At 31.7% G+C, this 141,294-nt stretch overlaps 15 protein-coding genes, 3 long non-coding RNA genes and 4 other non-coding genes across 31 annotated transcripts; 7 read left to right on the top strand and 15 right to left on the bottom strand.

Annotated features, from left to right (window-relative positions):
• Positions 1-1,450: 1,450 nt before the first annotated feature.
• On the bottom strand, positions 1,451-4,243 carry LOC101246982 (homeobox-leucine zipper protein HAT22). Its single transcript, XM_004231908.5, has 3 exons — positions 2,250-4,243; positions 2,048-2,127; positions 1,451-1,969 (listed from the first exon to the last, which is right to left on the bottom strand). The coding sequence occupies exons 1-3, from the start codon at positions 2,691-2,693 to the stop codon at positions 1,687-1,689; spliced, it is 807 nt and encodes a 268-aa protein (XP_004231956.1). The 5' UTR covers positions 2,694-4,243; the 3' UTR covers positions 1,451-1,686.
• Positions 4,244-13,465: 9,222 nt separating this feature from the next.
• Positions 13,466-14,813, bottom strand: LOC101246682 (uncharacterized). The gene is made up of 2 exons (XM_004231907.5): positions 14,484-14,813; positions 13,466-14,372 (listed from the first exon to the last, which is right to left on the bottom strand). Exons 1-2 carry the CDS (start codon positions 14,811-14,813, stop codon positions 13,632-13,634), a joined length of 1,071 nt encoding a protein of 356 aa, XP_004231955.1. The 3' UTR covers positions 13,466-13,631.
• On the top strand, positions 14,748-20,751 carry LOC101246394 (uncharacterized). Of its 2 annotated transcripts, XM_010317740.4 has the most exons (11): positions 14,748-14,889; positions 15,284-15,600; positions 15,998-16,184; positions 16,323-16,456; positions 17,079-17,191; positions 17,304-17,427; positions 17,648-17,797; positions 17,924-18,079; positions 18,386-18,465; positions 18,560-18,609; positions 20,381-20,751. In XM_010317740.4, exons 1-11 carry the CDS (start codon positions 14,874-14,876, stop codon positions 20,521-20,523), a joined length of 1,470 nt encoding a protein of 489 aa, XP_010316042.1. In that variant the 5' UTR covers positions 14,748-14,873; the 3' UTR covers positions 20,524-20,751. The 2 variants fall into 2 exon arrangements, with proteins under 2 accessions (XP_010316042.1, XP_004231954.1); XM_004231906.5 differs by lacking the exon at positions 14,748-14,889 and having other exon boundaries at positions 15,053-15,600.
• Positions 20,752-22,150: 1,399 nt separating this feature from the next.
• LOC101246104 (protein CROWDED NUCLEI 4) lies at positions 22,151-28,513 on the top strand. Its single transcript, XM_004231905.5, has 8 exons — positions 22,151-22,860; positions 23,308-23,517; positions 23,586-23,839; positions 24,826-25,096; positions 25,207-25,290; positions 25,374-26,887; positions 27,022-27,184; positions 27,908-28,513. Exons 1-8 carry the CDS (start codon positions 22,660-22,662, stop codon positions 28,019-28,021), a joined length of 2,811 nt encoding a protein of 936 aa, XP_004231953.1. The 5' UTR covers positions 22,151-22,659; the 3' UTR covers positions 28,022-28,513.
• Positions 28,514-29,365: 852 nt separating this feature from the next.
• On the bottom strand, positions 29,366-36,237 carry LOC101245812 (branched-chain amino acid aminotransferase 2, chloroplastic-like). Its single transcript, XM_004231904.4, has 10 exons — positions 35,840-36,237; positions 35,608-35,693; positions 34,646-34,823; positions 34,324-34,500; positions 34,108-34,239; positions 32,638-32,736; positions 31,988-32,104; positions 31,036-31,131; positions 29,826-29,938; positions 29,366-29,675 (listed from the first exon to the last, which is right to left on the bottom strand). The coding sequence occupies exons 1-10, from the start codon at positions 35,975-35,977 to the stop codon at positions 29,558-29,560; spliced, it is 1,254 nt and encodes a 417-aa protein (XP_004231952.1). The 5' UTR covers positions 35,978-36,237; the 3' UTR covers positions 29,366-29,557.
• On the top strand, positions 29,932-31,016 carry LOC138342262 (uncharacterized). Its single transcript, XR_011215107.1, has 2 exons — positions 29,932-30,387; positions 30,564-31,016. It is a non-coding gene; the product is annotated as an uncharacterized lncRNA (long non-coding RNA).
• A 5,684-nt stretch (positions 36,238-41,921) lies between the features above and the next one.
• On the top strand, positions 41,922-43,698 carry LOC101245617 (transcription factor RAX3). The gene is made up of 3 exons (XM_004233564.4): positions 41,922-42,349; positions 42,537-42,666; positions 42,772-43,698. The coding sequence occupies exons 1-3, from the start codon at positions 42,214-42,216 to the stop codon at positions 43,496-43,498; spliced, it is 993 nt and encodes a 330-aa protein (XP_004233612.1). The 5' UTR covers positions 41,922-42,213; the 3' UTR covers positions 43,499-43,698.
• Positions 43,699-56,285: 12,587 nt separating this feature from the next.
• LOC112940951 (uncharacterized) lies at positions 56,286-57,079 on the bottom strand. Its single transcript, XR_003245776.2, has 3 exons — positions 56,954-57,079; positions 56,768-56,823; positions 56,286-56,686 (listed from the first exon to the last, which is right to left on the bottom strand). It is a non-coding gene; the product is annotated as an uncharacterized lncRNA (long non-coding RNA).
• A 2,593-nt stretch (positions 57,080-59,672) lies between these two features.
• Positions 59,673-61,401, bottom strand: ACS3 (1-aminocyclopropane-1-carboxylate synthase 3). The gene is made up of 4 exons (NM_001247097.2): positions 61,255-61,401; positions 61,008-61,139; positions 60,734-60,894; positions 59,673-60,642 (listed from the first exon to the last, which is right to left on the bottom strand). The coding sequence occupies exons 1-4, from the start codon at positions 61,399-61,401 to the stop codon at positions 59,673-59,675; spliced, it is 1,410 nt and encodes a 469-aa protein (NP_001234026.2).
• Positions 61,402-70,951: 9,550 nt separating this feature from the next.
• On the bottom strand, positions 70,952-76,376 carry LOC101245514 (probable pectin methylesterase CGR2). 3 transcript variants are annotated; one of them, XM_010317739.4, is made up of 8 exons: positions 75,708-75,833; positions 75,408-75,501; positions 74,695-74,850; positions 74,499-74,538; positions 74,187-74,222; positions 73,027-73,401; positions 72,118-72,173; positions 70,952-71,435 (listed from the first exon to the last, which is right to left on the bottom strand). In XM_010317739.4, exons 3-8 carry the CDS (start codon positions 74,809-74,811, stop codon positions 71,283-71,285), a joined length of 777 nt encoding a protein of 258 aa, XP_010316041.1. In that variant the 5' UTR covers positions 74,812-74,850; positions 75,408-75,501; positions 75,708-75,833; the 3' UTR covers positions 70,952-71,282. The 3 variants fall into 3 exon arrangements, with proteins under 3 accessions (XP_010316041.1, XP_069150702.1, XP_004231951.1); XM_069294601.1 differs by lacking the exons at positions 75,408-75,501; positions 75,708-75,833 and adding an exon at positions 76,284-76,376; XM_004231903.5 differs by lacking the exon at positions 75,408-75,501 and having other exon boundaries at positions 75,708-76,045.
• Positions 76,339-83,753, bottom strand: LOC101245217 (GTP-binding protein At3g49725, chloroplastic). 2 transcript variants are annotated; one of them, XM_004231902.5, is made up of 13 exons: positions 82,966-83,753; positions 80,761-80,825; positions 80,588-80,650; positions 80,288-80,377; positions 80,054-80,166; positions 79,801-79,869; positions 78,876-79,020; positions 78,737-78,792; positions 78,566-78,616; positions 77,902-77,956; positions 77,742-77,798; positions 77,464-77,583; positions 76,339-77,354 (listed from the first exon to the last, which is right to left on the bottom strand). In XM_004231902.5, exons 1-13 carry the CDS (start codon positions 83,408-83,410, stop codon positions 76,842-76,844), a joined length of 1,842 nt encoding a protein of 613 aa, XP_004231950.1. In that variant the 5' UTR covers positions 83,411-83,753; the 3' UTR covers positions 76,339-76,841. The 2 variants fall into 2 exon arrangements, with proteins under 2 accessions (XP_004231950.1, XP_010316040.1); XM_010317738.4 differs by having other exon boundaries at positions 80,588-80,653; positions 82,966-83,538.
• A 4,717-nt stretch (positions 83,754-88,470) lies between these two features.
• LOC101245323 (F-box protein SKIP23-like) lies at positions 88,471-89,697 on the top strand. Its single transcript, XM_010318970.1, has 3 exons — positions 88,471-88,690; positions 88,780-89,174; positions 89,287-89,697. Exons 1-3 carry the CDS (start codon positions 88,471-88,473, stop codon positions 89,695-89,697), a joined length of 1,026 nt encoding a protein of 341 aa, XP_010317272.1.
• Positions 89,698-90,261: 564 nt separating this feature from the next.
• LOC101245024 (DUF21 domain-containing protein At2g14520-like) lies at positions 90,262-93,988 on the top strand. The gene is made up of 11 exons (XM_010317737.4): positions 90,262-90,561; positions 90,725-90,801; positions 90,879-90,962; positions 91,077-91,190; positions 91,339-91,425; positions 91,832-91,971; positions 92,075-92,162; positions 92,798-92,871; positions 93,082-93,197; positions 93,310-93,563; positions 93,647-93,988. The coding sequence occupies exons 1-11, from the start codon at positions 90,381-90,383 to the stop codon at positions 93,707-93,709; spliced, it is 1,278 nt and encodes a 425-aa protein (XP_010316039.1). The 5' UTR covers positions 90,262-90,380; the 3' UTR covers positions 93,710-93,988.
• A 6,711-nt stretch (positions 93,989-100,699) lies between these two features.
• LOC101244919 (receptor-like protein 44) lies at positions 100,700-103,263 on the bottom strand. Its single transcript, XM_004231901.5, has one exon. The coding sequence runs from the start codon at positions 101,764-101,766 to the stop codon at positions 100,963-100,965; it is 804 nt and encodes a 267-aa protein (XP_004231949.1). The 5' UTR covers positions 101,767-103,263; the 3' UTR covers positions 100,700-100,962.
• Positions 103,264-109,569: 6,306 nt separating this feature from the next.
• Positions 109,570-114,867, bottom strand: LOC101244632 (AP2-like ethylene-responsive transcription factor ANT). 5 transcript variants are annotated; one of them, XM_026029701.2, is made up of 9 exons: positions 112,729-114,867; positions 111,864-112,479; positions 111,687-111,769; positions 111,555-111,563; positions 111,378-111,466; positions 111,190-111,263; positions 111,042-111,092; positions 110,862-110,941; positions 109,570-110,329 (listed from the first exon to the last, which is right to left on the bottom strand). In XM_026029701.2, exons 1-9 carry the CDS (start codon positions 112,937-112,939, stop codon positions 109,749-109,751), a joined length of 1,794 nt encoding a protein of 597 aa, XP_025885486.1. In that variant the 5' UTR covers positions 112,940-114,867; the 3' UTR covers positions 109,570-109,748. The 5 variants fall into 5 exon arrangements, with proteins under 5 accessions (XP_025885486.1, XP_010316037.1, XP_010316036.1 ...); XM_010317735.4 differs by having other exon boundaries at positions 111,864-112,527; XM_010317734.4 differs by having other exon boundaries at positions 112,627-114,867.
• Positions 114,868-114,891: 24 nt separating this feature from the next.
• Positions 114,892-116,913, bottom strand: LOC101244334 (short-chain dehydrogenase PC-15-like). Its single transcript, XM_004231899.5, has one exon. The coding sequence runs from the start codon at positions 115,818-115,820 to the stop codon at positions 114,972-114,974; it is 849 nt and encodes a 282-aa protein (XP_004231947.1). The 5' UTR covers positions 115,821-116,913; the 3' UTR covers positions 114,892-114,971.
• An 11,380-nt stretch (positions 116,914-128,293) lies between these two features.
• LOC101244049 (growth-regulating factor 2-like) lies at positions 128,294-133,089 on the top strand. Of its 2 annotated transcripts, none has more exons than XM_004231898.5 (4): positions 128,294-129,059; positions 129,635-129,868; positions 131,292-131,667; positions 131,977-133,089. In XM_004231898.5, the coding sequence occupies exons 1-4, from the start codon at positions 128,702-128,704 to the stop codon at positions 132,812-132,814; spliced, it is 1,806 nt and encodes a 601-aa protein (XP_004231946.1). In that variant the 5' UTR covers positions 128,294-128,701; the 3' UTR covers positions 132,815-133,089. The 2 variants fall into 2 exon arrangements, with proteins under 2 accessions (XP_004231946.1, XP_010316034.1); XM_010317732.4 differs by having other exon boundaries at positions 128,397-129,059; positions 129,644-129,868.
• A 542-nt stretch (positions 133,090-133,631) lies between these two features.
• Positions 133,632-135,338, bottom strand: LOC104645679 (uncharacterized). The gene is made up of 2 exons (XR_002027118.3): positions 135,129-135,338; positions 133,632-133,973 (listed from the first exon to the last, which is right to left on the bottom strand). It is a non-coding gene; the product is annotated as an uncharacterized lncRNA (long non-coding RNA).
• Positions 134,084-134,217, bottom strand: LOC112941038 (small nucleolar RNA snoR74). Its single transcript, XR_003245868.1, has one exon. It is a non-coding gene; the product is annotated as a small nucleolar RNA snoR74 (small nucleolar RNA).
• On the bottom strand, positions 134,290-134,425 carry LOC112941036 (small nucleolar RNA snoR74). Its single transcript, XR_003245866.1, has one exon. It is a non-coding gene; the product is annotated as a small nucleolar RNA snoR74 (small nucleolar RNA).
• LOC112941013 (small nucleolar RNA R24) lies at positions 134,450-134,542 on the bottom strand. The gene has a single exon (XR_003245845.1). It is a non-coding gene; the product is annotated as a small nucleolar RNA R24 (small nucleolar RNA).
• On the bottom strand, positions 134,967-135,062 carry LOC112941044 (small nucleolar RNA snoR126). The gene has a single exon (XR_003245874.1). It is a non-coding gene; the product is annotated as a small nucleolar RNA snoR126 (small nucleolar RNA).
• Positions 135,339-141,294: the final 5,956 nt, after the last annotated feature.

The following is a 141,294-nucleotide window of genomic DNA, read 5'->3' on the forward strand; positions in this document are numbered from 1 at the left end:
TATTTTTTTAAATGAAACTTATACATTTATAAATTACGTAAAAAGTATTATGAGTCACACTAATAAATAATTCAAAATATTTATAAAATCTATTATAATAAAAAATAAGCTTATTTAATTCTTAAAATTTGAAAAGTGACATATAAAATGAAACGAAGATTATATAATTTTATTTACTTTTCAATAATTTAGGTGTCCCACGTATAAATGATTTGTGGGAGGGGGGGGGGGGGCTCAAGTATCAAGTGAACATTAATTAATTAAAGAGAAAGGAGTAAGATTTTGGGAGTAAGTGATGAAATGGTTGGAAAAGAGACATCAAAGAGGTTGAGGTTGAAGGAGTCCACCTGAATGATACTCATGCAAGTCTCGTTCGTCATAATTAATGATTTATTGTTACAAAACTTGGTCCAATCAGCGTGCACTTCACGTGATCCATGACCCACCTCCACCCCCTTAATCTTACAACACCTCACATCTTCCACCACTTTTGCTCTCTCACACATTAATTCATGAATCAAATATTACGATTATTACACAAATTGAGACCAAACAAAGTGATTTGATGATTTTATTTATTTTGAAATGAAGATAAATATTTATAAGGATAGAATGAAAAAGAAGCAGCTTTACATATTAAAAATAATTAGGAGTAAATATTTTAAAATAACATTAGGAATTGAAATGAATAAAGTGAAAATGATTAATTATTTGGGCATTCCTTTCTTTATGTACACGCCTCTTGCAGGCAAGCAGTGCCCCCCCTCCTTTATTCATGTATACACTTTCTCTATCAATTAACTAACAAAACCAGAGACAAATACACGTGACCTCACCCCCACCTACATACCAACCTTTTTTTAAAAAAAATAAAAATAATTTCTCTTTCCCTATATTACACATCATCTCATCATCATTAAACACCTCCAACTGAATTATCATTATCTTTCTCCTTTTGTTTGCTGAAAGATCTACTTCAATTTGTTAATCCTACTTTAATTTAAGAAATAATTTAAAAAGAAATTATATTAATAAATTGAAATAAAAAAGTAGTATTCTTTTCTCTATTTTTTTTCAACTCTATACATGATGGATAATGCTTCAAGCATGCACCTGTCTAATAATTTATTATAACCAAGTGGCGCAAAATAATAATATTCAATTTACTCACTTTTTAATTTTTTTTAAAAAAATACTTTATCATCTTTCATCTTCTCTTATCCAGAATTTTTCGGTCGGTCCAGATTTAATTCCTTTCTGATAATTATACGAATCAATTTAATTCACAAAAATCATTTGGCGATAATAATACCGGAATCATCTTTTTTAATTTTCTTTTATTTGGCCTTTTTGCCTTTTGGGACCTTTGCTCAAATCATGAGAGTCCAATAATTGAGAAGATTAGGGAGACAGAATAAAAAGGAAAAAATAATGTAGAAGACGACGAAAGGAAGATCAATAGATTGTACTATATATAAATAATAATAATTCATCCATATGTATATATTTGCTTAATGATTTACAGACTTATACTATGGACCATAATAAAGAAACAAATTAAAAATATTGATTAGTGACCTTAATTCTAATTACTCTACACATACAACTGCACTAGTCATACAAGCCTTTTAACCAAAAAAAGTGGCGGCTTTTTTCTAAACATGATTTTATATATGGCATTTATCATTAACAAGCTGCCGACGGATTGTTGAATGGACTGTACAAGTGAGGCTTTTGAGCAATAGTAAAAGCATTTTTCGACGGAGTTTCTCCAACACCGCCGCCGATCCTTTCGCATGAAGGACACATGGTTAAGGTTGCCGCTGGTAACTGCATGTACAAAGGTTGTGCTATTTTTAGAGCCTTTAGTTCCTGCAATTCCTTGTGAAGCCTTCTGTTTTCATCTGTCAGTGTCTCGCAGCATTTTTTTAGGAATTCACAGTCTACCTCTGTTTGCTTCAGTTTTGTTCTGTAATTCGAAAAAACGTTCCCATCAATTTTATGTTTTCTCCAACAACAAAAAAATATCATTAGTGATTAGTCCTACCTGGCTCTTCTGTTCTGAAACCAAACTTCAACTTGGCGTGGCCTTAAATTGAGTTCTCTGGCTAAATCCTGTTTTTGTTTCTGCGTAATTAGAAATCAATTGTGAGCGATTCAAAATTTAAATGGAATAATCTATATTTTTAAAATTTTGTATGTTACATAGGAACGAGTAAAATAGAGTGATAAATGAAAAGAAAACTTACAGGATTGAGAGTGCTGTGTATCTTGAAACTTTCCTCTAAAAGTGCAGATTGTGGTTTAGTGAGTCTAAGTTTCTTTCTAGCGTTAGATCCATCATCATCTTCGTCACTAATAACTCTGGAGGAAAGTCTTTCTACTTCAGTAGTTGTCTCTTCACTACCAACATCTCTCTCCCTTTTGACACTAGCATTTGAGTAGGAAGAGGCAGCACTATCTTGTCTGTACAAATCAGCAGATTGATGATCTTTACTAATTTTCATCGCCTGTTGTTCGTACGTACGATCACCGGAAATTAGGCTTAAAGTTAGTGAAGGTTCTTCAAAGCCAACACACGGACCTTTGCCTACTAATGGTGTTGTGGTTATTTTCTTTGATTTGTGATCGGCGGTTGAAGAAAAGCCTAATCCTAAAACTAGGCCAGTGTTGCAAATATCATCAAAACCCATCTATGTGTTATTAGAAAGAAAAAGAAAAAAAAAGGAAAGTGTGTGGGAACTTTTGTTGTTGGGAAGAAGAATGGTGGAAAAGAGAAAAGGGATGGTGGGATATATATGAAGAGAGTTTGGGGCTTTAGCTAATTAGGTTTGTTGAAATGTATAAAGTGAGAGTATTTCAAGGGAAACTCAGGAATAAGACTTTTGTGTCTTATGGTGAGGTGGTGTGAGTGGGTGTGGATTGGTTGGGTGATCTATGATTAATAATCAAAGGAGTGAATGAGTAGTGTGGAGGAATTATTTAAAGTCTATTTCTTTCTCTTCATAGGTTGACCATTCGAACCCCACTACTCTTATCTCTCCATTATATGGAATGACCAACAAACGAGGAAATTAAAAGGGATTTAAATTCGGAGATTCATTTTTGTTAGCAGCATAACCTCTGTACTGTGAGCAATATAAAATTTAATTCGAGCTTTAATATTGATATTTTTATATTTTTTTGAATAATGGAAACATAAAAACATTACTTATAATAGATAAATTAATATTCTGTGCCTGAATTGAAGAGTGATTAGTAGAAATTTATATAGAGAAATTTCAAATTATATTTTTTTTTCAATTAATAATAAAAAAATAATTATAAGAGTCTTTAATCAAGCAAAAAGATACGCCCTCTCATGCTTTGAACTTTTGGAATACCAAAAGAATAAATGCATATAATGCTTACGTGGATTCACATGGAAATGGAGAATCATTCGTCTGCCCTTCGCCACCCATCACCATACCAAAATTTCTCACTTCTTTAATTACCACCGGCATTTAATTTTATTTTTTCTTTTTTTCGTACGATTCTTCCTTCTCCCATTAATTTTTTTTTCCTTACTTTATCCACTATTTACTCATATCATCGTATATATTTCTGATAAATAATACATGGATTATTCATTTACCAACTTGTGTGACAGCAGCCATGATACACCCATCACTAATGTTTGTTAGGTATAACCCCATACACCATCTAATAATTCACCTACGAACTATTATTTCTCTGAAAATATCCAACATGTACCTCATGTATAAAGCGGAACATAAATACATATTAAAGTACAGTTTTTCAAGATATTTAATTTTCCTGGATTTTTTTTTATTATTTCCAACAAAATAATTTTCATACTTAGGTCCAATAATCAAATCAAGTGTAGAGCGATAGATATGGTCAGTTTAATCAATTAATTAATCAACTAAAAAATCCTTAATTAGTTATATAATTACTTGGTGCATAGTGAATATTGTGTGTGGATTTTGCAGGTGGGTATAGTAAGGTTGGTTTGAAGATGAGATAGAGATGGGCACTATGTGAAGTGTAGAGCATGATGTCTTCATTGTTTGGTGTGTGATGAAAGAGGCAACTCAAAGAGGAAGAAAAGTAGGTACAAGACACTATAAGGGAGTTTCACAAGTGTAATAATGCTGCCAGAATATGATTCATCGACAAGAATCCGGATATTTGCTTAACTATAAAGTTGATGTACACCCCTATTGCTTTCGCCAAAAAAATAAATAAATAAATAAATAAATTTTATGTTTATATCAAATTAATAAATATTTTTCTCTGTTGTTACGTAATTAAATGGTCGAAGGTTTATAATTTCATTAAATATTGGTTGGAAAGAAATATTTTTGAAGTTTCTATGTATGTAAATTGGGACCCCCATGCTAATTGAGGTGTATGGTTATAAAGAGATAGTATAATAATGCATTGTCGGCTGAGGTGATGAGAAGTTAGGTCACCCATTAAACATGATTTGATTTTTAACTTTTAATATATTTCTCCCATTCTTGGCTTTGTTTATATTATTCATTTAACAAGTTTTACTTTGGAATTATACCCTAATAAGGCATATATGGTCCCGCCTAACTAGTCATCACTCACCAACATGCATCCAGTTTTTTTCCACAAATCTACGTGATCTTCAGTTTATCTATTTACTTTTTAGCACTTCATTTTTTTATTCTTTTCAATTTTTGACAAATTAATACAAAAGAAAATAGGAATAATTAATATGTGTTTGAGTTCTTTCCGCCATCTCTTTTGATGTCCTAATTTATACTTTTTTATGTCATCTTTGCATTTTACATGCAGCAGCCCAGCAGATAGGCATGCCATATTCTAAAATCAACCAATTAAATCAAAATTTATATATAATCAATTAGATGTCTATTTTCAATATGAATTGATGGAGCTTCTTGATTAAGTAAAATCATAAAAGTCAAGGAAAGACATCTGAAACTGGTGCTTATTGGGGAAGTAACTAATGTGTTTAATTAACTAGGAAAAAAATACAAGTCTTTTTGTTACGATATATCGTTATGATATAAAACTATATATGCTTGGATAATACTTTCTCCGAACATTTAATTAACTCGGTATGAAGTTTAAAAATATTAATTTGACCACTGCCTTATATTGATTATATTGTTGAAGAAAATATTTCTAAAGAAAAAATGTATTTGTTGTTGAATTTTACCATGGTGAGTGGATTTAGACTTTGTTGAATGTTGTGTGGAATAAAATCAATAATAGTACTATGTTTTCGGTTGACGCCAACTAACAAGATAATTAATCATTATATTTAATTAATTGAAAGATGCAAAGCATTTTATCAAGGCATATATTTCAAATCATATTCTAAGACAATGTCAACTTACCATTAACGTTGGAGAGGCTTTCAATTCTGAGTTTTGAGTTTTGACTTGTGCTAGTGCAATCATGAATGAACCACTTTGAACAAGAATATTAATCTTGTGCTTAATGGGTTTAGCATCGATCATATAATATGACTAATTTAATGAATGAAATTAAGGTATAAACAAAAGACACTTGATTAAAATGATTGTCATCCAAACCTTTTTGTCTCTAGTGGACGAATACCAAAAGCAGCTTGCTAAGCATTTGACTTTCATATGGTTGGATAACTTTTAATATTTCTTTAATATATCCTTTATTTGGTGTACTGATTTTTTTTTTAATTAAACGTCTTGATTTTGAGTTATTAATATAAAAAAATTCCTCAATAGACATCAACTTTCCTCCTGAATGGATTATATACGGCATGTATTCAATAAAACAAATTAATTAATTTTTAATATGAATATCAAATATTAATTATTTTTTTAGAAAAAGTATTTATCGATATGTGTGTATATATATATATATATGTGCTGTCCGTCCTAACTTGAACCTTATCGAAGATGATTGGGAATAATTGAGAACCCACCTAAACAATCAACTAGTGGATGGAAAAATTTATAAATAAAAAGAAATAAAGAAATTTCTATGAAGCTGATAAAAGTATAGTACGTGTTGAACCATATTTTTTCTTTTTTGGTGAAAGATGAGTTATTACAGTATTTTTGGCTTAAAACGAACGATAAATAAAATTATGTAGGGAAATAATCAGGACTTAGTTAATTATTACTATAACCCGTAATATAATATAGAAAATTAATTTAAAATTTGTCATCCATGAAAGCAACTCTTAATATAATTTCAACTACCAATTTTTTTTAATTTTTAAAAAGGATAAAAATTCAATCATATATTATTTTTCTAATCGAGAAGGAGCACGGGTATGTTAAATTAGTAACATTATTTCCATAGTTACTGTGTCTTATTGATTTGAGAGAATAATCCATTCGGATAAGAAACAAAAATCAAATGTGATAATCCACTGAATAGTTTATCACATGAACAACAAGTTGGTACATGATCTCAACATCAGTATGAAAAGAAATACATGTCGAATTTGTGCCTAAATCCATTGCACATTGAGGATGTTCATGTACACATATAGTTGAATCTTTTTTTTAAAAAAAAGTTGGAATCTATTGTAAATAGTAGTAAATAGATAGAGTATTATTATTATTTAGTATAAGGATAATGCACAAGTACCCCTCAATTTATGTCTGAAATCTCAGAGACACACTTATACTATACTAAGGTTCTATTATTCTCCTAAACTTATTTTATTAATAATTTATAACCCTTTTTCAGCCTACGTAACACTATCTTGTGGGCCTAATGTTGATTGACTTTTTTTTTTCAAACTAGTGTCACATAAGTCGAAAAGAAACAAAAAATTACTTATAAAATAAGTTCAGAAGAGTTATAATATAAATGTGTGTCTGAAATTTCAAGCATAGATTGAACGAATAGTTATGCATTTTTCCTTTATTATAAATAAAATTGGTCCACTAAGAGAAAAAAAAAAGGATCACGTGGGAAGGAGGTGGGTATAGACAATATAGGGACCCGCCAATGATTTGGTATTATGGGTATTCGATTCCGTGGGGGATTCAGCAATTTGGAGCGTAGAACTTGCCAATCATGCTAACCTCAATTTCTGGGACCTGGATAACCATTTTTTTTTCTCTCTCTCTCTTTATTTTCAACTCTTTTTAGTGTGTTTAATTTTATTTGTCTTGTATTTTAAGAATAAGATTTTTAATTAATCTAATGATATGATAAAATGTTTATTTATTTTTAAACATGCAAAATATAAAAAATAATAATATCATGAATTGCAAAATATATAATTAAAATTATTGTAATAGTTAATTGACCTTTGATATTATTGATTTATTATACAATTTATGATTTATTGATATAAATTAGCGTTAATGAGTGATTTGTATATCAATGTTTTTTGAATGTATATGTCTATTAGTATTTAAAATTATTGAGATTATAGTATGTTTTAAAAAGGTATTCTGCACAACATAAAAAAATAAAAAGTTTAATCATGATAAAAGATATTAAGTTTGAAAATTTATTCTTGATAGATAATTAAATAAATTAAAAAAATATGATTATTATTTTAGTTAAATGAGTTTAATGAATTAAATTAATCTATTATTAAAATAAAATTTTAATGACATGTCATGCAAACTAGGAGAGAGTGATGCTTTTGAATTGTCAAGTATATTTGAAGGAAAATAGTAATAGTTGGGTGATATTTTGGTCCTAAATGAAACATAAATAATATTTTAAGGCAATTCACTTAACTTGGGTGACCATTTGGAGAATTGACCCTATAATTAATCAATAGCTTATTTAGTTATAATTTTAAAAATTAAAAAAAAATACTTCTAAAGAATGGAAGTTTATGTTTATATAATCAATTTACTTAAAATGTAAATTATTATTTTTTAACAATATTAGATAGCAATGTATTCTACAAAAGTTCAAAGAGTGGTTTTAGGAAAAAAACAACTAATATTTTGCATATAACTTTTTTTATGAAAAAGCTTGGCAAAATACTCAAATTTTATGAAAATAAGAAGTAATTTAATTTTAAAAATAATTTACTTAAACAACTTCCTTTTATATCTTCCTTTATTTAATAAATAATATAAGTACCTTGTCATAATCCGTTAAACATATTTATGATAAAAAGTTATTTTACTTTTATTTTTGGTCAAGCAATGAAAACGTATATCAAGATTTTATTTTATTTTTAGGGTGGTTTGGGATATTTTTTTAGCTTATGAAAAAACAAAATGTTGTTGTGTACGGTTCATTTGTTTATTTCAATACTTGATTAAACACCTCAATTATGAAATAAACACTTTTGATTTCTCTCTTGGGAAAAACTTGACCAAGCAAACTATCATTAGTATATATAATTTATTTGTGAAGATTCACTCATTTATAGCCAGCCAATATATGTTGGTTACAGTAGTTAAGGTTCAATATAATTGTGTAGTGTTGCATGCACTGTGCTCCGTTGAGTTGTGAAGAACCTATCTTTTTTTTGTGCCGTACCTTCCTACAATTCTTATAATCAATTTGGAATATTTATTTGTGAGAAATAAACAATGCATCTTAATGTACATGAAAATATCATATCCATAAAAGGCAGAATATCTTTTCTACTTTATATAACAAAGTTTTCGTCTCTGCTATAATCATAAAGGAAAAGAAAAATACCCTTCTATTGTTCATGATAAAAAGTGATACGTTTTGAGATAACGTGAAATGATAGAAGATTAGAATCTTGTACTAATATGAGAAATAAATGGAGCTCACAAATTTATTATTATTCTTCTTCATTATTATTTTTTTTCTTTCAAAAAGAATGGTCTAAAAAAGAGTTGTATAATGTAAAAGTTGTAAAAGGTATCTCAAGTATATATATGTCGATCATTAAATTCTTATGTATTTATTACATTATTCTAGATATTGAACACTTCTAACGTTCAAGCAGTTGAGAGAAAAAAACGATATTAGTTAATTTAGATATTTTTAAAGTGTATTAGTATTACATATTCATCGTTGAAAAAAAAAAAACAAAAAAAATTGTGTAGATATAACTAAAATTTTAATGTTAATTCCATTATAAAGGAAGTGTTATAACTAGATATAATTTTTACATATTTGGTAAGACAGTATTGGTATGAGATGATCACAAAGTGAGGCAAATATATTCTGTTTAGAGGGTAGGGAAGTTATCTCTCCTTGTCTAACTAGAAATTGAAAAATTAGCGATAAATAGTATCTCATAGCTAAATATTAAAAATCCCATTAATTATGAATTAAAAAATAATTATACAAATAGTTAATTAACTAATAACTTTTTAACACAAATTAATTAGAAATTACTTATAAATACAGTAACTACTTTCATGTTTTCCACAGTGAGCGAACAAATTAAAAGAAAAAAAATATATAGTTGAGATTCTCTAAATTTCCTATATGGCAACTAGTGTTGATTCCTTTGTAGACAACTATTGATTCCTTTATAGACTAAAAAGATTTGATTTATTGGAAGGGGATATTGCTATGGGTGCTTGGAGGTAACAAAGGCCATTCAGAGGTGGTTGCTCCAAGCTTGAACTAGAGATTTCTTGTTAAAAGTAGATGAGTTTGAAAATTCACCAAATTGATTTAAAGTATACTTTTATAATAATACTATAATGTAGCATGGAAGGCAGTGACAGATTCAACATTTTTCATTTAGGATGTTAAAAACATAAAAGTATGAATTTGTAAATAAGTCAATAAAACACAATTTAAAGAAAACAGTAGTACGTAGTTTGTAAATACAAAAAACTAATTCTGTTACCGGGAGTTGTTTTAACACGTTTGAATTTTTATGGGATTAAATCTACTTTTAGGAAGTAAAGCTAAAAAATATTTATGCCCTGGATGCTAGAGTCAACTTGAAAGGAGATTTATTATTGTGTTATAACTTACTTCATGTTCATGAAAGAGTTTAAAATTAATATATCTTCGTAAATCATAAATATTAGAAAGTTTATTTTATATATACCATATAATTTTTAACCCCTCAAATCCATGGTCCGCACTGTTCTACAGGAGCAAATATAATGATTTATCTACATCAAAGTGTCTGATACTTTGTCTGTATAAAAGTACAAAATAATGCGGTCAAAGAGTTGAATAGAATGAAAGATAATCTTCAACTAAGGTAATTAATTACAAGTATTTTCTTTTTATACATGTAATACACTCGAAGTTGCAATTGTGTGTTTCAAATTTCAAAATTTACAAGTCCTCTCGGAAAAATTAAACAACAGAAAGTACAGTAAGGCGGATCTAATAATTATTTGCAGTTTTGACGTAATTTATAATAAATTAATTATTATATAATACATATAAATCGATATTCTAGTCTAGAATACATACTTGATACATTTAAATAAGTAAAAGAACGTAATAAATTAATGTGCCATTTAGCTTGATTTCATTTCATATTTATGTCCTTCAATTTTGTGTGCACACAAGTAGACATTTACACTCATTTAAAGTTGAATAAGTAGATGCATGTGTCCTGTATGACACAAAACACGTAGCATGCAAATTATCATGTAAGATATCACATATAGAAAGTGTGTATCTATTTAAACGTTTAAAATCAAAACATAAGATTAAATTAAAAAATATATTTATGTATTATGTTAGAGTAAAAATTGGAGGGAGTAAGTATTAAATTTCATAGGGTGTGGATGGCAAAATGGGAAGTATAAAAAAGGATGATGTGTGGGTTTGTGGGCTAGCGTGAGGACAAGAGTCCAAGTAAGAAAGTAGGACTTAGTGACTTGTCGGGGGTTTCATCTTTTTCAACAAAAGGGCAAAAGATGAAAGGAAATGAACATCATCAATTTTCCACCGACTTTTACAAAAGCAAGGGATGACCTTCCTTTATCTTTTATCCATAACGATTTTCATATTAAAATTCGATAAAATTTTAAAATAATATATTTTAAAAAAAAATTATTTTTAAAAAAACACCTTTGATTTTATTGTTAAGGACTTAAATATAAGATTTTTAAATAAAAACGGAGAAATTTCAATCATGACTACAATCTGCAAATGATATTGTTACCCCACTTATGACTGTATTTGTTTTCTAAGAAAAGAAGAAGACTTGTTTGATTTATCATTGCTTGCGTTTAAATGTTGGAAAAGTTAAAAGTAAAACCTGTTTCTTATCTTCCATTGTTTTCATTTTCCAATAAGGGTTCTTAGCCATGTCATAACCCCACTTACCTGACTAACTTTCTCGTCATCCATTATAACAAAGTGGGCCTCAATTTAATCATAATACTTTGAATAAAATGAAAATTACTTTTATTTAAGTTCGGTTAAGCTTTTGTTTTCAACATAACCAAATCTGAAGTTGGTAGTAACAATTTTTTATACAGTATTTTAATTAAGATAAAGTTCAAAATTTTAAAATAAATTTAGTGTTATGAAACTATATAAATTTAAAAGAAGAAGAAAATAGGAAGAAGAGTAAAGACTGAATTATATTCAGGATTCATAAATCTTTCATTAATCTCCATTACAATGAAAGAGAACCCTTTATTTATAGGAAAAACTTTACTTGATCCCGAAATAGGATTTCTAACCATATTCTACAAGCACTCCATATAATTAGACATTCACTATAATACAAATTGTTTATAACATTTACTTTATAATCAAAATATTATGAATAATGCCTTTGTATTTTTCAAATCAAAGGGTCCTATTTGTGAGCCAAACTAAGTGACGAGATCGATTGCCCAATTGACATGGTTTTTAGTGCCAAAAAAACACAATTGAGGGTTTGCCGGCACAAAGTTATGATAACTTGTCTCCTATCCTACTCAAAATACATTGTCTTCTCCACGCGTGTCCATATCATTCCAAGATTGGAATATGTTGGGGGGGCTTTTCTTAATGGATTTTTTTTTATATATAATTACACTCCAGTAAATATTTTTATTTAGTTGTTCAACTGCTCCAATTTCTACGTAAATATCCTTTTGCATTAACCTCTCTTAGATTAGGTAATTTTCATTTATATTGGAGATATTAACCCACGATGTGGGTAAAACAAAGGACAGAAGATATGTAAACGGAAAAGAGTAGGTGATCAAACTTCAATAATTACTTTAGTAGTACTAATGTTTTCAAAGAAAAGATAATACAACCCCTTTTTAAGAACAGTCATCTCAAATCATTTGTAATATTAGAAGTTCAAGAAATCATTTTTTTCCTCATTTTACTCGTGTAATTGTTCCAATATTATATTTTCTTAATAAAAAGAGATTTAAGATGAAAAGAGTATAAAACAAAAAAGAAAGGGAGATGAGGAAAATAAGTTATCTAGAATACTTTACTGTGTTCCTCCTGGGGGGGATTCTGTTTGTTTGTTCTCTTCTTTCTTTTTGGATTATGATGGGCCTTGTGAAGTCCATAACCATAACCATGGAATAAATCACTTTTGATTGATAATTATTGGAGTAGAAGCAATGGAATATTGTTGTTTCAATTCCTCATTCAATTCTTAAAACATGAATATTCGTGCTCATAACAATCATTCTAACACAAATATACAGGTCTAATTTTGGCGATGGACATTGGTTTTTTTATTTTATTGCACTGAAGTAAATTAAATCTTGTAAGTTGTAATGGAAAAGTCACCCAACTTTCGGTACTATTGTTCTATAAACAGATTGAGTAAACAACCGTGATTGCAGAAATAGTGTGTTTCGTAACGTTGAACCAAATTAAACGTGAGTTTAGGCCCAAACATAGAAGTATCAATTACTTGCAGCCCAGAACTCACTCATTTTTGCTGGACAAGGTAGTTCATTTACTGGAAGCCCAGCAACCTTTTGGGATTAGAACTGGGACTATGTCCACCAAATTCAGTGTTTTTCCAATTTTTGAAAAAGAAAAAAGAAAGAGTGAACCCGTACATGTTATGTTAAGAATTTAACTTCATAGGATCGATTTAATTTGAAGTAGGGCTTATAACATCATCATCATCACAGAAGAATGATCAAAGCAAACCAACATGTGTTAGTGGAATTACATAACGTTATTGCGAAAAAGAACTCAAGATGGTTTTGGAGTTAACAGTATCCAATATCAATATATATTTCAGTAAAGATAGGCAGTACTTTTGATGTGGCAATTCAAGTAGGCATTTATACAGAGCATTGGTTCTAATACTACTTGATGAGCTTGGGGATATTGCACCTCTCAGGGAGACTATGGAAAAGGAATTGGAGCATGTTGGCTTGGTGTTGAAGAAACTAGACACTGAGAATGAGATGATGCTTGCTCAGATTTATCTATCGAAGAAATTAGAGGCTGTTAACATTATACCCGTTTGTATTGTCACACTACACACACCCAGTAAGTTACATTCTGGTCTACATAAACCTTCTGCGAAAAATTGACATAAAAAATCGAGAGGGGGAACTTAGGTAAGCTTAATTTTCTTTAAAGTTGGGGGCTCAAGCAAAGCAAGTTCATGATGATTTGAGATCAAACATTGTATAAGAAGACTATTTTCAACAAAAAAAAGAAGACAGAGCACAAGAAGACTATTTTCAAAAGGAATTCACATACAAGTGAAATCATACAATTCAGTCATCAGTATCCATCATAGTGGTCCTTGTTCTATAACATTTGCCAGGCTTATGCAAACTTCCATGTCTAGCTCTATCGGCTGCAATAGACGATTCATCTTCTTCCATGGCAGCATTATCGGATTCCATGGAAACAATGCTAAGGGGAACTATTTTTTTCACTTGCATTTGCTCCGACTTGACGCCCTGTTTGGTGAAGGTCCCAGCAGGCTGCTTCATTTTCAGGTTAAAGGTGGGCGATTTCTCAAAATTAGTGGAGCTATCATTGTCCAGCTGCGATCCCTTCTTTATGATACTTAGAAAGTCCATGTAGGCTTTTCTATTGGATTCTTCATTCATATCATCCGAGACATCAAGTGTATAGCAAGTATACTTGGATGGATTCCTTACATAATCTGGAATGGATGAATTAGGGACCAACCTATAATCTTCCTTGAGCTTGAGTTTTTTAGGAGAATGTGCATCATCCTGGCCTAGAGTCTTGTACGCAGTAGGTGGCTTGGAACCTAAATGACCTTCTCTCAGGGCAGCCTCGGCATCTTCCTTGAGTCTGAGCTTGGCGGCCTCATGATTAGCACGAGGATCTCTCCTAATGTCATGAAGAGTAAGAGGAAGCTCATGGTCTGTGTCCGCAGAAATTCCGTAGTCAGAGACCTCCCGCGTGTACAAGCGGTCACTAGGCTGCTGCTTCTCCTTTTCCGTATCAACGGCCACTTTGTCAAACTCGTCTTCTTCCTCCTGGTAAGCAAATTACAAGAAAAATTAAACATAAAGAGTCGTTAGACTACACAACGATGCACAATTTATCATACAGAGGAAACGGATAAAAGAGGGGAACCAAGTTATAACCTCATAGTCAAGGGTGCAATCTAAACCAATGCCAGACCGGATATCTAATTCATTATCATCATCTGGTTCTTGGCCGTCGCCGAGCTGTTCCAGATCGGACTGGAGCTGTTTGGGAAAATCTAGGGTTTGGGGGGACTTCGAGAAGAAGCCGTCAATATGGGGAGGGCAGGGTTTGGAATCAAAGTCGACTAGCTCGCGGGATGGGGTATCCCTATTCCATTCCCTTTTCTCAATTTCATCGTCGGTTAAACACCAGAGAGAACTCAAATTAGAGGTCTCCGTCAAAGACCCGAACACTTTGTCCACCCGTACTCTGAAGCTCTCATCCATTGTAAACAGTGAGCTTTGCTTTGAAAATCGCTCGCACTTCGCCTCTCCCTTTGTAAAGATATGGACTCTATAGCAGGTAAATCGGGGCTGCCGTGCCCGTCGGTTGTCCTTCGTCTTAGGAAGCCAGAGTATATGTTAACTTCCACTCTTCTTTACCATTTAACAAGTAAAAGAAGTTTTTTTATGATTTTAAGTTAAGTGCAATATATTATTAAAATTAAATAGTTATAAAAATCTTTCTAAAACAATTACTAAAATATCTTAGCCCTAATGCCATGGGTCATCACGTTAAAATGCTGAAAGCAGAACCAACAAAGTGTTAGCGGAAGGAATATAAAGTTAAAGTTAGTGCGACAAATAACTCAAGATGGTTTGCAGCATCTCCGTAAACTAAACCTCCAGCAAAATGTCAACTCCTTCGCCATTTCTCTACTCTATTCTTATACTGATTGTCTCATTTTTATGTAAAGCATCGGCTATTCAACAGAATGGTGCTCGTTATCTCGGCAATTTCTGGAGTTCAAGCAGAAAACTTTCAGTTCGAGCCTCAAAATACCAGTATGAGACCAAATATTTCCAGCAGAAGCTCGATCACTTCAGCTTCGCTGATCTGCCTTCGTTTTCACAGCGTTACCTAATCAATACCCAACACTGGGAGGGTCCCTCTCGCTCGGCCCCTATTTTCCTCTACTGTGGGAATGAAGGTGATATAGAATGGTTCGCTGACAATACAGGTTTCGTCTGGGAAATTGCCCCTCGTTTTGGCGCCATGGTTATATTCCCCGAGGTGAAATACTTGTCATTCTTCTTCTTTTTCCTCATAAAGTTTCCATCTTTGTTAAATGCAATTAAAGTTTCTTGAATAGCTTCCGAACAAGCCTCATTTCTCTGAACATTAGCCTAGAGATAACTTATGTTGAGTGTGGAAAAAAATGTCATACATCAGAAACTGATAGGAAATAGAAGCTAAACGTGCTGTTAAATGGCAAAATTTTTGGGGAAAAGTACAGCCTTTGAAGTTAAGACTTCACAAAAGGAGATGTCATTAAATGATTCAGAAAGCCAATAAGATCATTCGACGCTTAATGGAGAAAGTATAGTACATTTCTCCTTTACATTGTAAACTAGTTGTTATTTAAGAATTTACTTACTTTGTTATTTCATTTACAATTTGGTTTTTGCAGCATCGATACTATGGGGAGTCAATGCCGTATGGAAGTAAGGAAGAAGCATATAAGAATGCTACTACTTTGTCGTATCTAACAGCTGAACAAGCACTGGCTGATTATGCTGTGTTAATCATTGAGCTTAAAAGAAATTTATCTGCACAAGCATGCCCTGTTGTGTTATTTGGTGGATCATATGGTGGGAGTAAGTGATGTAGCATTCAGTAGTTTAGTACATCAGTAATTTTATGTCTGCTAGTATGTTTTCTGGGCACTTGTTTTTAATCAATATTATGAATTGTGCTTCACTCAGAGGTTCTCTATTTTATTGTGTTTGAAACAGTGCTTGCAGCATGGATGAGGCTCAAATATCCCCATATTTCCATTGGTGCACTTGCGTCTTCTGCGCCGGTTCTTCAGTTTGAAGATCTTGTGCCACCTGAAACCTTTTATAGCATTGTATCCAATGGTTTTAGGGTCTGTAAGACTGAGTTTCTATCTCTAGTGACATTTTAATTAACTACTGGCTAGTTGGGAAATTTTCAGAGTAGGATCAAATTTTTTAATTTTTTTTTTGTGGTGGTGGTGGGGTGGGGGGTGGGGAGATGGGAATCTTGTTAGGTTTTGGTCTACTTAGTTCTCTGGACAACTTTTGTGCAATTGAAGACTATGATGCCGTCATATCATATATGTCTAAAATCTGGAGATATATAGGACTTAAATTGATCCTAGTTAGGAAAGTTTACCTATAATTCAGATTTGGAGCACAATAAACTATCGAAATGTTTAATATATAAAAACTTTAGAACGCATTGTAATTTATAAACTATAAAATAGATTTACAAATCACTGCAAAGTTTTACACCATCTACTTCATGACTAGTACTTAATTCACATAAATATTAATCCCAACGGCCAACCCCATACACCGGATCTTGTATGGTCTTGGCCGAAAATCCAATCACATTTGACTGACTGGATCCAGATTTTTGCCTTCCCAAATTAAGACAAGGATCCTTCACTAATCTCATTTTTGTAATCCCGTTCCTAAAGCTCTAGTTTAGCATTTATGACATCCTTGCTGTATCACCTTCTGCAGCGCGAGAGTATGAGTTGCTTTAACACTATCAAAGAGTCTTGGGATGTGATTAACAAGGTGGGACAGATAGATGGTGGACTTGCACAACTTACAAAGACTTTCCACATTTGTAGGTAAGATGCTTATCACACCGCCATTTGTTGTCTTGTTAGCTAACAGTGTCATTGACCTATGAAAATTTAAGTTTCATGTTGGGGTAATTTGATCCGACGTTGTGAGTGGCAGGGAACTGGAGAGTATTGACAACTTGTCTAACTGGTTAGAATCTGCCTATAGTTACTTGGCAATGGTCAACTACCCCTATCCTACCGACTTCTTGATGCCTTTACCTGGAAGCCCCATAAAAGAGGTTAGCACTGGACCTTATGCTCTCCGCAAAGATACCTGTATTTTCAATATTACAATAAATCATGCAGAAGCCATCTTTATGAGGAAAAGCATTTAGTTCGTAAGTGATACTATGTAGTAGATAACATATGTCTTTTCCCTGCATGGTGATCAACAAGTAGTCAATTAGATAGAACGATTTCTTTCTGTGAATAATATCCTTCCAACCCCTCTGCTTTCAGGTATGTAGGAAGATTGATAGTTTGCCTGATGGTGCTAGTGTGTTGCAGCGTATATTTGAAGGAATTAGTATCTATTATAATTACACCGGTAAAGTTGACTGCTTCAATCTGAATGATGATCCTCATGGTATGAGTGGTTGGGATTGGCAGGTATGGTGAGGATAAATATACAGGCTCTTGCTTAGTTGCTCATAATTTGAATTCCTAAGTCATAAAGGGAGGTGCTACTATTGAAATCCAACTAGGTTGCTTATATCTTTCATACTATGTCTGCAGGCATGCACTGAGATGATTATGCCTATGGCAAGTAACATGACAACTAGCATGTTTCCAGAGTTCTATTATGATCCAAAGTCGAATGAAGAGCAGTGCTTGAAAGATTTTCGTGTCAAACCCAGGCCGACATGGATAACAACTGAATTTGGTGGACATGTATGACAATGTGCAAAACTTTGTCAATGCTATGTATATCCCTTGCGAGTTCCATGGAAATTATATAACCCTTCTGTAGAGTTAAAAATAAGATTAAAATGGTTCATTTAGGTTTATTACCCAGTGTATAATAAATTTGCTTGTTTGGAGGATGCATAGAATATGGATCTCAATGGTATTTCCAGTGGTTGGACATTGTCCAGGATCTAGAGTGTAGTAATGGTTCTAAATTGCTTGGTTTCTTGATTTTTATTTTCTTTCAGCTCCCTCGTTTGAGTTATTTGCTGTTTTTTTCTTGTGCTGAAGGCATTCAAGAGTGCGCTAAAAGCCTTTGGGAGTAACATCATATTCTCAAACGGCCTGTTAGATCCCTGGAGTGGTGGCAGGTATTCTTTTCTCTTTAGTTTCTTATTCTTATGTAGACTATGGAACTGAATCTAAAAGTTTTAACTAAAATTACATGTCAAAACATTTTTACAGTGTTCTAGAGGATGTGTCGGAAACTATAGTTGCGCTAACAACTAAGAAAGGTAATTCTCTAACTGTTCTGTGTAAAATTCCTCATTGTCATCACTCTTGGATATAAGTAACAGTGTAACGTATATCTACTTTTGTACTCTTTGCATCTTCTTGATGCCGGTAATGAAACAAGTCACTTCATCCAAAAAAAAAAAAGTAACAGTGTAACTATCTGTCATCTTTTCTCTAAAACAAATCACCAATTTTACTGGATATGCTGCTGTTGTTGTTTCTGTCTGCTGAGTTGATGTGTCAAATGTCTGTAACCTTATTGGCTCATCCTCTTCGTTATTCAAACAAAGGTGATCGACGTCAATTTTGACCATCTCTCCCTTCTTTTGTTTTAATTTATTAGTAATTCCTTATAATGCCCAGGCTGGGGTAAGCACATCACTACCATCTTAAGCGCCACAGCTAACATGTTTTTCAATAAAAATGACAATCATTTGGAACACTTGCTTTCTCCTTTTAATGGTTCTTCTATTTTATAATTGGATCACAATGTTGTGGCGTCCTGCTTTCCTCTTTTCACCTTTATAGCTAGTAAGCAGAAACCGTTAGGCTCTCAGGTCTTTTTATTGAAATTCAACTTGAAGAATGCACATTCAGCTACTAATACTCTATTAACTTTTCCATAACACAACAACAGCATACCCAGTGTAAAACTAATCCCACAAGTGGGGTCTTGGAAGGGTGGTGTGTACGCAGCCTTACCTTACCTTGTGAAGGTAGATGAGTTATTTCAGATAGATCCTTGGCTCAAGTAAAGCATAATAAAATCACGTATGGAAAGGAAAGTATAATAATGCAGAAGAGAATAACAACACAATACTTTTAACTTCTCCGCTAGTACATATTACATTACCGTGGGAACACATAATCTCAACTATTTTATGTGATGAAAGTTTTGACGATGAGAGTGCAGGTTTATTGAAGTTTATGTGAGCAGGTAACAAAAAGGCCATATAGTATGCCTCCAACTTCTGGAGGAAATTATATCTGTCATTTGTGTTTCTACTCTCTGTTATACCTTATATTTGCTTACTCTGAAAGTTCATGAACTTAACGATTATACCACAGAAAACATTTGCTGGTTGATGAGCCATTGACTGAACATAAGATCAAGGTCAATTTTCTGATAAAAAAGATCATAATCAACTTTCTGTCGCTCATAGTCTGTTCTCTGATATACATTGATGTTTGAGCCTGTAACCATGTCGTATACAGGGTCTTGTTCTAATACTTGATTAGACTACCTTTTAGAGTCTATTGATTTTTCAGGTCATATCACTGCTTATTTGATATTGCTTCCTGCTTAACGCCTCTTAGGATGGAGTATGGACAGAGCTATCTTGCAAATGATGAAATATTTTTTGCATAGATGAAATTTTGTTTTGTAGCTTCGGCACTTCAACTTTAAATAGATTGGTTTGAGGAGCACTTCAAGTGAAATAATGGATTTAGCTCACAAAACTTCAAAATAAGAAGTTCAAATAAATTCATGTCCAAACACAATTACTTTTTCAACTTCAAGTCCAAATACTCATTTTCTTCAACTTCAATCAAATAATGTCTGAATTGGCTAGGATGTAAAGTAACGGGTTTTACAAACAAAACTTGAGGGTAGGATGCATTTCATTTTTCTTTATAGATGTTCAATGAGTAAAATGGCTTCGACACCAGTGTATATGTTTCTATGCATGGTTGGGAAATGTCGGGGTAATCCAGGAGCTGACTTGCCTAGTACTTGTACAACTCTAAACCTTTTTGGTTATGTTTTAGGTGCCCATCATTTAGATCTGCGTGCTGCAACTGCTGAAGATCCTGATTGGCTTCTGGATCAAAGGTCAAGTGAGATTAAACTGATCAGAGGCTGGTTGGATGAACACTATGATGAAAAGAAGGCAGTTTCGGCGTATAGATAATTATTTTCTTCATCAGGAAACTGCCGAATTAACTTGCCCTTCTTAACATCAGAAATATTCTAGTTCTACAAATCCCTTGTTGTTTTTTGACATTGTAAATATTGCATTTAACTTTTATGGGATAAGTCACCAGTTGCAGTGCACATATGGAACTGTAATGACATGATCACTTGTGGTATTTCTTGTACTCAACTATATAAGGTAATTTATGGACGTGTTACAGACGAACCATTTTCTTCCTACTTCTAGCACCAATTACACATCTGCAAGAAAAGTTTACGAATTTGAAGACTTGACTCTGTCTAGTACTCCTTCAAGCATCATTTCCTTTTATGTTTTACTGATGGAAGAAGTACTGAGTAGTGAGTAGTGAGTTAATAAAAGCCAACTACTCCCTAGTTAAGGTTGTTTTGAGTGTCATTTGTTAGTTTATTTAGCTTCCGTAAGGCGGCAATTCTAATTAATTAATGTTTTTCAATTAAACGTTTTGGATCAATTTTTTTGCAAGAAACACATGTTTGGTAGCAAATCATGCATGTTATTTTTAGCCAACGTATAAATATAATTATTCCCCGTCTGCAACAATAGTTATCCATTATTGATTTGATAAAAAAATTATAAATAATAAATAACCAAGTCATATTTATTAAAGTCAGTCATTTAAATATTGAAAAGTGAATAATAATTAATATTTAATAAGAGTAAAACAAATATAAGATGATGAATTATTCATCGATTTTATAAATTGGCAAAACATTATTAGACATAATAAATAGTATAATGAACCAATAAAGATGGGGAAAGGAATAGTACATTATTAAATGACATAATTTTGAATGCTTATAAACTTAATGATGCATTGCGATGGTAGTATATTTATAGGTGAATTTCATTAATTTAAAATTATGGTAAATTAATCCTCGCTAATCTGAATGAGAGACTTTGCCAGCTAAGGTTCCATTGACTAGGTTTTTTTTTTATAAAAGTAGTAAAACCTAAATTACTTTCTATCCATATTATTATTATAATTATATAGATCCCATATTATAAAATAGTACTAGTATATTATAAAATGGCATCAGGTCAAACTATAATTTTGGTGTAATTATAAAATTCACTATTTACTCTTAAATGTAGTTGTAATTGAATGTTTATAAACTTAAACGCATACACAATGGTTAAAGTTGAGGATTTGAAGTGTATCTTTTTCTCAATGAAACCACAACTTTTTATTTGATCACAATTTCTCTTTTTACTATTCTTATTGATTATAGGATTGTAAGTTCTTAAGTTTACCATTTAAATGAATTTGAATTTCAGTTAGATTTTGAAAAAGTTAAAAAGTGATCGCAATTTTTTTTCTTTATTAGCTTTTCATTAAAAGTTCAGAAAAAAAAATAAATCGATGCAATATTCACACTTCCGTTAATCACCTCATTCACTCGGTTGACTTTGGGGTATCTAGATTTAATAATCCCTTTGGAATATAAAAGTATGGAAGCTTATATACTTGATAATGACTTTAATTTACAATATTAGACAATATGAAGAAATTTTTATTTACCAAAAATATTTATAGGTAAAAATTCATTAATGTTAAATAGACAATTTACCCTCTCACTAATCTGGAAAAAAGACGTTGCCAGCTAATGTTCTATTTGTCGAACCAAAAAAATTCTAAAGCAATCAAAGTTTTTAAATTTCAAAATTAGTTACTTATTAAGGTAAAAAATACGATTTCCTTTTAACTATTCAGCGATACCATAAAACGCCGTCGTTTTGAACTGGGGTTAGCTTATCACTGAAGCTAAAATAAACCCAGTACAATTTTCAAGAGAGTTCAAATTGATTCCAACTCGTCAAACGGTGGAGTAGCCAGGCCAAGTTCACTTTTTTTTACATGTAGAAAGAGAAAAAATCAGAGCCAATAAAGCAAAGAAGTGAGTGTAAAGAGAGAGAAAGGCAAAGAAGAAAGCACAAAAAGTTTTGTGTGGAGTCCACCATTAGCATAGCATACCTTCATTGTTCTTGGGAAGGGATAATTAACTCAAGAAAACTCAAGAAATTGATCAATTTCTCAAGAAAAAAAGTTGATTTTGTTTTTGTAAACTTGTCAGTTGTGTGGTGAAATCAAGAATGGCGAGTCCTGGGTCAGGGAGATTGGCTTTGACTCCGGTGAATCCGACCCCTATTTCTGGTTTGGGTAGGGTTTCGAAAACCCCTTTGACAGATGAAGTCATATGGAAGCGACTCCGTGAAGCTGGATTTGATGAGGACTCTATTAAACGTAGAGATAAAGCAGCTCTTATTGCCTATATAGCCAAACTCGAAACGGAGGTCTGTTCACTTTGATTGGTTAATTATGTACCTTCCCTTTTTGGGGGGTCGATTTTGCACTCATTCTTTTTGTTCAGTTCTTAGTAGACGCCATAAGGGAAAATACTTAGCTTTTAAGACTGATGTTTCTTTGTTCATGCGGCTTTAACGTTGGTGTGTGTCTCCTGGAAGTATTTCATTACCTTGAATTGTAGAAAATGGAATAGTTTTTCTCGGATAACATTGTTTATGTAAACCATCTTCTTCCATACTGAATGTACCTATAGTTTGATTTGCCCAAGTTCCCTTCTTGTAATGTTCTCTTTGCCCCTTTAAATATTAATTTGACTGAACAGATGGACCAATCCTAAAAAGGCTTCTACTGTCTGTTTTTGTCTTCATTGCACCTGAATGTTTTCTATTTATGTGCTAACTTGGTTTATGATCGCATGTCTATTCTGGATGTAGCTGTATGACCATCAATATCAGATGGGGCTTCTCATCCTAGAAAGGAAAGAGTGGGTTTCCAAGAATGAGCAATCTAAAGCAGCTTCTGAGTCAGCTGAACTCTTGTACAAGCGTGAACAAGCTGCACGCCTTTCTGATACGGCTGAAGCTAAGAAACTTGAAGCTAATCTGAAGAAAGCTCTTGGAATTGAGAAAGAATGTGTTGCAAACGTATGATTACTCTGCTTATTTGTTTTTCCACTTTCTTTCATTATCTTGCTGACATGTTGTGTCAACAGATTGAGAAAGCGTTGCATGAGATGCGAGCAGAATGTGCTGAAGCAAAAGTTGCCTCTGAGAATAAATTGGCTGAAGCACAGAGCATGATGGAGGATGCTCAAAAGAAGTACACTGATGTGGAGGAAAAGTTGCGTAAAGCAGAATCCTTGGAAGCAGAAGCCAGCCTCTTTCATCGTACCGCAGAAAGAAAATTACGTGAAGTTGAGTCACGAGAAGATGATCTTAGGAGACAGACATTATTATTCAAGTCAGAGTATGTACTTGTAGCTTATTTCAAGGATATTTTTCTGTGTAGTGTAGTTTGATGGGTGCTGAACTCATTTTTCCATAGTAGTTAGGTTGTCAAAAGACCATTCAGGTTCACCTGCTTGCATGTGTTGTACCTTGTCCACTAAGATGCTAGTCACTTTGAGCTCATCAGGACTTTGATTCCATGGCAAAGGTGTACAATCCGGAATGTCTGGTTGACCCACGTCTCGGATTTGAATCCTGCTATCAATCAAGTCTGTTTTTAAGTGGTAATGGGTAGAGGAACGGGTCTATTATTCTTAGATTTTGAACATTAGAATGCGGATGTCACTATTGTCAGGAAAGAAAAAAGATTCTATCCTCCTTGAAGTAAGATTTTCAGGATCCACTGCAGTATGAATTTTGGGAAGTCTGGTTAGAAGAAAATCATGGATGTTTCACCAGGATAATAGTTAATCTTTCTCTTATGTACAATGCAGGTGTTCATAAATATGTACTTTTGGCATAGAAAGCCTGTTTTAAATAATTTTAACTGTGGTCTGGATTTCATGAAAGTAGGGGGTAAGGTCTGTGTGCATCCAACCCTCCTCAGACCCCACTTGTGGGGTTATAATGGGTATGTTGTTGTTGACTGGATTTCATTGATGAGCCTCTTAAATTAGAGGAATGAAATTCATATATTTTTGGGTGTATTTTTTTTTTTTTTTTGGATATGGTTACTTTCTTAACCCACTTGGGACTAATTTTATTACTTATAATGGAATTTCTTATCCTAAAAAGAGGGATTATGCATTCATGTTTATTGACACTTAGAGATGAGTAATTATGTCAATTTTCCACACCAAAGGATCAATTTTGTTGTTACTCTCAACTGACTGAAGAATGATCATATCTTTAGGTAGTGTAGGTATGAATGAAGATATCCTGGAGGCACTTGTGATATTAATATCCTCATGCACATGATTAAGTTGCTTTCTTTTGATCTGTCAGGTGTGAAGCTAAAGAGAAAGAGATCCAACTGGAGAGACAATCTTTATCTGAAAGGCAGAAAACTCTACAGCGGTCTCAAGAAGAGTTGCTTGATGGTCAGGCTTTGCTCAATAAGAGAGAAGAATTTATATTTAGCAGATCTCAAGAACTGAATAGACATGAGAAAGACTTAGAAGATGAAAAATCTAACTTCGAGAATGACATCAAATCCCTGAATGAGGAAAAGCGCAATCTGGAGGTGAAACTGAAGTCTCTATCAGCAAGAGAAGAAGTGAGCCTCTTCCTTCTTTTGTTTCATAATGTTGTGCTTATTATGCATATGATTCTTTATGATGAAACATATTGAGGAGTTCATTTAAGCAATTGCTGTATATATCATAGGGCATAATCAGAAGGGAACACGAACTTTACGAGAAAGAGAAAGAGCTACTGCTATTACAGGGAAAAATACAAAGCAAGGAGATTGTAAGTTTTGGCACAAGAGAAAACTATGATTTTATCCTTTACTTTTAGATCCCTTTACCTTCTTACTATGGTGAACCATGCAGGATGGAAGTAAGCAGGTTATGGTTAATCAGGAGGCCACATTGGTAACTAAGATATCTTCTATCGAGGCAGAGTTGGAAACAAAACGGAAATTGGTGGAAGATGAGATTCAAACCAAGAGGCGGGCTTGGGAATTGAAAGATATGGATATTAAGTCTCGGGAGGACCTAATTACTGACAAGGAATATGATTTGGAGAGGCAGTCAAGAACCCTAGCTGAGAAGGAGAAAGAGTTGGAAGACAAGGTATATGTGATTCAGGAAAAAGAAAGAAACCTCCAAACTGCTGAAAAAGAGGTAGAGTTGCAGAGAACAGTTCTGCAGCAAGAAAGGGAAGGGATCAGCAAAATGAGAAATGATCTTGAGAAGTCTCTGAAAATGCTGGATGAAAAAAGAAAAAGTGTCGACCATGAGGAAGAAAAAGTGGAGGCTATGAAAAATGAAACTCAAGAATTACTGATTCTGGAAACAAGGCTAAAGCTAGAGATTGATATGATTAGAGCGGAGAAGGAAGAAATTGAGAAGGAGGCTGATCGGTTGAAAGCTGAGAAAGCTAAATTTGAGACTGAATGGGAGGTAATCGATGAGAAAAGAGAAGAGTTGCAGAAGGAAGCTGAACGTGTGGCTGAAGAGAAATTGGCCATTTCTAAGCTTCTTAAGGATAGCCGTGACAGCCTGAAAGCAGAGAAAAATGCAATTCAAGAAGAATATAAGCAAAATCTGGAGTCACTTTCTCGTGATCGTGAAACCTTCATGTATGAGATTGAGAGTGAACGTGCAGAATGGTTTAACAAAATCCAGAAAGAACGCGAAAACTTTTTGCAGGATGTTGAGATGCAGAAAAAGGAGCTAGAGAACCGCATTGAAGAAAGGCGTGAAGAAATAGAAATTGATCTCAAGGAAAAGGAGAAGGCCTTTGAGGAACATAAGAAAAGAGAACTTCAGGATATTGCATCTCTCAGGGAGACTCTGGAAAAGGAATTGGAACATGTTGGCTTGGAGTTGAACAAACTAGATGCCGAGAGAAAAGAGATCAATTTGGATCGTGAGAGAAGGGATAAGGAGTGGGCAGAGCTAAATAATGCTATTGAAGAACTTAAGGTGCAAAGGCTGAAATTAGAGAAACAAAGGGAATTACTTCATGCTGATAGGAAGGAGATTCTTGCTCAGATTGAGCAGTTGAAGAAATTGGAGGATGTTAAGATTATACCAGATCGTATTGCCACACCCAAAAAGTTACATTCTGGTCTACCATCCAATGAACTTGAACCTTCTGCAAAAAGATTTTTGAAGTATGCCTCCGTTCTGGGATCTGGTCTGGATGGGAATGGTAATAATGGTGTTAGTAAAGGTACTTCTATCATGAAAGAGAACGGTAATTCATCTTCTACTCTCTCTACTCCATTCTCGTGGCTTAAGAGATGTGCTGATACATTGCTTGACCGAACACCAAGTAACAAAAGGCGGAGGGAAGATGGGGATTTTATATCTCAATTGACCGAGAATGGTGCCTCCTGGTATTTCTCTGTTTTTATAACTGACATGTCAAGTAGCACACATTTTTCTGTCATTCCACTTCCCCTTCTATATGTCATTAAATAGAAATTGAATATTGGTTTGTTGACTTCATTTATTTTCTGGTTCTTTCTAGTCCATTACCACCAACACCAGATGCACCAGATGTTGAAAACCTGGAAGTACTACCTAACCAAACTCACATTGCTGCAGAGGAAACCACTGTGTATATTGATAAGATTGTTACAGTTCATGAAGTGACAGAAATCGATGTGAGAAAAGTCACGGAAGGAAGTCCGGTAAGCTCTAATCTCTTTAAAGTTCTGTGTTCAAGCTATGCAAGTGTTGCAACGGCTTAATGATGATTTAATATTTAGCAACTTTTGTAATTTTATTTATGGAATATTTCCCCGTTTGCACTGCATTTATTTTCTGCATGTATCCTTATCGTCAGTGTACATGGAATGCAATGATAGATTTCAACTGGGAACCCTCCTAGATAACAGGTCCCCTCTACATTTATTGAGTATCAATATATAAATGGAGTCCGAAGGGTGGAGTTTTCTTTGGGGCTTTAGAGGGCAACCCTTATTTTGTCGTATGCACAAAGTAGGTGCAGCCTAGTTTGTGTTATCATTCCTTCCTAAAAGTACACTGTTAGCACACCCCTTGGGATGCGGCCCTTTCCCAGAACCTGGTTAGATGCTGGATGCATTGTGTACCAGGCTGCTGCCTTCTTATTTCTCATAGAAAGGAACTTTTCCTAGGATATCCAATACCTTTTTAATATCCAATACTTTTCACATATTTAAGCACACCATGCTCCAACTCGCATGCGCACAGTTAAATTAGGTCCACTTAAATTGGGAGGGAAGTATGATAAAGACACTGCGTTCTTTGGATTGAAGATGCTATCTTGGTTGTATCGGTTTTTGCACCCCCCACCCCCCCACCCCTCACCCCAATATACTCTTTTTTTTCATGTTATGTTCTACACGAATCATAAAAGCATACTTCTGCAGGGGACTCTCTCTGGGGATAGTGGTAGGAAGGTGGGGAACAATGGAAGCTTGGAATCGGATCAAAATGGGAAGCCTGAAGGCCGAGCCCGAAGAACTAGGGCAACAAGGAAGTAGTGAGATTGCCAGAAGTGAGAAGAGTAGCGACTGAGCCTCTAATTTCCTGTTTGTTTCTTCATTTCAAACTTTCAGAATTTTCAAGCTAATGACTGATCGTGACTGGTGGCATGCCATGTTTGGTGACCTTGTGAGTACTTCCCAAACATGTAAATGTCTCAGGCTAACTCATACCCTTCAAGTATATTGTAAATGGTATGAATAGGTACTCTTACTAGTTGTGAATGTTTAGTGTTCATCAAAGAGCTTGTGGTTGTAAGTAAAGAGCATATCAAAGTGGTTTGTGGTTTTGTCTGCTAATTTCTTCAGCTTATTGTGTTAAATCTAATTTAGGGCTGAAAGATTTTGGTGATTATGTAGGGGAGTGAATTTGAGTTCTTTGTGTAAGTTTCTAGACCGAGACGTTCTATTATTCCGTTGACTTATTTCATTCCATGTTTGTAATAGCTTACGAGATTGTTTGGGTATATGCACTTTTTGTCTTTCAAGTAATTTTTTTTTCAACTTTTAATCATCATATTTTTAATTTTTTCCATATGCCTACTAAAATGTAAGATCATTACTCTTAAAACTTAGGCAAATTTATGGTTCTCATTCTAGGATAACATCTCAAGTTCTTCTATGACATTTATGAATTAACCTAAATGTTAATTTAGACTTCATTTGCAATTCAAGGATAGCGTTGGCGATTCATTCCATTCGCCACTTAACTAGCATAGTGATTGCTGACCTTGTCTGGTTTGATGGGAAGATCTACGGAGACTATAGAGGAGTTAAAGAGTCTAACAATGAACAATTTTCCAGTAAGGAACTTGCTCAAGTCAGCTTTTCAAACTTGCTTTTGAGGACTGAAATCTCTGTTTTTCCACCGTTAATGGTAATGTGTAACATTTTATTGCAACCAGATTTAGTGCCTTAGAGTCTGTTTGGAGAAGTCCACCCTGATAATTGAATTTGGTGTAATTACATTGTCTTTTGTCTGTTTGGTTTGGTTGACATGTAATTCATGTAGGTAAATGTTGTAATTCATCACGTGTAATTACATTCTCCAATTCGCTGGGGAGGCTGTAAATTACCGGTGATTACTTTTTAATTTCTTCCTTTTATTTTGTTTTAATTTTTTTTTCGTTTCAATATATTTTTTATTTTTATTATATTTTAAATAATTTTTTAATATATATTATTTATATTTCATTTCCTTCTCATCAGTTGGACGATGTCGAAATATCAAATTGCTGCACTGAAATGTTTTTTTGGCTTCCACATAATCATGGGCGTGCTAGTGTACGTTCAGAATCCAAGTTCAAAGCATATTGTGTTTTGGCACTTCCAGGAAGACAAGACTTTACTAGAGTAAATCACCAAATTTGGGGTGAAAATTGACTATTTCATAGCTGAAGGATACATATCAAACACAGATATACTTGTCATGCATCATGGATGTATGTATGATCAAGGATAAACTCTGGAGCACAAGAACTTCCAAGTCAAACAGTTTTTCATCAATGGAAAGTACTACCGTTTTGGTTGGAGAGCTCATTTGAGCTCAACAATCCAACCCATCTTATCCTCTGAGAGCCCCATTTGTAGGCTAGTAAGTGCAGAGTATAACTGCTGCGACACAAGACCAACACCATCATTTCCATATGTCACCCTGCACCAACTCTCTAATAAGTACTTATATTTCAGCAAATAGATGGGGAACACATATTAGATCCACGCATTCACATAATCAATTACACAGGAATGATGCATTAGTTCATCTTCAACAGCAGGGTAAAATCAAATCATAAAATATGTATACCTTCTCCCTTGATGAGTAATGCTACCAACAGGAGATACTACCACGGCAGTTCCCGTACAGAAAACTTCGTCAGCATCAAGCAATTCGTCCACAGACACCTGTCGTTCCTCAACCTACATATTGACATTCTGGCCTCAGAATAGTAATAATGCAACACAAAAGACCTATTATGTTATACCAACTACAAGGAGAAAAACAGTGGATATCACTTTCTTTTCCCAAATTCAATTTTAATGACAAGGTCAGTGGTAGGAACCTAATATTCCAAGTGTTTTCGGATTAAATCTTCCAAGGTAGATCTACAATGGTCAAAAGGCAAACAGTTCCAAACTCAGTGGAGAATGAGCCCATTCCCTATCCTTCTCCACTTAAATAAGAATAATTCATCAAACGTTTTGATACTAATGCAAGTCATCTTCTTTTTTTTTTTTTTTTTTTTACTGAATGTAGATTTATTGATGTGATGAGAAAAACACAGCATACCAGGTGTCTACAAGAGATGGTGATTCTACTGGCAAACATTGGTCCTCCATGAAGGATATTCAACCATCAACCCTCCATGGTGAATGTCTCTTACTTCATTCAAATATCCAATCCTCAATATTTCTAATGCTTGTATGCCATTCAACCTAACTTGCTTGGGATTGAGGCGTAATTGTAATATTTCTAATCCTTATCCATTTAAATCTTCCCTGACATACATTTCACTGATCTCGGTTGTATTTGGTTTTGATTTAGGAAGCACAATAATGCTTCAGGAGAAATAACAGAGAAGAGAGGAATAGTGATGAGAAGGATGACAAACAGAGATTGAAAAGCAAGGTGACTAAGATGGATCAGGAGATAGTAGAGCTGGTGGATTTAGAATGTGCGCGTTGGGGGGTGGGAGGCGGTATGGTGACCAGATGGTAGTGGGGAAGTGCATAGCTGGAGCCTGGAAAGAGGAAGGGAAACTGGAAAAAGCTCATCAATGCTAAATCAGTGAAGGATAACAGTACTCCCACACTTAATTCATAGGGAAATTAATCAGAGAAATTTACCTTTAGAAACCAATACAATAACATGATAACTTTTACAACGATGGCCATTTCCTAATGACTATCAAAATTCAACATGTTAATTTCTTTAATAAATAAATAAATAAAAAACAGAACTTAAACCAGCATTAGCATAAGCACCAAACATATTATGTTGAAGACAAACATGGTACCTCGAATCCTTGACTAATAGCTACGTCGATTATGCTTTTTCGCGTAATTCCAGGTAGAATGGTTCCTTTAATTGCAGGAGTTACTATCAGATTACCCTGTGAACATGATATTGAGTTAGTTATCTTCATTAACATGGAACTTTTGCATCATTTTTAAGTAAAGAAAATTTGTCTACACTTTCAAAAAAAATTTTGACTAACATTTTTATTTGTATTCAAATTAAAAAGAAGGAATTTGCTTGGTATAATCCACGGTTTTATTTTATAGACATTATAAAGTAGTACAAATTCTGGGAAGAACCAAAATTCCAAGAAGATTGTTCAATTAACTCAATAGTATCCATGTATGACCACAAATGAATAAAATAATAGCAAGTCATGTGAAAATCTTTGAGATATTTGAAAAATATTTTGCACACAGAAGAAAATTAAGATCATTATTTTGGGGTGATCGGTCAAGCAAATTTTTCTCTAAAACTACCAATCTTTTTAATATTGATTACAAAATAATAGCTCACATATCAGAAGACACTATTTTCTTCAATACCAAATTTATGTTTATAAATGAATGTATGCTAAAGAGCTAAAAAGATGGTGAAAAGTGAAATGTTAATGATTTACAAAAATCTATCTAAAGCAGAAAAACTACATGTTCATAAGCAGTACATAAAGGGGTTGTTTGGTATGAGGGATAAGTTATCCCAGGATAGCTAACTCCAGGATAAATATCCTAGCATAACTTGTTCCCAACCAAACGACCCCAAAGATTATAAGATAAAAAGACGTAAAAGTATTCTTTGCAAGATAAGTTTTGAAAGGAAATTCCTATCTCATCTTCAAAAATAAAATGCTTTTGTCATCCTTCTATAAAACCAGCATCACATTCTCGTTCAGGCACCACAGGCAAAAATAACTTACAATGAGGAAACAGAATATTGGTTAAACTATATACCTTCACAATAAAGACATTGCAAGAGGAAACCTCTTCGAGATATTTTTTCTGAACACAATCAAGGTACAGAACATCAGAATAGCCTTTTGCTTTAGCAGCACTCTGTGCCTTCAGAACCTACATTTATAACCAAAAGATGAAACGTGGAATCGTCAAGGATGGCAGTTTGGATAGAATAACAAATAATTAGTGAAGGGTGCAAGTAGCACTTCTTCTCATGAAACCATCCTTCAAAACTTTTTACATGTCCAGGAAAATATTAGAATAATATTCTTCACCTTGGATATATGAGAATAAATAACACGGAGTAAAAGCTTAAGAAGCATGAAGGAATGAGATCACCTCCAGTTAGGTCAACTACGTAAGAATTCAAACAATTCTAGAAAATGACTTCATAAACTTGTTCAATATAGAAGTGTAAGGGAAAGCTAATTGCAAAATATTTGATCATAAGTTTTGGTCAAATACAAAGAGATGATGATGACATACAGAAGGGATAGCAAAGCTCCAAGTGTGAACTCATGGATGTTTATTCTTATAGACCTCTAAGAAGAAAATGCAACTAAGGCTTCAATTAAGGCGTTCATCGAATAAAACTTGTACTGCAAACAAATGTTTAAATAAACTAAAGGTCCAAAAAGCTAGCTTACTGCAGCATAATTTCCAATAGTCTTAACGCCTCCAGTACCACCAGGTGTTGCACGGTGCATTTCAGTCTCAACTACCAAATTTATTGGTGCCAAACCTTCCTGCGGAAAAAGAAAAAAGGGAAAAGGAAAAGAGTGAACTGAGAGGAGGACCTGCCGTACAATATGATTATCGAAAGGTCTGAAACATGAACATTAAAATTATACCATGCACACTTGAGTTTTGATGTTCAAGAACAAATCGACAATCATTCAGTCCTCTCTAAATTCTGGACCATGGACACCAAACTATTTTATGTTTTCGGTTATGATATTGTTTTGCCGTCAACTTTTTCACACTTGCAATTTCTCAAAAAGATTGTAGTGCTTTTGATAAGTTTCTAATCTCTTCAACTAACAGCTATTGAGACACTTTCCTATTGGCAGTCCCTATTATATGCTATATTCATCATGTCAAACTTGCATACCACACCCAAGTTTCTTTTCTTTGTTTTAATAAGTAGTACACCACGCTCAGATTCAAGATCTCAAAGCTAGTTGAAGTCATTCAAATGACTAATCTAATACATCGTCACAAAAAATTATTATTCTGATACACAATACATTCTTATATTATAATTCTAGCTCTTCTCGTGAACAGGGTTATCAAAAGCGAGGAAAAGTGTACTTTAAGCACAAAGCGAGGCGAAGCGCATCCACTGCGCTTTTCTTCCCTAAAGCGATAGCTTCAACAGTTGAAGTGAGAAGCGCAAGTAAGTTTAGGCGCTAGGGTTTATAAAAAAAAAATTGCAAGTTTCTTTTTTAACAAAAAATTTCTGAAATATATTTTTGCTACTTCAAAACATTTCCTTTGGCGACTTCAAAATATTTCCTTTGGACTGCTGCAAGGTAAGTTCTCTTCTTCTTCTCTTCTTCTCTTTGGTTTCTGTATCTGCGAGTTTTTTTTGTCCTATTTCTGGTTGCTGCTGCTTTTTTTCTCTATATTTCTATTGTTGCTCTGTTTTTTTTCTATTTCTAGACAATGTGATGTGTATGTAGTAAGTAACTAGTAAAGTTGATCCTTTTTTATTTAATTATATTTTTGTTTATATTTTATGACTTGTGAGGATTATTGACTATCTACTTACTTTTAATCTAAAACTATATTACCTCTATTCAGTTATAATTTTTTATTTTTATACTAAATACCGCTTTACTTTTTAAAAAAAAGTGTTTCACTTCTCGCTTCTGTGAAGCGAGCCCTCGTCGCTTCTTTTCCACTTCTCGCTTCCCAAAACACTGCTCGTGAACCTTAGTCAACAATTGTCAAATTAATGAAAGACATTTCAACTACATTTCAAACATTTAATAGTCCACACGCTGTACTTCGGATAATGATATGCAGAAATTAGCAGAAGCAAGAACTAAAAAGAGAAGATACAACAAAAGCATTAATAAGTACAAATTGAAATGGCAGGGATTTAGAGAAAATACCTTAAAATAATTTCCAACAGGTGACACATAAATCAGGAATGTGTACTCAGGAGCAGGAGCAAGACCAAGAACAGCTCCACTCCCCATAAGCAGAGGTCTTATGTATAATGAGCCTTTACCGGGAGGAGGAATCTGAAGTAAGCAAAGAAAATGAATCTAGTGGGCATGAGACACTCAATAACATAGTTTCTAATTAAGATTGAAGGGACATATTACCCATCTTTCATTAGCTAACACAGTGGCTTTCACTGCTTCTACAAACTGTTCAACAGACGGTGAAGGCATACACATACGTTCAGCACCCATCTTCAAACGCGTAGCATTTTCCTCAGGTCGAAACAACAATATATTGCCGTCATGTTTTCGATATGCTTTTAAACCTTCGAACAATCCCTATTAATATTTCCAAAACATTTTCAGTGAGTCTGACACAAGAAGTAAAACTGTAATCATTCAAATGAATAACAAGCAAAAAATATATTTAGGACTAAGAAAGATTTCTTCAGATACCATCATATTAGAAAATCGAAAAACTAACCTGACCATAATTTAATATTCCAGCAGACGGACTCAACTCAATGTTACCGAAACGCTGTAATTCACCCTTAGAAAAGTTTTCACCCTGAGAGCATTTCATGCTATACATATAATCAGTAGGCATAAAGCCAAAGCCAAGGTTATCCCAATCGATGTCGGCTAATTCAGATGCAACGTCGCTGTTATAAAAACAGAGCTTTCATTAATAATTGGGGAAGCAATTAAGAAGCAATGTAAAGGTTCTAGAGCCACTTCATAGTTCATAAATTATTTGTATATTAAACTCTTTACAACCCACAGGAAACTGCATTTGACTTATCTTAGTCAGCAAGCTCTATTGATGTATTCTTGTGATACTTGCAATAGAGGGAAGGTTTTCTCAGATTGGGAAACATCGTATCCCTTAATAAATAGTGTTACTATCTTCAAAAAAAAATATCCCTTAATAAATGTGAATAAATACAGTCCATGAACGTTGTCCTTTAGAATGTTGATCGACATGTTAGCATTCAGACCTTCAAAAAAGTGAACTTTTAGACATCTATAATGATATAACATCTTCCGAGTCCAATCTCTCTCTCAAATAAATCATATTGAAGAAGGCAAAAGTGGCAAAAAAGAAGTTGTGTCTTTGTGTAATGTAGGCTGTAGTCACCTCAACGCAGCTTGAGAACACAGAAGATCTATAAATTTTATGTTTTGCCTGGTTCTTCCCGATGTATAACTAAATGATCCAAAAATTTATAACTGAGTATCAACAGTTCGAGACATGATACTGTTTCTATTTCCTTGCACCAGAATCAACTAGTCTACAGTATTTTACAACAATCCACCATTACAAAGTAGTGATACAGCATAATGATTTGGTATATATATATATATATATATTATACTGCTTTAGAAGCAGGGCATCTGAATCCTAAGACTAAAAGAAATAAAAGTAGTGGAAGAAATGCAAAATACCTTGCAGGAGATGCCACACGAAATGAATTTCCACTGTTTATGGCACTATTACCAATATAAGAAGTGAAATGCGACTGCTTCTGAAACTGCAATATAAATTCCATCACACAAAGTCAATGAGAAGTACACAAAACTACACTCATGAAGCTAAAATAATACACACAGATAATCATAAAACAGCATCAGTTTCAAGGGAGAAAATGAAATACGAATAGCTGAAGGAAGAAAAAACCTTGAGGGGCAAAGGAGAAAAATTGATTTTATCAATGGAAGGAGGAAGAAGCTTAATAGCAGTTCGTGATGGACCCAGAAGGTGGTTATGGTGACCGGGAATAGGGTGAAGCCCTGCAAATACGGCGGCGCTCTCCATTTATCTTTTGTGTTATCTCTCTGCTCAGCTCCGGCGTTACAAATGAATTTTGTTAAGACTCTTTCAAAACCCCAACCCCCTTACTGAGTGCTATATTTGCTGACTAGGCTTTTTACAGATCTATCTTTGGGTTTTGACCGTACCATATTCTAATCATAAAAATTAAATTATTATTAAAAATCAAAATGGCTCATTAAAACCCTGCTTTAAATATTTAAATGGAGAACGTGTAGATTTAACCTGCCTTTTCATTAAGTTGTAACATGTTTTCCATCAAGTCACCCTACTTTAAATATTTAAAATGGAGAACGTGTGGATGGAGATCTGGCCTGCCTTTTCATATAGTTGTAACATGTTTTCGAGGAAAGGAGTTCCTCAAATTTGGGTTAAGGCTCAAATTAATCCTCGAGCTTTCATAGTAGTGCACTTTTGATCTTCCCATAAAATTTTGCCTATTTTTGTATATTAATTTTGTTCAAAATTTTATATAAGGAATGTTCAATCGTCTTTTTATATATAAAATAGAAATAATAACTTTATCTGAGAGAAGTTGATAAGAAAAATATCTTGTTTTATTCACTAGAAATATTACTGCATCTAAATTAAAAAATATCTTAACATATGACTTTACAGGAAAAGAAAAAATTATACTATTGCATGTGAAATTATTGTGATAAACCTCTCGACTTTACCTGCAATATAATTTCTACTAAACAAAATAAAGTATTTTTCTTCTCATATTTTTTCATATGGAGTTATTATTTCTACTAAATAGATAAAATGAAGATTGGACATCTCATACAGATGATGTGAATAAAATCAATGCTAAAATATAGGTAGAATTTCGAAGGAGGACCAAAAGTGCATCAATATTACAAACATGAGAAATTATTAGTACTCTATATGAAAATTGAAGGATTAATTTAAGCATTAACCCAAAGAAAAGGTACTATTTTGCTATCTTTCCTCACATGTTTTCCATCAAAGTCTTGGTAGAGCAATTTTTTATTGTATAAAACGAGAAAGAGAGAAAGACAAAAGAAACTGGGCAGGGTAATATTTTTATTGTATAATTATAAGTGTACAGGACAAAAATATATGTACTTGCATGTGTATATACAATTTTCTCACGCTTTATACAAATAGAAACACAATTTATACATTTCGCTTCTGTTTGTATAAGTGAAAAAGGTGAGGGTGGAGAGCAAAATCTGAAAGAGGGGAGAGAGGGGAACAAAAATATATGTATTTTGACAATTTTCTCTGCTTTATACAATTAGAAATAATTTTTATACACTTGTGTTTGTATAAAAAGTGAGGAAGCGAGCGAGAGATTGAGGAGAGTGGCGAGCGAGATATTTGAAAAAGAGGCACCTGACAATTTTTCGCAAACGTTTGCTATGGAGCACAATTAAATCAAACTCTAGTTACTCCATTTATTTTAGGTTATTAGTTTGCTATTATATATAATTTTTCTTCTTTTTTAATTAATTAAGAATAGGCGTCGCGGGTCCATCTATAAATGAACCGGATCTAGATGCCTCAGTGGGCCAACAGGGTCCATTAGAAAGGCCCAATACTATTTTGTAGTAGCTCATTTTCATTATAAAAGTTCTGTGAATTCCTTCTTTCTGCATACAATGTGAAAAAAAGTGCTATTATTGGGCTTAGTAGACAGTATAGCTGTTATCCAATCTGAAGTTTATTGGGCTCTTCTTTAGGAAGCCCACATACATTCTCCACCATAAGGCCATCATATCATTACACTATAAAACAAGTAAAATTCACAATTAACCATTTCTCATCCCTACTAATTGAAAGATAGGATTTTCCATGGAATTTCAAGTTTTCAAAAACATTTGAGTTTCACTTGTAAGTTTAGATGACAATGACTAATATCGAGTGGGGCAAAAATTTATTGTATAAATATGCATATTTTCATCAATAGAATGAAGACAAGTTCTCATAAACTTTTGCATTATTTGCGCTATTTGACATAAATATATATTGTTTTTATGATAAAGAAGATAAATAAAATAAAGTCCACTCCAATTCATCTTCACCAAAACCACGAGGAAAAAAGAAGTGTACATACAGAGATATTTGCACTTATGAAAGGTGTATGAACACCGATGAGACTTGACTTTGGGCGATGAAACTGCAACAAGTCAAAGGTGGCTTTTTATTTTATCATATACCTAGAAATGGCTGTTGAATTTCAGTGTCATTGAAAATATTTAATGTAGAATAAACCAGTTCATAAAGTAAATGATTCGTGAAAATTAAAACATAAGATTAAGATATTTTTCAACACGGAATGAAGGAAAGGGTCTATGGAGTAGGCCACCACCATATATTCTCTCTCATATTTGAGACATTCTTATCCAATGTTTATAGTATGGAAACTAATAATTAGTAGTAGTATATTACTTTTTTCTTACTCTTTTACCTTCATTTCCATTGCGTTATAGCTACACTCCAGGTGTTATTACTTGACTTCTTCCCTTGATAATATATATAAACTATATTACAGAAAGGAAGGAATTGTTGGTTCGAAATAATAAAATGTGTCGTGTAAAAGATTATAATTATAAATTTTGATAACTATTAATCAAGACGGCAAATAAATTCACTCTTAAAGAAGCATAATTTTTTTTATTCGTTGATCAATTGATCTATGTACATAAAAATCAAAATTAAAGAAAGTATAGAAACTCATAAGAGAATTGAGTATGCAGTTTATGACAATTTTTAATAAGGAAATTACTCTAAATTATGACTAGATAGAGGAAAACAAATAAGTACTGGTTCTTAGATCGTGATTGGTCTCATCTAGTACTCAAATTAAAATTGTTCTAGGACAACTAAGTACAAGTCTTAATACAATTTAATACTTTCTAATGGCTGTACATTTCACTACGGGTATTAAATGGGTGGATTGGATTGAAATTGAGGATATTAAAATGAGTTGAAACAATAATCGGATTGGATCTTGACCCGCCTAAATTTACTTTGGATTTAAATGAACTAAAAAACGGGTTAAGTCTTGACCCGTCCAATTTGACTTGATTAATCTCAACTATTTAGCATACTAATATTTAACTTTTATAATCACAATTTGAATTTCAGCTCAAGTTTTTTTTTTTTTTAAAAAAAAAACAAATCGACAGATAAACCTTAAAAGACGTTAAAAAGATAATAATGCATACCTTGAATATAAGAATATATCTTAATAAAAAAAATTTAAAAAACGGATTGAAATTGGGGATTGAATTGGGCTCAAATGAGAATTCTTTTCAAATGAGTTATGCTTGAAAGAGTTGAGATTGAACGCAATTCAAATTATCTTGAGCCCAACCCTTAAAATTCTGAGCGAATTAGATGAATTACCATGTTTAGATTTAATTTTGAGACCCCTACATTTCATCCTCTGTTTTTATTTGATAACATCGTATACACGACTCTCCCAGAGTAGTTTTTAGTTTTGCAAAAGTTAAGACTTTTCTTCTAGGCTTCTGATTGAAATTTGGGAAAATGGCCTGACATATTTATCAATTTTATTATTTAGAGTTGATATATCTTTTTCTAAAAGTGATTCATATACACCTCTGTTGTTATACAAATGACACACACATATTTTTTTTAAAGGAAATGAAAAAAATAATTTTAAATTGATTTTTATTATTATTTTTCAATTAAAAATAATCCCTGTAGAGATATTTTATTTTTCTCACATATTTCTTTTTATTTTTTTAATTCAATGGCTAATTTGAATTTATTATTTTAATGATCAAATTTATTCTTTTCACTTATTTTTCATAGATATCCTTAAAAAAATACAAATATAAATACTAAATTAGTTACAATAGCAAAAAAGTGGTTTTATTTTTTTCTCTTTTTTTTTTCCATTAACACTTTTTTCTTTTTTATTACTCTTACTTTACGTTGAAGAATGAAAAGAAATTTTAAAACAAGAATAAAAAATTTAAATAATAATAATCAAAGAAGTCAAAAATAATTTACATGTAAAAACGATTAAATATATACTTTTTTAAATATTAAATTTCTAAAAATAAATTTAAAATTAATATTATCACTTCTATAATTATAGTTATAATATGTGAGCCACTTTTCTAATGGTAATAGTATATATGTGTCAATTTTGTAATGATAGTGGGCATATTTGAGCCACTTTTATAACAAAGAACATATCAACTTCAAATGACACAATTAAGGGGTATATCAGGACTTTAGCGCGAGGGCTGTTCAAATCAATTTAAAAAGACCAATTTATCCCTTGAATGGCCGATGTGATACTCTTCCACACCTACTTATGTTTGCTACTTGAAAAAAATAAATTATCCAAATAACAAGCTGAATATCTAGAGAGTGAAAACTAAAATATAATATCCACATAAAATGATAATATAAAATTGAAATATCATATTAATTAAGTAATAAATATTTAGACTAACTCAATTCCAAATAAGAGCTTAAAAGGGAAGATCGATTGTTGTACTCCTATTAAAGATCAATCATCCCTTGAATTAACCGATGTAAAACTCTTTAAAAAAATGTGCAAATGATATTCTTCAAACAATTTAACCAAACTCTGCCTAATTATTTTTTTCATAGTTTTAAAGTTGAAGATAAGCACATCTATACCGACGTACGGTGCCGGAAAATCAAAGATTATTTGAGTTATTCATTTTTATATTCTCACGTTGAAAAAAATGAATCACTTTTTTATTATTGAAGTTTAAAATTTGAAAGCTGAAGAGGACGTCCAACAAATTACCAGAGCAACAATAGGAAAGTAGGGACAACAACGGTCAATTTCGATGACGGCAATTCTGGCATAAGATGTGATAGTGGACTCTATTTTAATCTTAAATTCCTTTTCGATCACCTCTTCTAAAATAATAAAATAGGGTCATTCGTAATATACAGGATTAATTCTGATGTATCTTCCTTCCATTATCAGCTTGTCTCAGATTATTATTGTTCCTAAATTAGAGGCCTAGACAGGGCATCGTGCATTTGTTTCTTAATGTGTTTACATATACTATATGCTCGGAGACAATAGTTTCCCGGCTCTAATAAGAGGTAAATATTCGTATATATTGTGTGTTTAGAATAAATTAAATTAAGCGATTATCAATTAATCTTACATTGAGAATACATAATACTTAACTATAATCAAATTAAGTAACATTGGTATATATAAAAGACACGTAGTATCGTAAATTTATTAATCTGGTTTAATTATAAGTATAATTTAATTTTAATTTCCCATTGCACCATAATGATTAGTAGAGAACACTGTATTACTACTAGCTTAGTAGGCTTGTCTTTTAAGGCATGAAATTGACTTGTTGATCCTAGGAACATGGGGTGTATATATGCTACGCACGTACTTAAGTTATGTAAAATAACAAGGTGTGAGGCACCTCAAATATTTATGATAGGGACAAAAAAGGACTTTGCAAACAATATCCCCCAATCGAACAAATGAATATTGTTCCTAGTAGAGTTTGAATCGAACGGGACTAATACGACCTCAAGTTACAAAGAATTCAACATATTGCTATTTTGGCCCCTTAAGATAATAATAGTAGAGGAAAGTAATATTTTTTTTCTTTCTTTCTAGCTTTACTTTTCAACAATAATTAATTGAGTATAATACAAGAGAGTAGAATAAATTACCATTTCAAATTTCGTCATACAGGCGGTAGGATGACACATACCCTTTAGATCATTATGTGCCTACAGTACTAAGTTCGATCGTATATAGTAAAATATATAGGTACTATGTACACTGTTGATCGGAACCGTATGTTTAGAATACACAACAAAAAATGAACGTTCACGATGTAACTTTACATTGACCTGGTACCAGAGAGTGTATGTGTAGTTAGTGTGAACAAAAGGTAGATGATGAATTGCATGATGGTATATAGATTCGTACGAGAAAACATTTGATATAAACTACTCTTGTGGCATTCAAATTGTGTTATTATTTTAATGTCTAATAAAGACTATTCTCTTTTTCCATTTCCACTTTATTGAAAAAGCCGGTAATCATTCCTATCCCCATGTCTCTCCTTCTCCAGCTATTATAGTCTTTCTATATTTCTCTCCCCTAGCTAGTTCTACCGTATTTATCCATCTATCTATCTATATATGTATATATATATAACGATCGATATAATAGTGATCAGCAACTAGAGACCAAAATGGGTAGAGCTCCCTGCTGTGACAAAGCAAATGTCAAGAGAGGACCTTGGTCACCTGAAGAAGATTCTAAACTCAAGGCCTATATCGAGCAACATGGAACTGGTGGTAATTGGATTACCCTTCCACAGAAAGTGGGTGAGTAACAACGAATTTATGTGATCAATTTATCTAAAAGCTTTAATTACATCTTCAATAAGTAATCATTGCACGTCTTACTGGTTAAGTATTCCAACATGAATTTCTCTATGATCTTGCTTCTATTTGAAAAAAATTGAGGCTTAATTTATAATTCGTGTTGTTTTTTTATATGGTTTAAATTTAGGTCTCAAGAGATGTGGGAAGAGTTGTCGGCTTAGATGGCTGAATTATCTCCGGCCAAATATCAAGCACGGAGAGTTCACCGATGAGGAAGACAACATAATCTGTACTCTCTACATGAGTATTGGCAGTAGGTAATACAAGTGCATCACTTATTTTTCAATTCTAGGGATATTGCATAAGTTCATTTTTTGAACAATAATTCATTAACATGTTACTATAATTTTTTAATATAAAAGGTGGTCAATTATTGCTGCACAATTACCTGGGAGAACGGATAATGATATCAAGAACTACTGGAACACGAGGTTGAAGAAAAAACTACTACTATGCAATAAGCAGCGAAAGGATCAACGGCCACGGACCGGATCATACATTAATCATAATAAGCTAGAGATGATGAACGAACACGAAAATTTCTTTGCTACTCATCAAACTATCAATAATGCATATTCTTGGCCTTCACAACAAATACTCTTCTCTACATTAATTGCACCACAAAATCATGACCTGGCAGAAAGCAGCAGTGCAAACAGCCACAACTTTCAATATTCCAGTACTGATCAGGTTTATTTCTCCCAAGATCAATTGTGTCAAATTAGCTCCACCAATCAGCTTCCATCGATGAATCTCGTAAATGGAAATACTTGTAATGTGATAAGCAATGGTTATTACCCTAGCAATGGAGTCGTTATCAACAACGGTCTACAAGAGTATAACAATTACAATTCAGTTGGGCTGGGTCATGACGCGCTCAATAGTACTAGTACTACTCATTCTCAACAAGTAGATAAAAGTGTTTTGGAAATGGTCAATAGTAGCACTATTAGTACCACATCACAAGATCAAAGTACAAGCTGGGAAGAATTGAGTCCTCTTGTTAATTATCCTCCGTCAGTATTCGAAACCGTATCACCTTATTATGTATTTGAAGAGCAAAGGTACATGGGGTTGTTGAAACAGTAAAACATTAATTTTAGCCACAAATATATTACTATGTAACTTTCCAAGTTTCAGTCGACTTTTCAGTGTGGTGCCTATTCACTGAAACTTAGGGATATGTTTGGCTACTTTCCACTATCACTTTCATAAGTATCTCTGATTACTACTACAGTATTGAAAAATTCTTTGTATTTGCTCGATATATGTGCACACAGTTTTTTTTTTCTTCCTGTACGTGTTATGCTTTATTAGATTATTTTTTTGTACTAGTTCATATGGTTGTTGTGAATATGGTATCCTAGAGATAGAGACTTGCAGTACTTGCTTCCATCATTGTACGTCCTTATACTATATATATGCGCACCTGCCGTGTTAGTTTATAGGAACCATAAATAAGAGCAAGAATATGAAGCTTATGAGTTACGTATCGTAATATTTTAAAGCTAAAATTCCATATTGTGTCTTTTGGATATCAAAATTCAGTTTAATTTGAAGTGTATATACGACAAAAGCATTTAGAGATAATCTTTATTGGAAAAGGGAAATGGCAATGAAAGTTGGAAAGGTATTTTGAAGTTTTGGACAAGAGTTGATTGGCTTTAGTATGTAGGGTATCAAATAAATGGCATTTTCTTGTTAGTATTATGTTGAGTTCAATTAATACAAATAAGAACAAGCCGAGGAAGAGCTTATAATAAGGTCCGTGTCATGTTCGTTCCACCAGGAACAGAAAGACTGAAATGTCGGATATTGTAAAATTAGTATTGTCATGTTAATTAGCAGCCCTTAGTGAAACTATATATTATATCAATATTTCAATGTCACCGTATCACAAGTGGTGCCTTTCAACATGAACATTATTGTACCACTTGTTTGTCCTCTTTTAGAAACTGCAATATTCTTAAGTAATGAGTAACAAGAGCTTTAAACCACGACATACAAAAATACCTTCTTTTTTTTTTTTCATAGATTAATTATTTTTATCACCCAGCCAGTTCACCAATTTTATGTACATTAGGCACGAAACTTAAGAAATAAAGCAAGATTAATTCTAATTTTGTGATTTTAAATTAAAAATATATATACTTCTTTAAATTTTGTAATCTTAAACTTGACAAGTAGATCGATATTTTTTTAAGTAGTCATGATTTGAACAAAGAATATGCTTACCATAGAAAGAGCCCTAACACTGAAATTCAAGCTTCAAATTAGCTTTCCGTGTGAATTTGGCAATTTAAAACTTTCTTTTTATTTTTTGTAAGGCAGAATAAGCAGTCCCACGTAGCAAAATAAAGTTAGAAGAAGCCTCTTTTGCATGAACATACTGACCCATTGCCAATTCTTTGATTAGAATTAAAGTGCTTGTCACGCTACACTTTTCTTACGTACTCCTTCGATTCCTTTTTATTTGTTCCTTTTTAAAGTCTTTTAACACACCTATTAAAAAAAATTATTCGGAACATTAATTAAAAAGTTATTGACTATATTACCCTTTATTTCTTTCAAATTTATTCATGGCAAATAGTAAAGAAATTTCAAATAATAATCCAACCATATTTTGTAAGACGAGTAATTTTGGAAAACTGCACCTATGTTTCGATCCAAAAGATATTTGATTTTAATTCAAACTAAAGAAGCGAAGTTGCAATAAATTACTAGCTGTTTATGGAAAAATAATTGATGTGGAATCTTAGTATATAGTATGATAAATAAATCTGGATAGCGTAGAATGTTTTGTAGTCCAACTCACATGATATAGGATTGTACTTTGTCAAAGATTTTCACTAGCCAAAAGATCTTCGCCCTCCACTCGGCTCTTTGATAGGACATTCATATACTCCGTTGGTTTCGTATTATTTTTTAGTCTGTTTCAAAAATAAATATTTTATTTTTTTAAACAACTCATTCGTTCTAACTTTTCATACTCAAAATTTAAAGACATTAATACATTTAAAGATCACAAAATTTAAATTTTTAAAAATTTCATATCAAATCAAACTAGCAAATTGAAACAGAAAAAGGAAAGAAGCTTGGTGATTGGTGTGACTACAAGGATGTCTGGATTGACTTGAAAGTTGATTTCTCAGTCAGTTTTATCTTTAGAAGTGTTTGATAAATATAAAAATACATTAAAAAATATTTAAATTTTTTTAAAAACTTAAAATAAGCTAAATATTAAAATTAGATATTTCCACTTTTATTTTTATAAATTAAAAACTTTTTTTTAAAACCAATTCAAATGAGCTTTAACTATAAGCTATGAAGTCAAAAGCAGATATAAAGAAAGAGTGGGGCACATAAAAAGATTGACCTGGTGTTATTAGTACTTTTCTTTTTAGTTAATTCAAATTGCAATAAGCAGTATTGTCAACCGAAGTTAAACTGTTACTCCCTTTATGAATAACCTTTATACAATAAACTTCGACAAGGAAAGGGTGACATATTCTTATACATACATTTCTTCAAAAATAACTTCTCTTTCTCATTTTGATGTCGATTGTTACCTAACTGTTCACTTTATATTTTTACCTGGTCAACACAATTTGTATAGTACTTATTTATTTCACTCCTTTTCCATTTTTCATTATTTTTAGACTATTAGTATCCCAATCAAATATCAATTGATAATTAAGTGAAAACTTCCTTTAAATACGATCTCAAATCATCTATTGTGGTTTCTAAATATTAAGTATCTTAGAATATTATTTGTTATTTTATAAATTTAAAATAAAATTAATTATTTTTCAACGATTTACCTTTCGTTCAAATTACAAATTTCTCAATTATAAGAGAAGATTTAATTGTTTAAATATGAATGGCAGGTAAAATATCGAAATTATAAGTGATGCTTTAATTGTTTAATAATATGAATCAACGGAAAAATAGTTTTTTAATAAGTAAATACTCAAAAAGGTCATACTAATTAATATTTCGAAGAGAATCCTATTAGAGAGGAGAGAAGACCTTTGATTAGAGATGAGACTTGCTCAAAATTATTTCTTTTGTTTAATATTATTTGTTTATTTTTTTATATGCTTCTTAAGAAGTTATAAATAATTAATATATTTTTTTTATGATTTATAATTTTAATTCTTTTAAATGCACTATATGTGCCATAACCGTCGATATTAAAATAACAATGAGTGAATCTTTTTAAAACTTTATGATATTTGAAATTCATTTAAGAAGAAAATAAGAAAGAATTAATTGATTTTATCTTGATTTTGATAAAATAACGAATACTTGAAATAGCTAATATTTTAATTAAGTGTTATGTGATTATGATATTTATTTTTATGTTTACCAAAAGCACCAGAACTTTGTCGAGAAATCTGTAGGTAACAATGCGACAAAATTTCCCCATAGCTAACTTCCTTTTATTCCAAATTACAACTAGTTTATGCCAAATATATTAAAGACCTAAATTTCTATATTTAATTTGAATTTCTCTCTTTCAATTTTGTAGACGATTCTATAAATCTGAATATTGACTATTTATTGATATATATTATGATCACACTATGATTACATATTTATTGCGTCAAACAGTTAATTGAAAAGGCAGAAACGGCGTCTTACTACAACTTGCAAATATCAACTTAATTAAAATCCAATTCACAATTATTGTTTTCAAAAGTAAGGCTTAAAAAGTGCAGATGACTTTGCAAGTACAATCCTAGAAGTTCCTTAATTCTTCTTAGCTTTTAATTACAAAATCAAGTTAATGCCACCAGTTTTTCTTATTTTTAATTCAAAATTACATGAGGAGGGACAACTATAACTTTCAAAAAGCAACTAATAAAATAATAGCAATGTCTGAGTTTTATTATCTCAAAGGATTAAACAACAAATTAAACGAATCCGTGATTATTGCACTAAATTCGCCGAAGCTGTGACAACCACTCCACCATCACCGTTTCCTTCCTACTTGCTATCGATATTTTATTTTAAAACCAAACTTTGCTAATTAAATATACATAAAGTAGAATACGAGGTGTTGTAATATAATTCATCCACGGTTTATTACCATGAAACTTTGCTTACGAAAATGATATTATAGAAAACCACGCCTTCTACGAAATTATTTCACAATATAATTTTAATTTCATAAAAAACAAATACTACATCTTTCTATTTGGTTTGTCAACAAAGTTCCTAACATAAATTACCATCTGATTTATTATATCAGTTGAATCGAACTATTGTGCAATCAATTGCAATTTTGATATTGTAGAAAAAATAAGTGTTTTTTCTTGAGATTTTTGCATTGTATAGAAAACAATACCTCATAAATGTATTTTGTTTTGTGTTTATGATGACATGTCCATTTTCTCATAAGCCCAACTTGTTAAGGTCTAATGGGTTACTAAAGGCCAAGCCCATTACATGGCAGTAACAGGCCTGCTCAGGCAGGGTTCAAATATTGGGCTTGTTATATTGAAGCACATAGGCCTAAAAACTGTGGGACCCAAGATTTTTGTACCGAACGGGTTAGGGACATAATTTTTGTACTCCCTCCATCCATTTTCTTTTATTTATATTAAAAATAAAATAGTATATGCATTTTGTTTATTTAACTTAGAAATAAAATATAATTTTATTTTTATCATCAGCTATAGCCATTTTACAATACATTTTCCAAAGCATTGAATTTATGCCTATTTTTTTAATCATAATCGTATTAATTAATGTTTACTCTTAAATTGATAAATAATTTGTGAATAATGTAATTAACTTTTTTTTTTGATACGTGAAAAATGATAAATAAAAATATGTTTTTTTTTGGGTAAGTGAACAACTAAAAGCCCACAAAGATAGTATATACAAAAATCAATCATGATATATTAAATTTATTATATTATATTTGTCCCAATTATATAGGAAGGGGCGGTGTTTCGAGGCTTCACATTCCAATGCCATTGCTCATTATTATGGCCAATTAATCTCTATAAACATATATGATATCTCTTGGGGATATGATAGCAGGAAAGATTTATTAACTGAAAATGTGTGGTGGTTAATAAAATATGATTTACTCTTGATGATTTTTTTTTTATCATAGATAAATTAACCTTGCAGTGTTCCATGAATCTGGCATTTGAGGTGTTCCAAGAAATTGGCAATCTTATTTCTTGGGGTGACAAGGTTGCTCCAGTGACAAGAGCTATTAAAATTTATTTCTATTAAGAGCTATTAGATTTTATTTCTATTTTTTTTTAAATTACAAAAAATTCATAAATTTATTGAAATTCGGATATATCTCAAAATATTTTTGTTACATCACGTTCTGATTTTGTATACATCGCTCAATGTCTCAATACATCGCCATGTCTTAACTTCGGATACATCACACAATATTTCGATACATTTCGTATTATAAAGTGATGTAATCTACCAATACATAGTGTAAAATAAAGTGTTCTACTGATACATCACGTCAGTAATGTATTCTATCAATACATCACGTAAAGTGATCATGTATTCAAAAATAGAAGATCAGAGTATAAATCATTTTAAATGATAAGAAATTTTTAAAAATATGACAAAATAAATTATGTATTTAAGTAATTTTTCTGAATAAAAATATTTGCATAGTTTGTGAAAAAGAGAGCCATCATATCGGCAATTTTTTTTATCAAACTATCTGCACAGAGTAAATTAGTCTATGAAGATATTTCTCATTTAACTTGATTACCTTAATGTCCCGCTCATTTATAGTAACGCAATTTATTTTGATCAGCCTAATTTCACTCTAATTTACTTATTTGACATCCTTATTTGACATAATTAAGAGGAATTAATTAAATGCTTCCACACACACAAGAATTTTCGACTTTATAAAAGAGCTACACGATTATAATGTAAGTATCTTGTTGCGTTCTAATCACACAGTAAATATTTTGAATAGGTGATCGGTACATTGAGATATTTTATGAAGTTAACCAGTATTTTAGTTTTTCTTTTTGGTTCTGTTTCATGGCCTATGATTAATTAAAAAAAATCTTTTTTCTCAAATCCTTTTTGAGTATGTTGATTTGGTTGTTATACTTCGATCTTAGTATTCTCCATTCCGTTTAATTGTTTGATTGTATAAAAAGAAAATAAATTAAAAGCTATTAGGTGTGCAACACATGCATTACTTTAAACCATGGCGTTTCATGCTGTTAGACATGTCAAACAAGCTAGTTGAGAATGTAATAATGAATTGATGTAACAAATACACGAGTTATTAACACATTTAAATATTATTTGAGTTGAAGCAGATTAAGATGAAATGTGCTAAAAACTCTAGGCATAACCCATTCCATCAAATTCTTACTTATAAAATTCGACTCAAAATTTATTTTCTTATAATTTATTTGCAATACTTAATAAAATTTCACTTATAGTATGGCCATATAAATCATATAAAATAAAACAAGGTTTATTAAAAAATATGTCGATAAAAAATTTTGCGCTTCAACCTAGGTTGCATAGATTAAAGTGAGTTGAACTAATTAATCAAATTAAAATGAGCTCAATTAATAAAATAAACAAGTTATAAATCTAAATTAGATGGATCATGATTTTATGGCTGATTTTTATACCCCTATATACCTAATACTCTTGCTCAATTAAGAGAAATAATCAACCTCACAACATTGGATTAAATATATATTAGCCGATTATCCATTAAGTTAAGATTGACCCAAACAGTTTTCAAGTCCGCAAGGTATATGTATTATTGTATGTAATCAAATTTGGTAAGCTACACATTATTTCCTCAATGATTGCTACAAATAAAACAAAAAGTAGTGGAGAAATCATTGCTGCTAAGTTCCACTCCTGGCTAAACCTATGATTCGAGAAACCATGACATGTGGGATATGGGAGGCCCGTTAATTAACGCACATATATATATAGCCAACTACCATGTAGCATTTTGCAAACCAATCAGTGCCGAATTCAAAAATTTCACTAAGAATATTTAAATAAAGCGTTCCCTAATTAAATTTTTAAGAGTAACTATATGAATTCTCAGTAATCACGTCATTTTAAACTCATGTCTTATCCAAAGAAATAGTAGTTTGTTTGCACAAGTAGTATAGAAGTATGGGAAGTGGGGTAGGGGGGAGAGTTATAATAATTTATTAGATGAGACAAAGTGTCATGTTCATTAGAGTGAATAGGCCAACATATTGTCTATGAAGAAGGGCATGAAGGGTTCTTGAATGAAGCACGAGGAAAACTCTAAAACCCGACCTGTATAGAAAGATTATATTGTGCAGGTTTTTTCTGTTCTTTTGCATGTGCTTGCATGGGCTTCTTCATGTGAAATCCACATGACTCTCCATACCACTCAATCAATTTTTGTCTTCTTGCCTGTCATGTAGTTTATAGTACTACTACTTTATTATTATTATATAGTATTAATAAGCTGAAAATAACAATCACACTTTGATCAAAAGAGTCCCACATGAATTGAAGTATAATGTAAAAAGTAATTAATGATCGACGATAGGATAGATAAAGTTATTTTTATGGATTGAGATATTCTATGAGAATATTTATTTTATAATATATATATTTGATAATTTATCCCAATCATCATATATAAGATGTATATTATCTCGAGACTAATTTAATAGTTTTAATCTAACACGATTCTTTTTAATAAGAATGGTGGTGAGAATAGTCGATTTCAGAAATTTTTCTTCCCTCATATCAAATTGAAATGTGTGATCACCATTTCATATAAAAATTTAAGTTGTTAAATAAAGAAAAATTTTATTATTTAATCGTATTCTCAACAAAATTGATATTCATGTTCATTCTATTTGAGAAAAGCATTGTTACTTATTATCAGAGGTAAGTAATTATCACCCTTTTTTAAAAATATTCTCTCCGTTAATTTGTATGTCTTATTTTACTAAAGCAAATGATCAAATTATTTATGGTTGTATATATCGAGTAGCTTTCAATTATAGCCTATACATAGGGTTAGCGTTAAGTATGATTAATTAGTATAGCCTTATAGGATTAGCTTTTCTGTCTTTATGTCCTAAGATGTAACCCCTTAATTTTTATAGTTTAGTACGGTTTGTCAGACTTAAGTGATTACTGTCAACATCTCATGTTAGATATTATCCACATATTAGCAATAAACAATTCCATTAATCAAAGGAATTCTTGTCTAGTATGTTTTGAACATGTCTCCACTCAAAGCCATTTTATTAGCAACATCTTGTTGACTAATTACTTAGCTTTAGGCTTTAATGTCTTCGCAAAGTTAGACTTTTTTTCCAATACAAAAGGTTAATACTGCGAAATTTCGTTGTAGGGAACTTTTCACCCATTTCTTTTGCTTTGTAGCTCCTTTTCTAGGACACGGATTATAGTATAATATAAAGTCGACTGGCTAGAAAAGAACAAGTTTTCTTCTAATATAAAAATGTATGTTTGCTAGTTAATTTATGAATTTTTAAGAACAACCTCCATGACAACAATAAATCTAATATAATTTTATAAGTGAGTTCTGAAAAAAACAGCTTATATATCTATTTTTAAAAAACGTCCGATTTGAATGATGCACGACAAAAGAAAAATACAAAAAATTAAGAGAACATAGAAATAATAGAAAATGCTTAACATAGCAGTAAAAAAAGGAGTACTAATAACAATAACAACTTACTGATGAAATAATTAAAGCACATAAAAAAACTCAAATAGTAATCAAAATAGTAAAAATGCTAGGACGATAATAACAATATAAATTTTTAAGGCCGTCCAAAATCTCATAATTTTTTCCCTGTCAAATCTCTCATGTAGTTGCTTGATCAATCAGTGTATAGAACCGTATCAGCCACTGGATCATTTTAATGATTTGGTTAGTAAATAATACAAGAGTTGATCATCAAATAATAGTATATAGTACTGGCACCATACGTTTTTTTTTTTTTTTGGCACATGCAAATAGTCAACATGACAAAGATGGAAATAGTCCAAAAATCCTACTTGCTTTATTTAATTTTATTTCAATCTTTTATTCCGTTGCCACCAACCTCATCATAGTCAGAAATATCCGGACCAAGATAGACTTTTAGCTGCATGCATTAATGGAGAAATCTACAAAACAAATTATATAGATCCCATTTTTATAAATTTGTTTATTTAAGTATATTTATTATTATTATTATTATTATTAAAGACTATAGTGATGTAAACTTCAATTGTTTGCCGCAAATCAGGTTTGCTTTCTTCGTATTCTTTATAGCTTTGGGGGATCATCATGATTCGTTTTGAAGAATATTTCCTAATCTCAGATTTTTTATAATATTCGAGTTTTTAAAATATTATTTCGAAATAATTAAACCACTAGTTGAAAGTCCGAAACGGCATAACACATTTAATAAAAATATGAGGAAAGGAAAGTGTAAAGTCTTCTAAATTAAATATACGCTAGGGCTCCATATATATAAATATTTATAACTGTTCCTATTGAAAAATTTATACTTTGCATACATGGCCAGTTAGCCACATAATCAGAAAAGTTGCCGGACAGTATCGATATATATACTTTAATCAAATTATGTAAGCTATGATGAAAATGTTTTCATACTTTGTCATCCGTTAGAATTTAATTTTTCGTCTTATAATTTTCTTTTTCGTTTTTCTTTCCTATTCTCTGCGTATAATAATAATAAAATAATTCATTATTTTTGATTGTTAGAAATCAAATCAAAGTAAACAACACTATATATTCCTAATTTTATGAAAGTTGGACATTTCTCCAAAAGTCAACTTTCAAGCTCTCACATCAAAAACTTTTTTACAATACATTATTGAAGACGTATCCAACAAGATATATCTCGAAAATATTTAGCTGAACAGCTAAAACTTTCTTAGTCAAAAGTGTTTCGCTGTAATTTAGGATCAAAAACACACTTTTAATTATTTATTTTAGAAAAATTATATTTTAAATTTTTGATAGTGTAAATTTCATATCTAAATTGTCACTTATAGTTTAAGAAATACATATCTCTCTTTTATTACACTCTCACTCATTAAGATATATATAATAAACTCTTTTTTAATTTAAAACATTGTCAATCACACTAAACATAGATTAAATATTTAATCTTGACAAATATTAAATAAATTAGTAATATTAGTTGAAGTTATAAAATAAAGTCTTACTAATCTCCAAAAAAAACAATGTATACAATAAAATATAAATATTTTTCTTTCTCCACTCAACCATTGCCTCTCACCATACTACCCCACCTTAATTTTTTATAAAAAACCCCCGCTTCAATTTCTTTTTTTCTTGTTTTGTTTTGTATTAGATATATGGTTTTTTTTTATAGAATTATTTTTTGCTTGCCACAAGATTTTTTTAAAAATAAATTTTTCAGTTGAAAAAAAATATTTTTCTAAAAAAATGTACACATCTAAAAAGAATGAAGAAAATATTAAAAAATAATTATAAAGTAAAAGCGGAGATTAGGGTGCGTTTGGTACGAAGAAAAATGTTTTTCATGAAAAATGTTTTCCTAGAAAACAAGTAGATTTTGGACTTATTTTCTCATGTTTGGTTGGTGAGTAGAAAATATTTTCCGGAAATGATTTTTAGTGTTTGATTTATGAATGAAAAATATTTTTAAGAAACATTTTTTATTTTTACTAGAATAGAAAATAATTTCTGAAATTTAACATATTTTTCAAAAATAAATTTTTTTGGGGGTGGGAAAATAAAAATTTGAACTTAATAATATTTTTTTTTAAAAAAATAAAATTTGGAGGGCGGGGGTGGGTGGGGGGTTGGTAGGAGTGGGTAGGGGGCTGGCGGGAGGGGGATAGGAGCTTAAAAATAAAAATTTGAAGTTGAAAATATTTTTATAGAGCAAAATTAATCTTTTTGGGAGGGGGGTTGGGTGTGGGGGTGGCCGGTGGTGGGTGAGTGAGTGAGAGGTTAGAGATCGGGTGAAAAAATAAAATTTTAAAATTGATGTTCTTTTCCCAAAAAAAAAATGTAATTTGAAATTAGAGAAGAGTTTTGGAAAATGTTTTTCTTAATTTTTTTAAGGGAAGTCATTTTCCTTAATTTTGAGGAAAATGAGTTGATTTGAAAAACATTTTCCAGAAAATATTTTTCTTCGTACCAAACACACTCTAGATAGATGGAATAAAATTTTAATTAATTTTTCTAAAATGATATGATATTTTAGCAAGGAGTAGGGAGGGGGGTGGGGTCTGAATTTTAAAAAAATATTTTCTAAACGAATTTAACAAAATAAAAGGACGGGGGATTGTCGTGTGGGGCGTGGGTTAAGAAATGGTGGTTGTGGGGAGAGAAAATTATTCATTCTTTACTCTTTAGTTTCTAAATACTATTATTTATTTATTTATTTTTGACGAGGTGATATATTTTGACGTGGAATGCTATTGACGAGGTTTTTTTGTAAATTGTATTAATATCGTTTAAAATAGAGTATATTAGTAATGTTTGTATTAGTATTGCATGTATAGTTATGTTTACATTAATTATATGTAGGTTATATTTATTGGCGGACTCACGATTTTTATTTAGGGGGTTTAAAAAATAAAAATATAAACGTGTAAATAAATTTTTAGAAATGAGACCTTGAATTTTTTTGGATTTCACTTTTAGCACGTTTTAAAATAAATAATGAGACTATAATATTCGGGAACTTGTCACTTAGCCATTTATTTCTATTTGCTTTTGAGGGGCTTCAAAATATATATATCTACAAAATACAAAAAAATTGTCATATATATCATGTAATTTTTTTCGAGGGGGTTCACCAAGGTGGTCCGCCCCTGATTATATATATGCATTGTTTGATTTGATGCATTAAAAATAAAATGCCTCGAAAATTATTTACAAAGATTCCTTTCACTATTATGGTGAAAAAGATATAAAACATGTATTTTGAGGGGCAATTGTGTCTTTAATTGAGTTAATGCATGCATTAAAAGCATTACATTTCTAATATCTAGAAATCCATAGTAATAACAATACACACCTTAATGCACAATAGAGAGTAGGTTGAAAAAGAGTATCAAACAAGGTACTAGTGTCTAGTAATAATACACAAAGCTAATGGATGCATTATTTTTTTTTAGGGAAAATTTCATATATGGCAAACTTATTAGATTAAATAACATTACATGGGTATAGTTTACCTAATTACTTTATATGGGTATAGTTTAGTTATTTTAGGTATCTTTAATTTTGTATATAATGTTTTTTTTTATTTATACAATTATATTTTAAAAAATGGTTTTTAACTGAAGCATTAAATATGCTAACAATAAATTTAGATAATGCCACAATTTTAGGGAAACGTCCTTTTTTTTAAGCTAAACGTTCAAATTCAAAAAAAAAAAACTGTATATATATATGAACTTACCTTTTTTGTATATTTATATATTGTACATGAATATATTAGTTAAACGTGACATTATATACAAGTTTCTAAATGACTTTTTATATACTCCAATAATATATAAAGTCAATATATACTAACTTCAATAATTTGTATATAACTACTACAATATACAAATTATAATCGCATATGATATTTTTCCATCTATATAACTAAATCCAATTACTTTGTGTACATATGTATATAAAAAAAATAATGAGCCTTTCATATACAATTTCCTACTACCAGCTATTAAAACAAACATGTACATATCAATTTTTGTATATGTATATAAACTAAATATACTAACTTCAATAATTTGTATATAACTAATAGAATATACAAACTCTAATCATATATAAAAAAAAATTCATCTGTATAACTAAGTCCAATTACTTTTTTGTATATATATACAAAAAACAAAAATAACATAAATATGCAATATACTATATACAATTACTAAACATGCAATTATACTATATACAATACTTAAGTAATATTTTTTGTATATTGACATCTAATTAACCAAAAAATTGTTTCTAACTTTGTGTTTTAATACAATATCTCATGAATATTATGTTCTTCAGATCCGACAACTTCAGAAGCATTTTCCTCTGATTCAATGTTTACAGCTTTCCTCTTTCTTCTTCCTTGTACTGGTTTAATGCCTCTAGCTTTGACATTGTTAATAGCTTGTTGAACTGCCGTAGGGTCGTTTTTTTCCTTTGATCTAAGCTCTTTCATTATTTGTTCTTGTCTAACTGATTTGATTTTCCCAATGACCCTACATCAAACCCAAAATCTTGAGTTAACCCCATTGAAAATGATGGTAAAATGTCAACAACATTTACATGCAAAGGAATACCTCTGGTAATCCTCAAAGATGAAGATGATTCATTCACTGTGTGACCAATTTTAGATCTATCAGGAACAAAAAATCGATTATTTCATCAAAATATATGGAAAAAAAATAAACAGAATACATATACAAATTTTGAATAAGTAAAAAAAAAGAAGAAGAGGTAAACAACTAAAATTAAGGAGTACTTACAAAATTGACTTCAACTTCGGGAGGGAACTTCAACTTCGTGAGGGAATAATCTAATTTTGGACAACAATTTGAATTTCAAACTGGATAGTTGGAGTATTAAATGTAGGAGAAAAATTTGGAATGTGAAAAGGAGAGAGAAAATTGTTTTGTGTATAACTATATACAAAATTAGAAAATAATGTTTTTATACCATTGGTTATATAATAGGTTGTGGACCCCATTAAATATAGCAAACAAAAATAAACTATAATTATATAAGGTAAATAAATTAAACTATACCCCTATAATATAATTAGCTATGAATGTTTGCCATCCCATGTAATTTTCCTTTTTTTTTAATACACTCTACGAAATGACCCCCAAATATATTACACACACTATTAATATATTCCTCAAACTAGTAAGTGAAAATTTATGTTTGAAACTCACTCTCATAATAATTCTATTACGAATGTTAAAAAAAAACAGTTTAAATATTTTTGACATTTACGTCTTCAATTTATCTTATTACATGCAGTAACTAATTAGCCATCTGGAAAGTGTATGGTTAAGAAAAAGTATTCTGGGCTAATTATAGTGCTACACCTACAACCTTAATGTAGATTATAGACCTACTTCTTTCGGTCATAATTTTGTATCAACCACCACTACTTGTACACCTCCCTGAAAAATCTTGAAAATAGTCAACATAAAAGACATAAAAAAAAATATTCGGAGAAGAAACTACTTAATTTGTTAAGCAATATTTGGAATCTTGTATTTTTTATATTCAACCACTATACTTTACTCTTCTATGATAATAATAATAATAATTACACTTGTATATATACAAACAAAAATTTTGTCAAGCTTAATATGATTTCAAATAACGTGGTGGGTGAGAAAAAATAGTAATTCAATAAGGAGTGAATATAAAAGGAAAAATAAACTTTCTGTGGTCCTATTCAAATTTCAGTCGGCACATTTATAAATTAACGGAAACGTTAAAAATCATAATGATTATGCCAAGTAAAATTTTGCACAAATGTTTTTACATATATATAAAGTATATGATGACCAGTTGTAGTGCTCAACTAAACACGTGAAGATCCCAATACCCATTAATAAAATATATACTACCAATTATTACTCGACTCAAATGATCAAGTTTAACACATATTCCAAAACCGATCTTTGTGAACCAGCAGTTGACAGCAAGAACAAAACTAATGGCCGCGTGGATTCTCTTGTAACTGCTCATTTTAGTTGTCGTGATTATTCAAAATAACTCATTCACACTAATTGTCATTTTAAAAAAAATAATCGATTTATGTGGAGTAAGATTAATTATGTGATAAACGATGACATTAAATTAAAATAAAAATACTTTAGTCACATTCTTTTGTTATTTGGCCAGTTCCTCCATTGTTGGTACAAGAGAATCAAAAGTCAAACAAGGTAGGAACTTCTTTTGTGCGACTCAGAAGATCTTCTCCATCAATAGAAGACTATAGTATTATAATGTTAACCCCCTTCCCTTCGTACATTTATTGCTCCGCTCATGAGGCGGAGTCAAAATTTTTAATAAGGGTTTAAAATCTGTAAAATAGGGTTCGACATCTATTGTATAAATATATAAATTTATTTTAATCATATATAAATAATTAATTTTTCACCAAATGGAGTTCGGATGAACCTTACGCCTGCTGCCACTCAGTTATATATATTGATGCATAACTAAGTTTATAATATATTTTTTTTATTTTACAAGAAAGTAATACTTACTATATTTTAAAAGGCGTGCAAAAGAAAAACACATATCCACTGAAAATAGACGAGTGGCAGGTGGGTGTAGTCATTAACAACAACACTCAAATATACAAAAAATAAAATAGTACTAATACTAGTAGAAAAAAGAAAATAACAAAATCTTAAAAACTTTGCAATTACTTGCAAGCAATCTATTTCTTTTTTTTCAACTCTTTCTCTATCGCTTCTTTTTAATCTTTTTTTGTCCAAGAATACAGGCAAGTTTAGTGTTATCTCATTGCAACACCCAGAAAAAGAATGATCTTAGAAACCTCAGAAGTAGAATAAAAAACACATTTGTCTTCTGACTATTATTTCTACTTTGGACCCACCAACGAGAATGCTGCTTTTACGTATTGAACAATGTCGTATTTTTATCCTCCATATTCTACGTATATATCTCCAAATGCCAATAGGATAAAAAGTCGGTTGATGAAATAAAATAATATTGGCAAGTAAAGAAACCGGCCAACGTCCAATGTTAGGCATGATAGGACACGTTGTTTTCCCGTTAATTCCGCCTCTACCATGTAATTGCTAGTATTATTTTGTGTATTATCATAACATGAGGAATCTACAATAAATGTAATAGAATGTATCAAAATTAAAATAGCATGTTGAAATATCAATATACTCATCATGTGATGTAAATAATGAACATACCAAGAAAGATTTCTGATATAATGTAGTAGTTTGAACATTTCAAGAAGATTTGGTGCAGATATCCAATCTTCAAGATGTTAATTACATAAAAAATATGAAAAACCACTGCTCGTCCATCACATGGACAGAGTGCACCCTCTAACATTTTTTTTTAAAAAAAGTAAAGTATTTTAATCATACAAAAAAATATTTGGTGAACTCAATATGTGAATATTGAGAAAAAAAATAATCTGGATTTGTGGACAAGGGAATGTTCACACTTGCAGGACTATCGTTCTCTTTGACGGTCATTGAACGATAGTCGAAAAACCCACTTGGAGAATGACTTCTTCTTTGAATTTGCGTTAGATTGTTGTTGATTCTGGTGATTAGTTGCGTTGGGAGCAGTGGACTCGACAAAATCCTTTATACGTCGCATGGCTAAGTCTAACGTATCTTCGGACATGTTAGCAAAACATACACGGAACCAGCCTGGTTCGGTACAATGGCATGATGATCCAGGAGAAATGTTTAGGCCAACATCGTACACTATTTTCTTCCATAAGTCCATTTCAGCGTCAAAATTATTGGAACTTAGTAGATGTCGCATGTCTACCCAACAAAACAAACCAGCATTGCTTTCAAGGCAGTTAATACCAGCACTTTTAAGACCTTTAACAAGCATTGCATGTCGTTTCTTTAGCCTCTTCTGATTTTCAGAGATGTATTTCTTTGTGAATTTTTTGTCGGAGAGCATGCATGAAAGAAGGTACTGAGTTTGAGAAGAGACTAATCCGAAACTAGACATTTTTGTGGCCGCGGAGACAACCATCTCATCGTTGGAATAGATTGCACCAATGCGAAAACCGGGGAGACCGAGATCTTTTGAGAGACTGTAAACAATGTGAACTCGTTCCCAAACTCGGGTTTTCATGTAGTTCTTTTCAATTAGAACTTCCATGACACTAACGAAGCCTGGTGAGTTAAAAACAGTCCCTGAATAGATCTCGTCACTGATGAGGTGAATGCCTTTTTCGTCGATGAATGTAAGAAGAAGTTCAAGCTCGTTTCTGTTTAGTGTTGTTCCCAATGGATTTGAAGGGTTGGTCACTAGAACACCTTTCACTTTAAGGTTGCGCTTTTTTGCGTCTAGATAAGCTTCTTCAAGAGCGGATTCTGTAATTCTGAATCCGTTTGAACTTGAGCAATGTATTGGTACAATCTCCGCCCCAGTTCTCCATTTGAGGTCTCTATCGAATCTGTATTACATAATGCAATAAGAACATCAGTAAAGAAAAAAAAATAATTTTAACTTAAAATTTTACGATCAAATAGATGATGAGAACGTACCCAGGATAGTATGGGGTAGGAAGGAGAAAAGCATCGCCTTGGTTAGCTAGGCAAAACATAAGCGTCTCATTAGCGGAAGTTGCACCGGCTGTAAGAACGAGGTTGTTGGAATCAAAGCTTACTCTGTTTCCTCTGATTTCTGACATGAATTTTGTCATTGCCTGCATTATAAAAATAAACATAACAACGTAAGATAAATGATGTCACACATACGTAATATTTAATATATTTTTGTATTCATAATACATGTGAACAATATATTAAAAATACGTACATTTTTGAAAGCAGGAAGACCATGATAATCTTGAAACAGAGCAAGTTCTCTAAATATTGATTCTCCATTTCTCTTAAACCCAGCTGCGTCTGGATTTTGTGCTAGCCATGACTCTAATAAATCAAATGAAAGCTGCGTAACGAAAATAAAATAAAATTATTGTTAGTGCAAAGAATGTGAAAGCCGACAATCGAAGATGGGGATTCTTAAAAAAACAGAACTGTTTCAAGTATTTTTTTCAAATTACCTGATTTTCTGCTAGACCCATCTGGATGATTCCTTTAGGATTTTGAATTTCATCGTATGGATTTTTCTCGTACTCCTGCCATCCTAAAAAGTATGAAGAATCTTGTCCATGAGAATTACACGTGGCTTTCTCTGACAATAGTTTCATATTTTCTGGTGTTATGAATTTACTGGACTTTTATGTATATTTTGGGAAATAAATTTTATCTATTGGTCGACTGGAATGTGCCAGCAAGAAAGAGTAGGATGTAATCGGATCACTTTGAATGTTTTTTATTTTGTTGTTGAAAACAAAGTTTGATTTGGAATGAATTGGAGATTGTAGTTTATAGAAGAGAGCTAGGGAGATGTTGTTGCCATTTGCTGGCATAATGTATGTCTATATATAGGAATTTGTCAATCAAAGGAACTACACGTCAGCCAAACTACGCATAATACTCTTAAATTCCTTTTTAATTAAATAAATAAATAACTCTCTCTTTTCAAGTATTCATCTAATTTAACGCGTTTAGCACCGTTTAATTTCAGTGTTTAATGTTATAGTAATTAAAGGACAATTAAAGTTCCTTGTTACCTAAGCGCACTACAGACACTTACTTGGGATTTCAGCGTAGTACTTATGAGTTATGTCTACCCTCTCCACTTATTTCTTTATCCTAATTTAATAGTATCACTTCAATTCCTCTCCTTATTGAGTAGGAGTAAGAATAAAAGTTATCATAATAATTAATTAATTATATCTTAATTCTCTAAAATGAAAATATTAGCAATTTAGCATATGATTATTGTGAGATATGAATCATTTGTGGGTGAGTTAAGAAAATCCAAAAGACAACAATGGGTAGAAGTAGAAATAAGCCCATCCAAAAATTGGACCGACGATGACCGTGCCATGGTCCATTTGCTCCCTCTCCTACTGGCCCATCTCTTACTGTTTGTCGGCCACTTATCCCGGTCTCCCCTCTCAAGTGGGGCTACAAAACCCAAAACTTGTTTTCTTAATTCTAAATACTTTTATTTTATTTATTTTACTACGAAACATTAATTATCAAACTTTAATTCTTTTATATAAACTTTAAGACTAAATCACTTTTTAGTATTAGTAATTTTCTAATGTCAAACATGATAACACGTGACATTCAAGAATTAAAGTCAACCTCGACCGTCAAATACCTGCCTCCTGTGAAAACAAATCTTACGCACATCTGTATGGATTAGTTCAATTTGGCTTTGCAGTTTGCACATATCAAACATTCACACGCTTAATGCGTTTACAACTAATTTGACATCCGATGTCCACAATTTTTTTAAATATCTCAAGAATACTTTGATAGAATTCAGATTCAATTTTATTTACATTTAGTTAAATTATATTTAAAATCTGGAATTGTCGTGGTTTCTAGCAATCCGAAAGTTGATTGTAATAAACGAGTGGAAGGGTAGAATTAATATATTCTGTTATCCTCCTTGAGCATTTTGGAATATGGTATATAAGTATAAACAAAATCTTTGTTTTGATATGGCAATGTAGAATAATGTAAGTACGGTAACATTTGAGGTGTCAACCACTAAAGCTTAGAAATTTATCATACAAAGGTAAATAAATGAATTCCGCCACTAGTATTAGCCAACTGTTTGTTTCAAAATGAATTGCGAATATTAGGAAAGCTGATGAGAGAATATTCAAAGAGCTTCGCAAATCATTTTTTACTTTTATATTGCAAATGGTAAACAAATTTATCCCGCCAGTAGTATATATCAGCCAACTGATTTAAGAGTTTGCGTTATAATCACACATGGCCAGAATAGTCTTATTTGGTGTAGTAAAAAGAAGTAAAGAGCAAAGGAACTCAGAATTTTTACCTTAACAAACACAGTAATAAATTTGTTGATATTAATATAGTACGTACTACAGTCTACAATCTACATAGTACTATAAATTTGTTGAGTCGAACATATAGATGTATTGAAGGGTTTGGTTGGTACCGAAAGGGCGCTCCCAGATTTGGATATCTTTTTGTCTCCTAATTACAAATTTGAAAAATCTTGAAAAGTGATCCTTGCTGTAGCAATGTCCAATTATTTGCTTTATTGACTACTAAATTATGGAAAAATTAACTTCTGCTTCCGGTCGATATTTTGAGCAAAGTAGAGGGAATACAGATTCTATACATGATTCTGTTTTTTTTTTCTTTGGCATAAAACAATGTTGGTGATTAATTCATAATACGGTTCTCAACCACTTTTTAGGAGTATTAAGAAGTTATTTTTAAGTGTCCTAGGCACTCTAGATTAACCAGAAAATTGAGAAAGGAAATACTACACTGAAATGTGAAATATTGACGAAACTAATAAAGAAGTCTATCTATTTAAAAGATATTCAAATTAATCTTTGCCGTGTTCAAGAAGTTAGGTTGTGATTTGTGAATCCTTAATTTTATCCAGATTAACTTATATCCGCTGACTGACGGACAGAAAGAATTATACCATCAGCTTATATTTAGAAATACTTATTTTTTTTAATTTAATTTTCATATTTAAAGATTAATGATTCTTTTAGCTTCTCCTTTTCTTTTTTTTAAACACTTTCTATAAATTTAAGATTTTTTTTGGAATAAAATTTAAATATTATTTATACTATCGAGTATGAGTATTACTTAAAAAATTGATTTGAGTATTACATAAATAAATTGGAATACATATAAAGGTATATGCATCAAAGCTTATTTTTAATTAATTTTGTATTATCGATAAGATCGACTAGGAAGAGAATAAAAAAAAAGAACTAAGAAGAGAAAAATTGAAGCAATGGAAGCATCTATTCAAAAACTTTTTCACGTTAGAAATAAGACTTAATAAGTTATGAATAATGTTTTTTATGGAATCAATTAGTCTAGATTTAAAAAGAAAAAAAAAGTAAAAAGTTATCGATTTGTCTCAAATTACTTTAACGGTGTTGATGGGACTGAGGTAAAAATAATGAGGACAAGAAAACACTGCTAAAAATCTGCTTATCTTTGGCTATCAAGAAGAATCCTAAATAAATTCATATAATTAATTTAGAATTCAAATTATCATATAATAATTTTTTTATTTAAAATTAATAATAAATAATATATTTTAAAAATAAATATTTCTAAAAATAAGCTAAAGATATAAAAAAAAATTCACTTTCAGCGGATATAAATTAATCTCAATTTTATTATTATAGGTGTGAAAACGGGTAGAATTTGTAACAAGTTTCTAAAGTTTGCTCTGATTAAATTAAAACCTCCGGAACATTAGTGGCCTGCATAAAGTCAACTGCTGGATTTGACCAAAGGAAAATGACTTTCATGCGCCCTCTTCTTCGTTCCAAAAATAATGACTTTTTTTTTTTGTATATTTAAAAAAATGATTTTTTTTGTAATATTTTAGTTTTAATTTTTCACGTGACATGTTTAAGGTTATAAGATTAAATGACAGTTCTGTACATTTTACATAAATTTGATTTAGGACTATAAGATTCAAAAAATTTCTTTATTTTTTTAATCTTTGTGACCAGTCAAATCAAATCATTCTTTTTAAAACGAGAAACAAATTAATTAGGCAATGAGAAGTTGACATAATCGGTGACGCTATTTTTACATTATCAAGTGATCGCGCACACAATTAATTAAACTTAGATTACCTGCTATGTAACATATTGATATGACCCAAAGAAAATTTTTTTTTGTCAAAGTTAAATCCAGAATTGATTTGTCGGGGAGGCTGATTATAGATGCCCATATCCAATTTAGTGAGTTCAAATTTGATTTAATAATTGACACCTAGAATACAAAAGATGGATACACTTATAACGTGATTCAGTTCTGCCCAACATTGAGGCCAGACTAATTGGTCTTACATATGGTAGTCTTGATTGACTGAATTAACATCTGGATTAGCTTAATTAAAGGACAAGAAATGACACCTTATATACCCAGCTCTAAAAATGGCGTAGATTTTGTTTCCTAGGATTGACTGAAATTGTCTCGTTATGGATACAAACTTTGGTATATATTTCATCGAAACAGCGGATCATGTCTCAAATTTTCTCCTTCATTTGTTTTGATTCTAACGAAAGAGTTTCATGTTTAATGAGGTAGCTCACATGCATCATGGTTATAAGATTTGATACATATTTGTGAGTTGGAAATCTTAGTGGTCTAGCTAGTTTGGACTGTAACGGATGAATCTACACTTCTTGTATAGTTGTATAGACATACATTTCAATTATATTTTAAGATTTCAAATAATGTATACTGTCAGATATTATTTACACTATCATGTTATTAAAATGATAGATTGCTGATCTTAAAAATAAGACTAAGTGTGATTTTTTTTCAATACATAGACAACTATATAAGTTAAACTTATATTTTAATGTTGAATATGATTGTACCGATGAATATTTGTTAGATGCTTTATAAAATGCTTTTATGCATGTACTATTTAAACTTTCATATACTCTACTATTTTTCGGTTTGATTTATAATTACAAAAACCAGCTTCAAATCAATTTAATTTTACTAGAGCTAAAATTTGTTTTATTTGATAAGAGATGAAATATTTTTGGTGAGTGAAAATAAATAAATAAAAGAGGGGGAGCATGAAATGATTGAATGAAGAAACATGTGGTTTGTTACAAAGGATGGGTGATTAAGGCATGTGAAAACCCTGTTTAATTGCCCCCACATGAAGTTAGAATATGTAAGGGGCCATTGGAATAAGCCTAAAATGTAACTATATATCCCATATAGGCTATTCTTAGTGACAAGTAACGTGACAAATCACATTTAGGTCCACCCTTCCCATTCCATAGCGGACTTCCTAGGAGACATTACCCATACATGGACCATTTTTTTCCTGTCTTTAGTAACGACTCCACACCTCCAGGGGGGCCTGTGATATACCCTCTATTCCATTTATGTCTTATACACAAATACTTAAAAGTCAACGACTCTTCAAGTTAATAGTATTACTCTACTTACTAATCATTTTTAATACATTATCACGGTATAAAAATTAAATTCCAATTATATAGTCAAATGGGTTTTCTTCACGAATCAAATTGTTTCAACTAGTTAGTAAGCGCTGCCTGCTAATTAAAGCAGTCGTGCAAGTAATGTGGTTTACTTTCTTCGATTTCATCAGTTCCACGTCCGATTAAGTCATCGTATTAATTATCAATCACACTTTAACTGTATTTGTTTTTCTGATACTTGTGTTAACAAAGTGTCCAGAAATTGTAGTACCATCCGTTACATATATATTGACCGATGAAGGGGCACATCTAGAATATCGCATGTGGATTCTTGGGAACTCGGTAACTTTTGCTCTATATTGAAAAAATTATTAAATATTTAAGAAATAACAAAGTATATGATCGATTACCTGGTAAGTGGTTTCTTTTCTCTTTTAGTTTGAAATTATTATGAATTCATAAATTTTAAATCTTGAACCTGCCGAGAATTTGAAATTATATATGCTTTTTGTTTACAAATTATATATGTTCTTTTTACGTATAACATTAACAAATGTTGACAGGAGAAAATAGTTGTTATCACGTTCAAATGAAATTCTCATAGTTGGATTTGAGTGCTAGGATAACATTGCATATGTGATAACATGGTACAAATTAAATGTAATAAAAAAATTCACACGCACGAAAGAAAGAAAATTTGGACTATTTTTGGTTGAACATGAACATGCTGCAATTTAAAACTCTATAAGTTCACAGTTCATCCACCGTGCACATGTAGTTTATTATTTGTTAGATTTTCCCATGATTAATATTTTAGAGAACGATGCTTGGGTCCATTATGAAATATGGAGAGGTATGGGAAGCCATAATATGAAAACAACCGTTGTTTTGGGAGGGGCGGCAGGGAAAAATAAAATATCAACTGTCAATATGATATTGGATTATGTGCATATCTATTTTTTTTTTTTGCCATGTTTGACAGTCCTATCCATTTTAGGAGAAATTATGGGAGCTCATAAAAATTTGATGAGTCATTGAAGTTTTTGTTGATCCAGTTCATATATTAGCTTAGTTTGTTTGACTGGTCCAACTTACTTCATCTAAAAATTCATCTATTTTTGGTGATTACTATTCAAATTAATTCATTAGAAATTTTGTCAAAATATTTAATAAAAAAACTTCTCTTTTTAATATAATATACAACTATTATATAATTGGGAAGTTAGGTTATGATCCATTAATGAGCTGATCTTGATCATGTCCAATCTAGAGGGTTAATTAATAACAGCTCAATCTGTTCACTTGTTCTACTAACTTATTCTATTTGTGGCTCTTGGGAAGACTATGCAATTGATATTTGGATACGCAATGCCCAAAATTGTTGCCGTGTCTCATTTTCATTCCTCTGGAGACTTTACAACAACTTGTTCGTGCTTTCATTAGGCACGCAGCTTTGACAATTTAGATTGTCAAATAGACGAGATTTTGACAAAACACAACACCTAATTAAGATCGATCTTAATTAATTTTACCTACTGTATACTACCTACAAACTTGGACTATATATTAATGCTTATCGTACAATATTTGAAAAACCCATGCTATCTGGACTTAATTAAGCCTTGACCCCACTGGCTAGATAACTTAAGTTGACGCTATGTAACAGCACAACAGCCTGATATTTAACGACAGTGACTCTAGCCATTTCTAAGATGTTAGATCGACAACTACAAGTCTTTACGTTGTTATCCTTAGTACGTACTACTGATAAACAATCCATATCTACAATTTATGTTTGTTCATATGACATTGTATATAGAGCATGACATAATATCAAATAGTTACACGTTATTCATCTAAAAGATAATTACATGTAAAGTGTGAGATTATCAATTTGAAAATGAGACGAGTTGTCTGTTACAGTAAATAAAAACATAATGATACAAGAAAACTATTATACATTGTCAACATATACAAGCTAAATCCAATCAACTAAGAAGGTTCAAGTAGTTGTGTATTTATGATGTTATGACCCATGACGAGTCTAAGTCCTACAACGTTTCTTTCATGCACTCTTTCTCGCTCTTTTTCCCTTCCATTTCATTTTATTTTTAAGATGATAGTTTGACTTGTTATATTTTATAATATTTAAATGGTAGTGAAAAAAATATTATAGTGTTGCTCAAAATCATATTTTTACTATAATTTTGAAATGTTTAGGAAACAAAAAGAACATCGTAATATTATAAAACTCACACAACAAAGTTTCTTAGTTGAATTGCAAAAAATTGATGCAGTGAAATTAAGCAGTAGGCCCAGCCCAGCTAGTCAGCATTTGGGCCGTTGGCTTAAATCCAGAATTCACACTGCTGAGTCGGGAGTATTGGGGACTATTCCAGCTGAGCCTGAAAGCGATGAGCTTTTTGTTGGAATTCACTTCAATGCTAAGTTTGTCTTTGTTTATGTCAACACCTTGACCTTGCTGTATTCATTCATTGAGAGTAACCTTATGGACCATTTTGAAGACTACTTTGTAAATCAGCACTAATTGATCTCTCACAACTTGCATTTCACTTCTCCTAAATAAAAAAAATATATATAATGATTAGTATCTTGATACAATTTAGCAAAAGGAGAACTAATCGCTGATGTGGCAAATTCTGTTAACAAGTCCAGATGTTAGTTATTCTGTTAACAGGTCCAGAAGTTAGTTAGAACAATTAGGATTGTTAGGTAGTTAAATTCTGTTAATTGTATCTGTGGAACTTAACGGTTTTAGTAATCTCTAGGAGCCTATAAAAAGATTGTAGTAGATCAACAGATCATTGATTGATAATCATATTGTTTTCTTCTCTCTATAATTTTCTCTTAAGCTGAATTCTCGGGTTTAATCCCCGAACTAGCTGTTTAAAATTCTTCGAGATTACTCCTGGAATTCTTTTCTTCTCTGTGATTGCATCATATCTAATTTCAACAACACTTGTTGTATGGGCTAGGCTGCCAAAAATTAAGTTTTCAACAATTTGCATTTGTCCCAAGTTATTAAAATATTTTTTTGTGGTTGGAGATGTAAGGGAGATATGGTTAAGAGTTAGGTTAACGAAGTATCATGGGACACTAAAATTGTTGGTGGAATCACATGAGAAAATGGTGAAAAATCTTTGTATGACGGGCCCAAACAAATGTAATGATTAGAAAATCTAATAAGAAATAAAACCATGTGTCCAGAGGTGCCGCATCAAGGGAGGCACGATGGTAACTTGCTGTTCTCAGGTGGGTAGGCTACCACTGTTGGTAATGTCCATTGGGCTAACATGCTGAGCTAGCCATCAATAAGACAACTAAACATACTTTGTAGGAACATGGCCCAATTATAATATTCGAAGCCCAGAAACTGTCTAATAAATAGTTCGATACCCATGTTCATATGCCTCCTTAGTCCCTTTGAAATGAACCATCGTAAGTCAGATGCTTCAGAAACAGATCTGTACTTCCGAGTCTCTGACCATATATAATTAATTGGTTCCATCATGTACTAATTGCTTTACAAGTTTGGAGGTGTAGTTGAATCTATACAAAAATCATCATTGGATCCCTTTGTGTTAGGCAACCATTGTGCTTAGACTTGGAGAGTGTCTCTTGGATTGAACATTGACAATGTTTTGGATCCAGCATTATGTTGTGAATTAGACAAGAAAAATATTTAACCTAAGATCCATGACAATTGACAAGTAATCCATCTTGTTGGACATTTAAGAAATTTTAAATGTAAACCACAAAAGATCAAGTGTCGTTACCTCTGTATTTAATTTGTGCTAGAGTTGCGAACCATTGAAATTCAATCCATAAGAAAAGATCATTAATTAAACTATTGCGATGCATGTACATCTATCGGAAGTGATAGAAGCAGATATCTCCACAAGTGTAATCTAACAAACTTTTAACACATTCCAATAAAATGAGAACATCAAAGTTGGAAACCTACATTTTAAGTTTTAGCATCAAAGTTGCAGTTTAGGCTATAGGAGTAGCTCTGGCACCTTATCGGTCAATAACTTCTCCTTTTCCAAACACATTTAATCAAACATAATAGGGGTTTTATTTTCCAATTCTACATTAGAATAAAAAGAAAGTATATATATCTTTCCTTTTAAAAGGGTGTTAATTAGCGAGAGACAAAATTTGTAAGTGAATTAATTTTCTTGGTGTTGGATAGAGCTGCCAACATAGGCTAGACCAGTTTGCAGCAACGTAGAGTTGGGCAGGCAGACCCATCATCATGGGTGCAGCTCTATTCAGGATAAAGAAGAAGTGGTGTATGTAATGGGTATAGCCGTATAGAAAAGTTCTGTTGTTCATTACGAATTTTTGTGCTAATTATATGATTAACTAAAATGGTACTATTTGTATATACAGCTCATATTCACAAACTAGATGTACTTGGCAAAGCCCTAAATATCCGTCTAATTATTGAAAAACTCAATAACTGCAACATTTAACTCTGAGATGCAGGGAGTCAAGGAACCTTCTTTCCATCTTTTTTTGCTATTGATTCGTTTTTCTACAAATCCTGATTAACACGAGTCTCTAAAGAAATTGTAAATAACAGCAGCATTTACCTTTTAAAAGATTGTAGAACAGACAGGGATATATATATATATATATATATGTGGTTCAAGAGATTTAGATAAGATGGACAGAAAAGTGAAGCAGATTTTACCATACAGAGAAATTTAATGCTAGGTACAGCAACATCCTGATAATAAATAATACAGATGAAAATTCATACCAAATACTAAACCTGTTAACTACATGATCTGTTGGCTGTATAAAACCAAAGTTTTCAACTTTCAATTAATCTTCTTGTACATATTGAATACTCAAAATGATGCAGGATAGTTTTCTTCATTCCTGTTCGCCCTTTGGCTGTGAGAGGTGCAAAAACGAAATTTATATAGATCTGCTAAAAAATGTCACCGACAATGAAGAGATTGGTCTCTTGAATTGTGAGATGGTTTGATGTGTCAATGAAATGATTTAACATGGAAAATCTGACACCTAGACTTGTATCCATCACTAGCTGCAGCCTGCTCAAACTTTTTGATTGCAGCATCGTTCTCTTGTAGGCTGGTCTGCACAAAGAAGCGTGCCCACCAAGAAGAGCTCCGCATTTTTGCCTATACATGGAAAACCAAATTCTCTTAGCTATAATTTCAGAGCAGAATGATAAAAGGAAAAAAGTGATACAAGGATCATGTCTTCCTAAAGATTAGAGAATCTATGCCTGAGAACAGTTTTCAAATAAGCAAAAGATCATCAACCTGGTGCTGTAGATAGTACTGCACATTGCAACATCAGTTCTCTAGTTTGTTTTTGTTATTTTAACACTTAATTTTTCAGCTTAGTTCTTGGTTTAGTGGTATAAATACCCCACATCAGGAAGCTACCACAGAATGCATTTCAACTAATAAGCATTTAACCTATAATCGTCCCTCAGAACATCGAGAGAGATGTTTCTTAGATGCGTTCACTACCCTAGACGTGGGACTTTCATACTTTTGATTACTTTTTCCACCATCAATCACCCAAAATAGCAACACAAGACCTTTTATGTGGAATGTGGGACTAATCAGAAAAATTCCAGTCCACTTGTGAGCTCAACTTCATTAATATACGAAAGTAGAACTCTTATGTTGGTACCTATACACATTAAATTGAAGTAATCTACTCTAATAGGACGGGTGTACCATCATAGACAGAAGCTCAAAGTGCATTTAACAGCCATTCAAAATCAATAATCAACTGACAACAATTACCAACCAAACCAAGTGATAACTGAATGACGAGACAGCAACTTACAGGACGTCCAAACTTGGATAGCTCGGCGACTTTAGCTCTGGAGTGACCAGGGTAACCTGATAATTTAGAACAATAGAAAAAATTAACATACGATCAAGTAAAATGAACCACAAAGTGCTTTCAATAACAACAGATATTCTCCTCACGGTAACTTGGAGGGAAAGATATTTGTCTCTCAAAAGCAAATATTCAATTAATCATGTGCTATGTACGGCAGTGACAGAGGTAGGCATTTAACTTATAAATAGGAACTCTCTTACAGATTTTTCTTTTTTCCTTTGTTACTTTTTTTCCTTTTGGGTGTTGCACATGTGTGTTTGGGGATGAGGTGGGGGTTGGGGGGGGGGGGGAGAAGGTTATAAGATACTAGCTCTGGGAGGCAGATGCTTTCAACACCACCTACCCAAACAAAAGAAGGCACTATCCACAGTTGGCTTAATTAGAGAATTTATTTTCTCATAAGCAGATTAACTATATCCAATGAGGATATTCTAGCTCCAAATATAGACGTATCGAATATATTCTAAAACTAGAAGACTTTTTTTCTGATTTTTTTTAATTGGTGAACTGCAACCCTCCATATCCCCTCCCCTGTCAGGAGTCAAAAAGGATCCCTTTCCCACTTCGCTCCTTTACAGACTTGAACTCCCAACCTCTTGTTGGAAGTGGAGCCCTCTTGTCACTGGAGCAACCTCGCTTGCTAATTCTAAAAACCAGGCTATTGCGAAGCAGTAGTATAATGACATGAATTCAATTTGTATATAGTCCAACTGTTCACCACAAGAGGTATCTTTAGTGAGTAATTATAAGAGTTAAATGTCAAGCATTTGTCGGCAGTACTCCAGAAAAAGCAATTTTAATAACAGCTAAGAACTTTTCACGCAGTGTACCTTAAGTTTAAAAAGTTACCTGTAACTATGACTAGACCATCAGCTGACACCCTTGCTAACTCTGGAATAGTCTTGTTTAGATATCTAGGAGATAAGTAATCTACTGCATCCGAAACGATAACAAGAGCAAATGATTTTGGCCTGTAGGGTAATGGGAATTTGATGTCTGCCACACGTACTATTCCTCTGCGGATAAGATTCTTGCAGTTCACATCAACATCCTCAACATCATAAGGTTCAATACCCCATGCTTCAGTTTCTTCTTCTTTTAATAGTTTGGATACCACGGAACAAGTATCAGGCCCCACGTGCAAAACTTTGCGCATGCTGTCACCATATGCCTTCTTTAAATAAGGTATAGCCTGGTGAACCTCCGAAGTGCAGGTAAATTCACCTGCAACCATCGAAAGAGAGTTGCTTTTTTTGAACAAACTGAATTCGCAAATACAGTACAAACTCATAGTGGAACATCACACCCTGAAATAAGATATGCACTCTCAACTTCGTTTAGTCTGATAAGAGATGCTAGCAGACATGCTTTCAGTCTTATCCTGTATGAATCATTTCAAGATGGAATAAAAGATCTTTCTAGTTCGTGATGAAGGCAAACTATTTGATGATGTACAAAATATATGACTGACTACGCTTTGACATATCCTTCTACAAGTTAGAATCACTCAAGAAATATACACTTGTCCCCTATGTAGCTTAAGACTATGACTCTTTCCATGATCTCCTATGACATTGATCAGTTATATGAAATAAAGAATGTGAATTGCTAGACTACAGATCTTTACTAAATTTGGAAAGATGCCAACGGTTTTAGCATGCAAGAAATGTGAGACTCTTCCCCATATAGGATCCTGAAAAAGCTACTAATTTGTAGATTAAGGCTCCCTACTTTGGGCATCTGAATTAGCGGTGAAACCTGAGAAATCTTTCCGCTGTTAATTGTTGGTATTAAATCCAAGGTAAGAAGCTTTCAGATTCAAGGACTTTAACATTGATCACTTGTGTAATTATTTGTTTGAAATCCTGACCTCCCATATCCCCTAGCAATTCATCTTAAATTATCCTCTTGAAAAAGCAAGTGTAATCCATTATTGATGAATACCACAAACACAGAGATAATTTAATGGCATGATGCGACAGAAACTACCATTACTTGAGGGTGCTTACCTTCAAGCCTGCTGAGTGCTGAACTTCCAGATGTACCTATTATGGAAACATAACCAATCAGCCAACATATAGAAAGCCAATTACTATAAAGCAAAAAATACAACTGGCAATTGGGATCTTGTTACCACTGAGTAAAAATAAGATAATATGAAGTATGTGTTGAGAGGATAAGAACAATAGCCAATGAAAATTTCTGATTGGTGTAGGAAAGAAAAATATATCATCACAGATGCAGCCGGTGATCCCATAAAATTAGGAAGCAGACAACACTGAAATGATTGCTTATTTTAGACCCAAGGAAAAAATAAATACCTGAGCCTCGATAGAAATAGCCAATAACAAGGACAGCACCCTGAAATTAGTAGATAAAATAGTTAAGTGCATTTAACTGGAAACATAGCCCAAATTAGGAGACCAGATATTAAAACAAAGTGAATATATATAGCTAGAATGAATCATACTTGATCACCAGTTATAGTGCCTTCAGATAAGTAATTATGGAACTTACAAGAATGAGAAGGACAGTAGGTAACAAAGGAGTAGGGCGCGATTTCGGATGAAAAAGGCCTCCGAGGCTTCCACCACCAGCAAAGCGCCGTGTGGGGTTTCCGGGCCTTCTAGACATAATTGCTTTTAGTGGAGTATTGAGTCCAGTATACTACACCTGGAACCAAATTAGAAAAAGAAATTTTGTAACCAATGCTCCTCACTCCAACAATAGATATGAACATGTAGAAACAAAGTATTGTTGATCAATTGTTAACACAACGGATCCACAATATGATATGTGGATTCACAGGAAATCAGCAACTATTGCTTAGATTAGGTAGATGTATCAAGAAATCTAAATATTTTTACATATTTAAATGTAAATCCAATCATTAGTATATTAACTTGAGGTAGTTGTAGGAACCCATAAACTTCATGTCCTAAATCACATTTGAACACGAGCATGTTGTTTTTAAACCACCTTTGGGTCACACACAGAGACTATTAAGAACCAGTATGGTGATCAAGGATCCCCAAAATAAATATAATAAATGAGCTTAACTAAATACAGATGTGTAAAGTAACCCAAAAATGGAAATCCACCCAACTTTCTTTTTATTCTACACATGGATTGTCACATACGAAACTACAGCCACTCTAATTTCAACAGAAGAAAGAACTTCATTATCCAAAAATAACGACAGAAAAGTTTCTTGATCTTGAACGAGTTACCAATTATGGTTTTATCTTTCAACTAGAGAAAGTGACTCAATACGCAATTCTTGAAGAAAACAAATGAGCGGCCAAAAGGGACAATGTGGATCTGCTAAAGAAATAACATAAATAACAGCAAAATCAAGATTCAAGATTCAGACAAGTAGAGAATCGGTTAACAAGATTCAGAATTTAGATGAAGTAGGTAATGGCATTTGACAGTATAATCAAGAAAAAGTATAAAAACAGAGAGATTAGATTTCAAGAAAATGAATATCGGAAACAGGGTAGAAATTGAAAGAGGCAAGGGAAACCAACCAAATCACGACGAGAGAAGCTTTAGAATAGGGAATTAAGGAAAAAAAGAATTAATCTTCAAAGGTTGTTTGTTTGTTGCTAGATTTGGATCTATTGTTGTGTTTACTTAGAAACATATGCATGCTCAGGTCAGATGGAACGCGTATTTTCTTGGGTGTAAGTAAGTGAAAACCAATCAAAAACTAGCCTAGCGGATGGGGGACCCTGAAAGACAGCAAATGTCAAACACGTAGGATTTCATCCTTTATTATAGAGAGCGATACTATATTATTTTGCCCCGTCGGTGATCCATCTTTATTAATCATAACAATATTACATACTCATTACACTTAACATGAACTAATTATACTCTTTCTTTTAATTTCTTAAGGAATATGTTTTCAAACTTTTTTAAAGACTTCTACTTTATTTTTTAACCTCCCTAAAATCATATTTAATTGATTAATCACGAGTTCTAAAGATATTTTGGTATCTCTGGTGCCTTTGGAAAATTTTAGGTTTTGTACTCTGAACAACGTCTAAAAATGATAGGGCTGACAGTTGCAGAAATGGATAAATGAGCTTTCTGCTACGTACTTGGTTTTATCAGATTTCCCAAAGTGTGTCGGCAAGTACTGGTTGATGAAGAATATGGCGAAAAGCTCTACTTTGATAACTGAGAAATATACAATCACAAACCACTTCGGACTTTGCTCTACAACTTGATAGTTTTGTCACACAAGCACTTGAGACGTCTACTTCTACAACAGCACATGATATGTCACGGCTCACAAGTTTTTCAAAGTACATGATGTAACATAAAGGAAATATCATCTATACACTACAGGCTGTGGGCCGAAAATGGGTGTGAAAGCCAGAAGCATGTAACTTGCAAGAGAGCCTGTGAACCCGTTACAATAGGCATTTTCGTAGTTTGATAGCACCTCTTAATATTCTGAGAAATACCAGATATAGAATAACCTTATTCATATTTAAAGTGGGAGTGAAGACATCCCGAATAACTGATGACCACAGTCCAAAAGGCAGCTCCAATCCATGTTCGAATATTCCATGTCAAGGGGATGCACGTACGTACTTGTTAGTCATGAGTCCTCCTATCTATGTTAAAGCTTCCACAGCTGCTATAAATAAACACTATTGCTCAACCGCTATTCTCGCATCCTCTGTGCGTGGTGGTCTCCATTTACGGTCAAATATATCCTTCTCTATGGTTTTCTGGGGCTTCAATTTTTCATCAAGAAGCTCCAGCAACTCTTGCAACCCAACACCTGTTAAGGCAGATGTCTTGACATGTGGAGCAGACTCGGATCCAAACTGATTTTCACTTCCAACGACCTCCCACTTGTTAGAGGGGTCGTTTTGCTGGACCTCAGCACTCCCACAGCCCACTAAGGAACCATTATAGTCGACCCAGGACTCTTGTTCATCACCTGAGACCAACTCGTCGGTGTAGTTACCTTGTTGATCATCTATGACCTCTCCAAGCTTGCCTGATTGCTCAAAGTCCTCATCTTCATTATCATCATATTCAAGGAGGTCCTCTTCACACAATTTATTGGATGCAACATCATTGTTTTCTTCTAACCCGCTAGGAACTTCATCCTCATTGCAATAACCATCTCCAACAAAATCCTCGCGAAGATCAATCTACATAAATTTCGAAATACTGAAGCAATGCATCTGGATCCATGTTTCAGAATTTTTGAATATCCGTCCGTTTTTAAAATTTAGGGAATGATAGTGTTATTCTACTTACCTTATTCCAAACTTCAATCATATTCTGGAGCTTCTGCTCAGAGACTCCTATCTGCCCGAGAACTTGCAACACTGCTTCCCGCTGCTCATTTAGGTTTGGTGCACTCGAGTCCAGAACGTGCTGCAAGAATATGGAATCTATCAGATTAGAAACTTTATAGTTCAAGCAACTTTTCTTTAGCTAACAGATTACAATTCTGTGTTCAACATCATTTGGTGGAGCTTGGGAGCACATAATATGTTAACAACATCGAAAATGTAATTAGAGAAAGAAGATACCACAAGAAGGTCAGCTTCAACAACCTCTTCCAATGTTGCATGAAAGGCCTCTACTAGCTGCACAAAATAAAAGAACACTTTTTGAAAAATCAAGTCCAAGTGATTGCTAAGGTCTCTGCTGCCATAACAAGAGGACCAGGTGGTGACACTATCCACTCACCTGTATAGGCAATTCTGATATGAATCCCACAGTATCACTGAGCAGCACTTTCCTTCTGAATATTAAGTATTTAATCCAATGACCAAAAAGGGGGTGAGCATCATTCTCGGCAAAAGGCATAAATCAAATTAGCTACTTCAATATTTTGTAAACCCAGTTACTAAGACATCCCATCTATGCAAGAAAAACTTAATGGACCTCCTTTCCACTTAGAGAAATATCAACTTCTCTGTATAACAGGATAAGTCTATTTGAATAGTCTGACGAAAATAGCTTCATTTTTTAAATTGATTGCTTAGGGAACTTCACCAACGTTTTTGCAACAAAAAAGTTTAATGGAAGTACAAAGCGAACTACATGAAAAAATTAAGAACTGCAATTCACTTCCAGTAAGAAGCTACAAAATAGAAAAAAAATTGTCAGATGTCTATTTCTTATTTCTCCTATCCATGTTTGGTAAGACATTGATATTGTATGGACAAATTGAAACAAAAACTTCAATTTATTACAGCATCATAGCTTTTAAGAGTACTAACAAACTGTAGCAGAGCTATGTGTAAGGAAACATTAAACTTTCCAATTATTTCTCAAACCAAAAGGGAGGTCCTTCTAGTTTCTCTTCACTAGATGGATGGTCTAACAAATTCATCCAATTTCATATTACCCTGATGGGAGAACGACACTTCTTAACTTGGGGTCCACTGTGGCAAACAATCTGCACAATTAAGAGCCCAAATGTTGGATAGTGTCATATAACTCAACTTGTCACAATTTCAAGCTTAACTGACATCCAGCATCAGAGTCAAACTACAGACTAGCAAGTTGTTTACCATACCGATCATCACAGTAGAGAAAGCTCTCTGATACTGCACTAACCAAAGTAGATTTCCCCTGTTAAGGAAACAATTTCATCCATCATAAGAGATTGTAGTAATATCACATTAATAGGATTTACGTGTTTCAGATCAACCTACAGCATTTGTGTAACCAACAACAGCAACTGTAGGAATTTCTTGACCATCTGATCCTCCATGCCTCTTACGAGCAGCACGCTGCAATGCTCGCGTACGACGAACCTCTTTAATCTCAGATAACAATTGATTCCTCCGTTCTAAAATTCTGAAACCGAAAGCAGTAGAAGTAGAAATATATCATATGTATACATGAGCGAGTGAAACACTATTGGATCATTAACAACTAACTGGAAACAGTGAGTACGGAATGTATTCAGTATATAGACAACCTCTACTATTGACTGAAAATAATTCACTAATCAAATACACGACAAACCCAAAAGGACAAATATATTTCCACTGACAAACATTTCATGGTTAAACCATATATTATCACAGACTATTCTTCAAGTTACCACATTCATTTTCATTTTTCTTCTGTAGTTCTAGAGAACACACACATGATCACAAAAAATATGATGATATCATATAGCCCTTGAAAGCAGTAGTTGCTTACTGCTACAGACTATTGAGTTATATTCATCCACTCAGCTTCATTTTGCATCTGAATCTCTAATAAAGTGAGGTTCATATTCCTTTAGACTCTCAAATAATATTTCTTTAAACGAGATCCCTTGCATAAGTTGACTCATACACAGAGTTGTGTATGCAAAAACATGCACAATCAATTATTAGCCAGAAAGTTTGTATAATAAGAACAACTATGCCTCAATGGCAAGCTAGTTGGGCTGGGTGGCTGGATAAATGCATCCTCAATGTCTATTTCGCTTGATTTTGACCACGTTTCATTCCTATATCAATAACTTAAGAGTTCTCTAGCTTAAGAAATTCTCTACATGTTCAAGTGACAGACTGAACCTATCCAGCTTTATCTATCCACAAAAACGTTTAACAAAATTATAGTACATCAAGGTCAGTAACAAACCTGCGCCGCTGAAGCTGCAATTCTGTCTCTCCAGCACCACTAATGAAACCACGTCCCCCGCTTCCTCTCCTGCAAGTGAAAATGGCATACTTCAGAAACTCTAGCAGCAGCAGCTGCAATTTCTTAAATTTCAGCAATCATCTTGGTTACAGTAAACATATAACTGAAAAGTGGACAACTCTGCCAAGAAATCAATCTTTGAACTTCCAAATGCATCCTTCAGTAGAGATAAAAGCCAGTAAGCAATAATTACCCTCTGGCACTAACTACTTCAGCTTCTCCACCTACACCAAAACCATAACGTCCACCAGGACCGCGCACACGAACAAGACGACTTTTTTTGTACATAAGTGCAGCCAACTCAGCCTGTAAGTTAACGGAAAGTCAGAGCGACTGCGACGGTCCAAGTATTCCTTCTTCATTAGGCACAAAAAACGATCATCTAAAAATACATTGAACACCATAGCAAGATAGAGCAGCAGGTCACCTGTAGCTTAGCTTCTTTCGTCTGAGCATGTGCATTGAAAATCTCTATTATCAGGCCTACACGGTCCAGAACAGGTTTACCCCAAGCCCGCTGCAGTTGAAGAACAAATCATAAAAATAAAAGTTAAGGGGAATACATAGAAACCTTGGCTGATGGATAATTGTAGCTGTGAGATTAATTGATGTCTGCCTTCAGATTATGAATATAACTAACAAGACAGGAAGTCAGCAACTTTTCCAATGGCTCAATCAGTTTCTTTTAGATCAGAAAATTAATAAACCAACAAGCACAATGACTTACTTCTAAATTTCGCTGCTGTATGCCAGTAAGAATTGCATTTACAAAAATGGCATCTATTCCTTCCTGCTAACAAAATGCCAGTGACCTATCAGCCTGATTAACCGTTAACAGTTTCATAATGCTAGGAGAATTAATGAATTTATTAAATCAAATTCATATAGTAAATCCTCTACCTGAGTATCCAAAGAATTAACATGGCATTTCACTGTATCCACAGTTCCAGGTCCAAAAAATGTATCTGCCATAACAAGCACAATGCACAAATCATTTCAAGAATAGGCCATAGATCAAAAACTTACCAAGAGTTGGCTATGCTTTCTACCAATAACTTCAGGAAGATTCACACTCTCCCCCTTAAACAACAAGTCAGCTCTTATATAAGGAAAGCATTTCGACGACCATATTCTATAAGGAAGAACCCCATTGCAAAGGCTGAGGTCTATCAGACAGTTTCAACAGACAAACTTTAGCATAGATGAAGGGGGAAATGTGAGCACAAATATCTAGTTCCAACAATAACTCTTCTGCTTCTTTCTATATCCCCTCTATAGAGAACACAGTCAACTTTGTTTTGATCTGAAGGTGATTAAGGTGAGAGAAAAAGAGGGAAAGTGGTATAGAAATTTTACTTTCCCTTAAGGATGTGGTGTCAGCATAATCATTTACCAATAAGAATTCTGTACTCTTGCCAGCATGATAGTTTCATTTAACACATTTTCAAAGAAACAAAAATGAAATTTGATGAGGAAGTATTAGGATATGTCAAAATGACAGTGCGTCAAGCACTTAAAGTTATTGAATGAAGCCCTTATTTTGTGACTTTGTTGCTTTATAAGTAGCACTATAACTGCCCAAGCCCATAGTTTGTTTTCCCTATTAAGTAGCACTATAGTTGTTCGAGGTAATGGGGGCATAAAAACGAGCCTTCATATAGATTGATTATTTATAAATTTTACATAAATTACCCAAGTTTCTTACTTCTTTCCCAAGTACAAGCAATATTGCAGAATGGAAGATATCAACTGGGAAAAAGCAGAGCTCAAAGTGCAAATATAACCATCAATGATCAAACCTGTTTAAGCTATTTTACTGTATCTTCCCAGTTTCAGATACTCTTTTACTAACTACATTCAATGTGACAGACATTACTCTAAGTTGACTGTCTTCACTCCCTGAAGAAATGAACCACCATAATGGAGAACCTTCTTGCTTATTTCAGAGCTATTGATAAGACAAAACAATATCATACTTCACATTAATGACTTTAAGAAAAATTAATGCATTTGATTCAATGGGGAAGAGATCATAACCAGCTAAAATGCTTGAAAACAGGTTAAGGAATTGTGTTCAATACATTCATGAAATCTCAAATTTCATACAGGTAAGGAAACCAGGTGACATATGAGAAAACCAGCACTTGGTAGCCTTATTTTATGTACCTTTTTAGGGATGACATTGCGGCTGTAACACAAAATGTATCAATAAGTTGAAGATAATAATCACTTCTGTTGAGCAAGCCTTTTTAAAATCTTATAAAAGTTAGACTGTACAGTTTTATCTCAATGTGTAGATATCCGGTCACTAAATACACGTGAAGGAATATTAAGAAAAATATACAATTCTGGCTGCTGCATTGCTTAGATTCAGACGAACTACTTTCCGTGATTTTTTTCCGTTAAAATAGGATGAGATTAGAGTTAGCAGTTTAGAGTAGAAAAGGCATTTTTCTTCACAACATACTCAAAGGTCAGATATAACATAATTCTGAGGTTAGTTTTAACAAATTCAAAAGGGACTCGTCCATGAAGATAACAAGTTCTCCATCACTTTTTATAGGTTGAAAGGGAATTTGGCATATTGTTCGCAGTAACTGTTGGTTATTTGCTTACCTGAAAAAAGAGCGTCAAAAAAACTAGAAAAATTAAAAAGAATGCTTTTGTTTCAGCAGTTGTCTGAAAAGTTGATTACCCAGTCTATGAAAGAACATAAGAACATAAACCAGCACCTGTGATTTAATCTTGGAGGTCCTGGTTCTTGGTTTTACTATATGTTACAGTTACCTACAGATTTAATACAACTATTGTTTGGATTTCTACAGAGAATTCATATAATGCCCCTAACCGAATTTATGCGAGGATTCAAACAACTTTTCCTTTGATTACGATTTTCTCAAACTTATTAGCTATATTGCATTATAGCAGATTCCATGTTTATTTTCAAATATGTACATTAAATTTATTAAATATTTGATGAATCTATATCCGATTTCTTGATCAAAATTAAGTGTTCTGACACTCGTAGTGCGAATTGAAACAAAGAACGCAAAGAATCATTTAACATTTTACGTGACAAGAGGAACAATGGTATGGAAAACGCACCAGCGCGAATTGATCGAGAAGCCGGGTTTTGGACGACAAGATGATGGGGCATTTGTTTATCAAGAAACTCAGTATCGTAGAACCCATGTCTTTGTTCTTCAAGGGAATTAGCCAGGTTCAGTGCCTCATTAAGTTTAGGCTTGAGAACCGAATCAGGCCGAAACCGAGGCTGAACAACAAATAGCCTTGGAGGACTCTTAGGGTCCGTGTTGAAGTCATCTCCTGACCCATCTTGATGCTTCTGTAGAAGAAGAGAGCTACAAGGTGATGACAGAGAATGGAATAAAGATGATTGAGTAGACGGTGATGGATTAACGAGCAAGTGGATTGATTGAGTTTGAGTAGGCAGTAGAGAGATTGAGAATTGAGAGAAGTGGCGTAGGGCTTGAGGAAGGCAAATCCCGGAGGTTAAAGAAGATCGCAAGTTAGAGATTGTTCTTAACATCGGAGACGACGGTGTTCATTAGGCGTTTCCGGCCGGTAACAACTGATATTCTACGGCATATATATATATGGGGTAACAGTGTCGGCGGTGGAGTTGGCATTGTGCATGGTGGGTTAGCCCAAAACCGATTTCGCTAAAAGTTGAACGGCCCAAGCCCAACCCTTATTGATAGGCCTAAATTAGGAAATGTATGCGACTCTAATTTCTAAAAATCCATTGAGAACTTGGGACAAATATTTACCTAACTATTAATTTCTCTTTAAATTTTAAAACTTGTCCCAATTTTTTATATTTTATGAAAAGTCTTTTTTTTTTTGGTGACCTTAAGTTTCAACTAATTCCCATCTACCTTTTTTGATAATCTGATCTAAATATGCAGGCACGTTTTGAAGAGATTATTTAAAAATCGTGAAGAGACCGACAAGGCCTAAAATAGCCTTAAAATATTGAAAATGATATAAAATTACCTTTCATCCACCTATTGGCTTTAAAATGTCCTTTTCATCCACCTATTGGCTCCAAATTTAAATATTTTTTAAAATACTGGCGTTCAACTATTAATTATAAATTTAATTTATTAATATATTTTATAAACCAATCCACTACCCACTCATTACTAACTAAACCTCACTCAATTAATAATATAATTATAATATCAAAATCGTCATAAATACTACTAAAACACGATGAAATTATAGATTACTGAAAATGATATTCAAAATTATTCGAGTCTGAATCGAAGCCCCAATTAAATTTAGGTTGAGCCGCTTATTTAGGAGGACACTTTGTTTCAAAATTAAATTGGAAATTTATGATTAAAGGTAAATAAATAATACATCCTGAATTAATTCATGCACTTTTTTAAATATAATTTTATAAATGTTTATGATTTATTTTAAAACCTTTAATATATTATTTTGAAAAAAAATTACCTATGAAGTAACATCACATAATTGAGATGTAAGAATAATTAAGATGAACATAGTCAGACTTTTAAGTTTATCGATGATTTTTATGTAGCCACTTGAATGTATGATAATTTACTTCTATATTTTTAAAAACACTCAATTGACAGTAAGTTGCATTAATAATGTGATGGGTTCATTAATTTAGAAGGATTTAATTAGTAATGAGTGGATAGTGGATTGATTTATAAATTACACTAATAAGTTAAATTATAACAAATAGTTGAGCGCCACGTATTTTAAAAAATATTTAAATAGTTTAAATATAAAACTGTTAAATAAGTGGTCAATTTTGAACCAAAAGGTAGATGACAAGGATATTTTGGACCCAATAGGTGGGTGGAAAGGGCATTTTGGAGCTAATAGGTGGATGAAGGGTAATTTTGTACTATTTTCAATACTTTGAGGATATTTAGGCCCTTTTTGAATATTATATTAAACAATAATCAGTTGATATTATTATTATTATTATTTTCACTAAAAGATTAGTGTAATTGTAATTGGACAAATTATAATAGCGGTTAATTGTGTTTTTAGTAGTTTTTATCAAAATAACATATTATGATTGTAGAATAATATACTATTTATATTGTTATAAAAATATAATTTCGTGGTCAAATTTATAAGTATTTTGGGTAGGTGTTTGAACTTATATTTTTAGGAGGAGGAAAAAACCACTTTGAAATGTCAAATTTTATTTCCACAATTAAATAAAAATATTTATTTAAAACAGAGTGGTCATATAATGTTTTAAAGAAATTAAGAAAACTTGATTATAACAAAATTCAAACAAAAAATTCCTTTAAAAGTTTAGAGATTCTCTTTCCGCTTCAAGAAGATAGTAATGCTTGAAATGTCCAATAATTTGCAATTATCTGATATTTTCACTAAACATGTTGATTAAATTTGAAAAAATTATATTAATTAAGAAAAAAACGTTTGATCATTTGAAAAGAGAAACAAATTTAAAACTATTTTATTAATCAAAGATGAATAAACTCACCCAAGATGTATACAGACTCCATGTGTCAAGACTTTTATTTTGTGCATGAAAAATAACAAGACCCAAGAAGGAAATGTATTAGGTAATTCTTGAAAACAAAAACCTGATTCAAACAAATAAGTAATGACGGGGCAGTCACAATATATAAAACAAAGTATATGATAGCGTATCACCTGCTTACTAATACAAAGATTCAATAAAGAAGTTAGAGCTCAGATTTCAGACAAACATGAAATTTATTGATTCTAACCCATTCAATATAACACTTAACACGATGCTTCACGATATAGACAGGGCAAAACATAAATATATACAGAAACAGGAATAAAGTGTAAGATTATGCAGCAATTGATTTGGAAATGAGAAAGGAGAGAGAAGAAATGAGGAGCTTAAAATAATTGAACTGTCTTGCATTCCGTTCCCTTCAAATCAGATATTTATACAAGTAACTAACTGATTCATTAACTATTTGTTGGTCTTTTGAGCATTTTATATTTGAGACACGGGAGTTACATAATTGGTTAGAATTTGATGAAAAGTTGCAACTTTTATAAAAAAAAATGGTGACTTTTATGAAAAGTTCAAAGGATTGTAACTTTTTCAAAGATTTGTGACCTTTTTGGTAAGACACAATAAGAACTTTTTCGCACTACCCTTTATCTTTTATAAAAATTGAGAGCTTCCTCTCATTTTAAGAATAGAGTTTCTGGACTTTTTCTTCTACTACTAAATCTAGTATTTTAACTTTACTTTACTGCCATTGAGTGACTCATTGACACCATCGTTTTGGGTATCAATACACTGGTGATCGAGATCATTCTATCCTATGATGACATATTCCAAATCAAACCTCGAATACTAAAGGGAAATAATTTTCTAAAGGAGACATTGTACGTTCAGTGAGCTTGATCTTCTTTTTGTTTTCCAGATTCTGGTATTCATTAAACTTTGGTAACTTTATGTTTCTGCAAAGTTTGTTGAAAATACTAAGATTCTTTAAACACAAATTGATAACAATTCTTCTTTTTTCTAATATATTTCTGATTTTAGTTTCTCTATTGTTTTAATTTTCTAGTTGTGAAAATATTCTAAAACTTTGTTGTGTCTTATCAAATTCTTCAAATTCTACTTTATTCTAAGTATCTTGAAAATACAAGATTGAACAACACTTTTATAAATAATGAAATTTTGAATGAATTACCAATTAGTTATATTTTGGTATCGTAAATCTGCTGAATTATTGTCCGAAAGTTTGTATTGTCAACTATTCCTAGTAGCGAGGTTCGGGGTTGCTAATACCTCCTTATGAAACAAATAAAAGATATGAAAAGGTTTATAGTTTACATGAAAGGAAGGTTCACTTACCGGCCTGCTTAGATTGACTTAAAAGTTGGTCAAAGCCATTTTTAAGTAAATTTTTTATTTCTAAAGTATTTGATAAATATAAAAAATAATTTGAAATAAATCAAAAATGACTTAGAATTAGTTATGAAGTGTTTGGCAAGGTAGAAAATGATTTAAAATAAGTAAAAAATGACTTAAAATAAGTCAGAAATCAAAAGTAGGTCTCGCCTACTTTTTATTTTTTGATTTAAAGTCACTTCACTTTGACTTAAAAACTAAATTTTAAGTCAATCCAAACGGATCTAAGTGGTGAAACCAGAATTTTTGATAAATGGTTCAAAATCTGAAAAGATAAACATACGAAGTAGCCAAAGATAGTTCGTCATTTAATATATATGTGAAAATTATTATAATCATGCAAATATGATATATTTTTTTGTGAAAGGAGTTTCGAATGAATCCCCAATGTTAAGTTGGCTCCCCCACCACTAACTCGAGGTTCCAGATTAGTTCCTTGGTAAAAACTTTAGGGATCTCCCATAGTGGTTAGTTTTGTAGGTCTCTTATTTTCTACTATTACCTATGTAGATAAACAAATTTCAACTAATCTTTTAGAGGAGAAAAAGAACATTAAAGAGATATATATACTTGGAGTGACCATGGCCACATCCTTGAAATTGCAAGAAATAGAAGATCTCCCTTATGATAATAGCTGAATTTCCAAGCAATTTGCTGTTCCCGGTTCAAAAGCCAAATGTCCCAAATCTAAACTATTTATCTTACTTCTTACTTCTTATCCGTGAACTCTGTTTTTGTTTTTAGGAACTTTTTTTCTTTTCGTTTTCGGGTCAGTGAGCTAAAATAACTGTGTTATTAGGACACAATTTTATATACACACTTCTATCAGTTCTGTGATACGATTAATTTTCAAGTATATTATCATATTATTATTATTATTATTATTATTATTATTACTTCCTTCGTTTTATTTTATGTGACATTTTTTAAATTTTGAAATTCAAATAAGCTTATTTAAACTTTTTCATAAATCTTTTAAATATTTTGGATTATCAATTATTGTAATTTGTAATTTATAGTACTTTTTACGTAATATACAAGATTCAAAATGAAGATTTCAGGCGCAAAATTTTTTGTCAAATTTAAACTATTTAATTTTTGAAAAAAGAAAAATATCACATAAATTAAAATAAAATGAGTATTATTCGCAACTTAAAGCGGCCCCTCTGCACGTCGTTACGTAAGAAATAATGGGCGAAATAAATTTAGAACCCCTCTCCAATCAATTCATTACAGAAAATTGTTAGTTTTTCCGTGATTTTTTCATATTTTGTACTTTTAGTTATTTTAAATTTGTTAACTATAAAAACTTATAATACTCTTTAAATAGTTTTCAATTATATAAATTTTATTTTTTTTAAAGTAAAAGATTTTATAAAATTAACAAGTTTGATTCTCTATATTCAAAAGCCATCACATTATTATTTATGTCTTAGATTTTTTCCTTAGAAAACTCATAATCACTGTTGGTTTAGATTTTAGAATACACTTTGTCCTAATAGATTTGGGAAAAGAATTTATTGTCCTTGTAAGTTTGGGATTACTTTGAGATGTATTTATAGGAGAACTCTAAATCTTTTCTTTAAATCTTTCTGAACCAAAAATCGGAAACGTTATAAATCTCTCATATCGTTGTTCGGAATAGTGATCGATCAGATTAGGTAGTGTAAATGGCGTCGGGATGGTCGGAGCTTCCAAAGGATCTGTTGTGGTCCATAGCTACTTGTCTTGTTACATATACTGATCAAGTTCGGTTCACATGTGTTTGTACTTCATGGAGATCCGTCTTGCCAACTATTGAGGTTCGCTCGCATGCGTGGTTGCTACTACCTCGTAATAATGACACAAATAAAGAACATGAAAAGTTTTATAGTTTACACGAAAAGAAAGGTTCACTACCTTGAGGTTCCAACTTCCAGATGAGGTCCTCAGTAAAAAGTTTCGAGGATCTTCTCACAGTTGGTTAGTTTCTATTGAAGATTCTCCTAGAATCTCTCTCTTTAACCCATTCACTAGGGTTCAAATCGCCCTTCCACCGAGGTATAAGTTCCCTGATGTGAGAAAGTATTGTGCAAAGAAGCTTGACACTGAATATGCACTTGAACCCTATGATGGACAAAAGAACACTTACCTTGAAGCTGCATCTCATGTTCACAATAGTTTTCTAGACAAACTTGTCCTATCTTCAAGTCCTACCTCAAGCAAAGCTCCTAATTGTATGGTTGCTGCAATTTATGGTAGTCATTGTAACTTGGCCTACTGTAAAGTTGGAGATAAAAGGTGGACATGCATTGCCAAAGGTAGGATGGGATATGATGATGCCATCTTTCATGACCAAAAGTTATATGCTGTGACATTTACAAGTTACGTGGAGGTGTTTGATTTGTCTGCTTCTCCAAAAACTAGTTGATACTATAGAACCACCACAAGAAGAAGGGTATCCGCAAAGACGCTACTTGGTTAAGACTTCAATTGGACTGCTCCAGGTTCAAAGGCATACGAAAAGCACAGGGGACAGCAAAACTTATCTTTATCGAACAACTTTCTTCAACTTATATATGTATGAACCTAGCCGTCGAAGTTGGTGTAAGGTGGAAAACATCGGTGAAAATGTGTTGTTTTTGGGACTAAATACATCAATTTCAATAGCATCTTCTGATCTTCATGGATATAAGGGGAATCATATTTATTTCACAGATAATTTTCTCGATTTCCACGAGTTTGGTGTTAAAGGAGGTTATGACATTGGTGTCTACGACTTGGATAGTAGAAGGGTACAGTCCTTGCCATGCCATGATATTGAAAAACGTTGGTTGTGGCCAACGCCAATCTGGTACATACACAACCCTGAAGATTTCATTGAGCAGGACAAGGATGCAACGACAAAGCTCAATTAGGTTCATACGTACAGTCTAGTTTTTCTTTGTGTATGTTTTGTTATTGTTTTTCGTTTCCTTAATGTATGGAAAAAAAATTGTTACAGAAATCACATTCTAAATAATCAATTCTTTAATTTCTCTATCATATAACTTTTTGAATCTCACTCTTTCCTGAACTGGACTTTGATAAACAACACAGACCCGGAAGGTTCTAAATGGGAATATATTAATGATGTCTTTCTTTAGTAAAAAAATAATGCCAAAATTAACTAGGCAACCATTGGATTCATGTACTTATCGAGTAAACCAAGAGATTTAAGCATCGGATTGCTAGGGCTGACCTTTTGCCTGTTCCAAATTAAAGTTTGGCCAATTCATCGTGTCACAAACCTTGTTTTGTAGGTGACTTAAAGATTTTAATTCAATAGCCATGGAGTTGTATTGCCTCCATTTTTTGTGACAAAAGATTCGAAATCAATTCAAATAGTATCCTTAAAAAATTTAGCCTTGTTTGGTAACCGAATATATTATTATTCCCAGCATGCAGGCAAAAAGGTATTCCACTAATTATTCATGGGATTTCTCGCCTAAAACTAGCTATTTTCATTTGTATTAATCTTTCAAGCATATTCATAAAGAGAATTACATTTCATTAAGAGGACACAAACAATAAAGGGGGAATTAGCAAGGAAGAAACTAAAATGGGACACACCTACTTGAAATGTTGCAATACAGAGTTCTTCATCTATATTGCAGCAGTTGTGTTTCTAGTCTTGTGTGCTGGTCTCATGTCTGGCCTCACGTTAGGCCTCATGTCTATGAGCGTCATTGATCTTGAAGTTCTTGCAAAATCTGGAACGCCCAAAGACCGTCTCCATGCTTGTATGTGATCTCCACATATATTCATTTATTTCTTCTTGCTCCATTTCCAATTATAGAGTTTACAAGTGAATTTTTCTTCTTCTTTTGACAAGATTGAAGAGTTAATTGTTGAATTGTGGATCAACATGTTTAAGTTTAACTGCTACTTTTCTGGTAACTTCAGCAAAGATCTTGCCCATTGTGAAGCAACAACATCTATTGCTATGTACGCTTCTGATTAGCAACGCTGCTGCTATGGAGGTAAGCGCTGCTGCTATAAAAGAAGCTGTAATATTTATAATTCAACTGCAATTGATAGGAATACATTGATTTCTCAGGCACTTCCTGTTTTTCTCGATGAATTAGTACCAGATTGGGGAGCAATACTTCTTTCAGTAACATTGATACTTCTCTTTGGTGAGGTTAGTTCTCGAATTTTGCAAATTAAACGCCTTAGCATGTGCAAAAAGGGATTTTTAAAGATATTTTTTCTGCTCAAGTATAAAGATCCAATTAAGTAACATTTCGGGATGCAGATTATACCACAATCTCTCTGTACAAGGTATGGGTTAGCCATTGGTGCTACTGTTGCTCCACTTGTTCGAGTTCTTATTTGGTTTTGGTTTCCAATAGCCTATCCAATAAGTAAGGTGCGAATATTTCCATCTGCATATACAAGAAATGCATCTTATTGTGTTTTTCCAACAACAACAGAAAAAATAAATTGATAAATTTACTTACTCTATCAAGAAAAGAATAGTATGTGTAGTTTTGCCTTCTTATGTTCTTAATCACCAGATCTTAGACCGCCTGTTGGGGAAAAGGCATAAGGCTCTATTTCGGAGAGCTGAATTGATGACTTTAGTTGACATGCACGGTAATAAGGTATTTTACCTATCACTTTCTGCTGAAAGACTCTTATTCTGTCCCTCTTTTAGTTTCAAGGATGAAAAATGTTTGGTGTTTTCAGAATTAAAGGCAAAACCTGAATTTAGACACTATGAGTTTTGGAATGTATATTTAATGCTAGCTATACTTGTTTTTTTGCACATATATAGGGTTCGGACACATTACTGTGAGTTCTGCTAAACTTATGAACCTATGGTTGGACCAACCACTATACAGAATCTACCTTTCCTCCTCCTTGACCTAATCCTAATTTGATGCAAATTGTACATCTACTTGCCAATCCCGGCAACTTGACTGTTATATAGTCGTGAACCATTTTGAGGCTTCTTAGACACTGTGGAGATGTCATATATATTAACCTCTCACTGTTGTTGCTAATCAGGCTGGAAAAGGAGGAGAATTATCACTTCATGAGACAAATATAATTGCAGGAGCACTTGAGCTCACTGAGAAGACTGCAAGGGATGCCATGACTCCTATATCTGAAACTTTTGCTATTGATGTCAATGCCAATCTTGACAGGTACATTTCAGTAGAGTTTACATGACCACCACCAAAATAGATAGGAATTTATAATGTCTACAATAATTTATTTAGCTTACATAATAAAGATGTCTTTGAGTAGGGTTCTGATAAACTTAATCTTGGAGAAGGGACATAGCAGGGTTCCAGTGTACAACGAACATCGAACAAACATAATTGGACTTGTCCTGGTAATTATATCCTGCTGTTTCAGTAATGCACATCAGAATGTGTCACTGAGATGTACTTACCATTCAGATAAAATATATGTGATATATGTTGTTCATGCTAAGTTTCAAAATAGATGAACTTATACATATCCCTGGAAATTGTGCTGACCTTCTTACTAGAATTAAGCTGGGAAGTGCTGGTGTCCCAAGAGCAAAATCTTTCATCTTATCCAGTACACGTGCCTGCTCCGATAAAATAATATGATGGCTATCCATGGACCATAGGGAGCAATATATAGCAAAGAAGTATGAAGAGTTGCAGTACCCACAAAAAGAGGAAAAGGAAACAAAGGGTTTAAATGAATCAAAAATTCTCAGATTTTCCAACAGACTAAAAGACTCACTAATTAGTGCAAAATGCAAAGAGAACCGAAAAGTAGAAATTTCTTTACAAAGCATGAAGTATAATTATAAACTACTTAGCTTCACCTAGGATCCGCCTGAACCTTTATTGATTCAAACTGAATCATGATTCAGAATCGAGCTTTTCTTTGAGTTAAAATAGTTGTCTCATATAGATGCCTGACTCTGTTAATGTATGCTTAATTACTATTTATGGCGATAACATCATAAGAATTTATTGTTCTGATTAACAGGTGAAAAATTTGGTGACAATTAATCCAAGTGATAATGTGCCCGTGAAGAATGTAACAATACGGCGTATCCCAAGGTAGTTCAGATGGAAACAAAATATCCAAATTTCCTCATAGAAAGCTGTCTCTTGGATATTAGCCTGCATAATAGTCACTATCACGAATTCCAATTTCTTATTTGAATTCAGTTCTAATACCTAACAAACTGCTGTAATATTTTCTTAGGTTAGTTAATCATAGCATTATATTGTTAAATAGTCCCTAACATCGTTTGCACAACATACTAGAGTTTCAGCAACAATGCCATTGTATGACATACTAAATGAATTCCAGAAAGGTCTCAGCCACATGGCTGCTGTTGTGAAAAAGCCAGATGGTACAATCGCCAATCTATCCACACGTGGTAAGGAAGAACTTAAGAGTTGTATATATTTTCTTGTCATTTTACTGTAATCTAGCATATCTATTCCTCTGGCTTTCTGTGGTGATTTCTACATGTGAAATGCTATTATCAGTAAGAGAAGTGAGATTGAACATTCCTGGAGAAATGTTTTATCAAAGGAAAAGCTCGAGGGCCAGACGATCATTGAGGAAGTCAAAGAGATTCAGTGCAAGTATTTCGCAAAGGGAGTTGTCGAAAAGCAGAAGGTGGTCAGAGGAAGTTCACCCAGAGATCCTGCCAATTAAGGAAAAATCACTTTCAGCTCTTCCTTCAGAAGAAGTAATTGGGATCATTACCATGGAAGATGTCATTGAGGAGCTTCTAAAAGTGAAGAAAATGTTTCCTCTTGTAAGTACGTTTTTATTTTTATTTCTGTCACACCTGAAATTGGTACTCATTTCTTGGTGTAGGAGGAGATCTATGATGAGACAGATCATATTGATGTCAATTTCATGTCGAGACGCACGGGGTAATGTACTCATGAAGCCTCAAATTCGGCATTGTTCGTGTCATTTGAACAACCTGATGGAACAAGTCATTTGGAAATGGATTGATTTGCACAAAGTTATTTATTCATCATCTATGCAACATGTCAATCCCTGATCCCCCTCTTAATTTTGACTTCTAGCACAAGTATCCTCCTTCCGTTGCAAAATAAGAATGTTATCTCAGCAAAAATCACGTGTTAAAAATCAATAAATATAGCAATTGTACTTTATTAACTTAACCTCGTAAGATTATACTTGGAATAATTTTTGTCTATTTCCTAAGATCACACTTATTTTGAGACAATTCTTTTTTATAAATTAAAATGACACTCTACCAATTCGCCCAAACATTAATACTTTTTAAGTCATAAGGACATACCATTAAATATATAATTATTTTTTTATATATATATTTGATTATATTTTAAAAGTTATCGGACGTATGTGGTTCGATCATCTGGCAAGTGGCAAGTGTACAACTCTATATATTTATTGAAAAGAAAAAAAGTAACTTTGAACAGATTGGTAGGCACGACTAATCACCTAGGCATCTAATCTTAAATTTTAATGAGTGATTGTAAATTATTTGAGTTCTTAGGTATAACACTTGTTAATTAGAGAGGTACGGCTTTGGATAATGGATCAATAGGAGTATAACATGTAGCCTACCTAATTGATTCAGATTTCAAAGCAAAGTACATTAGAATATTAGATCAAATGAACTTAGATGAACGGAAAAAATTAGGATAAGCGAGAAAATAATGGGTTCTATTAGTCAAGATAGTTGTGCGGTTGTGACGATAGATGTCGAAGGTATTCCGCCATTAGTTAATACTAGTGTACTTAGCTGCGCTTTGCGCAGTTATGAAAAAGATTAAAATAAAATTACATATTAATATCAATAATTATTTTAATAAAAAGAATTTTTTTTAATCACATAATTTTATAGAAGAGAAACTAAGAAAAATATTTAGATTAAATATGAAATTTATTAAGAAATCAATATATGTGAACTTCGAAAAGTTAAATATTAAAAATAAATTTTATAGAGAAAAAGGGAGGGTAATAAGAATTGGGTGATATTAGAACTACTTAAATGTAAACTTGTGACCATTTTTTTCTTTTTTATTTGAGATTTTCTTAGTATAATTTATATATATTTATGTAAACTTTACATCTAATCGTTCTTTTATGCTTATTTGTAATTTTTAAATTATATTCTTAGTATAATTTTTCGGCAATGTATAACTCGGATTACTATTAATAGTTAGTATTCATGACTATATAGTTAGCCAACACTATTATAAATCATTATCCACAATTACTATTACTTGTCCTCCTCATGACCCAATCATCACATGTTTTAATTATTTTTATTGTACAATATTAGATTAATTTAATATTTGTATTAATGACTTTTTAATAATTAAATTTTAAATAAAGAAAAGTTTAAAAATCTTAATTAGTTAAATTTCATACTTATTATTATTATTATTATTATTATTATTATCATCATCATCATCATTATACTTAGGTTTAGATATCCAATTATTTTTGGGACAACTTATATTGGAAAAAAATATAAAATTTAAAAATAACATAAAAGAGAACAAAAGAGAGAATTAACTACGAAAAAAAGATTCAGAAAAATGACATATACACAATTCCTATTTCTTTTAATTTTATTTGGCCTAAACACAAAATATTAAAAAATATTTTTCACATTTTAAATAAATATTACATTTAACATAATAAATTCCTAAAAATAAAAAGTCACATTAATTAAGAGGTAATATGACTTTGAACTTTTGTAACATAATAAGAGTAATATTTGTACATTATTACACTAATAAAGTACATTAATTATAGAAAATGAAAAACAAACAAATTAGAGTTATTGAGACAAATATTTTATTATAAGTAAATAGATAGGTAGGAAAGCAACTAAATTTTTTTAAAATTATAAATTAATCATAATTTTGAAATAACTTTAGAACTCCGGAAAAATAACAAACATGAAAATATAAAGACTTATTAATAAACAACTTGAAATATTCTAAGAAAAACAACAAAAATGAAAAATTTAAGAATTGTAATTTTACATATTAATAAATAATTTATTTTTGATAAAACCATGTGTATTTTAAAAATAATAAATTAACTTTACATTTTTATGATTTGTCATTTTTGTTAATAAAAATTGTTTCACCGGATTATGAAAGTATATGTTCACATATTTTTTTAAAGTAGCATATCGATTTCTACTTCTATGTTTTAAAATATTATAAGTCACAAACACAATAAACTAATATCATCAATAAAAAAAGTGAGAGATGAATTTACCTAAACAAATAATTATTTTGAAAAGTGTTATCATTATATATAGTTAAATTATCTATAAATCATATAGAGGTCTAAGGAGAATAAATTAGATGTTTTTTTAAAAAAAACTCAGATTTCTATCTTCATGAACATAAACAAATAATATTAATATATGATTCAACAAAGAAAGAGTTGTAATTATATTAGACATATCAAATTATTTTTCCTTGTGAACTCAAATTATGCAAGAATGTCTAACTATTTTCATTATAGATATATCTTCTATAATCGGCAAATCTGATTAAATAAGTTAAAAAATTATCTATCAAAATTAAAAAAAAAGATAAAGAATAAGGAGAAAATTACTTTTAAACACATATAATCATTTTTGACAAAACATAAATAATTCAAAAAGAAATAATATAATAGAAACATTACTTCTTAAGGACCTAAAAAATAAAGAATAATCACTATATAGCTCAAAATCCATTAATCTCCATCTCTTAATGTTTTCATTTCATCCTATATATAAGAGTCAAAAAAATAATAACAAATAAATTATTAGTCCTAAAATGAATCTCAAAGTTAACAAATTAAAATATTTACATCTCATAAAGGATAAGAAAAAATTACATTTAATCATAAATTCTGCTACATAATCATTTTGGACAAATAATCAATATATATAACTCAAAATCCATTAATCTTCATTGCTTGATGTTATCATTTCATCCTATATACAAGAGTCAAGAAAAATAATAACAAATATATTATTAGTCATAAAATAAATCTCATAGATAACAAAACAAAATAATTTATCTAGAAGAAATAAAAATATGATGACATATTAGCCTTACTTGCTAATTAAAAGTAATATATGAAATAATATTTAAAAAAACAATGCACCTCAAAGCATACAAATATTGTAACATTCCTTCCACTAATTCTCTACCCAAAGATGACTACAAATAACACATAATTTTAGTGTAATTTTATAGTGTTAATGTAACCTTTCACATTAAATAATTAGAAGTTATGAATATGAAAGATTTAAGAGGTTATGAATATGAAAGGTTTGAGCGTTATGAATATTATTAATACTAATTTAAGAATAGAATTTATATAATTAAAGAGGTATAAATTTATTAAAAAAAATAATTAAAAAAATAAAGAAAAAATATCAAGTAAAAAAAGAAAAATAAGAAAAAATGAATGGAGGTCATAGAGAGGTGCCACATCACCTCCTCTATGATCCTCATTTATATTTATATATAGATTGGCAAAATCATTTTAAAAGATCGCAAAGTTAATTTTGATAGAGAAAATATTATGTTAAAATTTAGTATTTGTAAATCAAATTGTTATAAAAAAAAGTTGTTTAAGTTATGTCACAAGTGAAGATGAAGCTGACTTAAAAATCTGAACATGATATAGTGGAAAATTAACATATGATCAAATCATTAAATTATTTCAATTTATAAAGATTAAAGATTGATTTAATTTGTCATGTTATTCACTAATTTATTTAATAGAGGTATAACACACACACACACACATATATATATATATATATATATTTGTGGTTTAAATATTTCAATTCATTTTTAAAAAAATATTTAAATAATTATATTATAAGTTTGAATATTCAAAACGCCAAATAACACAATAAAAATAAATTGAGTTGTGAAGATATAATTTTTCAAAATTATAATATTAATTGTGATTTAACAAAATTATATTTGGGATAAAATTAATGTGGGTCCTAGGAAAGGGCAGGACCCACTAATATTATGACGCATGTCCATCCTACTTCTTTTTTACTCTCTTGTTATTAATCTGATGTTACTTTCGGTGGGGAAGTTGAATATTTGTCTTCTGGGGCCCATCCAATCTTTTTATTCCACCAAAAGGCACATCATTCATTCCCCTTTTACTAACACCATTACATTATTAACTTCAAATTTGCATTACATATAAATTCACACTCCCTAGGCATTGAAACTCAAAAAAAAAAAAAAAAGAAAGATAGTTTTAGTGTGTTAAAACGTTATTATTCAATTGCATTATAGATGTAATTATTCTTACTTAAATTTTTCTTACAATTTTTATTGTCTACATTTTACTCTATTATACAATATTTTCATCATAATACTTTTGTATATATCAATCATTTTTATGCCAAAATCACCTGGGGTTGTTATTGTTGTTGATTAAAACATTATTCTGATACAAAGTTTTACATACAAATTTAAAATTGAAACACTTCAATAAAATTGTATATATCAAATGTTTGGGAAGTTTAACAAAAAAATGTCCATTCATAATGGATGGATATAGTACTATTACATATAGAAATTACAAGAATCTCTATATTTAAAACATTTCAAAATGTGGTGGTCAATGATTGAAAAAACTTAGAACGAGAGTATGCTTTTAGCTTTTTAATAAAATTAATTCTTCTCCAGTCTAGCTAGTTACAGAAGTGGGATCAAATCAGCAATAGTAAGCCGCATCCATCATGCGTTTTGAAAAAGACTTTTAGTCACGCTGTAGAAATAGAGATACGTACAAATTATACTATATTAATAGAACAAAATTAATTTTCTATATATAAATATCTCTTTTGATATAAAATTATCTTTATAAAACATCTTAATTGAACTTTTTGTCATAGCCACTATTTTGCTACAGGTATTATAAGATTTTTAAGTAGAAAAAATATTTAAAATCATCAAGAAAAGAAGAAGAAGAAGCAAAATCATTTCGCTGACAGACAGGCTAAATCAAAGTAAATAATGATGCCAACCACTTTAATCCACTACAGTCAATTATACCACAAATAGCTGAAATTTGAACATTAATTATGCTCATTCGAAAAAGATAGAAATTGGCAACTTATTGTGTTTCGAGACAAATTTCATATCCACTAAACAATGCCAACGTTTGAATCCTTGATACTTAAAACTGCGTTTCTGAGGAAGTGTTTTACTGTTGTTAGAAAGGAATTGAAAACGCATAACGTATATCTTAATATTAATATTAATATCAAATGAAATAATATAGTTTAATTAATATAAATATTTAAACACAACATATTTCTTAAGTAAATTAACTTGGTATAAATATTAGTGACCGGGCGTAAGTCTTTTTCTTACTTTTAGCACTACTCTCGTATTGGATATTCAAAGTAAGAAATAACGGAAAAAATTTTATACACGGTTTCAAATTTTTTATTTTTTGAAAAAATTAAAGATATTTCAATGAAGTTATAAAAAAGACATAGGAACAGAGGAAGTAGACCGAGTGACTACCAAAATAAAAAGGGTAATCTTACCATTTCATATTTTACAAATTGTGTGGAAATTGATTTTTATTTGTCCATTTGCACATCAAGAGAAAAATATTTTATGCTTAAATTTTACTACTCATTTCAAATTATTTCTTTAAGCCCATCAAACCTATAAACCAATAAATATGAATATGATAATAAAATATAAGTAATTTTAAATAAAACTATAATTTTAATATTTATTTTAAATTAATAATTTATTTTTTCATACTATTTTCCCACAAAATATTTACTTCAGGTATTATTTCTCAAAGAGTGCAAAGTCCATTCAGAATTAGGCAAAAGCAATCGGATGGAGTAGAAATTAAGCACCTGTTTTAAGCAGAAACCTAAAATCAGGGGCAATAACGAGTAAAAAAAAGAAGGAAGATCCATAAAGTTTCTATTCAAATCAGATCTTCTTTTTTACAAATTAAACGCCACAAAAAGTGTATATTTCGTATCTCTATTTACTTAGTCATTTTGCACTTGACACATATATTAAGAAAATAATAATTAGACATAGTAGATTTTTTATTTTATCTCTAACTTTTCAAAAAAATTGAGAATATAATAAATAAAAAATATTGTTTTTCTATTTATCAAAAATTAGAAGTAAATAGGTTATTTGTAAAAAAATAACAAGTAAATGGGACACTTAAAAAATTAAAATAAAACAAGTAAAAAGAAATAGAAGGAGTATTTATTTATTATAGAATCCAAACAAACATTGTTGGTAGAATACATATTCCGGATTTTGCTGGCTATTTGTTGAGCAAAATTTGTAGACACAGTACTCCCTCATTATAACAACGCGTAAACAAACGTGATTGTACCAAACAAGGCGCCACAAATATATTTTTACTTAAATGTTGGCAACAACCTAACATTTGAATTATAGTTAATTTTTATTAAATATCCTTTTGCCGAATTGTAGCGTATACATATGTTAACTATTCAATCTCATTTTAATGAAATTTCTGAATTTACGATCAAAACGGATCATCAATCGGATGCATAAGACAACAAATACTAAAATTGAAAAGTAAAACCCATGGCGTCTTAGTCATCAAATGGTTGTGTTGGGTATCAAAACCATCTTGGGTGCTTCTGTGATTGTTCCAAAAACAAAAAACTAAACTACAAACAACAAGTCGTGGTGTTGGAATAGAGCTGTACATTTTTCTATGATTTGCTACTAAAATATACGCACGATTTGCCTTATTTTTTTAATATTAGGATAAGTACGATCTCCACGTATAATTTGTACAACCTGGAGTGGACACAAGCCAACCCACTGCCCAGGCATCAAATTAGAATACAGATTAATGCTAAAAGTAATTATGTACTACAAACTCAATTCCAAATTTTCTTCAAGTCTTTACATATTGGGGTCAAATGTTAGAAAACGAAGCTAAACAAAATGAAAATAATGATCTAAAAAATAAAAAGCCAAAAACTAGGAAATGGGTGAATTTAATTCCTCAATAGAATTTAAACCCAAATTAAAAAGAAAAGGGGCAAAACAGAGCAGCCTCATAAAGAATTTAAGATACCTGTAATCTGAAAAGTATGATTTTGTGTTTCTTCAATAATCAGGCATAAGATGACTGATTTTTCCTTCTTCAGCATCCAATTTTTGCTCAGTAACTCTCAACCATATGCAAACAGCAGTAAAACTTAGCACCAAACTCAAGAATCCACTTCCTAGTCCGATCCCTACAATTGCCAAAACTGATAGCCCATTACTCTTTTTGGGTGGCAATGGGTACCCGTAAAGATCCTTATTCCCATCAAACGAACTGGCATTGAATCGGGGCAAGTTTCCGCTCCGGTTACCCAGTGACGCTGGTATCGGACCCGATAATCTATTGTTGGATACGTCGAAAACTGATAGCCGTACAAGGAGGCCTAGTTGCTGGGGGATGAGCCCATTAAGCTGATTATCATGAAGATCGATGACGTTGAGGTAAGCGCAAATGGCGAGCTGTTCAGGAATTGGGCCTGAAAGTTGATTAGCTGAGAGGTTGAGAACAGCCAGATTGACTAGGAATTGGAGTTCTAGAGGTATTGGGCCGGATATTGCGTTGGAGGAGAGGTCCAGAGCTTGTAGATTGGTGCAATTAGAGAGATAAGGAGAAATGGTACCTTTAAGCGAGAGATTGGAAAGGGATAATTTGTAGATTCGGCCATTGTTACAAGTTGCCCCTTGTAGATATGAAGTGAACCCATCACAAGGTTTAGCGAAAGAGGATTTAGTCCAGTTTTGAAGATTCTTCAGAGGGTCTTGTAAAGATTGACTGAGATGAGTCAAGCACATCTCATCGTTTGGATCTGATGTACAAAAAGGGAAAATAACGAGGAGCACAACTAGGTTGCTCCAAATACCCATTTAGCTAAAGTGAAATGAGAAACGAGAGAGAAAAATCAAGAATATTGTAGGAGGTGGTGGCTCTCTCTTTTTACTCTTCTTCTGAAATTTGTCAGCAAACAACGTTAGCAGCGGCAGAGGCAGAGCCGCAGTAAGAGAAATAAAGGGCCAAAAAAAAAGAGGCTTGTGTTCTCTCTTTTTTTTTTTTCTTTTTTTTTGTTTAATAAAACTTTGTTGGGGAGAAGAAACAACCCAAAAAAAATAAAAATAAGAGGGATTTCTGTTATTCCATTCTATGACTGTACCATTTAATTTATAGTAACAGAAAAAAGGGGAGGGAGTAGAGAATTAATAAAAACTAAAAAGTGTCGTGTTGGTGTGCTGCTGAGAATGAGTTTATTTCATTCATTTATTTAAGTCATACTTTATGTAATGGTTTGAGACCAAATAAGTGAGAGAAAGAGATGTGATTTTGGGGCCAGGCAGCAGAGCACTCATTCTACAATGGCAAATCACCAAAGAAAAATTAAAGAATTGGAAGAGTGTTAGGTGAAAGTGAAAGGAGAAGGGGAAAATAGAGGCACGAGAGAGAGTGCGCATTGAGTTATTCATTTTTTGTATTGTGGAGCACACTTGAACGCCTATGAAAACGACTATTCCAGTTTTTGTCCTCTGAACACTTGATGCTACATAACCCCTTTTTTTTTCGCATTTAACTTTTATTCAATTTTAAAAGATCTTCGCGCCCTTTTCTTGTTCTTTCATGTAATTATTATTATCTTTCAAAACTCACAATATTTCACTATAAGCACAAAGTAATTGCGAGCTTTCAAGTAAAATTAATGTTGTCGCTCATAGGGAAGACAAGGAAAAAAGATGGGAGTGCCGTAGCATTTAGTTAAATTTACCCTAAATTCTTCAGCCAAGAGATCCTAAATGGACGCAAGCGATCGTATACCAATATGGGGGTACATTATTTTGGTTGAATGCTTTTAATTCATATGAGAAAAATTAAACAAACAAGTATGCCAATAAGGTTGGAGCTGTAAATAATTGAACGAGATAGATCGAGGCAAAATTTGTTAACAATTAAATAACATAAATTTATCTTGTCAATGTACATGTTTCATGAACAATTTCTTTTGAAAAATATAAAATTATACCTCAAGTCATATCCTGTCCACTATAAGAAAAACACAGATGTGATGTAATATTTGTGACGGACTAATTCATCACAATTTTATGATAAATCTGATTCAATTTGTAAAAGAATTCATCAATTTGAGCAAATCTGTGATGCATAAAAAATAAAACTCACACTTGAATTCATTGACTCATCAAACATAATTTTCATTCTTTGAATGTGTGATAGTGATTCTTGTAAATCTAAAGAAGAAGTCATACAAATAAATAAGTAAATAACCTAGTACTCAATTAAGACTCATGATTATAATTCACATGATTAAATAAGTACTTTGCAGATCTAAAGAAAAAACCATACAAAAAAAGAAAGAAAAAAGAAGGGGAAGCATATAAAATTTTATGTATCCATTAAACATAATTAAATGATATGCCTTATAAGAAAAAAGGTATTTTTTTTTTTGCTTAATTTAGATACTACTGAATAAATTTTTTCCAGAAGAAAATGGTGCCCAAAAACAGAAAGAGGGGAGTTATAACTGAATTATCTCACACCAATGCTTTATTACATTTCTTGTGTATACATTCTTAAATTAATAATACATTTTTCTTTTGAAGAGTCTCTTTTTCCAATTTCTTAGTTCTTTTGAAAAATATATTTAGTAGATATTAAATTAATTGGTGTACCTAATACCCTACTAGTTGCTTAAATGCTCAACCATTGTCTAAGTAGCGCTCACATGTATTGCATGTGACTATAGTTAAATAACAGTAATAATTAATTAGAATGGTCAATAAGAAAAGAAAAATAATGAATCAAGCAAAAAAAAACATTGTTCCTTCATGCCTCAGTGGAATGTGGCTAACCTTAAACTAATCCAAATTATTTACTAGTGTAACTCTCCCAAATAATTATTTACTAGTGTACTAATCCTAATCCTATTGGGATTAATACTCCTTAATCCTCCCAGTCCTATTAGGATTAGTACTCCTTAATTCTAGTCCTATTAGGATTAGTATTCCTTCCTATATCTCCTATATATATCTCTCGTATTCTAGGATTAGTACTCCTTCCTATATCTCCTATATATATCTCTCGTATTCCCTTATTAGGTTAACACTTCAATACAATCAATATTCCTTCATGGTATCAAGAGCCATAAAACCTAGATCTTCTTTTCTCTAGTTTTTTTCTCTCTCTTTGTTTTTCTCTCTTTGTTCGCGATGAAGTTTATGCCGGCACCATGACTGTGCAGTATGTACTCACTGAAGAACAATCGGCTGATATTTTCACCGAGCCTCTCCCGAGCCGACAGCACGATTACCTCAGTTCCAAGCTTCCGCTCAGCTTGAGGGAATAATAACAGATAGTATTAAATAAATAGTATTAAATAATATTAGTATTTACGATACTAATCCTAGTCCTATTAGGATTAGTACTCATTCTCCTAAGATGGTATAAAATTTTATTCCCCCGGAATCTCATGTTTAATTCTTCATTGGTTTATTGGAGTTTCATTTCTATAAGTTAATTGTGTTTCCTACAGTTGTCAACTCGGAATTATCTGTCCCAAGTTTTACTATAAAACTAAATGCCTTTTTTTTTTGGGGGGGGAATTAAGATGAAATATTGAGACATTCAATCCAACAAAGCCCAATCCAGTAAGCCCATCTCAATGAACTTTCCTAATCAGCCCATACCATCTAACTAAATTACCAGTCCTTAAGGAAAAGTTACATCAAATATTGTTCTGTCATTTTATAATCACTAGGCACTAGACATTGTAAATGGTTTGAGCTAGAGGCAAATTTGCTTTCCTTTGTATAAATAATAAATACAACCTAAAAATCACAAGAAATATATAAATAGAAAAGTAAAACGAAACAAAAAAAAAAGTGAAGTAAAAGTCAAAATTATATGTTATGTGATGTTACAAGAATTGAGCATTAGCTTTCTACAAGGAAACACACTGTTGGGTGTGGGTCGAAACTTGAAAAATGATGGATCAATATTCATGGGTCAACTAGGCCAGACTGAAAAAGTTTAGGTACCTACCATTCATGGAAGAGGATTAAATCAGATATTATCGTTTTCTCAAAATTTCACTATCAAATTATATGAAATTGCGTAACACACAAGTCCCTTTCCCTTAGCTGTATTTATATTTTTGTTTTTGATTTTTCGCTTATCAAATATATAAGCTACCTTATAATGGCAGATCCCGGACTCAAACTTAACCTTATTAATAGTACTGAATGCATTGCACTTTCAAAATTATAAATTCAGAATTTACTTTTGGTAGTTTTCATAAATACATTTATTATTCGTATAGGATTTGATCGGATATGTAACCAAAACACTCTTAACTGCCCTAGAAACAAGGGCAGACATACCGATTATGGTGTGCATTTGACACAATCCAATCCAATAATTTGAGTCAATACATAAATTAAAATTTATGATACATAAACTTCAAATTTTAAATTCATAGTTAGTAAAGAGGCCCATGGAATATTTTTGTGGGAGTAAAATGTGGGCCTATATATGGCTTCTTGGTATTTGTTAGGCCCTTGCTTTTATTGTCATGTGGAGTCACCAATAAATGAACAAAGTGCAGTAGTAGTACCCTCCAGGCACCTGGTCCCTCAGACAACAAATATCCATTTCCTTGGTCAGTAACATCTTCATTCTCCCTTTGTCACTTCAATTGCTACCACCTTACCAAGTTTTCTTGGAATATGCTAGACAATGTCATTTTTTCTGCATGCATGTGTGAGAGAGATTGAATATTACTTTGTCTGTTGAAATAGGAACATCGCTAATAAAATCTATTGAATTAATTGACACCACGTATTAGCCCATTTTAATTTCATCCCTGGCAAATTGAGGATTTAGAGTCAATGAGATTAGTATGAAAATTAAATTTTTCTATAACAACAAAGTTTTCTTTGGAATCGATTTTCAGATTCTGTTATATTGTTTGTTCTATATGATGTTGATATAAAAAGGATGGATCGTACTTGAAATATTTTAAAGATCCAGTTGATCAAGTGATTGAGGATGCGTGTGAAGAAGAGTACAAAGGTGAAGGCAACTTAACATATAGCAAAGTTGGGTACATACATGTGCTCTCGGTAAAATTGGTCAGCTGGTAAACAAGTTCATTCAATGTCGTACGTACCAAGTAACAGGGCGCATATATATGGAGCACCATTGATAACGACATTCATGGTGGATCTATCTCATGGGTGTAATAAGTAGTACTATTCAATCTATCCATGTATATTTTCCACTTGTATCGTACCATGGACAAATAATTGGAAATGGTGGATCTCCACTTATTTTAAGTGCCTTACATTATTGGTCATCACTATGTTTCTTATTCTCTTTTTCTTTTGAAGTGATATATGGGAATTATTAGAAAAGGTGTCCTTGTTTGATCACCTATTGTAATTAATTGAACTTGTTATTACACTTCACAATGCTAAAAAAAAAAAATTCTCAACTTCAAAATTCGTCTTTCTTTTTTTTTTTCATCCTTGCTCCTATCTTCTCCGCTCTCTTGGTGACTAAAATCTGCAAATTTAAGGTCAGAGAAGTAGAGCGTTTGGTGGCAGAGCCAAAATATTTACTAAGGGTGTCCAAGGTTAAACGTGTGTAATTATCAAAATAAAATTAAAAAATATTGTATTATTTGAGGTTCAAACTTGGAACTCCTTCATTTTAATGACACTCATTGCCACTGCGGCAAAGACATATATTTTGTTAAGGGTGTCCAACTTTAAATATAGAATTTAACATATACATATATATCCAACGAATCTGAGATGACAATGACTATGCCACTAAGAGTGTTTACTATCTGAGCAACCCTCTTGTCTGTCTTCATATTCTTATTTATGTTAATTAAATTTGTATTTGTGGTGGGTGCTATTTAGCACTCTTGTAACTAATGTTCCAATCAGGTTAGGGAAGAAGACAATTGTGTCAAAATCTTCTAGAGATACTTGGTATGACAAAGTTCAAACATGCGGCAACCTCATAGATCATTGATGTGGAGAGATTGTTGTCTGTTTAGATATTATGGTCGACAAAACTTTTTATCCAGAATTTGGTCCTGATGGTGATTTACCAACTCTGGGGAAGCACACGTAACAACTTTTTTTCTTTTCTTTTCTATTATTAGGCTGACCTGAAAAAGATAGGAGAAAACGTATCAATAATAATGACTTCTTGTGCTACTTATTATATATGAGTCTCCACCTTTCTTTAAGTACCTCCAATCGTTTGCCATTTATTGATTTGTTTTTCTGATATTCAAGATTTAGTGAGTTGGCCAATAAGCTTGTGGGACTAATTCTATTGCTGGCAACAGTTGTGACCAATGCTAGTAATAGATTTATTTTTCTTTTCCTACATTTCTATTTAAATTGTTTACCTCTTAACTAATGAAACATCGTGAGGCTATGAAATGGTCTTTTAATAATGACTTGATTAATCTAAACTATACATTTCGTTACTTCAAGTCACAGTAGTACTGAATAAGAATAATTCCTTGTTTTATTTTGACTTAAGAAATATGGCTCAATATCATTTTGTGTAGCTACAAAAGATGCTTTTGGTAGCAGTTTTTCGATTTTGGGTTAGAGAAGGTTAACTTTGAAGTGACTAAACTCCAATGGGGTTCTAAAATCAGCAATTTCGTGCACTTACACCTTGATTATCAAAACGAATGTAAAACTTAGCTAGAAATTGATTTTGATGCGTTTCAAGTCTTAGAGTAGGAGGAAATCGACCAACAGTTAGCACATCAAATGTTTACAGGCTTAACAGAACTTGGGCCCATTATATTGGGCCGTTATCCATGTTGAGCGCATGCAATTTTCGTGTCCAGCAAAGAATGGTCACACACACTATGAATTATAAATTTTTGAAGTTCTTATGGTTTGATGTGACCATATTCTGTATTAGCTAGATCATAAGACATTTGAGCATAGCATGTTCATGTATCTGTGCTTGCCCCTTCACACTTTCGAGACTTTTAACCAATTAAACAGAATAACTCTATGGTAAAATTATTTAGACCTTAATAAAATTATATAACAAATCTAGAATATTAGATGTAGCTTAAGTAAACAGAGAGCCCCTAGCTGTTTGACTCAACTTTTGAAAAGATTATTCAAATGGTATCATTTACATAATTGAGCCTAATTAATGAAGAAACACTAGTGTTTGTAAGGTCAACATGAGACTAAAAATATGATGATTACTTTCTTAGCCCCAAGCCGGGATGAAATGATAATATATATTTGGGTTGTGTATGCATGCCGACAGGACATCATAATAAGATTCTCAATAATGCACACGGGAGGTTAATATTACAGTACCATGAAAGGACTACGTTGTTGGTAAAATTTCCCTATTATTAAAGACACATTGATTACCCTCACCCTGTTTATTTCACCTACATCTTGCTGTACACTTATTACCATGACAATCAAAATTCTCAAATTAATAACTTATGAGGAGTTCATCACATCCTTGATAAAGAAATGATGGGGAAAAAAGAAAATTGGTGCATAAGCTAATCAGCTGGTCATGTACGGGTGGATCTACAAATGCATGATATTAGAAAAATTGTGTCATTTTTTTAGCATATGGATGCAAATTCAATGTCTCAATTATTCGACAATCAAATCTTCGCTTTGACTTTAAAAAAAATTCTTCCTTTACTAGTTTCTTTTTTCTTTAGTACCAGCTGTTAAGTGATGTCTTATTTTAGTATCCAAAACCCTTTTTCATCGAGTGAAATATTCCACTGCTAAATGGACGGAACGTTTTATTCCAAATCCTTTACTTTTTTTAGTTATGCTTTATTTAGATAAGAGTAAATTTAGACTTTTAGCTACTTTGATTTCCTCTTTACCAGCATATTTAATTAGTCCAATTAGAAACAATACAAAAGCAAATTGAAATGATGAATACAAAATAATATAGCAGCACCCTATTCTTTCGTTTGACTAACAGAGATAAATTAATACATATTAAAAATTTGCTCTCTCAAGTAGCTTAAATTTTTCCACAACAATTTCAATAAGATATTAAAAGGGCAAAACATTTTATGTTTTCATATTCATGGTCTATGACCGGATTAAATTTTAAAATGAAACGATTGAAAAATAAACAGAAGAAGGCGTGCAATATTAAACGTTTTAATTTGTGTGACTTTTTTTTTTCAGTTTGAAATATGATACTTATCTTCATTTTATTTTTTTCAATTCTTTAATTTCAGTTGGAGGGAGAATTTTTACTTTACAAAATAAGGGGTCCCCAAAAATTTATTAGCAATATGGAATGAGATTAGGAACTAGAGAAAGAAGATGCAGCAAATTAATTAGAAACTAAAGTCAATTAATAAGCCAGCAAAGATCTTAATTGGCAATCTATTTTGCTCCTTTTTTTGAAAAAATAGGCTGGCACGTTCATAACCTTTAGAGAAAGTTGATGAAAGAAAGAAATCTTGTAATGATGTTTTAAGAGGAAAAAAAAATGGAAATACATAGGAGAAAAGACACCATTAATTCCTGTTATGGTCAAGGCCTTAAAAGTTAAAGCTAAAAATCACATCTTTGCATTATTGGTAACATATTGAGCTGTTTTCGTACTTAATATAGGTCCGCAAATAGAATAACACTAATTATAAATTGGATTTTTCTAAATAGTCAACCATATCGTACAATTTTAACTCATTGATTCATCCATTCATAGATAAAAGTTTGCAAATTGTGCTTTTTGGAACTATCATCAACTTGCATTTAGAAAACAAATAAAAGAAGAGAAAAAGATACTGAAATTTGGATGATTAAGCATCTGTCCATGCAGCAAAAACAGGGACGTTAGGCCTTAACTGAGCTGATGAGATCCAAGAGGTGATATTAGTTGCTGGACTAGGGATTAGCTTTGGTGCAGATTGAGGCATCGCGAAATTATGCATCAAGTGGCCATTGTTTTTGGCAGGGCTGACTTCTCGCGAGCTGCCAAGGCTAGTTACTAGTGAAGAATCATTTGATAAGTGAGTGTTAATTCGCGCAGATTCATCCATCTGACCTTGTAGCATAGTAGAGCTCATTGAGTTTGTGTCCATTCCAGGAGAGGAAGACTGATAAAGTGACATTGTCCATTCTACTGCATTTCCATTCTCCTCTTTATTTTGGATATTAACTTCACCCTGATGGCTAGCATTTGCAATAAGGTTTTGATTACAGATTTCTTTACTTGTTTCTGTTTCTTTTTTTCTCCTAGCTAAGTCCCCAGCAAGAAGGGTGTTACTAGCCATAATACGCTCCACATCGTACCTTGATATATCAAAGTTTGTCACAGCATTTACACCGCGAAATTTAATTGCAGCAATGTCATAGGCCTCGGCAGCTTCTTCTTGGGTGCCTGCAGTATTGATCCAAGAGTTTATCTTGTATACATTGACAATATAAACAGATCTTGTTTCAACACCTAAAAGATAACTACAAATAATAGTTGTTAAAAGTTAGGTTAAATTATTGATCCAATGAGATTGAATCAGAGAAAGCATTGCTGAAAAGGCAGGCAAAGTATATGCAGGAGCAGTTTTCATTCAGAGAAGTGTATAACAAAACAAAAACAATGAGGGGAAAAGAGCAAAAAGAGAGAGAACCATATTTAGACTTAGATTAGGCAGTAAAAAGTGAAAGATTCCCATAAAAGAAAGACAGCCTTATGAGTAAAATCCAGCCTTGCTGACATAAAGTTCTCTACATACTCTTATTGGTTCTTGATCAGCCTTACTACCAACTTTAAGACTCCAGCATTTTTACTAACAGATAAAGATTTACTACCTATAAAATTGCCTTTATAATATACAACACTCCTTATTAACAGTTATCTGTAATAATTAGAAAAAGTAGTATCAAAGAGCATGGTAATGGTAAAATGTACTCACTAAATGTCCCCAAATAGAGGTCTTTGTTCCCGGCCACTCGACCTATACGAGCTTGCCATCTTCCGTGCTGATGGTGTCTGCTAAAGCCAAAACGAGAAAAAGAACAATTTTCAATTTTTGTATCAAAATAACTTTTTCCATAATAAAATTGCTGACTTAAAATTGTAGCGAGTATCAAACCTTGTCACTCCTCTATACATCGAAGCTCCTCTTGAAAATCCACTACTCTTTCTGCAGAATTTTGGACAAATGAAAATGAATACTGATTAAGTACGGAAAAAAGATCGTAGATTATAAGACAATACATTTTAGCAGATAAAGACCTAACCTTCTCAAGTGAGCTACATATTCTTGCCTTGTCATATTCTTCATTTCTTCAAGCTCTTGTTGATAATTTTCCAACTGAATTCAACATTTAAAAAGAAAATTAGAGTAATAAATAACAGCATAAACAAAAAACCGTCGTTAGGGTTAGTGGTGGAGAGTGTTTACTATGAGCAATCTAATATCACTTACTGGGAAATTAATGTGTGTGGAGGGTCCCCAGTACTTCAGTGCTGCTAAATCATATGATCTTGCAGCTTTATCTTCCATGTCATATCCACCTAAATTATATGATCATTTGATTAATAACAAGATATATACACACTCATGGCTCAATCATTTCAAAGAGAAATATAAATCAACATTTACCTAGATAGACTGAAAGAACCGACATGCATCCCCAACAATAATCATGAAAAAGTAGAAACAACAAGCATTTTTATATTAGTAAAGAAAAAAAAATGTAAATATATATATATATATAATATGTTTGATAGGAACCTTGTCTTCCTTTCCTGCTCTGTCCTTCTTTCTTACAACTGTTGTCCCATAGATGAGCTTCGTATCTACCAGTCCATCTATGCCTAAATTAATTCAGATGTAAAATCAGTATATTTGGTACTGTAATCAGATAAAATATGATGATACGAGTACTTCAAAATAAGAGTTATTAATTACCTGGTGACGCCCCGGTACTGTGAGGTTCTTTGTCCAAATGTATCAATTGACTTTCTATGAACAATTTGCTTTTGATTATTTGCCTTTTCAGACCCTCTTTTCTTTGTTTCAATGGCAATACAGTCTGTGAGAGTTGGAGAGATTTGTTGTGTTTGTGTTCCAGTAACGCAGCTTGATTGAGAGCCAGGGCTCATTGATAAGCTAAGGGACTTAAAATCTCCATATGTCATTGCACCAACAGAGCCAGATTCTGCACCATTATCAGCCATGCAGCCTATCATATTCTGCTCCAATGCATGTCCTGTTTGATTTTGATAGTTTCTTGACACCCAGTTATTCATACCAGACATTTCATCACCTGTCAATGTTGGAACCTGAATATTGCTGCACTCTGTTTTCCCCTGTTCTGTTGAGTGATACACTTCATGTCCTCTAAATACTGAGAAATCAGGGTAGTTCTGTTGCTGCTGCTGATGTCTAGTGTTTTCTTGAATATGGTTCAAAAAATCTTGACTATTGCTGGTCTCATTATCTTGATGTTGGTTATAGTAAATGTTGTGCAAACTGTGAGCCATACCTCCTCTGTTACAACCTTCATAGTGATGAGACCCCATTGCTGCATCACCAAAGAAGTCTTCCAGTTTAGGTGTTGAACTTATCATACCTTCAAAAATAAGATTTTTCTATAAATAAGCAAGAATCTCAAAGTTCAAAAAAGAAAAAAGGAAGCCCATTTAAAGAAGGTAAGTTTTGAGTTAGAAACCTTGTGGTTGTTGTGACCTGTTGAAACCTTTCATAATGCATAATGAACCATCAGACTTGAGAGGCATAGCTGATAAAGAAGAGAAAAGGGTTGCATTGTCACCTTCATAGTACATAGCTGGATAGTTGAGATGAGTTGGAGAGAATCTAATTGGGACTGAACTTTGAACATCACTTGATGAACCAGGTTGAGTACTGTGATGGTGATCAGTAAGAGGACCCTCTAAGCTGTTTATGTGAGGGGAAAGTGAAAAACCCAGCCAGTTGTTGTTGTTGTTGTTGCTGCTATTGTCATCATTACCCAAAGACTTCATCTTTGTTACTATGAAATTGAAAAAAGAACAAAATCCCGACACTTTAAAAGAGATTCAGAGCAAGTTCTTCTTGGAGCAAAGCAAGTCAATCATTGGGAGACAAATAACCTAATCATACTCACAGCCTTTCTTTTGTTCCCCACCGCACCATTTTCAAACTCATTTTCTATTTTTGTTTTCTAGCTGTGGACTCACTAAACACTAGTTGGGCTACATATGTGTGTGAGAGTATATATATAGATCCCACTAAAAAGATTTGCGAAGAGATGAAAGCAAGTCCCTTTAAACTAGTAAACAAAAAGAATGAGCTCCAGCAAGAAATGCCGGGCATCCTTCCTGCATTCCATTGGGATCTGTGTTTGAGAAAGACATGTATCTTCTTTTGCTTTTTCTTACGCTCCACTCTGCATCCTTTTGCTTTTCTCCCTTTTGCTTTCTATACATGTACTACTAATTCTACTGTTGATTAGAATCGAACCTCTTCGATTAGCGGTGTATTATGAGAAAGAAACAACAAATTAATGTGTCTGCAAACTTATTAGAAAGAAAAGAAGAGCAGGCGTTGTATGAAATAAAACTGTGCAATTAAAGTACGCACCAGCCTCACTGGTTTAATTGTGTTGAACAAAATTAAAATCAAACTCCGTATTGTATCTGTTGCAATTAAATGAGTAACAAGTGAAATCATTAATGGTGATTTTAGTAAACGTGTCAGAGGAAAAAGAGTGGAGCCATAAAACTACAAAGATGGTATTAATAAGACATGATATAACAATCAATTAGCTGTGGCCTATTGCCTTTTACAGCCATCACCGAAGCGAAGCTTTAGATTTTCAACACATACTGTTCATCTCGTCACTTAACTGCCTGCATATACACTACTCTACTTTATTCGTTTTTTTTTTTCCAATTAGTTTGGTGGGTTCACATATTAAAACTGCACATAGCAGGGGCAAATTTTTTCTTTTGCTACTTTTATTAATTTAGTATTCTACCAGGCATTAGTCCATTGCAAATTGTGACTATGAGTTTGTTTCTTTGTGGCATAATTAACGTTAAGTCCTTTATATAGAATCGCCATTTGTTTTACCCAAGGGAAAACTTTATGGCGTGAAGAAAAATTAAGTCAATACCAATGTGATGACCAGACAATGAATGAAAAACAAAAGAAATAAGGTGATGTACCAGTCAAATCACTTTTCCTAAGCATTTATTTTTTATGCTGGGTGCAGTAGTATAGAGGTGAATTTCTGAATGTATCAAGTGAAAAATTTTGCACTGGGTTGACTATTCCTAGATATTGCATGCAATTTTGCATGAAATATTCCACGGAGACAAATTTTCCAGTGAGAATGATTTTGCCGATACACTAAGTAAAGATAGAGAATGGAACCCTTTTTTGATTGAAGTAATGATGAGTAACTCCACCAAATACACAACGGGCCAATAACAATTTGTCTAAAGTGCATGGCCTAACAATTATTCATTTTTTGTTAAAAAAAAAAAAGGTACAGTAAGTACCTCTTTGCTACCCCAACAAATATTGCCTTCTTACATTTTAATTTTCAAGTCCATTTGGCTGTTGAAACAGATGGGTAATGGAATGTGGAATCTGTCTTCTTTGAATAGGCCCTGTAAAATAACCTTTTTTGGATAATATGGTTTACCTGTATATAAAGGGTTCCCCATCCTTTATTACTATTAAGACCATTTGTGCCCAGCAAATTTGAGACAACAGTGTGTTATACTACTTGTAGCTGTAATGATATTACACATGATAGTACGAGTTCGGTGTCACTTTAAAACGCTCAACATATGACTAGGTTATTGTAGTTGAGAGACATTTTCTATCAATATTTTCAACGACAATTCCCCAATCAAAACAAACAACTAGATTTTGGACGTATCCATTTTTTCTTCTTAAAACTATTATTCAAGGGAAAAGAATATAGTTGTAGGATATGATCATCACTTCATTAGATTAAAAGGCATGTAGAAATAACACTGATCATGATGAGTTAAAAAATTATTATTACACCTTAATGACCTTGCGATTCAACTTGAATCTAGTTGATAAGAACAAATCTCTAGCCCAAAGAGGGGACCAAGAAAGTAAAGAAAAAAGTCCAATCATATGCCCAAATTCTATCACCTTTGGTGGTTTTGGACTCAACACCTTCTTTGCTACATGTCTAGCAAATACTGATGCATCAGTTGCTTTACTCCCTTGAGAAGCCTTTGCACGCTCAATTATAGCTTCTTTAAAATCCTTGTAAAGTTCCCACTCATAGTTCTGCAATCTTTCCACACTATTATACCCAAAACTTGATCTTATAGCACCTGGGACCACAATAATTACATCTATATTAAACGGACTTAACTCAATCCTCAAAGTGTGAGACATAGAAAAAACCGCAGCTTTACTAGCACAATAAGACCCTGCCCAAGGGGTGGACACTTTTCCTACAACACTCCCTACATTCACTATACTTCCACTGCGCCGCGATGCCATGTGAGGAACTACTCGTTGAACCATCCTTAATTGCCCCAATGCATTAATTTCATAAGCTTTTCGGATTGAATCCAAAGGCAATTCAGCTAAAGGACCCGTGCTGCCTATTCCAGCATTGTTGATCAAGATATCTATATGCCCACATTTGGATATAATTGAATTCACTGCAGATTCTACGCTTTCATCCGACACAACATCTAGCTCAAGTGTCTCAATTTTATCTGATTGTAGATCTATCATATCAGACATTCGTGGAGCTACATCAGATGCAAAAACTCGACAGTTTTGCTCAGCGAATGCCTTGCAATATTCGTAACCGATGCCACCCTTGGCACAACCAGTGACTAGAACAACTTTTTGGTCACCCATAATTTGTTGTTCAACGTCTAATTCATTTCTCTAGTAACTTTTATAAGGTTATTTAGCTGAATATATTTCTCTGTGTTCTCCGCCGGTACCTAGGAATGTAATAGCATTAAAGAATATGCTAAACCATATTCGTCAAGATATATTAAAGTGGCCGGCCAATTAGTCGACGTAAATAATACAGAGAAGGCAAAATTGTGCACCTATTTTATTTGTTATGCTGTCAATTGAGTTGGTAGGAAATAATAACCTTAAAAAAAGTTCTTATTTGGATTAGCGACACATTATTTAATTACATGATATATTTAATTTTAAAAATTTATTGTACATATAGGAAAAAAGTTTTTTTATTTTCTTTTTGAATTAATCTCTTTATTGCATTTAGGAGAAATAAGGAGAAATGAAATAAAAAGAGGTTTTAACCAAACTAAGCCATTATATAAAACAATTCACCAAAAATAATATGTTTTTCTAAAATTTTACAAAACTAGTATAAACGTATTTCACAGTAACGTTTTAGGACATATTTTATTTTTTAAAAGTTGATGGTGTCAGAATGATATACGTTACTCGCAGTAACGTTTTACTCCTAAAACGTTACTTACAATAACGTTTTAGGAGTAAAACGCTACTGAAAATAACGTTTTAAAAGTAAAACGTTACTTACAATAACGTATATCAACCTAATGTTGTTAAGTTTTTTAAAAATAAAATATACTTTAAAACGTTACCGTGAAATACGTTTATACTAGTTTTGTAAAATTTTAGAAAAATGTATTACTTTGATAAATTATTTTATATAATGACTTAGTTTGGTTAAAAATTCAAATAAAATAGGAGAAGTACCATGAAATAAATGAGATTATAATAATTTTAAAATCAAATATATAATGTGTTTATTAACTATTTCATGGCTAGAGATTTACTTTCGGACAATTAAATGTTAGTTATTTTTTTTAAAAAAATAATAATTAACTCTTCCTAAAAGCTCGTAGCTTTTCTCCTATCTTATGATTCAAACTCGCAATCTTCAATTCTCTCTTAGCCATTTAATTCTACTTTTGTCATGCTATCATTAAGAAAAGATAATAAAAAAAGAAGAGTGAAATCCAAATTATTGATGTAGATAAGCAACATGAATAATTATGCACCTATTTTTTAGCTGTACTTTCTGAAGAATACATATATATTATTATTTGCGTTTATTCAATAAAACTTGTTATTGAACTATTGACGATAAATAGTAGATATAATTATCATAAGTAGTAACACTTCTCTAAATTATTATAGTATTAAAATATTATACGGTTTTTTTATTCAAATGCGAGGTCTACTGTTAATGGACCTCGATGGTACTCTTTTCAATAATATATTCCAATACAAGCTGAGTTAATTCTCAATCGTACATGACCAAATTACATACTTTAATAAAGGGAAACTTTGGATTCTTTCAACAACAAAAATAAATATAGAAAGAAAATATATTTATATATATATATCATTTTAAAATGAAAAAGAAATATCCTATTTTTCTCATCTAATATTTGTCAAAGTCATTCATACCCAATATCGAGAGCAATAAAGAGCTGAAGTTGAGTCTGAACTCTGAAGTGACCTTGAGACTGGAATTCCAAAAGAGTGAATTCCTGTAACACTGGAATTGTATTTATTTTGATTTTTCATGAATGACGTATAATCATGAAGTCTCTTGTTTAAATTTCATTTTTAAAAAATGTTCTAGAAATTTATACAAGAAAATAGTAAAAATACATATAAATTGGTCAAAACACAGTTAAGTGTTGTGGAGGGGAGGGGTATGTTAAAGGATTGGTCCAGTGAATTCAGGTGGGTACAGAAAATCCAAGCAAAATCTAAATTAAGATGAGAGGAATGGCAAATGAGGAGTCAACAGAAAAAGTAAAAGGTATACAGCAACTTAACTGAGAACGACCATATATATAACGCTGCAGTGGCCTGCCCCTATCCTTTAAATCAAAAGTTATTTTCATCTACTTACCCTTTTTACTGAGTGAGACTTATCCTTCCTCCTCCCTAATTAAAGTCCCTTCACTTCTCATTTATAACTATTTAATTCACAAACAAACCTCGTTCATCGTTGGCTGAATACACAACAACTAGCCTTTTAATTCTTATTATAAACTCAAAACTACATGTTATTTCGACCGAGTAAGTATTAAAAGGAATATTTTATCATGTGTTTCCATTTAGTAGGAACAAGTCATAATTCAAATGTGAAAGTTGTTTTCTTGTAAGTGAGTCCTTTATTTTTCGATGTGAGATTTTTCAACATGAATACAAATTTAGTGAGTCTTTAATGGGGTACATGATACCATGTGAAAAATGTAAAAAAAATATAATCTTAAAATTCAAATATCTAAATAAAAATTATTATTAATAAATGTAAATGTGTCATCACATACTCCCTCCAATTTCAATTAAAGTATAATATTTCCATCTTGGTCTATCTTGAAAAGAGTTATATCTTAATATGTATTTAGTAAAGTATTCAAATTTCGATATTTTATGTGACATGTTTAGAATCATCGTTATATGATTTAAAAGACTATATACATTATAAGTTAAAATTTATGATGGACAAACGTATAGGGTACACTTACGTATCTTTGTGTGTGTGAGATGTCATAGTCGAAGGCATGTGTGTCATGTCATATTCAGCTAAGATTCTCTCTATCTAGACCCACGATGCTCATTGGCTTCAGTCCTCCTTTAGATATTTCAATTGCTGATGACAATATTACAAAGAATAGACTTCTCAATTCTTCCTATAGGCATGCAGCATGCTAGCTATTGCTGCCATTTTACTTATCAACCAAAAGTCCAAATCAATTTTTGGAGTATTATTTCAATACTCACAAGTTAATTGAAGAAAAGTTGGGTAGTTTTAATTGATTAGGGTTGCAGAAGGGCCAGTTCACCCTAGATATTCAATCACAAAAAGAGAAAAGCTCCAAGAAACCACAAATAGAGTAGCATGTTCAAAGGTATCCTCATCAAGGACATTAACATTAACGCCTAGGATCCAGCCAAAATACACATTTTTTTCAAAAAAAAAAAATATGAATTTGTTATTTTTCTAGAGCAACAAAAATATTAAAAGTGATTGAAATTGTCTTACAATATTTTATTACATGTGAAGATTGATAAATATCTCATAGGAAAACATAATTTGCAGAAAATCTATATTAACAAAAATAAAAAATAACTCAACATACTATCTCTCTTCTATCCGGTTTTAGTTGTTCAATTTTGACTTTTTACTTATCAGTTTTGACAAATGAAAAAACAAAATATTGTTTACCTACCATACTCTCGATGTTTTTTAGAGATTTAATGTTTTTCAAAAAGATAGAATGATAAACTCATTATGTCAATCATTATTTTCTTAATAGTTATGTCAAATAAAAAAGAACAAGTAAATAGAAACAGATAAGATAAAAAATTAGTAACAAAAATTTAAAATTCAAAAAGCAAATTTTATTTTGCTAAAAGATACATCACTAACTGAAAGTAATTTTCAACGCTTCAGTTGTTGTAATCTATATGTTATATGTTCAAAGTTGTGAAATCAATTATGCCTACAATACATGCCAATCTTTCCTCTAATTCTCTAGAAAATGTTTGGTGCATTAAATTATTTTTTACATAAAGCAAGTAGATAAAAAGAATATCCAAAAATTATAGTTCATGTTTATTGTTGGGTACAAGGGGTGCCTTTAATTTAATGTCTGCCACAATATGCCTTTCACTATTCGATCGTCATGTAGCTACTTTAGCTTTTCTTTTGCTTTTTCGTGGCGAAAACTTTATAATTAGTTTGCATATAGCATAAGGAATAAACAAAACTAACAACCATTTTTACGTATAGATTAGTTAAAGCTGGAAGGCAAAAAAGGCTGTATTTTCTCAGAATGTCATTGAAAAATAGTACCAAAACTCATGCAATTGCTTCTATTTTTCAAAGTCGTAATAAACGTGCTTTTATTTAATGCGTTACTCCTGTTATTATACAGAAGAAGACAAATACACATCAACTGATCATGGCGTGCTTTAAAAAAATGAAATAAAGTCGAGAGAGAAAAAAAGGGAAACAATTTACTACTACTTTTTTTTTTTTTTTCAAACTGTGGAGAGATGGATGAGTCAACAGAAGAGAATCGTAGAAGCACGAGAGAATCAAAACATCGCTTATTCCCCACTCTTATTTTTATTCTTTATCTTCTTTTTTCTTTTATACATACCAAATGTAGAAATCAATAAAGTAAGTTATTATATGGGAAATTTAATTCGAAAATTATTAGTGTTAAAATGCTTGACAAAAAAGATATTTAAAACTTATTCAATTGTTGAAAGGCCAGAAATAAAACTTATTTTAAGTGGAAAAAAAAAATTAAAGACAATTTGTGCAATTTCAGCGAAAATACAATCTTCTGCAATAGGGATGAGCGCATCCCAACATTTAAACGTTGAACTAACTATGTAATCCAACTCCTACAAAAAATTTATTATAATATATTTTATTTTTTAAAATAAAATATATTATATATATAACCAAATTTAAGAATAAATAATACTTCTATTGGTTTTATATGTATTTCGTTTAATAATAAATTAAATTAAAAAAAATAATTTGTACCAAATGTTTATATTAATCCATTGCAATTTTTTTTATTATTAAGAATTTGAAAGATTAAGTTATGATTCGCTATTATTCAATTCATCTGGCCCAAGTAATTTTATATTGATGGTTCAACTAAATTTTAACTTGTCCAAATTAAAATTTAATCAAATCCATTCTTTCAATACTTCCCAATTCCCACAATGGAAACTTTAAGTGCCCAATCTCTGAAATTTTTATCTCCCACCATCTCCTCAATCCCAAAACAAATCAGGATGTCAAAGTCCCTCTCATAATGTTCAACCTTTTCCTTTCCCCCTTATTATTGTTATTATTCTAAAATGATTATGATAATCAAACTCTAAATCTAGTCCTCGATATGACTGTTTTTAAAGTGACATTTTATTTATAACTTACCTAAATCTCGTAGAATAGAGAACTAATTACATTATTTTTCTACCTTTAAATTTATGAATTTTGATTACGTCATTGCACTTCCGGATACGTTAGCAGACATCTGACCTTATCAAAGCTACAGAGGAGTGAACTCAGATTTTTTTGGGCTGTTCAAATTAGACAAATAGATTTTTAGGCCGCTCAAACTTTTTAGTCCAGATCACTAGTGACGACAAGGGCCGACACAGCAACAAAAGGACTTCGGTCCGGTCCTAGTAAAGGGCAGCCCAAAAACGACCTTTCTACTAGAGGCCCAAGAATCAGAAATCCTAAAGGCCCACGTATAATGTTGCTATCTATGCCCTTCTCTTGTATTATTTTTTGTAAAATTAGTTTCTCACATTAGGATTGTATTTCAGTAATTAAATATTAGTCACTACAAGAGAAGTTAAACATACTTATTACTAGATTATTATTTCATTGGAGTTTTCTAATTGTTAGCACTCCAGAGTATTAAAAGATTCAATCAACAAAGAATGGATTGAAACTCCGCCACCACAAAATAGTTTAAAAGGTGTGTTTTGCTAGGGAGGAAAACTTTATTCAATTTTCTTATATTTGGTTTGTTAAAATATTTGAAAATCTTTTCTATCGAGAAAAATAAGTTATTTAAAAATAAATAAAAAAATCGTTTTTTAAAATAAAAGCAAGGAAAATAAGTTTCATAAATGACATTTCAAGTTCATTATCTCCTACCGTTCTTCTCACCCATTTAGTGCGCAGAAGCACACATCTTTAGGGACGATATTGCTAGCATTACACATTGATCACGATCCGAATCCGTAATTTTTTTCTTATTATTATTTATTAGTAAATACTAATGTTCACTTGTTTTCGAGATAATAGTTTCCTTTCCTCTAAAACACACGCTAGCATAATATCAATTGAGGCAATTTTAATAAGTATGAACCAAAAAATATAGTTACAAGTTTGCTTCTTCTTAATGTCTATGTTATGATTTGTATTTTGTTGGTTGTGAAGCGACAATCATTGCTTGTATTTCTCTTAATAAGCATTTAATAGCAATACATACAACACAATTTTTGAAAGACTTCATTTCTAAGTTAAATAAACTAATCAATGAGAAAACAAAATAAAAGGAAGACTTTAAATCTATGTAACCCAATTAAATATTTTGACTTTTATGAAATTGACCTGAGAAAATATATATTAGGAGAGAGTAAATGAGTAAATTAAAAGGTAAGTCACCGAATTTGGTTTGTTACTTATCCAAGAAGTTAAATTTCCAGAATTAAAGAAAAACAGTGGAGAAAAAAAACAATCAATATGATCCACTATACATAATAATATACCTAAAGAAAGCAATTTATACGATCCACTACACATATAAATATACCTAGATGTTCTTGCTTACAAAGTTAAACTCTTATCAATTTGCACTAATTTGGTATCAATCTTTAAGCATAATTCATCAAATTAGTTCACTCAATAATAACATAATTCTTTATTTAATACATTAATCTAGAAATTCATCTGTGCCATGCACAATTTCAATCTACTTAAAAATAGCTAGAGAATTGATATATCTATATATCATGCTACAGACCTAAGAGTTTTTTCCTTTATTCTCTAATTAGAAGCCATCAATTTTTTAATAGCTGAGGAAGATCCATGTACACAATACATCGATTTCTCGAACATATCTCTTCCGCAAAATTTAAATTATAAACGCGGACAATTAAACCTATTTATATTAATATTACTCTCATTGATGAATTTTAGGATGTACATGCATTAAGAGAAAATATTCCATTATATTTGATGTGATTGCTAGCGGAACTAATTAAATGCCAAATAATTTACCTATTTGCATATATAATAGAAACCTCCGCCCCAAAAAGGTTTGGACAAATAAAGAATTTGAGTGTTTTGTCATAAATCCCCTTGTGATTTTGTTTGTTGACAGAGAATAGGTAGATACAAATTTCTTCATACTACATACAAACAGACTATTAAACCATCGAATAATCAGTTCCAGCCATGCCTGTATAATAGTATTGAGAATAATCATTGTGGTCCACTCTACCTAGTGATGACTAATACTTACATGGGGTATTTAGTTTTGCTGTAAGCTACTGATTTACCTGGCTAAGTTTTTAAGGGCAAGTTGAAATGTGAATAAATGCGATAACATGGGTAGAAGATGAAATGGAATGGGGTGTGGTGTGTGCAGAAAAAAACAAAGATTGGCATATGTTGGGTGGATGGGAGCAATATACAGAATCTGCTTAGAATGTAAGCTTTTTAATGTATTTGAAGGTGGGTACGTTGAATATAGCACTAAACTCGAAATTCATCAAGTGGTCCTACTCTATTAGATATGGCAACCAAATTGTTTCCCAACTTCAGAATGTCTAATTAACGCACAATTTGACACCGTGACAAAGCTAGAAGTTTTTTAAAGAGTATCAAAAAAAACTTAAATATCGCAACAAATGAGATTTAAATTTGAAATCACGTTAAGCTTGTTATTTTAAGAATGTTCAAAATATGTTAAATGCTTAGCATATTATTTTGAATAGTTTTTCGACGAAGGATGTCGATCCAATGAGTATGTAAAATGGTGATTTGTTGGCTACTATGGGTCTTTAAAAGGAACCATAGCTACGCCACTAATTTTAATTTCTACCATGGCCGATTTATCTCGTATGATACTGACCAATTCTATTTCGACCTTGAATTATCTAAGCACTATAAATTTCACCATTTTTCTTGGAAAAAAGATGCATCTAGTTGTTAAAGAAAAACAAAAGTCTCACATCGGCTAATGAGATGGGTGGACTCCTTATAAGGCTTGGGCAATCCTCCTCCCTTTGAGCTAGCTTTTGGGGTGTGAGTTAGGCCTAAAACCTAATTTCACATGGTATCAGAGCAGGGTCCGTCTCACTGGGCGTGAGGTGGGATATTAAAGAATGACAAAAATCTCATATCGGCGGTTAATGAGATGGGTGGACTCCCTTATAGGGCTTGGGCAATCCTCCTCCCTTTGAACTAGCTTTTGGGGTGTGAGTTAGGCTTAAGACGATCGATTATTTTGACGATACACTACAAAAATCTTTTAAACCTTAAAACCTGAGTTATTAGAGGTTATTGACTCCTGTGATAACAAATAAATATGTTGAATTGTTTTGAGAAAATTAAGTGTAAAAAGATTTACAATTTTATATGTTAATGTTATTATGAATTATATGTTTAATTACATCAAATATGATTTGATAATTTAAAAAGTTATGCAATCTCAGTGGATTGAACATTAATTTGATGTATATTACTCTGCACTAATTAATTGAAGGTCTACAATATCACACCCATGCGCACAGAGATATGAAAATGTATATATGTCACATCCATATCCAAATAAATATGTTAAACACTCCTCCAAATAACTCAGTCCCTTTATTTTATCAATTTACATGTATTTATTTTGTCGAATACCTATATTTAAACATGAAATTTCATAATCCTTCGCCAAGTTTAGTGAGCACCAAACCATGATGGCAATAAAGATACTAAGGAGCCAATAGTTGAAAAGCTAGCTACATGATAATTATCACTATATTTGGATAGTCACTCTTTTTCCTTTTGACTTACAACTTCAATTATACTCCCTTAATCTATGTATTTTACAGCCCTATTGCTATTAAACGATATTTAACATTAAAACTTGAAAAATAAATACTTAATATTAAGAATGAAATATTAAGAATATATATATATATATTAGATGACCTACTATTCTTGTATAAATAATGTTTAATATTAAAAATAAAACATAAAAAAAAAAATACATTCGACGATCTACTAATCCTATACATAACTCTAATATTGGACCACCACACTTTTCTAGGTCATGTCCTCTTGAGAATATCTCTCATTTATTTCCCCACCAACTTATTGTGGCCTTGTAGAATGTAATAATAGAGGGTGGGTTAGTTAGCTATCTTGATGAAAAACGGACACTTCATTTTGAGTAAGTTAATGTAAACCTGCAAAACATTTAATAATGTTAAAAAGTGATGGAGTCGCACTTAATGACGCAGATAGCTCTTTGTTATTCGGATATTACCCGTTTTCCGAAAGTTAAATTGCTCAAATATATAAATTAAATTCATGTAATTTGATATTTTAAATAAAAAATAAAATATTTAAAATTATATGAAAAATATTATAAATTACAATTTTTTACATATTAATATAATAAAAAAATATATTTATTAAAAATTTATATAATTTAATTTTAAAAATAAAAATTATGATGATTAAAAATAGACGGAAGAAAATATTAAATTTAGACATTTTTGAAAGTGATGGAGCATGGAACGTTACCAAGGTGATATGCTTTGGGTTTTGATCCGCACATCCTCTCTATATGTTATGTTGGATTCACATGCTTTACGTACAAATTACTCTTGCCACTGCATAAACAAGAAGAAAGGAAAAAGTAGAGTTTTGAATCTTCTTGTCTTGGCATTTGATCAGTTCAATTCTTTGGCTTAATTAATATTTATATATTGGATTGTTTTTTCTTTTCAAATCTTGGGCTTTAATTAGAGTTTCATATCTTAATTGAAGGCACAATTTTCAATTACATAAAAAATTTATTTTATCAAATATAGAGGCATGAGGGTAACTTTCTAAGTAAAGAAAATCACATTTTTAATTATATGATAATATATATACATATAAATTTTATCATGGATGGAGAGATATTTTTATTACTTAAGAACTTGGCTTGCACAATAATAAATTTGTAAAGAAAGATAAAAGAATAGTTTTTGGCTATAATTATCTCTCAATTATGATCTAAATTTAAAGTATATTATTATATTATAAAAGTAAATAAAAAATATCTTTGCACTATTTAAAAAGTTGCAAGATTCATTCTTCTATTTTTTTTTTAAGAAACTCAAGTCATCAATTAAAAATATGTCAAGTCGAATAAAATATATGTACACACGATTAAGCTAGTCAAGCTGCATGATTTTTTGATTTTAAAAATTGAGGATTAAAATATTCAGACAAAATATATCCAAATTCTAAAAATTCTTTCTAAAAAATTGTTCAAATACAACTCCATTTTTAAGAATTTCACGTAAATTAATTATTATTTAATTTTCTCAAAAAAAATGCGTACATAATTTCAATAAATTAACAATATTTTTAGATATAGTATAAAATGTAAATTGCATTGTTTACGTAGTATATAAGCACCATATATTCTTTTTATTAAAGAGAATCGCTAAACAGTGGCGCATAATATTTTTAAAATAATTTTTTTTAATAATCTTTTCAAATCATTGAATCCTATAAATAATTTTAAAATTTATGTATTGTTGCAAGTTAATTTACTTGTTTATGCAAAAAAAATATTCATTTTTCATTTATATCCTTATTCTTTTTTAATAATATTAATTTTCTCGATATAATTAACTAAAACATAATTAAATTTTAAAAAATAATTTTTTATTTATTCAATTAATTTCTTGACAAAAATAGATTGAAGATAATAGTATAAAGATATTTCTTATTCATTTAAATATTTACATTAAATTTAAGTCATATGAGGTGAGGGATTATTTTAATAAAAAACTGAAGAGAATTAAATTTAAAATGTTTAGTGAGAATTAACGGCGTTACACAGCACAAGTAGAATTGTCGTTGATCTGCATGTTTGCCACGCGGCAGTTGGATTCGGCATATTTATCACCTAATCTGCGGCATGAGCCTCAACCCACGAGGAAAGTAACGCATTGTTTTTCCTAAATGACAATTTTTTTGTAATCTTTTATTTATAGTATATGTCGTATAGCTAACTGATTAGCAACAAACAAATTACTTATCATTACTCTTCTATCAACTATTCTTGTCCGTTCGTCATATTAATACACTTTTATCTCATTTTAAAATAAAGACAAATTATATTCCTTACTTCTTAATAGAAAAATAGCTAAGCTACTTCTAGTATTTATCTACATTATTTTAATCGATTTTTTTCCTTTTAATTTCATCATATTCTTATTGCATTCGTGCTATGATTCTTTAAGTAAACGTTGTTTTACCTATATTAATACATGACGTAAGACACCGCAGTTTAAAGAGAAAAGTATATCGGTTTAATATTTTAATGTCTAAGTAATCAAAACTTTGAAGAAAATTGTTGGGCAACAACATACTAATAATCTTATTTGCATCAAATAATTTAAGAACAACTAAAAAAAATACATCAAGTAGAATGCCATAAAGACGTTAGCCGTTTAAGAAGTTTTATAGATATGTTATTTAATTTGCTTTATGTATATTCTATGCATTGAATTCTCTATGCATATATGATTTATTTGGTAGTGTCAAAATATATAATTAATTATGAATTCAACGTAATTTATTTTATAATACTTTTTTATTTATATTTTTAAAATATTAATAATATGTTAAATACTTTTTAGTACTTGATATTTTAATTGTGTAATTTCATTAAGCCAATGTAAGGTTTTGTTGGAAAAGTTCTCTTGAGAAAATCAAATTAAACAACTCGGATCATACTTAGTTAGCGTTTGATCATAGATTTTCAAATATTCTTGGTAAGTTTGAGTGAAAATTTGGATAAAATTTCATCATGTGTTTGACCATAGTATTCAGGAAATACATTTTACTTTTTTATAAAAATAGGATTTATATCCATAAGTTTTAAAAATATCAAAACTAACCATAAGTTTGTATTATAAGTTAATTGGATCTTTGCTACAACAATAAAAAATAGTGTGCATGACACAGAGTAATGTGGTAATTTTGAGTGAGTGCAACAAGCATCATTTCATACTTGTAAAGTAGACAAAACACGTGACTTTGTTATCTTGAGCCAATTATTCATTATTTTGATCAATAATCATATTATCATTTTACATTCATCGAATATTTCATCACTATTTTGAAATTAATACAAAAGAATTATGTAATACAACGTAAACAACAAATATAGAGAGTGTTTTTGTATAAGATAAAATTCGAGGTAAAATTTTAATTTTAAAAAATTTCAAATAATGAGATTTGGTTCAAATACTAGAAAAAGCTAATATTTGAGAATTTAAAATATTTACCAAATATATTTGTTAAATAATGACAAAATATATATAAAAAAAATACTATTTACCATATTTTATTCTAAATATTATTTGAAAAATTTATGACCAAATGGACCGTTAATTTTGTGTTCTTAAAAAACATCATGGACATAAACACGTCACTTTCTTTCTAATTCTGGGAGATGTAAATGAAAGTGAAGGCATGTTTGGCCAATACTTTTAACAAAACTATAATTTTAATTAATTTAGTGAAACTTCATATTATGTTTATACTACTTTTATACTAATATAGTTATTTGACACTCACTTAGTATAGCACTAAAAACAATATATTATAAGAAAAAACTCTTTCTATTTTATTTTTATAAATTAAAATTATAAAATTTTTGACTAAACTGAGCTTCTTATATTGGGAAACCAAGCTAGATATATATATATATATATATGTTTACAGTAAGTAGCTGGAATGTAGAAGATGGTTTTTGCCCCTTGTACTCCTTTTGTCCTCTCTCTATCAATCTATCAATCTCTTAAGCAGACTCCAAATACTTAAAACAACCATTGTTTCACTTGTCTGCTTATTTTTTCCGCCTAGTGTATTTTCTCTCAGAAATTTCTCCTATATAAACTCATGCTCTGTGCAGCTTTCATACAGTGGTGTTTTCTAAGTTATGGATTTTGGAGGGTTGATGACAATGGAAACTGCCCAACAATCTGAGACTAGTAATGGATCTGGGCAACTGAAACAACAGAGATCTGATGACAATATTTGGAGGCCTTCTAAAGTCCCTAAACCTGCAGATGACTTGTCTGCTTATTGTAAACAGCAAGGCCCTACTTCTACTTTGTTTATGAGATCTGATTCCCCAAATGATGGACGTGGTCACTCTACTATGCTCAGTTTTTCATCTAATAAGTCTGAAGAAATCCCTTTTCTTTCTACTAATAATGTTTCTGCCCAGGACTCATCTACGAATCTTCCTTTCCCATTGTTTGATTCTGGATCCTACAACACCAGAGCTGCTTCAGGTAACACAAATATTCTTATCTGCTTATTATTTGGGTGGTTGATTCTGTGTAGATAATTAATCACTGGGAAATAAATAAGGTTTTTTTTTTGGAGATTTAGATGTTATTGACGTGGATTAGCAAAAGATTTGTTTTAATCATGTTTAGATGTTTAATTTATTTTCCTGTACAACGGATAGAGATGGGTCTTTTGAAAGAAAAACTGTAGATTCTGATTGTCTTGTCAATAAAAGAAAAAGGTATTTAACCCCAAAAAGGAAAAAAATTGAACTTGTTAATTATATATCCTATATTGGGTGGAAAATTTTGGTGTGTTTTTTTTGTCCATCTTGGGTAAATTTTGCACATCATTTAAGGAGAAAAAAAAGTAAATGTAGTGCAGGAAGGAAATAAGAGAGAGAAAAGGAAAGAAAAAATTGGAACTTTTATGATATTTGAGTCTCAGGTATTTATGAAGTTCAACCAACCTTATATGTCTTGGTTAATTAATCATTCTGTTTGTTCACTTTTTTGATTTGGAGTTAACCATGCTATTCAAGTTCTATTTAGAAAAGTTAACAATTCTACTTTCTTAGCTTGTTCAGCTTATGCTTCTGGAGGGTCAAATGAAAACACGCCTGGCTCTTTCTCCAGGTTCAGAGGTCCATTCACTCCTTCACAATGGATGGAGCTGGAACATCAGGCTTTGATCTACAAGCATTTCGTGGCAAATATCCCCGTTCCTCACCACTTGCTTATTCCTATCAAGAAGTCTGTGAACCCATATGCATTTTCTGGCTTGTCAGCTGTTCCCTATGCCTCCTCCAATTGTAAGATTTGTCACTTCCCCTATCAAGTATTGACATCGATTATGCCAAAATAGAATATGCTTTTGATCTTATCCATTTGTGTAGTTGTTGTATATGAATTTATCATTGTACGGCGTTGGATCTTCAGTATACGACAACATTGTATTTTATATCAGCGCGTTGGTTAAGGGCATCCATTTTACCATTTAGGTCAAGGGTTTGTATCCCAACTTTAGTGGTTCGAAGTTTTTGAGCTTTCTTCTGACAAAAAGTTATTTTTTCGCCACCAGGTTTTGGTTATTTCATTCTGCCCCAAAATGGAGTAGCAAAACCAAATGGACCAGCACATGTAATGCTGGTTTTACTATTTAATTTAACTCTTTACCTATTACCTAATAGGGAAGAGCTTTCTCAACGGTGAAGTTGATTAAGACCGACTTACAGAATCTAATGAATAATGAGGTTTTGAGTGGTTGTTTGGGGTATTATATAGAAATAAAGTTTCTATTATGGGTACATTTAAAAAATGAGAACTTGTCGAGGAGAGTTGTAATTTATATGGAATACATTTTAAAAAATGAGAACTTGTCGAGGAGAGTTGTAATATTATACTGGAATTGTGTTTTTCTTAAAATGCTGTTGTTAGAGTGATTTGTTTATTTATCCGCTTCTTTAAATGTTGACACCACTTACAGTAGATCCCTTGTATGCCAGTTATTGCTTCATAACTAGGCCGTGAATGAAACAACTCCAAAGAGTCTTACTCCTTGTTGCTTATCTGTCTTAGTTACTTTGCAGGGAACTGCGTATCATCTCTTGGACAACTGGAACCTTATATTGGATTCTAATGATTTTGGTTTAGTGCTAATCCAGTTCCATTTCTTAGTCCTATATATCTGCTTAGAAGTATCTCCATTCCTGAATTTGTGATTTCTCGTGTTATATTCTGGGGCATGCTTTCACATTTAGGATTTCCTAATAGCATACTCTTATTCTGTGATAGATATACATTGTTTTAGGAAGCATGAAAAATATTGTTAAAAAAGGTCTTTCCTATCCATACTTTCTGTTTTTCTTTTTAATCTTAAAGAATCAATCTTGTGACGAATGATTTGAAAGTAGTATTCTTCTGCATACAGTTCAGAAGTAACTTTATCTCTTAAAAATTGGCGTATTTCAGTAGTATTCTTCAGTTTTCCTAATATTTGGGATATTTGTTCAACGTCTCACATTTTAGGTGAGGTACAGAATGTTCATAACTAATTACATCGGACCTTCTAGTTTTCGAATGGTTAGAGGACATTTGCGTAGTTTTTTACCGGTTGTGCCATAAAGTTATTTACCAATGATATATTAGTCTCCTATATTTTTCTGCTTTTCTGTGTTTCTTTTTTTGCTTTTCTGTTTGTTTGTTCATCTTTTGTCTACTTTGTGGTACATGTAGGGGGATGGGGTACTTTCCATCTAGGTTTCGCTGGCAACACTGATCCTGAGCCTGGTAGGTGTCGTCGAACAGATGGAAAGAAATGGCGGTGCTCTCGAGAAGCTGTCCCTGATCAGAAGTACTGTGAAAGACACATAAATAGAGGCCGTCATCGTTCAAGAAAGCATGTGGAAGTACAGAATGGCCATGCTGTCTCTGGATCCACCACTTCAAAGGTGGCATCGGTTGCACCCTCTTCATCAGCGACGGTGATATCCAGCAGCGGCACCCTCCTCAATAGCGGCGGCGCATCCAACAGCCTTGGTACTGTTCAGCAGCAATTAAATAGCTTGCAGCCCAGCGCTGCCAATCCTAACACTGAGCAGCTTGTTAACAGGTACTAAATATTGAAGTCCTGAAAGCTGATTGATATGCCCATTTTAATGCTTTCATGTCCTTGTCAATCTTGAAATGGATGCCTTGATTTCTTGTAAGGTGTTAAACAGAAACTTGAAAATAACTTGAAAACTTGATTTTCATTAAAAAAATTGTCAACATTAGGTTTTACTATTTTACCATCTGAAAACCTTGCTGGGAATAAAAGGAAAAAGTAACTAGAAATTCATAAAATATTTATTAATCTTTGGCCCTAATTGATTAGTCTGCATATGACATAATCCTTATAGAAAAATTATGTATATGACAGAATGCTAGGTCATAGAGGTGCCTCTGTGATATCTCCAACAATTTGTGTGAAGCCCAAGGACTCAGCTATTTCAGTTCAAAAGCAACATAATGGAGTTGAACTATCCTCGCTGACCGATTTTGGACTAGTTTCATCGGATTCCCTTCTTAATCCTTCGCAAAGAAATTCCTTTGTAAATCCTAAGAATCCTATTGCTTTCCTAAATTTCAATGACCAAGAACGAAGTGAACAACATCCAGTTCACCATTTTATTGATGGATGGGCCAAGGAACAGTCGTCCCGGGCCTCTACATGTTGGCCAGATCAACTGAAAGACTGGACTCAACTGTCCATGTCCATTCCCATGACTGCCTCTGATTTCGCATCATCTTCAAGTTCTCCTCGGCAAGAGAAGCTCACGCTTTCCCCTTTAAGGGTATCTTGTAATGTTGATCCCATCCAAATGGGCTTAGGAATGACAAGTAGCTGTGGCGAACCTATGCAAAAGACAGCTAGTTGGGTACCAGTATGCTGGGAACATTCACTTGGTGGTCCATTAGGAGAAGTCCTGAATAGTACTGCAGGTAATTCCGGAGATGGCAAAAGTGTCTCAGCTTTGAACCTGGGAACTGAGGTTTGGGATAACAGTCCTTCATTTGGATCATCTCCCACAGGTGTTCTGCAGAAGACGACCTTTGTTTCACTCTCAAACAGCAGTTCAGGGAGTAGTCCACGAGGCGACAGCAAGAAGGTTCATGATGGTATTGGCATGTGTGATGAGGTGATCGGTTTAACAGTGGCGAGTTCTGTGTGTATTCCTTCAATGGAAGTCTCGTGTTTGATTAAGAACAAACACTAGCAGTGTTCTCGCCAGGTCCAGAACAGTAGAAAGTTACCTTGTTGATTACCTACTTATTTTTACTTTCCCCTTTGCTCAGACTTTTGACAGGTATGTCTAGTTGTTATAACTTAAGACGGACATTTGAGGTTAGCTTATCCGTCCAGAGAACTCAAAAGTATTTGTGATTGTTACCACCTTGTTTTTTTTCCCTGCAACATCAATGTTGAACTCTCGTTTTCTAAGAGTTTTCTTATTGGACGTATTTATATTCAATGAACAAGTTATTTTGCAAATTGGGAAATGCAGTTCCAGACTTTTAGTATTAGCTTGCTGTTTAGGGCTTCGTAATTAGTTTACACAGCGTAATGACCAAGGAATTGACAATTGCTCAATAAACCTTTCTTTTATTTGTTTTCCTTTCGAGCTTGTCCAAAGCTAGAGTTGCTATAGAACGTGCTTTACCCGCAGTTCACCAGAAAGTTTTCTTCAACAAAGAGAAGGATGGTACTAAAAGTGTATGGTAGATTGTTTACACGAAAATGTTCAAATATACCATAGTTCCAAAGTTTAAATATACCATTAAATTTGAAAATCCGCAGCTTTTATTGCCAAATGTATTTTGGCTGCCAAGTTCTAGTAGTCTCCAAGCTACGGGTCTACTCTTGACGGTCTCTTTTTAACATAACTTTTCTGGTTTTTGCTTGTCAATAGATGGTAAACTGTAGAGGCTTGGCGTATAATTAATACCACCAGAACTGATTTTTTATTCGATGTACTTGATTAAGGTTGACGTGCTGCATGTTAAACAGTGCTTCTTTTTTCAAGTATAATAATGTCAATAAAATAGTACTTCATCCATAAACATGAAAATATATAAATACAATGTTTTTGATGTAGTTAATCATCACATATAATGTGGAAACTCTTAAAATTAAATATAGCACATCTGCTACCAATGTAAATACACTCAAATGAAAACATTATATTAATTCCAGAACCAATCCATATAACATGATGCGTTCATTGGCTATCAAAATATCAAAGCTAGGTCACGAGAAAGAACATTAGAGCATCAATTTGAGTCCGCAGTTGTGTAATTGAGAAATTGTCCTTGAGCAAAAGAGTGTCCACATGAGTTTGTTGGGTGTTACACAAACTTGAGATCCTCTATTAGATTCTGTCGAGATAATTAGTATTGCAACAAATAAATGAAAAAAAAGATCAAACATAAATAATACAACATGAACGAAATAATTATTCAATATAAAATAAATGATACGCAAAAGAAGATGTATCATCGTTTACTGAACCATTCCATCATGAATAAGTCAAGTGGTTCACCCAATAACAATGCAATTTTTGATGTCCCTGAAGTTTACGAGAGATCAATTCACTTAAAGGCAATCCATCCCTGCTTTTTTCATCAGGTTTGAGAACAATTATTTAATTCATAAGAATAGGGTTGACACTTGAATTTTCTTCTAGTAAAACTATAATGTATCATCGTTTACTGAACCATTCCATCATGAATATTGTCAAGTGGTTCACCCAATAACAATGCAATTTTTGATATCCCTGAAGTTTACGAGAGACCCATTCACAAGAAGGGCAATAGGTCCCTGCTTTTTTCATCAGGTTTTCTAACAAAGAAATAAAGCTCAGAAGCCAAGCGTAACAAGAAAATTTCATCGAAGATCCAAGCTTAAAATAGATCTCCTTACGTGTTAGCTATCTCATCACTGCATCATATAATTTGGCTACTGTTAATTTGAAGGAATGCTGGAGAGAAATGAGAACATCCTCCAATCGTGATAAGTAGCATTATATAGGCACCGTGCAAAAGGTAATTTCTCATTGAAACAAGAAGAAAATACCCGTTGTCTGAGATATGCCCTTAAAAGAAGAATTATGTATAAATATATCCAAGAAATTGTATCAAGAGAGTACAACAAACTCTAATGGATCTTCATCTTGGATTCATTTAGGCTTCATGCGGCAGACGGGTTACCATTAACCGGCACCTGCTGCAGACTCTTTTTGTGAAGCCATTGTTAACAACATTCAAAACAAAACCAAAGGGAAATTCATTGCTTTTACTATGATATTACTCTCCTCCCTGCCATAGATCAGTTATGGCAAAAAGCAAAATTGATGAAAACTAAAGCAAACAAAGGCTCAGACACGCACAAACAGGTCATCAAAAAAGTATATAACTTTGATATAGTTATATATCAGCATCGAGAAATGATTGATTTCTTCATGGCCTCTTAAAAAAACAAATACTAACAATAATGATATGAAAACAAAGAAGATAGGCTCAGACGACACGCACAGGAGTCATCAAATTGATGAAAATTGTTGCATTACAATCATCTCAGGAATGCATTTTTGTCTTCACAGCCTCAAACTAGCATCTGAAATAGAAGAACACTTTATACACAGAGAAAACCCTAGCCTTCAAATCTAAGAAGGTGGACTGTGTTTGGGCTTCAACATGACATAGGAATTTATTACTTGGGCTCAAGTACAACGCCAATCCTTTGGACCAGATACAAAGCTGTAAACTTGGTCTACTTCGTGAGAAAATATCAAAAATAGTGCCTCAACTATAAGGGTAAGCCTAAATAGCCCCTTAACTTTATTTTTGTGGTTTTTAGTTATTTAATTTAGGGAAAAAGCTCAAATATGCCATTGAACTTTTAGAAAATACTCATTTATGCTATCCGTTTTAAGTTTGACTCATCTATACCATTAGTGTTCAAGAAAAAACTCATTCATGTCATTATTTTTTAAAAAGTGGTTTTGCAAAGTCATTTTTGCCACATGACCAATTGTAATTTGGCCATGTCATCAATTTTTTAAATAAAAAAATCATAATTCTGAAATGAATTGAATTAAAAAAATTGATGGCGTAGCCAAATTATAATTGGCCACGTCATCAAATTTTTAAATAAAAATTGAATTAATTATTTTTAAAAAATTGATCATGTGACCGATTATAACTGGCCATATGTCAAAAATGATTTTGCAAAACTATTGTTAAAAAATAATGATATGAATGAGCCTTTTCTTTAATAGTAATGACATAAATGAATCAAACTTTTAACTAATGACATAAATGAGTTTTTTCTGAAAGTTCAATGACATATTTGAGCTTTTTCTCTTTAATTTATTCAAAATCAGATTTTGGTTCTTTAACATATACATTTATAGTTTTAACCTCTTAACTTTATATTTATCGACTTTAGTCCTTTAAGTATTTTAAAAATTCATCAATTTCGTTCTTTGTCCATTTTTATATAAATTACTTAGGTTTGTATTAACAGAATTGATGTCTCAAAAGTTAAATCCTTAATTCATTTTTTTAGTTACGTTGTTTTTCTCTAAACGATTCAAAATAAAATTTACGAGGAAAGAAAAAATATATCAAATTTTTATTCGATGAACGATAAAATGAAGTATATTATTGCTACTAATAACTTGAATATGCTAAACTTTATTATAAAAAAAATATTATTTGTTGAATTAAAAAAAACGACTTTATCGACATAAAATTGTTTAATTGTTTTAGCCTTTGTAATTTATAAAATCGTAGATTTGTAACTCATTTTTAGTTTTTTTTTTAAAATAGATTGTTTTATTATTTCCATCATTCTATTTTACGTAGAAAAAATTGAATAATAAGATTAAATCTTTTATTTTCTTTTGTGTGAAAAATAAAATTTAAAAATATTGCATTGATTAGGAGTCGTTAACTGCCAAAGAAGGGTATACATGATATTCATGTCATTAGTAACAATTATGTGTTTTATTTTTTTTTATATTGAATAAAATTGAGACTTATATATTATTTTCTTGTGAATTTTATATTGAATTGTCGATGTTATTAATATTTTTATAAAGTAATTTGAAAAAAAAGTAACGGAAAAGAGAAAGAACTTAGAAATGGATTATAATTTTAATTTCATGAAGATTTCTGTTCATATACACACAAACTATTTATAAAAAAAATGGACAAAACAAACCTTAATAATTTTTTAGATAATTAAAAGATTAATCTTTAAAAATACAATAATTAAAGAATCAAATTGGTAAGTTTTAAAATAAATTAAAAAATTAAAACTAACAAAATATAATTAAAGAAGGGAAAAGAGTTTAACATTGTCTCTGAACTGTGTGAAATAAATCAGTTATATCCTTCGTTACATTTTGAGATAAAAAATATCGTTGTTGTTATTCTAAGAGACAAAATATTCTCAAGAGTTACCACCTCAAATTTTTATTGACATGGCAAACTACATGGGACTAATCCTTCCACCTAAGCGTTGCCAACTAGGATTCACTACAATAGAATTACACCTTTAGCAGTGATAAAGTCGCCACATAAGCCCAGAAAATCGTCAAAACTTTTCAACATTAAATTCTAATTTTGTGTTTTTTCATTATTTTTAAAAAGTAAAAGATACTATCGATTAAGTAAGAGTTTGAAGACATTGTATTTTTATTTTTATGTCATATGTAAATGTATAAAATGTACAATGATGCATTCTATAGAAAGAGATTTGTCGAGAAGTAAATTTGATGGTTTTCGTATTAATATTTATATTGCAAGTTATTTATTTTAGAAAATTAGGTTGCAATTGAAAATTAATTGTTATATTTTTTCTGTTGAATAAATAGATTTTACTAGCGAATGGTTGTTGGAGTCTTAGTTGCCACTAAAAATTACTCATAACCTTTAGTGTCAACAAAGGTCAAGTTCTTTTGTAGTGAATCTTAGTTGGCAATGTTCCACGTGGCTTGCCACGTCTCTAAAAAAGTTGAGGTGTTAACTCTTGAGGGTATTTATGGTCTCCTGAATAACAGCGGGGTATTTTTTAATTTCAAAATGTAATGAAAAATAAAAATGATATATTTCACATAATTTAAAGAAACTTTTATTCCTTTTCCAAATTAAAGAATTATTTTAGACCTACTCCTACGATTAATACACTATTTATGCCGTTTGTTTCTTTTTTTTCTTTGGTTAAACCCTTAGTCTCTTTACGTCGTATATGGGCAATATTTGGCTGAAAAGGGAAAGACGCGAGGGTATTAAATCGAAGTTCGAAATAATTGAGTATCTTTATGTTTGTTTGTATATAGATTTTGCTTGGAAAGAAAAATAGGAAAAATATCACTACATTGACATATTCTTACAATCCTCTATAGATTATTTTTATTTTGAAAAATAAAAACAAAAATTCTACTAACAAGTATTGAAATATTATTATATCCAAAACGGAGAGGATGAAGGGGCCATAATACATTGAAAAAACTAATATATACCTTAATTTATGTATTACTAATACTTAGTTAGACTCTTTTTATTAGGGTATTAACTAATAAATACATTAGTTATATGGAATTTATTTAATATTATGATATATAATTAAATAACACTAATAAATGATAAATCATAGTATAAGCATTTTAGCATGTAGATATTGAGGGTGCAAATTAATAACTTGTACGGATAATTTAAAAAGTTTAATTTTGGCGCTGCAGATACTCCATGCATCTCCTCCAATATAATGTGCAAACCACAATTAATCTAAGTTTTGATCGGGGCGAATCGTGGATTCAAGGTTTATCTAAATTTTCTTGATAAAAATTACACAGTATATATTAGGTAATTTTTTTGTATTTTTTTATATATATATATATTGAACTCCCTAAATGACAAAGAAAAATTGATAGCGCAATGGCAAGTCCCTTTGAAATTTAGCTTTAGGTGACCAATTTAAATTTGCAAGATAGCGCTTATCTTTTTCTCTTTTTTATTTTTTTTGTGTTTCAATTCTGTTTTTTTCTAGTTTTTAGTTTCTTTTTTTTTAATTTTAAAAAACACGCTAAAAATGTGATTTTCAAATTCAAAATAATGCAAGGATCCCCTGAACGTTTTTTTTGACTTCGCCACTGATTTTGATCATTGACAGTGAAAAAGTCTTCTCATTAATTTGTCCATATTTTCCGCTATAAATTCATTGAGGAAAAAGCCTTTATGACGTTCATGATTTATGTTAAGAAATTCACTGAATGTATAAATTATTTAGGGAAAATTTTACATATAGCTTAGAAAAAATTGATTACTCTCTGTAACTATAGTTTGATAATTACAATTTGTAGCTACATGTTATTTGAAAGAGAGAGGCGAGCGAGACTGAAGAGAGAGGCGAGAGAGAGGGGAAAAAAGAGTAGGAGAAAGGTGATATTATATATATATATATATATATATATATATATATATTGGTTAGATAATTTTATATTATATATATGTAATTGTATATATGGCAAGAGAGATTGGGAGAGGAAAGGGAGAGGCGACTGAGGCTGAGAGAGAGAGAAGAGCGAGATAGGATAGAGAGTGGGAGAGAGGTGAATTGTATATGTATATATTTGTATATAACTGTATATTATACATATACATTTGTATAAATGGCAAGCGAGTTTGGGAGAAGGAGGAGAGAGACGAGCGAAATTGAGAGAGGGAGGAGAGAGGCGAGCGAGAGAGCGCAGAGAGTGAGAGAGAGGTGAATTATATATGTATATAGGCTAAAAAATTATCTATTATACATATTTATTTGTATATCCTGACAAATTATACATATACAAATATGACTAATTATACAAACTCAAAGTCCGCCCACGTAATTAATGTATAATGTTAGTCGCAGATGGTTATTATAAAAACTATAGTTATAATAAGTAATTAAATAATATAAGTTTTCTTATCCGTATAATTTTTTCAATTATTTATTTAGAATACTACAATTACTTTACTTTTTAATATAAAAATTCATAAATTTAAAATTTTAGATTCAATGACAAGATCAATATAACACTATGTCATAAAGCTCTTTATTGATTAAAAAAGTGGCATGCAGGATATTTTGTTTCATGGTGGTACCTAAACTCATTTTATGGACCAAGTTAATATCTTCGACTAATTGGTACCTCCAACCAAACTGCTTGCGTATGGCGCAATTTAACGTACGATTGTCAGTTTAACCATCGTCTTTTCACATACATATTTTTATTCTTATATAATGATTTCACTGCTGGAATAGTTGTAACCAAACCAAATCTTTAGGAAAATCACAAAAGTAGTTATAATGTTAGCTGATTAAAAACAAACAATTCACCAACTCTAAAGATTCTCTGATTAAATTAACTAGCTAGATGATGTCAATTAAGAAGGTAAAATATGCTCTCTGTTTTTTTTTTGGTAAAAGAGATTGATCATAAATTAACATTTATTTTTAATTTACTATCATTTAATAAAGATCTCGAGTTAAAACTTTTGATATGAAAAAATTGACTTTTATTTTTAATGAACCTTTCGCATACAAATTTAAATTAATTGAACTAACATTTTTTTTTTTGGTATCAAATGCTTAAACAAAAAGAAAAAATGTAAGGATATTTGATTGAAATAACAAACATCCAATAGTCCCTCTCTCACATTTTACATGCATCAGATAAATTTTTTATTCCATTACTCTCTACACATTCTTAAATGGTTTTAATACAACAAATTGTAACCCTTCCAATTTATTTGACGGATTTATCAGTCGGAGAGGTTTGTACACATCACAGTTTTCTTTTGATATGCTTCAAAATATGCTCTCTGATTTTTTCTTGTAAAAGAGCTTGATCACAAATCAACTCTTTTGATTCATAGTATTTTTATATATAGTTTTCGAATATATTAATTTGATTTTTGAAAGTTCAAAAACTACATATTCTAATTCAAACAAATAGAGGGAGTAAATACTTCTGTCCATAGTATTATGTTAGATTTTTACTGAAAATTAAGTTGATATGTTTTGAGAACTTGTTCGAAGTACACTTTAGTTTTTAGAACATAAGAGTAGTTTAAAGTACAGTAACTATTGTTACAAGATTATTTGAATAAAGAACATCATCCATCTTACCTAAAGATGTCTTGATCAAAATGATCATACATATCGGAGAAACAAAAAAAAGATGGGTGACATTTTACCTTAATCTGTTTCTTTGGATGCAGATCATGTTGTCAATAAGTAATTATTGAACGATGTAGCGATGGTCCATGTCAACCAAAAAAAATAAAATACTATTCCCTCCGTTTCAAAAAGAATATGCTAATTTGATTTGGAATGAAATTTAATTATTTTTTAGTCTTGTAGTTCTAAATTAAATTTATATCAAATAACAAATGTGCCAAAATGCACTGATCTTGTAACCTTAAACATATCATGTTGAAAAATTAAAATTAAAGTATTGATAAAATGAAAATGACTCGTTTTTTTAAAACAAAACATTCTTTTTAAAAAATGAAGGGAGTATGGTACACTGAACAACTACATTTGACCAAAAAAATCATTTTCTCATTATTTCAAAATTTTGACCATGTATTAAAACATAGAAACTTTAAATTTTTTAAAATAAAATTTATATATTTAAAAACTTAAAGA

Source organism: Solanum lycopersicum, chromosome 2, assembly GCF_036512215.1.
Source record: "Solanum lycopersicum chromosome 2, SLM_r2.1".
NCBI classification, from domain to species: domain Eukaryota; kingdom Viridiplantae; phylum Streptophyta; class Magnoliopsida; order Solanales; family Solanaceae; genus Solanum; species Solanum lycopersicum.

Excerpts from the sequence above, each read along its gene's own strand:
- LOC101246982 (XM_004231908.5), bottom strand. The coding sequence starts at position 2,693 with ATGGGTTTTGATGATATTTGCAACACTGGCCTAGTTTTAGGATTAGGC. Across the intron at positions 2,128-2,249 it reads TACACAGCACTCTCAATCCT|AAACAAAAACAGGATTTAGC; the intron begins GTAAGTTTTCTT and ends CTAATTACGCAG. Across the intron at positions 1,970-2,047 it reads TTTCAGAACAGAAGAGCCAG|AACAAAACTGAAGCAAACAG; the intron begins GTAGGACTAATC and ends TTCGAATTACAG.
- LOC101246682 (XM_004231907.5), bottom strand. The coding sequence starts at position 14,813 with ATGGATGAGAGCTTCAGAGTACGGGTGGACAAAGTGTTCGGGTCTTTG. Across the intron at positions 14,373-14,483 it reads ATTGCACCCTTGACTATGAG|GAGGAAGAAGACGAGTTTGA; the intron begins GTTATAACTTGG and ends TTTGCTTACCAG.
- LOC101246394 (XM_004231906.5), top strand. The coding sequence starts at position 15,220 with ATGTCAACTCCTTCGCCATTTCTCTACTCTATTCTTATACTGATTGTC. Across the intron at positions 17,428-17,647 it reads CTGGAAGCCCCATAAAAGAG|GTATGTAGGAAGATTGATAG; the intron begins GTTAGCACTGGA and ends CTCTGCTTTCAG. Across the intron at positions 17,798-17,923 it reads TGAGTGGTTGGGATTGGCAG|GCATGCACTGAGATGATTAT; the intron begins GTATGGTGAGGA and ends CTATGTCTGCAG.
- LOC101246104 (XM_004231905.5), top strand. The coding sequence starts at position 22,660 with ATGGCGAGTCCTGGGTCAGGGAGATTGGCTTTGACTCCGGTGAATCCG. Across the intron at positions 25,097-25,206 it reads CTCTATCAGCAAGAGAAGAA|GGCATAATCAGAAGGGAACA; the intron begins GTGAGCCTCTTC and ends TATATATCATAG. Across the intron at positions 27,185-27,907 it reads AAGTCACGGAAGGAAGTCCG|GGGACTCTCTCTGGGGATAG; the intron begins GTAAGCTCTAAT and ends ATACTTCTGCAG.
- LOC101245812 (XM_004231904.4), bottom strand. The coding sequence starts at position 35,977 with ATGGAGAGCGCCGCCGTATTTGCAGGGCTTCACCCTATTCCCGGTCAC. Across the intron at positions 32,737-34,107 it reads CTGTTGGAAATTATTTTAAG|GAAGGTTTGGCACCAATAAA; the intron begins GTATTTTCTCTA and ends CTTTTTCCGCAG. Across the intron at positions 31,132-31,987 it reads GCAATGTCTTTATTGTGAAG|GGTAATCTGATAGTAACTCC; the intron begins GTATATAGTTTA and ends TCATGTTCACAG.
- LOC101245617 (XM_004233564.4), top strand. The coding sequence starts at position 42,214 with ATGGGTAGAGCTCCCTGCTGTGACAAAGCAAATGTCAAGAGAGGACCT. Across the intron at positions 42,350-42,536 it reads TACCCTTCCACAGAAAGTGG|GTCTCAAGAGATGTGGGAAG; the intron begins GTGAGTAACAAC and ends GTTTAAATTTAG. Across the intron at positions 42,667-42,771 it reads TACATGAGTATTGGCAGTAG|GTGGTCAATTATTGCTGCAC; the intron begins GTAATACAAGTG and ends TTAATATAAAAG.
- ACS3 (NM_001247097.2), bottom strand. The coding sequence starts at position 61,401 with ATGAAACTATTGTCAGAGAAAGCCACGTGTAATTCTCATGGACAAGAT. Across the intron at positions 61,140-61,254 it reads TGGGTCTAGCAGAAAATCAG|CTTTCATTTGATTTATTAGA; the intron begins GTAATTTGAAAA and ends TTCGTTACGCAG. Across the intron at positions 60,895-61,007 it reads GTCTTCCTGCTTTCAAAAAT|GCAATGACAAAATTCATGTC; the intron begins GTACGTATTTTT and ends TTTATAATGCAG.
- LOC101245514 (XM_069294601.1), bottom strand. The coding sequence starts at position 74,811 with ATGTCTAGAAGGCCCGGAAACCCCACACGGCGCTTTGCTGGTGGTGGA. Across the intron at positions 74,539-74,694 it reads CTACTGTCCTTCTCATTCTT|GGTGCTGTCCTTGTTATTGG; the intron begins GTAAGTTCCATA and ends TACTAATTTCAG. Across the intron at positions 74,223-74,498 it reads CTATTTCTATCGAGGCTCAG|GTACATCTGGAAGTTCAGCA; the intron begins GTATTTATTTTT and ends TTTCCATAATAG.
- LOC101245217 (XM_010317738.4), bottom strand. The coding sequence starts at position 83,410 with ATGTTAAGAACAATCTCTAACTTGCGATCTTCTTTAACCTCCGGGATT. Across the intron at positions 80,167-80,287 it reads CGAAAGAAGCTAAGCTACAG|GCTGAGTTGGCTGCACTTAT; the intron begins GTGACCTGCTGC and ends GTTAACTTACAG. Across the intron at positions 77,584-77,741 it reads TTGAAGCTGACCTTCTTGTG|CACGTTCTGGACTCGAGTGC; the intron begins GTATCTTCTTTC and ends ATATTCTTGCAG.
- LOC101245323 (XM_010318970.1), top strand. The coding sequence starts at position 88,471 with ATGGCGTCGGGATGGTCGGAGCTTCCAAAGGATCTGTTGTGGTCCATA. Across the intron at positions 88,691-88,779 it reads TAGTTTACACGAAAAGAAAG|ATTCTCCTAGAATCTCTCTC; the intron begins GTTCACTACCTT and ends TTTCTATTGAAG. Across the intron at positions 89,175-89,286 it reads CATTTACAAGTTACGTGGAG|GTTCAAAGGCATACGAAAAG; the intron begins GTGTTTGATTTG and ends GGACTGCTCCAG.
- LOC101245024 (XM_010317737.4), top strand. The coding sequence starts at position 90,381 with ATGGGACACACCTACTTGAAATGTTGCAATACAGAGTTCTTCATCTAT. Across the intron at positions 91,191-91,338 it reads TAGCCTATCCAATAAGTAAG|ATCTTAGACCGCCTGTTGGG; the intron begins GTGCGAATATTT and ends CTTAATCACCAG. Across the intron at positions 91,972-92,074 it reads GTCAATGCCAATCTTGACAG|GGTTCTGATAAACTTAATCT; the intron begins GTACATTTCAGT and ends GTCTTTGAGTAG.
- LOC101244919 (XM_004231901.5), bottom strand. The coding sequence starts at position 101,766 with ATGGGTATTTGGAGCAACCTAGTTGTGCTCCTCGTTATTTTCCCTTTT.
- LOC101244632 (XM_010317733.4), bottom strand. The coding sequence starts at position 112,939 with ATGAAGTCTTTGGGTAATGATGACAATAGCAGCAACAACAACAACAAC. Across the intron at positions 111,093-111,189 it reads TATGTAGCTCACTTGAGAAG|AAAGAGTAGTGGATTTTCAA; the intron begins GTTAGGTCTTTA and ends AAAATTCTGCAG. Across the intron at positions 110,330-110,861 it reads CCTCTATTTGGGGACATTTA|GCACCCAAGAAGAAGCTGCC; the intron begins GTGAGTACATTT and ends TCAATACTGCAG.
- LOC101244334 (XM_004231899.5), bottom strand. The coding sequence starts at position 115,820 with ATGGGTGACCAAAAAGTTGTTCTAGTCACTGGTTGTGCCAAGGGTGGC.
- LOC101244049 (XM_004231898.5), top strand. The coding sequence starts at position 128,702 with ATGGATTTTGGAGGGTTGATGACAATGGAAACTGCCCAACAATCTGAG. Across the intron at positions 129,060-129,634 it reads CAACACCAGAGCTGCTTCAG|CTTGTTCAGCTTATGCTTCT; the intron begins GTAACACAAATA and ends CTACTTTCTTAG. Across the intron at positions 129,869-131,291 it reads TCCCTATGCCTCCTCCAATT|GGGGATGGGGTACTTTCCAT; the intron begins GTAAGATTTGTC and ends TGGTACATGTAG.